The 144179-nt window shown below is 34.8% G+C and overlaps 1 protein-coding gene across 1 annotated transcript; it reads right to left on the bottom strand.

Moving 5' to 3' along the window:
- Positions 1-54020: 54020 nt before the first annotated feature.
- Positions 54021-109235, bottom strand: LOC150105980 (lysoplasmalogenase TMEM86A-like). Its single transcript, XM_090393736.1, has 3 exons — positions 109052-109235; positions 86337-86730; positions 54021-55432 (listed from the first exon to the last, which is right to left on the bottom strand). Exons 1-3 carry the CDS (start codon positions 109100-109102, stop codon positions 54984-54986), a joined length of 894 nt encoding a protein of 297 aa, XP_090249862.1. The 5' UTR covers positions 109103-109235; the 3' UTR covers positions 54021-54983.
- Positions 109236-144179: the final 34944 nt, after the last annotated feature.

The following is a 144179-nucleotide window of genomic DNA, read 5'->3' as shown; positions in this document are numbered from 1 at the left end:
CAAAGAGTGGTTTATTCAGGAGTGGAGTCTAAAAGACGTCTTGTGACTAGTGGAGTGCCACAGGGCTCTGTTCTTGGATCACTGCTTTTCAATTTGTTCATCAATGATATTGGAAAGGATCTGAGAGGAAATGTTCACTTGTTTGCTGATGATGCAAAGTTAGGTAGAGCAATTATGAGTACACAGGATGTCAAAATTTTACAGGATGATTTGGATAGTTTGGAGGACTGAGCTAGGAAAAATGGATGTCAATTTAATGTGGCAAAGTGTAAGGTTATGCACATTGGGGTGAAAAGAATAGCAGCAGTATATCGTATTGGTGGAACCATACTCCAGGAAATTCATGAGGCCAGGGATTTGGGAGTGTTGGTGGATAGGGAGTTGAAGTTTAGGGGGCACATTGCTAAAGTAACTAAAACAGCCCACCAAATCACTTGGCTTCTGAAAAATACTTAAACATGCAGAGATGAACAAGTTGTTGTTCCTCTGTATCGTGTCTTGATAAGACCCCATTTGGACTTCTGTGCCCAGCTATGGGCACCAGGGTTTCTTCGTGATGGGGAGGAAGTGGAGAGGGTCCAGAGACGAGTGACCAAGATGATAGCAGGTCTGTGGAATGAACCTAAGAGAATAGGTTGAAGATTTGTGGGTTGCAGAAATTGGACGATAGGCGAAGGAGGGGTGATATGATTGAGACATTCAAATTACTGAAGGGTTTTTATAAGATTGATCCAGAAGATATTTTTGAAAACATGACTGGTTGTGGGAGGACTAGGGGCCATGCATGGAAGCTGGGCAAGAACGTGGTTGACAAGGGTGTTAGAGCTAGGTTCTTTACTTGGAGAGTAGTAAATGAGTTAAATAAGCTTCCAGAGTCTGTTGTGGGTGCTACGACCGTGAATGAGTTCAAGGCAAGATATGATAGATACTGTGTGAATGTTGAATAGTTGTTCTTGACATGATGTTAGGGCCTCCCTCGATGAGTCTGTCGACTCCTTGGAGTTTTCCGGAACAATAATAATAATAATAATAATAATAATAATAATAATAATAATAATAATAATAATAATAATAATGTCTTTGAGGTAATATAACTCATATGTTTGCTGAATAGGAGTTTACTGTCAAGAATCCCTCCAAGATATTTAACTTCAGTCTGCCATGGAATCTTTACTCCCAATAAATAAATATCCTCCATGATATGGATTTTCTTTCTAGTAAACAATATAGCTGAGCTTTTCTGGGGGAGGGCGAATGACTAAGCATATTTTTTATACCTACTGTTTGGAGATATAACTTCAGTGGTGCCACCTGCGGCCAAACAGGAAACTTTCCGATAACATCTCGTATTTTCCTTACAGTTCTTAATAAATCTTAGCCACCGTAGTTAAGTCAATAGAGTTAATTTATGGTCATTCTAGGGTATAAGCTGTGTTTGTAAAGTTCAGTGAAGAATGTTCAGTGCTAAGCTTTCTTCAGAATCCAAATTTTTATTACTAATATTATTAATAGTTTACTATTACACCTCAGATTTGTTATAATTTTTTTCACGGATAGTATTTTGTAAATCCCCTTACAAATGGTACAAATCCCCTTCATCATAAACTCGTAGTTCCGTTAATATCAAGACATCTAGTAGATAGTTGAAATAATCTAGAAGTAATTATATGTTCTCTATTTTCTCTGAATTCTTTTTTATATTTACATGCAATATTCTTAGAGTACTTACGTTATCTGAGGATAAAATCTCATAAATTCTACTAAACTCATGACATACTGTACATTTCTGAGAAGTTACACTACAGTTATTGTGATTCTCATCCGCTTTTATTATTTATAAGTCAGTTTTTACTCTCGCTGTTGTCTCGAGATTTACAAAGCTCCTCTACACATCCGATTCACCATATTTTTTAGGTATCGTCTCCTCTCGCGATATCTCTTTCATCCAGAGATTGGCAATTAGCAATAGATGCTTTAGATTTCCAGTCAGTTGCTTATTCAGATATATTTTGTTGTCTTCTTTGAAATGGTCACATACAGTTTATCAGTTGTACTTAGTCTATAGTTGATATTCTTATGTCCTTCCAGCCATTTGTATCTGATTGCTTTTGATTTAGATTTTATAATTATAGGCATTGCTCTGTTTCTCTGCCCACCAGGAACATGATAAACAGTCTGAATACCATCTTCATCATTATATTATTATTATTATTATTATTATCTGAGACCTTCAGGGGGTCAAGGACGAAAGAAAGGGGGGAAATGGCAATAAATCACCCAGACCAGCTGTCATACCTTCCCTTAAATTTATTCCCACTAGAAGCACTCACTACCCCTAAAGGCAAACTATTCTACTCACTCACTCTATGAGAGAAAACCTAGCTCTTACCCCTTTCTTGACCGCGAAGAAACTTAACTTCCATGGATGCCTCGTGATCTCTCCCGAAAAATTTCATCGGATGATATCTTATAACACCCATTCAAAAGTTCATAGACCTCTATCATATCACCCCTCTTTCTTCTGTTAACCAGAGTCTATAATACACATACTTGCAATCTGTCCTCATAATCTATATCCCATAATCTCGATACAATCTTTGTAACTCTTCTTTGCACCCTTTTCCGCAGCTTCTTTATCTCCTTGAACACGGGAGACCAAATCTGCGCACAATAATCCACGTGTGTCTTATCAAAAAGACGTTCTTGTCCTTATCCTGGCCTTATCAGTTTCTTATGGCATAATCCAGCGAATATAATATGCCGCTGAAAATCCCATCACCAAAGTGCATAACTTCACACTTATTAACATTAAACTGATACTGATTTTCGTTTGCCCAAATTACCAGTCTATTCAAATAATATTGTAAGTGCTAGACATCAGTAGCATCCATTATTGTCCTGCCTATCTTTGCATTATCGGCAAACAATAATAAGGGTCAAACAGGAGATGTTATTGCACATCTCCTGTTAGACCCTTCCTAACGCGATTGATGTGTAGATTTAGCAATAGTCCAAGGCCTGAACCTTGAAGTACATTACTGGTTACCTTAAATCTGGCAGATTCACACTCTCCGTATACTACATTTCGATATTTGTCAACCATCTCCTGATCCAAGTCAAGAGTTTATATTCCAATCCCATATTCTCTAGTTTATGCAACAGACTGCCGTGCTGTATCTTATCAAGTGTTTTAGCCAAATCCAACATTATCATGGTGTATTCATTCCCTTTAAAGAACTCGGCCGTAACATTGTTATAAAATATGAGCAAATTACTAAAACATGGCCTTCCTTTAGTAAATCCACTTTACGGAATATAGCTTGTTTGTCTACCATTTCTGTATGCGAGTTCTTACCAACTTCTCTAAAATCTTCACCATCACACCAGAGATGCCAATAGGTCGGTACATAAATACATTAATTTTTTGCACCGCCATTGTACAGTAAAATTGTACAACTGTACATACATTCCTTCCATTCCTATGGTACCATTCCTGAGCTGAGACTCAAGTTATACAAATGTGTGAAAGGCCTAGCCATTTCTGTTGAAACTTCCTTTAGCAAAGTGCTGATATTCCATCTATCCCTATAGAGAAATTCTTATCCAGGTTATGCAATAGCTCTTCAACCTCATTTTCATTTCATCCAATGTAGCGGGTAACACTGTGCACCATGTTACATGGTGCACCTGGTTGATATATCTCAGCAAAGCGAACACTCATTAACTGAACAATCTCATTAACTTCCGACACTCGAGTACCATCTGCATTCAGTAAAGTAATTCTTCCATGTTCATTCTTTTTTGTTGTTTTGTTTGTGGATAAAATTCTTTTAGATTGCCTTTAGCTTGCATGGCCAATTTCCTTTCATACTTCGATTTAGCTTTTCTCACAATACTCGTTACTTTTCTGGCCTGAGCTTTATATATTTCATAACTTCTCTCACTCTTATTCTCACGATATTCTTTCCACATCAATTTCTTCTTGTGGATCTCTAGCTTAATAAGTCTGCACATCCATTTCACTCCCAACCTATTTATTTTTCAAACACTAGGGATACATTCAGAAGGCGCCTCTTTAAGCACGTTTTCAATGATTTCCAGACTTTGCTGACATTTTTCCCATTCAGTAACTGATACATGGGACCAAACATAGTATTCTCTTAAGGTTAATTTGCGTGCAATTTTTATGCACTTTTTATTTTCATGTGGCTCATAGGAAATACTAACAATTCCGAGATTTGAATTTATTGTCATCCACTGTTTCATAATTTTTTTTAGTTCCCTACGCAGCTCCAAATTTGCATTTTCTAGTTCAATATTTTTAATATTGAGTTCCTTAGCTTTTTGTGTAAGGCCAACAAAGATAAAGGAAAGCCGTTTTTTTTCCATGATGCAAATTAAACCCATAATACAAATATTGTTCATATTACTATCTGGAAAGCATGAGTCACTCTTGGGAGAAATTGCTGCAGGCGTTGATAACATTATCATAATCAGTGGCGGCTCATGGCTTGAAATCGTGGAGGTGCTGCAACTTTCGAAATATACATACACACTGTAAGTACAGTGTATACGTGTTTGGATAAAATACCAAAATTATGGTAAAAATTTTAAACAAAAAAACAAACATGAAAAAATATTGTTTATTATCGATAAAATTATACAATTTAGTATAATTCAAAATTACTTAAAAATAAAATCCATTCCTTTAATTACAATTAAAGGAATGGATTTACAATTTTTTGACATTACATGTCAAAAAATTGTAAATCCTGTCTAAATATTTAAAGAGAAGGAGTAAACACGATAAGCACTACGAACACTCCACTACTACACGCAAACTGCATATAAACAACAGTGCAACTGCGCGACGCACTATGAAGTGTATATGCTTGCCCGCGTAGCAATATGGCACTGCGGAAAACACAGTGCCAATAGCGTCCTTTGCCTTTCCAAGTGCTACAAGATGGATTTTTATTATTTTTTATACAAAATAAGAGAATTGTATAGGATTATTGATGATAAAATTAAATATTTCAAGCAAATATAAATAAATTAATAAATATATTTATATATCAAGAAAAATTGGGGATACTGCACTTCCGCAGTGCCTATGCACGAGCCGCCCCTGATCATAATTGACGTCATGCAGAGGTCTAGTTCTTTAGTATAATCACAAAGCGTGTAAGAGCGAGATCAGTAAATATCCATTGTGTAGTAATTGTAGTTTTAAGCAGATATTACCAGTCTCGGCTGTTTTCATTATTGTACTGCTAATATGATTAACCCATACCCCCCCCCCCTCCCAGATTTGTTATAATTCCTACACTGATATTCCTTAAAACATTCTAAATAGTATATATAAGTGAGCTTCTGACTCTTTTATCCATATTTTTGTTAGGATTAAAATATGTATTTTATAATCTACGTCTTTTAAGTATTCCATTTTTGTACTCAGCAGTCGATGACATTGCATGAAGATTTTATAAGGAACTATAAGGAACTATTTCATATTTATTGTATCCCATTTTTCTTTTAAATTTGAATTAAAATTTATTTAGAATAAAATTAAATAAATCATTTTTTTACGAAATTATTAAAATTAAAACTACAGAAAACATCTAAATTAAGTTCCGGGAAGTTGTGAACAACCTCTTGAGAATGGAAAATATGAAACATCGCATTTAGTCTTTTTTTTTTTTTTTTTTTAATATATCACGTGTTTGAGAATACGTTACATGCTACAAGGAACTCGTTTGATTTTTATGTAATTTTTTTTTTCCTTCAGCATAAATTTTCCATTCCAAATTAATAAAAATAATAAAAAAACACTGCTTTTTTTGTATCTTTTTATTTACATTCAACTAAGTTTACATAAAAAAAAGCTGCTATGCGTGACGTTATTGGTCAGTCCAGATAGTTTATATAGTCATGGATACTAAACGCATTTGGAAACTGCAAGTGGAATGTTACAAGAAAAACCACTGTTAACCAATCATAATTCACGGAGAATTCAGAAGACGTCGCCAATTTTAGTTTCTATTACAGCAATGCCACCTTCAACTCAGCTAAATTGAAGGAGCCTCCTGATACAGGAAAAAAAAAAAAAAAAAAAAAAAAAAAAAAAAAAACCATCATCCCTCATCGGTCACTGTTACCATTAGTATTATCATGGTAATACTAATGAGTAACTGAAGACAGTAGCATTCATTCAAAAGAATGAAGGAATGTCACATTTAATCGATGCGATGAACAGAGACTCCTATAGATGACGTATAAATAAAATAAACAAATTTAAAACAAAAATAAAATAAATAAGCAAAGGATATTTTTGAGGATTTTTAGAGAAGACAGCATCCTTGCAGATTCCAATGTTGAACGATATATAAATAGAAAGAAAGAATGCCGTTCTTTACTGGTCGTCTATCAAAGATGAGCCTTAAAGATAATCCACCCATCGTGGATGTTTAACTGCCATTCTCTTAGAATTGTCTGAGAGAAATGACAACATTGGAACAATTCGCCTGCTTGGACGAATCAATTAGGGTAGTTTGCCATAGGTAATCACCGATTCTCCGAAATCAAAATCCTATGCACACCGATCAGAATCGGGTGCCACCATAGAAGAAGACGAACACGGCATCCTTGTAGATTCCAATATTGAATGACGTATAAAGAAAGAAAAAAAGAGTGCCATTCTTTACTGGTCGTCTGTCAAGAATGAGCCTTAAAAATAATCCAACCATTGTGGATCTTAACTGCCAGTCTCTTAAGAATTGTTTGAGAAATGGCAATCAATTGGAACTGGAAGGCTTCTTGCATCCATCTAAATGGCATCCTTACAGATTACAATATTGAACAACATGGGGTAAAAAGACAAAGAAGGGAAAAATGCAGTTCTTTACTGGTCTCTGTAAAGGATGATAGGATTTGATCAGAAATGATTTACACCTGCTGGCTTATGTTAGTTTTATGTTTTTTATGGGAGGGGGAAACAGTTCCAAATCTGTAAAGATCATATATATGTTTCAAATAATCCTCATAAAACGAAACAGTTATTTATACCTGAAAGAAAACATAACTGAATAAAATCATGTTCTTTTATTCTGTAGTTTTATTGTTGACATTGATGACATAATAATTAAATTCACGGTTTTGACTTAGTTGTATTCACCAGTGTCCAGAAAATAATATAGTTTTGAGCTTAATTGTTTGGTGACTGTGGGTTTATTGTTGTATGGTACAGTAGAAATTATTCATTATAGAAACAAATACTGTAGCATTTGGATACATGCATCTGAATAATACTGTAACTTCTAAACGTAGATAGGGTATTTTATAGGGTAACTTACTGCTAATTTTAATCTCTATAAAAAACCATAAATACATAATCCTAGCTATTACAACATACTCATAATATTGCAATCATAACTATTGCAAATAGATGAATACAAAAAATATAAATTACCAATCGGAGGTACAAAAATTGCCTTTAACACACACACACACACATACATACACACACACAGAAGCGTATTAGGTCTCATTTGGCCGACATATCAGCTTGAAACCGTAGTATCGACCACAGAAGGTGTCTTGAAGTATTATGGATCAACCAGACGTCTCTGAGGTCAGCGAAAGAGCAGGGCATTGCCGTACACTAGCGGATTCTGTGTTTCACATGCCGCAAATATTCAAATAAGGAGAATTAGGCATACGGAATGCGTTCATATACTTTTCAACCATGTTTGCACAATGCGAGATTTGTCACACGGAGTTCTATCGTTTTTGGAAGAGCCTAGATTCATCGGTCAACATTATCAGACGATAGCGATGCGTGGTTGGAAACAATCCCGAGAATAGAATGATCCGTAAAGACGTGATCAGGGGGAAAAGTGAATCCAGTGATATCCATGAGAATAACTTTTATACCAGGTTACCGCCATCAGCAGGTTGTCGCAGGGTATAACCCCATTGAATACGAAATTAAAACTACACAACAGTGAGAATAATAACTTGCGACACTGTTCAAAAGGGCATGACTATCTATGAAATGAATCAAATACAAATATCAGCAAGATTTGAATTCCCAAAATAAATAGATGCAGATGACTTGTATTTTTAATTCCCGACATGGCGTTTGCATTCTACAGCGCTTGACTGCACGAAGAAAGGTTTTGGTGGTTCAAATCTAGTCGCCGACTAGAGGAAATTTTTCTAAGCCTTTTTTCGACCGGTTCCCGAGTTAGTCGATCTCTGGCACTGGCTAGCGGGTTTTTTCTCCCGGAAACTCGGGTTTTTCGTCCCGTAAACTCAAGAAAATCGACCGTCGAACCCACACTATTTTCAGACATTAAAAATATTGTGTTACGGTTAGGGACCATTAGATGGCGGCACTAGCTTGCCGCCTTCTTCACTGCGTACCGATGAATCAGTGATAGCCTTGGGCCAGCTATCTTTCTGATTGGCTACCAGTGGAGATTGAACTGCCCACTCAGTCTCCAAAGTTAGATAGGGTAAAACGGCCCCGCCTACTCCCTATACTGGAACAAATAGGCGTTAGCTGGGTTGGGTTTTTTTTAACATTAGTTGGTAGTGACACAATTAGTTGCAGGAATTTTAGTTATTCACGCAGTTACTCTTAACAGATATACGTATAATGACAAATTATTACGAAGTGCATTTATTTTTTTGGGGAAAAAACAGCTAGTACTTTTTTAAAACCATTTCAAATACCGAATTTCATTAAAATTCGTCCATCATAGCTCAGGAAAACTTGACGCTATTTCTTTGAAGAACGACAAATGAAAGAAAACAAAGCGAGGTCGAAAAGCAAATTAAATAAAATTGTATGAGTTACTTATGCAAGTTTATTTCATTTCTAGTAACGAATTTCAAAAGGTGAGTGTACTTCTTGATGCATATCTGATTTTATTTTAAATATTTAACTCAAATATTTTTATCATTGCAAGATCAGAAACAGAAATTATTCTAACGTTTATCCTGCTCAAGTGAATGTTGGTTTTTACATTTCAAGTAAAAATCGTAAAAGTTTCCTTTTTTAAAAACAAATAGTTTTAAATTTTAATAAAAATAAATACAAATAAGATAATTCTTTGTAAGATGTAATATTTTATGTAAATAAATTCATAAATCTAAATTAGCTTAGAAACGTTTAATTTAAAAAAAATAAATAAATAAAACATCTTTATGTTTTTTACATATTATTATAATAATCATCAGGAATTCAATGAAGTCCCTTGGAGGGTAATGGATGGCAATGCTGCAGCCAATGAAGCTCTAACTGAGGCTCAGCTATTGCTGTTACCCTCTTGCCATGATGATAGCTTTAATAGCTCAATAACACCTTATCCCTACACTGTCCTCTACAGAAAACGGGGAAGATGAAAAGCATTCTTGCTTCGCCCCTTTAAGCCAGTCCTTATAAGGATTTGTCTCAAGTCAGTCCTTATAAGGACTGACTTGAGACAAATACTTGAATAGAGGTAAGACTTTGGTTTAGATGCAATTTGATTGATATATAGAGGTAAAACTTTGATTTAGATACAATTTAGGAATTGTAGTGAATTCTGAAGAAGAAAATACGTGATTGGATTTTAACGGTAGCTATCGTAGAAAGCAAACTTGTGGAAAACTTTACCAGGTGCATTCGATACAAAGGAGTGGATTTTGATTGAGATTCGCTCAGCGAAAGGTAAGGTTTCACTATTAATTTTCAGTTTTAGTAATTGACCAACCCCCATCAAAACCTACTAGACGTAATTATGACCGAAATAGACACCGACGCCCTGATAGAAACACTAGACAAAGGTCTGGCGCTAAGCCTACTCAAAAAATTACTAAAATCATTTGAAGTGAAATGGCCAGGCTACTTGAACCTGTACTCCACAACTGTGTCCAGTGTGCTGGTGCTAATTGTAGCACCAGCACACTTGAGCAGTTTTCCTCGACATAGCGAAAGCTTTTGATAAGATATGGCACTTCGGATTACTACACAAACTCATCTCAGCAGGCATACCATCAAGAATCGTCCACCTAATTAAATCTTACCTCCAGGATAGACACATACAAGTCAAAATAAACGGTACAGTTTCCAGTCAGCGACGGATCTCTGCGGGAGTTCCCCAAGGTTCCCTACTGGCATCGATCTTATTCTTCATATATATATATCAGACATCCTACACAACCCAATGTCGGCCATCTTAGCACTCTATGCAGATGACACAGCAGTACTTGCCAGATCTCTACGACCACATCTCGTCACTAAAAAACTGCAAGAAAACCTACTACAACTAGAACAATGGTTCTCCAAATGGAGATTACAAGTGAATCCCCAAAAGAGTATAGCGATACTTTTCACCAGAAGATTGGCAACTCCCAAGGGGGGACCTTTATCTATTCAACACCAAAATCCCCTGGCAAACAGAAACAAAATATCTTGGAGTAATTCTGGATAAAAGATTAACGTTCAACCCACACATCAAAGCCTTATGCGCGAAGGCATCTAAAACCATTGCACAACTTTACCCTCTAATAAATAGAAAAAGCAAACTAAATACCAGAATCAAAGTGCTCCTCTACCTGCTGACGATCCGCCCCATGAAGATCCAGCCTGGAGCCACACATCCAACACCAACATCCCAGGCTGCAGAGAGTGCAGAATAAGTGTTTGCGGCATGATCATGGATGTACCGTGGTTTGTGAGAAACGTCCAACTGCATAGAGATACAAACATCCCTTACATTTACTCCTTCCTACTAACTACAGCGGAAAAATTCTTCTGAAAGATCTCCACACACATCCCCAACGATCTAGTTAAACAGGCAGCAAACTATGATGAGACTGACCTCTTCAAATACAAGGCCAAAAGCCATCCTGAACACTTGCAACAATGACTAATCTCCGTCCCCCCCCCCAGGGCGAGCTCACAGCTCATAAATCTTTCCTTCAATTCGTCCTCCCTATCAGACAACGGAGAATAAAAGCATCTTGCTTCACCCTTCTGGCCAATGATGTTATGTTATGTTATGTTATGATTTGTCTCAATGAAATTTTCAATGAAAAGGGAGAAGATTAATCGACCGTGAGATCCGGTGATTAATGATTAATAATATCCTTGGATGATAATGGATGGCAATGCTGTAGCCAATGAAGTTCTAACTGAGGCTTGGCTATTGCTCCCCCTCCTACCATGATCAGAGCTTTAATTTAATAAAATCCATTTGTCTCAATGGAGATTTGAGACAGAAATGAAAGTGAGAAAAAAAAGTCCTTTTTAGGACTTCCAGGGTAACGAATGGCAATGCTGTAGCCAATGAAGTTGGCTGAGGCTCGGCTATTGCCCCTTACCCAGGCATGACTGGAGCTTTTAGCTCGATAACACTCCCTCCACACAGATTCTCTTCATTCAGATGACAGGATAAAGAATCAAGGACTCATTCCATCGCCCAGTTCTTTTAAGAACTTTAAGATTTGTCTCAATAAGCTTTGCTATTACTATCATGATCGTTATTATTATTATTATTATTACATGAACATGTTTGAATTAAAGTATAAGTTTAATTTACTATATTATTATTACATGAAAATTTTTGAATTTAAATATATTTATTATTATTATTATTGAATTTAAGTATATTTATTATTATTACATGAGAATTTTTGAATTTAAGTTTATTTTACTACAGTTTGTGTTTATATCACTTTCAGTGGGAAAATTGTGTTCAGAGAAGAAACGAAATTTTATTTTAAAGATCGCATATTCTATATCACAATCGCTGATAATGTTTTTATGAAATGTTAATAATAAATATGTAAATATCAAGGAAGATGTCTTCTTAAAACAAATAAGAAGCTAGCATACTTATTTAGCCTCAAAAATATTCAGTAATCTACCTCTATCCATAAGACATAAAGCCGACACAAAAAAAAAAAAAAAAAAATCCTAACTTAAAATATTTATTTTTCTACAGAAATGAGGAAACTCTTCAAAAAATTTATAAATTGTTAATTTTAAGTAATGGTTCTGTGGTCTGAAGCCATTACCAAAACTAGACAGGCTGTTATATCGGCCAAAGGAGTCCAAAGACTCGATACGTGGTCATAACATTTTGGCTCATGAGTGTGTATCTAAAAATGTATTCTGTTTGGCTGCAGCAAAGACGTATCGTATTATTTTTTATTTATTTATTTTTTTACTTTTGTGTTAGGATTATGTTAAAGGGAATTTTTGTAACTTTACTGTACTATAGTGATTTTCTTCTTTGACTACTTGTATAATAACTAAAACACTTTTTTTTGAATGTTAGTCAAGTGGGTTTTCAATTTATTATCCTACTAGTTTCACCGATTTTTGCTATCGGCATCTTCAGGGAATACAATTGGTAAGCTATATAAAGGTAACAGACTAGGTTTTAACTGACGGTTCTAATTCATACAAATTGGTATTGTGCGAGACAATGCGCGTGTCTCGAGAACATGATTTATTTGTTACGAGACATAATGTAATTGATGTGAAAGTTCATTTCTTTGATGTTTAGTGATCTGATTAAAGCTTTCCAAATTTCCGGTAGGATTTGACCTTGATTCCTATTTAGGTTTCCAGTTGAACGCGCGACCGTGGCAGCCTCCTTGAAGGTTCTGGAATGGTAGTTCTCTTCTATATAGGGCATAAGGCTCTTATCCCACTCAATGAGATGGTTGATAGAGGCAAAGTGGCAAGAAAGGCCTGAAATATCTTGTCTGTTGTTTCTGACATATCCTATGTGTTCTTTCTGTCTCGTTTCGAAGCTTCTAGAGCTCTGACTAACGTAACTAACACCGCAGGAGCAAGGTATATTATGTAGTCCAAAGTACTTGTAGAATAAATGAGGGTCTTTCGGTGATCTTAAAAATTTCCGAATAGTATTGACTGACTTGAATGTTACTCTAATATTGTGTGGTTTTAGAAGGTCAGCCAATTTTTTTGGAAATACTGCTGACAAATGGAATAGTTATAGTATTTATGTGTTGGGTGTCATCACGTTGTCTTTGTGGTATATCCGAAAAGAGGATATTGTTGCAGAGTCTTTTAGGATAACCGTTTAAGGATAGCTTTCTGGATATTGTAGTTAAATCTTTTTTGTAAGTCATCTTGGTTGTGTAATGTATAGCTCTTTTCTTAAGCATACGGATAATGCTACGTTTCTGGGCTATATCATGTGACGAGCTGAAATGGAGGTAACGTCCAGTATTCGTAGGTTTTCTATTACACAGACAGGTTGATACTGTTATTGGTTTGTTTTTTTATTGGGATGTCTAGAAATGGAAGTTTTTCATCTTTTTCAATTTCTAATGTGAATTTGATAGTATAGTGGAAACTATTGATTTGGTTCTGATAATCCATTAGTTCTTCTTTTGTATGATTCCAAATGATAAAGATGTCATCAACATATCTGTACCAAGTTTTCAGTTTTGAGGTAATTTGAGATAAGATTTTATCCTCTAGGTCTTCCATGAATAAGTCAGCACAAGAAGAAGAAGAGAGGGGGCTACCCATGGTTAATCCGGTAAGTTGTTTGTAGACTGTTTTTTGCCAAATGAAATAGTTTGAAGTTAAACAATGATTGAACACAGTAGTGATGTTTCTTGGGAACAAGTTGTCTAAGATGTTGATGACTTCCACAAGTGGAAAGTTTGTAAACAGAGATGTGACGTCAAGGCTTGCTAATATATCATCTTCAGATATAAGGATATTTTTTAATTTTTCAATAAATTGTTGTGAGTTTTTAATATAAGTATCTGAGTTGTGAATGTGTTGTTGTAAAATCTTGGCTAGATATTTAGACAGTTGGTAAGTAGGAGAATAGATTCCATCAACTATTGGACGTAATGGTATACCTTCTTTATGTATTTTACGAACGCCATACAATCTTGGAGTCAACGGATGCATGGATTTTAGCTTTCTTATAAAGTCTATAGACTTGATTTTAGATTGTATATGTCTTTGGAAATATTATGAATCTCTACTAAGACTAGAGGCGTCTTATTTAATCTGAACATTCTAGTGATCTTTATGGGAGGTAGATCCTGTAAGTTGAGGTCAGTAACTATTTCATCCGTGTCAATATCCTCGGAGACTCCTCGTATGACCACTTTCAGATTTTTTCGGAGGCAAGTGAAAATGTATGATATTGTGTTCCTCTTGCGTCCAGAACCTTTGTAAGATTTCTATAATCAGCCACCGTGGCGGGCTGAATTTTTATGCCCTCATCTACATTTTTAGCCGATCTATAACTTATTTGTAAGTTAGCCATGATGGTTTTTGTGTTGTCCATCTCTGTTTTTCCCTTAGGTAATCGGTGGCACCTTTTCATTAGGGGAGGTAGAGGGATCTGAAATGGGAGCGTCCTCATCCATACCAACATCATTAGCAGCGAGAGTTTTTCGCTTCTTACGAGCGTGGATCTCTCCTTGATCAGGATTAGAGGAAGAGACAACTAGATTGAATTTTTCCTGCATTTGAGGAGAGTCTTCATTTTCCTCATCACCGACCTCGGGTGAAGAATATCAGTTTAAGTAGCCGGGCCAATCTCGTTCAAATTTTTTGAGAGGCTTTTTAACAAAAGTGAGTGCTAGCCCTTTATCGAGTGACTCGATAATGATGTCGGGGTCGATCATGCTAGTAGGCCATTTCAGCTTGAACTTCTTTTGGAGTTTATTAATGAGTATAAGAGCCGGCTCTTTATCGAGCAAATCAGTGACGACGTCTAGGTCAGGCACGCTCATATCGATTTAATTGCGTGTGAGCGCTAGTAGAAATCCCGCAGGTCCGGAGACCTGCCAGTAGAAAGTTTGCAAAAAATCCCGGAGCCACAAAGGACTGCCAGCAATACCAAGTGTAGGCTAAACGAAGCAATAGCAATTAAATTGCATCAAAAATCAAATTCTTACCTTGTGCTCCATTATCAGTAATCAGATGAGTCTTTTCATCTTCAATCAATCACTAATTTATAGTATCAGTCACTCTGATAATCCTGAAGAAAACATCATTCACTCAAGAAAGATTTCAGGTGTTCTGAAGTAATTTTATATCTCCTAGTTAATCGCTGTTCTTAAGTTCTTAAAAGAACTGGGCGATGGACTGAGTCCTTGACTCTTTATCCCGTCATCTGAATGAAGAAAATCTGTGTGGATGGAGTGTTATTGAGCTAAAAGCTCTAGTCATGGCTGGGTAACGGCAATAGCCGAGCCTCAGTTAAAACTTCATTGGCTACAGCATTGGATCGCCCTTAATCGCTGTTTAAACAGTTTTGCACATGAAATAGATAAAGTTAATATATAATAATTAAATTAAAGAGTATGAGAAATAATCCTGATGATTTGTAGAAATTTAAAAACAAAATAAACATCCTGATAAAATTAGAAGTATTATTATATTTGCCATAATGTTGTTTTTATGATCCATCCAGCTGAACTCAGAAAACAAACTGTAAGACGATACTTTAATAATCCTCTATCTCAAATTCGATAAGATAAACTACTTGCATTTTAGAATACTTTTCACAGCACTTGTCTAGGGATAGGTAGCATGCCTAAGAAAATATCCTATTGATCAACAGTCGACGAATTCATGCATTTGTTATTTTTTTTTAATTGAGAAGTTTCCAATAATTGACTATTAAACAGCTGAAAGTGTTTATTAGTCAAATTAGTAGACACAGATTATCTAATCTGGACAGTTTTTTTTTTCACGTATAATATAGCTATTTCTTGTACTGTTCGTTTCAAGTCCATCGAAATATCCAGACGAAAAATCTCATGAAAATTGAATTCCCTTATAGATTGTGATTATTAATATCCTTTCTCCTATGCTCCACGAGAATTAAATGATGTGCAATTAGCATTTCCACGATGTCAATTACAAATTTTTGATGACTGTGTCACTTTAATTTGATTAATAAGCACACGACAAAGATATTCCATTTAAATATCGATTTTCCTCATCCAGTATGCGAACTAAGTTTACTTTCCACTACCTGGAGACAAAAACACGCAGACAGATACAATAAACAAGAATACTTACAACAATTGGGCTTTGCAACAATATTTCAGTGCAATGGATAACTGATAGATTTGGTATGTACACCAAGTAGATATTATAACAGTATTTAATTGTTTTGTCACATACATCAACAATAAACTTGCTGCATAAATGAAGATAATATTCCGTATTTTTCCCAGGTGAGTCAATGGGACACTCATGTCGGAAGGACCAGATGAATTGTTTTCGTTGTACAGCTCGGCGTAATCAGGATTAATTGAAGCGTTTCTAGACCAAGCAATTTTGGAACTTTCCCTGTTGCAACTAGGTATGAATATGTTCTGGTGAGGACACCTGCGGCACCTGGCTAAAGTCAGTGTGCGCGGAGTTTAACTCTCGAAAATACATACTTTTTAGCCACAGTAAAACAGACAAACAGTCAGTGAACACACGAACTAACAGACATCATGTACTCGCTTCACAAACAGAAGAGTACCGAGCTTAAAATCGGAACAATCCAGATGAATTTGTCCATACATATAATATAGCTCCTTTTTGCTCTATCTACAACCGTTTCAATCATCCTGCGTTCTTTTTTAGTTGCGCAGTAACTCTAGTGGAATTGAACGAAGATGGGTGAAACATATGAGTGAGCCACGACGTTCAACCATGATAGGAGGATTGAAGATGCGGGGGTTCATGGTTTCAAGAGTTTCTTATGGTTTCTCGTATATTCAGTTTTGTGGGGCAATGGTACCTCAGCATCTGATGTAGACCACAGTCTTGTGGAGAGACAATGAGGATCTAGTGGAAAGCTGAAGGAACAGAGTGGGGGAAAGCTATTTCTTTGGATCCCGAAGATATGAGGACGAGTGAGTGAGTGAGTATCTGAGTGATCCAAAACGCATAGTTTCATGGTTCGTAAAGTCCATGATGTTAGGTATATGAAAGAAAGTCTTAGAGCTACTCTGCATAGGCTTTTTATTTATTTATATTTATTCCAGAATTAGTTGATCAGGCACGTAGGGTTTTTTCCCGAAATAAATTCGGTTTTTTCTTCCCTCAGCTCATGAAAAATGACGATAATACATTAAAGAGCACATTCAAATAAACACACCAGTGTAGACAAGGAAACACTGCTTGTAATGTAGTAGCAGGATGAGGCAATTCGCTGAATTTCGACGATACTGAGAAGATGATGCCACTTGTCTACTGATTTCACTGTGGATAAAAGAGTGCAATTTCGTTCCTTCTTGGAACAGAAAAAAGAGAAAGTGTTAAGTAATTTTTAACATATGGTTCTAAAAGTATCAAATTCTCCAAGCTGTCGAGGTCTAGAGAATAAATTACCTTCCTAGTCTTCAATGACTTAATACTGATGGTAATTGTACCACATCACTTCGTTTGTTTATTGTACACACACACACACACACACACCTAGTCACAATGTATCGCTGGTCATTGGGACTAGATGTATGAATGCTTTGTTTAAAGATAAACGTAGTATATCTTGGAGATTGGTAAGTTGAAAATATGTGTAAGAATTTAGTATGGAGATCGTCTTTCTTTTTTTTTTTTTTTTTTTGTCGCTGCTGTACTGAACCGTTTTTTCCTGTTTATTCTGATGGCGTTTCTACCGTCTTCCTCGAAGCTATCTCAGGAGATTGCGGTGATTTTTCGTTGTTTTGTTTCAGTACCCAAGACAAGCCAGATCGCGATTTAACTGCTTATGTGTATAAACACACATGCATAATAAACATACAAGTGAATTTTTTTCTGATTAGCGTGTAGAAGCGAGTACGAGTCCCCTGGACAACCACTACATGTGCGTGCTTTAACCTTTTTGAAGACTAGAGAGGTAGAGTTTGTGCCCTTGAGAGAACTTTTTTTTAAAGTAGTTTTCCTCTATATGTTCAGTCTCGCTATAATATCTAGATGCCTAGGTTTTTCTCATCGACTGGAGTGATTGTAAAATGGCATAAATGTTTTACCTTAAATATTTTATGTTCTGTCATTTCGGCCCATATGAATAATGGATCGTCTCTTGCTCCCAGAATATCAGTTTTACCATTTTATTTTGCAACGATCTAGTCTGTTAAGTTAGTAGTCTGCACACAGAATGCGTATGTGATTGCATATCTAAAAATGTTTTCACGTAATGCTTTATAGATGAGTATTTTTGTGCAGGAGCAATGCTATTTAATCGATATAATTTGCTTGCTATTATCCTCATGTGATTGTGTAGATAATTTGTATGGCTATTCCAACTTTCATCATGTATAGAGAAGAATCAACTCATTGATTCCATCCTCTTTTCTATACAATAGACGAAATGTATGGCGATAACACTTGTGAATCTGATCTATTTACGACCGATTATACTGTATAACTCATGCATAACTTCTTCGATACACGAAATTTAATATTTTATTTTTTATTTATTATTATTTTTTTTTAGCGTATGATGATACAACGGTCGTGAGGCCCTTTTTACTGGGAGGTACAGCACCATCTCAATTCCCTCTAATTTTAACCGGGCTTCTGAACCGGCATAGCTGACGAATCAGGCCTATGGCTGAGTCTTAAGTATTTCTGACTGTAATCCGAGTGTGTTCACGGGGTCGGTTTGCCTGCTCTGGAGGACGAAAAGCCCGAGTTTCCGGGTGGGAAAAAACCCCCTATCTCCGTATGAATATACGTTAAATGTACATGAAATACACATGTTTTTTTTTTTTAGAAAGTGCAGATATTTTTGGATCTTAATCACTAAAATTAAGAACTACATTGCGGTTCTAGCAATTTCAAAGTTCGATACGATAGGGTCTTTCCCCTTGCAAAATATGAAAGTAATGCGAAATTTACAGGCATGAGTCACTGGCGTTGATTCCGACCTTTGATATTAACGCAAAACCACACTAAACAATTATAACTTAAGTGCAAAGGACTGCCATGAAACTGAACAAGCCTTCGTATCTGTTGGACAGGAAAGGATGTTCTCTTTATCTTGGTTTAACGTAGTTGTCGAAAGATATTTCACATTATGCAGTCCAATTAGAATATGATCACACCTGTTCTTTCATTTTTGTTGCATTGTTTTTGGCAATACTTTCCTAAATGACACAGATGGGTTCCAGCAGGACAAAGCAGCGTATTATATTCGGAATTATCCAATAGGACATCCGTAGAATTACGTAGATTGAGTGATTCGGGTTTGAATCCTATCTCGAAACTCGCAGATCTACAGAAGGGAATTTTAACGACGTTGGGCAACATGTCACGCAGCGCAGCATAGCGGTAATTCTGAGAACCCAAAAATAGAAGCAGTCCAGTCAAATACTTGGAAAGAACTGTGTATATTTTAAGCTGGAAGTACATTACTTTAATTGTTGTAGAAACACTAAAAACATTTTGGAATGATAATTATTTCGGTTCCAACTACATCTCATTCGTTCACCAACGATTATGAAATTTCACGTACAGTATTTTAAATTGAACTTTCCAGTTATCTCCAAAATCCACACTTAAGTGACTCCGTTTGTGTCTTGTATATATATATATATATACAAGACACAAAGGAAAACATCTCGACATCACACCTCCATGCTGAATCCAGGGCATTTAACCACCAAAACGACCATACAGATAAAATATATCAAAAATACATCGGTTCGGTGGTAAATAAAGTTTGGAATACTAGGATGCACACACGCAAAAAGTCCACATGATTTTTTATATTTTTTTTATTTCAGAACACCTTCAATTTTAGTTGCACTTGAATCATTTTTATTCGTTAAATTAACCAAAAATTATTCCAGATTAATAATTTCTATATGACTTCATGGAATGTAATTAAATCTGTTTGGATTACCCTGCCACAGTCGTAGGACATCTAACTTACCTTCCATAGGAAATCCGTAGTAGAGATTCTTCGCATTTTAGGGGGAAATTTGAAGTTATGGACCGAGCTAACATCACTTTGAAATTTAGTACTTAGGAATCATTATTAAAAATGAGCAAATAGCTTTAGCTTTGTGTGTGAGAGAGAGGATATATAAGGCAGAAAACCGGAATAAGATTTCAACAATTATTTCAATTATAAACACAACGTCATCCTAATTACGTAGGATTTAGACAACCACTATGAAGCTATTGAAATGATTGTTATTTTGAAATACTGTATTTGTAATTATTAGTTGCATTGTTCAGAACTTTGTGTATGTTTTTACGCATTCGTACGTCAATTTGAGTAACGATGGCTAAGATGTATTCCGACAAGTTTATATTTAGGTTAATATTTATGTATTTGGAATCTGATACCATTTCCAAAGATTCCCAAATTTTTCTCTTTGTTATGTCATAGCAACTGTGTAATAGTTCCGATTTATCCCATAGACTATAATGATGGAAAGAGACATGTAGATTTATCTGATGCACACAAATTCCTTAGTGAGTAGAAGATCTAGAAATGGGACTGACCTTGGATTCTAATTCATTGGTGAATTTTATTTTAGGATGTTGTGATCGAGATACTGATTGCAAAAATCAAAAGTGAAGGAAGTCCATGGTTCCAGACTAAGAATATATCGTCAATATACCTTTTTCATAGCTTTGCTTTGATAGTATTCTTCTACGATCATTTTTTGAATGCTTCCATATATAAAGATTTGCTAAAACCTGCGAAAGAGGATAAAGGTAATGGGTTTGCAGTGATTCTACTGGACCTTGCCAAAGCCTTTGACAGGATACCACATGGAACTCTAATCAGTAAATTGGAGCAGATGGGGATGGATATAGGGTTGGTGAGATGGATAGGAGGGTGGTTGATGGAGAGATACCAGAGAGTGGTTTATTCAGGAGTGGGGTCCAAAAGACGACTTGTGACTAGTGGTGTGCCGCAGGGTTCTGTTCTTGGACCACTGCTTTTCAATTTGTTCATCAATGATATAGGAAAGGATTTGAGAGGAAGTGTTCACTTGTTTGCTAATGATGCAAAGTTGGGTAGAGCAATTGTGAGTGCACAGGATGTCAAAATTTTACAGGATGATTTGGATAGTTTGGAAGACTGGGCTAGGAAAAATGGATGTTAATTTAATGTGGCAAAGTGTAAGGTTATGCATTTTGGAGTGAAAAGAGTAGCAGCAGTATATCACATTGGTGGAACCGAACTCCAGGAGATTGATGAGGCCAAGGATTTGGGAGTGTTGGTGGATAGGGAGTTGAAGTTTAGGGGGGGACACATTACAAAAGTGACTAAATCAGCTCATCAAATTACTTGGTTGCTGAAAAATACTTTAACAAGCAGAGACAAACAAGTTATTGTTCCTCTATATCGAGTCTTGATAAGATCCCATCTAGACTACTGTGCCCAGATATGGGCGACAGTAGTCTAGGTGGCATTTCTTCTTGATGGGGAGGAGGTGGAGAGGATCCAGAGACGAGTGACCAAGATGATAGCAGGTCTGTGGAATGAACCTTATGAGAACAGGTTGAAGATTTGCGGGTTGCAAAAATTGGTTGATAGGCGGAAAAGGGGTGATATGATTGAGACATTCAAATTACTGAAGGGTTGCTATAGGATTAATCCAGAAGATATTTTTGAGAATAGGACTGGTGGTGGGAGAACTAGGGGCCATACATGGAAGCTGGGCAAGAATGTGGTTAGCAGGGGTGTTAGAGCTAGGTTTTTTACTTGGAGAATGGTGAATGAGTGGAATAAGCTGCCAGAGTCTGTTGTGGGTGCTATGACCATGAATGAGTTCAAGGCGAGGTATGATAGATACTGTGTGAATGTCGAATTGTTGTTCTTGACATGATGTTAGGGCCTCCCTCGATGAGTCTGTCGACTCCTTGGAGTTGCCCGAAATAATAATAATAATAATAATAATAATCATCATCATCATTTTAAATATTTGATGTATCCAGATGAAATAGTGTAATAATACAAGGAGAGCCCCGGTAGGAACGTAAGTAAACTGATTTACTATTACTATGAAAGCTCGTTAAAATATCATATTCATCAAGGATAATGCCATGCTGGAAACAAAATGGTAGGAATGTCTAACAAAAGGTGATTTTCCTGTCAGGCCCTTAAATAGTTTTAAGAGCCTGACAGGCTAAATGTTTGGCAAAAAGGTATGTGGGAAAATCTATCCATTGTACCATTGGACGTAGAGCTATACCTATATAGCTATATATCTACACGATTATCTTTATTAGTCTTTACTATTTGCCGACTAGATTTTGTGTGTGTGTTCAACACCTAAAGAAATCCTATGTAATAAAATAAACGTGTTTTTAATTAAAATAATTTTTAAAATCTTTTTTCTGTTTCCTGCCATATACATTCTTACATATTTATGAAAAGGACATTCAAAGTAATGTGAATAAGCTTAAGCTTGAGTGTGATCGATGTGTTACAGGTAGGAGAGAGTTTTTGTAAACTCTCCTGCCTGTAACTGTAATATAATTTTAATTCCCCCCCCCCCCTCTCTCGATGACTTTTTGACTCCAGGAGAGTTTATGTAATAATAATAATAGATTTCAATTGTAAGAAACTCAAAGAGATTAAGTAGATCTCACAGATCAAGATAAAACCCAAGGATCATATATTTCTAAGATTGCATAAGCACATATGTGGTTATGCTATCATCTATGCTATTGCGTATATATTTGAATTAAAATTCCTATGCTAACATAGTAAGATAGGTCCAATATGAAATAAAACCAAACTGTGCTAAACAATTCATAACATTTTTTCTTTCGTATCTTTACTTTATTTTTATTTTTTACAAATAGAATTTGAAATAAAAGAAATTTTATTTATGATGTCACTGATCAGTTCCGCTACATAAATGTCATGGCTATATGTAGGTAATGGAAATTCGTAAAGAATTCTAGTGACATCATCAATCCAGTTACAACTACAGCATATTCCCGAGTTGTATTGTAAAAATTACTGAAAACTCTTGAAAGTGGTATCGATTAACCAATCTCAACAGCTCAGCCAAGGAGACTCGTGATACAGGGAAAAAAAAAAAAATTAAAAAAAAAAAAAACCTATGCACTCTAGTTTACAGTTCTGCTCATTAGTACAACCAAGAAATGGTTCTACTAATGAGCAGGACTGTAAACTCGAGTGACATTCTTTCTCTAATCAGCAGAAAATAAATAGAAGAGAAAGTTAGTCACTCTTTGTCGATGTACTGAATAACGACACTCCTATGTTGACCTATAAAACGAACCTAATATGAATTAACATGGAATCAATGAATTATATAGGATTCAAATATCCAAGAAAGACATCATCCTTGTAGATTCAGTAACAAGCAGCATATAAAAAGAGAAGTGCGCTGATTTTACTGATCCTCTGTAAAGGATGAGCCTCAAAGAAAAATCAAACATGTTAATTGAACTGTCACTTCCATCGAATGAATACAAATGGCTGCTTTTATAGTGTAGTTTTATTGTTGCGTATGAATGATGTCATAATGAATTCAGCTACGTATCCACTTATAACAATATTACCGAGAAGTAACATTGTTATAAGTTTCGGTGTTATAGTCTATAATTTATTGTTGTGTCTGTTCGTAGTTATACAGGCAGTGGAATCTTGAGCACTCGTAGAATCGTTGCATAACATACTGTAGATGGGTAAGCCAAATTCTCTGACGTCATAGGAAGAGTGAAACATCTCTAGTGGCAATGGGCTGGCCGTATTGCTCGAAGACAAGATCAACGGTGGACAAAAGAAGTACTGGATTGGATTCCACGACAGGAAAAACGACCACGACGCCAACCTAAATCGCGGTGGATTGTTGATATCATCAGATTTGCACGGGAAAGCAAAGCCATGGACAGACAGTTTTGGAATAATCTTGGAAAGGCCTTCATCCAGTAGTGGACCGACTGTAGCTGCTGCTGATGATGGATGGGTAATCTGTATTTAGATCACTATCTGCAAAGTCAATTCCAAAGGTAGGATATTTGATAATGTCGAAAAGTTTCTGGAAATCACAAATACATAATGATAACAACACCATACTTGTAATACGAGAACTGTCACGCGCAGATCAATTAAAAGAAAATAAATTATGTTGAAAGTACAGAATTTTAACATTAATAGAGAAATTCAAATTGCAAATGTAAGAAAAGAGAAATAGTTGATGTACCAACTTTTTTGGAATTTCATATTGACATTAATTTAAGTTGAAAATCGCATTTAACATGTTATGAATAGAGTAAGATTATGTTAAACAGAATTCATTATTTAAATCGATTCTTAAACTTATGTATGTTAAAATATTATATTTTGAATGGATAAAGCACACTGCAGTATGGAATGCTGAATTTGGATGGAATTTATTGCACTACGCTGAAACCTCTGGATTCGACTCAGTATAAAGTAATTCAGATCTAAACTAGTAATACCTATAAGAGATATATTTCTTCTAAGATATTTATACGCTTATAGGCTACTGTGATTAATACAAAACGATAGTGAATGTGCAAATATCAAAGACAATGTCTTCTTTAGTAGACATGTGCATAAAATATACAGTTAATAAATCAAAGATACAATACACAAACACTGTAGTTATTTAGCGCGAAAAATTACCATCCAATACCCTACCTCTTTCCATAAGAAAGGAAGCCGACCCAAATATAATACAAAAATATTATTATTATTATTATTATTATAAAGGTGTCTCCATGTAGTCAAGAAACTCATCGCGGGAAACCCTACATTGAAACACTAACCATTATTTACACAATCCCTTTCATACTTCCCCTTAAAATCATTAACAGACGAAGCATTCAACGGATTCCACCCGTTTACAACCCTCAAAGCAAAAAATCTAGTCCTAACACCCTTGTTAACCACACTCTTACATAATCGCCAGGGGTGGTCCCTCGTTTTCTTCCTTCCTGCACTGGTCTTGAAAATGTCATCAGTATCAATCCTATAAAATCCCTTTAATAATTTATGCCTCTATCATATCTCCTATCCTAGGTCCATCAGATAGTTTTTGGAAACCACAGATCTTCAATCTATCCTTGTAGGGAACATTCCACAGACCTGCAACAATCTTTGTAACTCGCCTCTGAATCTTCACAATTCCTTCTTCACAAAGAAATCCAGGTGACCAGATCTGTTGCGCAATAGTCCAAATGCGGACTTATTAATGCCTTGTAAAGTGGAACAATAACTTCCCTATTCCTTCTTGTTAGTGTGTTCTTACTTTGCAATATGCCCTTTAAACTTAAGTTCTCTGTCCACAATAACTCCCAAGTCACATCAACTTCTTGCAGTTCAGTTCCATCAATATAGTAAACAGCATGTGATCTCACCCTCCCGAAGTGCATCACCTTACACTTAGCTCCGGTAAATTGACAGCCATTTCCTTGGTCCATACAGACAGCCTATTTAAGTCATCCTGCAAGATATCTACATCATCTGAATTGACTGTCGCTCTTCCTAATTTTGCATCATCAGCACATGTGATATTTCTTTTTAAAGTATCCTCAATATCATTTATATAAATTAAATAACAGAGTACCAAGCACTTAGCCCTGAGGTACACCACTAGTCACCTGCCTTCTCCTGGACTCAGCTTCTCTATAAACCACTCTTTGATATCTATTCACCAGCCACCCTCTAATCCAAATCACTAGCTTCGGATCCATACCCATTTGTTCTAATTTATGCAACAGAGTTCCGTGTGAAATCCTATCAAATGCTTTTGCAAAGTCGAGCAGTATCACTGAGTAAGGATTTCCTTTATCCAGCTCCACTGTTACTTTAGTATAGAAAGTAATCAAATTACTGAAGCAAGACCTACCCTTCATAAAACCATGCTGCCCCTTATAAAGTATCATATTGCTGTCCACCCAGTCCTGAATTCTGATTTATACCAATTTCTCCAAAAACTTAACCACCACTCCAGATACATTTGATATTGATTGGTCTATAATTTGCAACCTCTGTGTTGGAGCCTCCCTTAACGAAGAATATTTATTTTTCTACAGAAATGAGAAAAGTATTCAAAAGATAGTATAAATTATTAATTACAAGTAATAATTGCTAGGAGATCAGTTGTAATCAAAGAACCAGTCCAACAGCTTTTTCCGTTTATAGCTGCATGTTACATTCCGTATATCCTGTGCGTGTGTGTGTGTAATGTTTAAAAATATACACATGTGTATATAATGATGATGTCACATAACTACACTAGTTTCCATAAATTAAGGAAGAAGGGAAAAATACTCTAACTCAAAAGCTGAATGATGAATTTTTATCCATTTCTGTGAAAAGCAATATAACATCACATGTGAAAGAAACCCCTACAAAAATTGTGAATGAATAGCATAATTCGGTAAGAATTGATACATGAAGACAATGGTCAAATAGAAGAATACAAATGGGACTGTTAAAGTGCCCCAGTTAAGGAATGTTGTGATCCCTCGCAGCAATACAGCGCTCCCAACAATGGTTCATACTTAAATTTAAGATTCTTAGAAATTATGTTGTTCATCTTTATTCCTTTACCCAAAGTGTAAGCAAAGTTTGTGGATGAAGTATCTTCACGACTAGGTTATTTGTACATAGAGGCTAATGACTTCACGTTAATTGCCTTAGTATCCCATAATGCAAAGCACACATCCTTTGGAGTGTATAATGCAATGTATTATGGGAAGGGCCACTATCCATACCGCTTTCGATCTTCATTGAGGTCTCATCAGTGGGAGCAGATCCAAATTATATAATTAAGTCATAATTTGCTAAGGAGTTATTACTAAATTAATACGGCAGCGGTTTTACATAGAAAGGAGAAGACAAGGAAGAAGAAGGGGCGATCCCTTGATCTATAAGGAGGGTGTGCGCATTTGTCGCTGTTTATATAAAAAAATCAATATGTGATAAAAAGGATAATTATATTTAATATAATATAAGATAAACTAGGCATGTGATGGTGATACTCCCCGCGATGGGTCTTTTGATCCAAGGAGGTTTGCTAATAATAATAATTACAAACACAAAATATACACTAATTTCATTATCTTTGAGTATTAGCATATAGTAGCAAGTAATATTATATTTTAATAAAATTCCCATGCTTTGTTTCTGCAACTGATGACCAGCCTTTTTTCAACATCACGCGCAAAATATGTGAGTGCTTTATTTTTTCGTCAGTGGCTTTAAAATTATACGATTGCTGTAACAATATTATATTAAATATAATTATCCTTTTTATCACGTATTGATTTTTATATAAATAGCAACAAATGAAAAAGATTATTCCCGATTATTAAGTATTGAGTTTATCTATTCGAAGTGCAAAAACTGACATTGATGAGGTAAATTCTTTATTTTATCATTTTCATTGTTTGTACCCGTGGATGTACAGTAAAGACAATTACAGAAGGTAAAAAAGAAATTAATATATATATATACACGCTGGAGCCTCCATATTTAAGCAGTTAAGTGTCAACACTTCAATTCAGCGATAATCCTTACTCTAGCCCAAATATCCTCAGATGTTTTCTATGTATACCTAAACATTTAAGCAACCATTTACAATCAACAGAAAAATGTTTAAAAGATGTTTTATAATAAAAAGAAACATTTCAAACTCATGTTTCGAAAACGCTGAATAAAAACTTTATGACATAGTTAAGAACAAAAGATGGACCAGTGTATTCATCATAGGATTCAGTACTGTCCAGTAGTAGAAGTCTCAGAAGCTGGAGAAGAAGCAGTGATGGCTGATATCGAAACTTGTTTGGGGATAGGAGGAATTTTAGGTCTCCATGTAGAATGAGGACTTTAAATGGAACCCCACCCCGGCATTCCTTGATTTAGAGGATGAAGCAGTAGCAGAACCTGTTCAAGAAGTTCTTCTTTATCAACACCTGGTGTTTCACATCCATTGCACAGACAACATATTTAGGCCAGGCTTTGTATTATGGCTTACTTCATTACTGCGAATTAGCAGTCGATCTCATACAACCTTGAATCCTGGCCCTTCTTTTGTTCGACGGCTGTATATTGGTGCGCTGAAACCATCTTCTTCCAGAATAGTGTTGTCTCATCTCATCGAAAACATGTTCACATATTCCTTCTCCTCAATGAGATTCTCCAGGCGTGCATGACAGACATTAGCAGCCTCGTCCATATCCTTTGCATTACAGAACAGAGTGAATATTCCCTGTTGAATTTCTGAAATAAGCATTTGATAGCAATGAAAGTAGTTTCCACGGTTATAGGAACGTTTTTCATAAATCTGTTGGAAAAAACAAGAGGATTGGTAGAAATTATACTACTCTTCACAGGCAGGTTTTCTTGTGCTGGTATTCGATCCAAATGAACAGTGAATCCTCCTTTTTTAACATCATTTTATCACATACATAAGCATCATGTTTAGCTGAAAGAAATCAGTTTGAACTGACTCTCTGAACTCAGTTTCTTGTTTCCTCATATATAGTACGGGTCGTTTTACCAAACATGCGGTCTGCAGCCACGTATGTGAACCTATCTGGAGATTTCTCTAGACTTAGCACTTTTCTCGTTCAAATCACAATTTTTTTGGCCCTTTTAGGCTTGACCAAAGTGCAGTTTGCTTAGAACCTTTGAGTATTTACGAGAGTAGTCTGAAAAGGTCTCGGCCTCGACCATAAATGGCAAAACTGCCGGCAAGATTTTTTCCCCTAAGTTGGTACATCAGTCATAAGCATCCATACGAAATTGCAAGTCGCTCTATCAAGCATTTTTGTTTTATACAGGTGTCGGAAGCAAAGTTGTTGTCGGTATCCCTTGAAATGGATAAAATTGAGTATTGTGCAGTTATAAAATTCTTTGCAAAATAAAATTTAACGCCAAAAGAAATTCACTCGAAGTTCATAAAAGTTTATGGGACTCTTCTCCTTCGTTTTCGACAATTAAGAAATGAACTGCCGAGTTTAAACGTGGACGCACCAGCTTTGAAGATGATCCAAGTGAAGGACGTCCAAAAAGTGAACCACCACCAGAAATCATTGATCAAGTGAACGACATGGTATCGAATGACTGGCGAGTCGAAGTGCGTATAAATTGCTCAGAATATACGCATTTCAGAAGAACGTGTAAGATATATTTTGCATGAAGAACTGCAAATGAAAACGATTTCCACAAGATGGCTGCCTGGCTTGCTCACAGCAGATCCAAAACGTACTCGCATGAAAATCTCTGAACAGTGATTGAATCGTTTCAACAAGAATAAAAGTGATTTTGTGCGTCGACTTATTACTGTGGATGAGAATTGGATTCACGATTACACACCAGAATCCAAACAGCAGAGAGAAGCCTGTTCATCAGCGCCAAAGAAGACAAAGCCAGTTCCGTCAGTAGGTCATAGCATCGGTGTTTTGGGATGGTAAAGGCATTTTGTTTATTAATTATCTTGAAAAGGGTAAAACAATGACCAGGGAATATTATTTCGATCTTTTAAACAGACTAGACGAAAAAAATCGTGAGAAAAGACCTGGTTTGCAGAAGAAAAAAAATCATCTTTCATCAGGACAATGTACCTGCCCACAAAGGTGATTTGGCAATGGGAAAATTAAGGGATCTGCACTATGAATTGTGCAGATCCCTTAATTCTTCCTCGCTGAGCAGCGGTTTTCTTCAAATCGAAAGGTGATTGCAGATAATACATACATACACGGGAATATACATTACTTAGAAAAAAGTCAATGGACATCACATGGGCAAAGTGCATTGTGCCAATCAGTATAAATTGGAAGAATATGATGCTCCCAAGTCAGTGCAACTGTGTCTGGGTGAAATGGCTGAGAAAGGAAATGACAGTTTGAAAGAGGCTTTGTGATAGGATGCAATGTTGCAAGCCTATCTGTTCGGCAAATCCCCGGTCAACAATCAGTAATACCATACTGAGATGGAAGCACGGGGAGACATCTGCAAGTGTATGAGGGTTTGAAGAGTTTTCGGCCTCGAACGTAGATGGCAACACAATCGGCAAGGTTTTTTTTCCAAAGTTGGTACATCTGTCATAAGCATCCGCGTGAAATGGCAAGTTATACTATAAGTAGTTTGTTTTATACAGCTGAAGCAAAAGTGTTGACTATCCATTGAAATGGATAAAATTGAGTATTGTGCTGTTATAAAATTCTTTGTAAAAGGTTTAACGCCAAAAGAAATTCATTCGAAGTTCATGGACACTCTTCTCTTTCGTTTTCGACAATTAAGAAATGAGCTGCAGAGTTTAAACGTGGCTGTACCACCTTTGAAGTTGATCTACGTGAAATACGTCCAAAAGGTGTAACACCCAGGACCGATCCGAAGTATCTGATGCCCCTATGCAAAGAAAATTTAGGCACCTCTATACATTCTCTTTCTATATATATTTTGTCATACTCACACAAGCACACGTACACCTACACTTGTGGATACATACATATATATACAGGGTGTTCGGGATAAATTTGACATATTTATAATTAATTATATTTTTCCGTAAGTTACATGTATTAACACACACTTCTCTTCATTTAAAAGTTTGGACCCTTCTTCATTCATATACAAGATGTCAGAAAGGATGGATAGCTGGAACCCACCTGAATCATGGAAGAGAATAACTTGTATCATGATGATTCGTGCCCGCCATCAAAATAAGGATATTACGACTGCTGCCCAATGCGACCTGAATACAGTAAAAACAATCAGGCATGAACTAGAGACTTGCAATGGTGACTACGAGGATGTAGCAAGAAGAAAGATCCCTAGCAGACGATCTGATTGCGTTCGTACAGCAGAATTCCTCGCAAATCTGCAGGAACAGGTGTTGAAGAACCCTGGCATTGGAATTCGGGCTTTGTTCGTGGAGTTGCTAACTGTAGTCAAGCCCTGGATAACAAGGGTAGCCAATGGTAGACCGTATGTATGGCAGCAGGATTCGGCCCCTTGCCACACCTCTGGGAAAAGTCAAAAATGGTTGTCTGAAAATTTCTACGACTTCACCAGTCCAAATGTTTGGCCTCCAAACTCCCCAGACCTTAACCCCATGGATTATTTTGTATGGGGCGCAGTTGAAAAAGACACCAATCGCACTTCCAGTAATACAAAAGCCCAGTTAATGGATAAAATTAAAACAGTTTTTGCGGCCCTTCCCAGGGAGACTGTAGCATCAGCTTGTTCGAGGTTCCGAAGCAGAATTGAAGCTGTGATCGATGCTAATGGTGGTTATTTTGAGTAAATCTTGTTGATAGTATTGTAATTAACTCTGCCTGTAATGTTTTTTTGTCAATTCATTAAATTTAATAGATACAAAGTAGATTTTCTTTTTCCTTACGAAACTGTCAAATTTATCCCGAACACCCTGTGTGTGTATATATATATATATATATATATATATAAAATATCATTATGAACATTTAAAAAATTTATTAATCAAAACCAATACATTTGTATACATATCAGATTTAATATCTGTAGCAAGAAAATTTTTACATCTTAAATACAAAAATTAATCTTTTGGACTTTTCTTTGGCAAAGTTTTGAATTAATTCATCTATATTGTTTGTAGATGCAATTTCATGCTCTATAGATATTATTGCTAGACCAGTGAGTCGTTCCTGAGCCACGGTAGAGCGAGTGCAAGTTTTAATTTCGAGAAACTCCTTTCTGAACTTGCTGATACTGGCAATGTCGAAAAAATTCTTAGAGCAATAAACACATTTGGAACATTTTCTAAATTATATTTGCATATTTATGACAGGACATCTAACGAGGAAGTATTTTCTGAAATTCGCCTCGCTACTATTTGTAATTCACTACATAAATCTGTTCCGTCAATATCTCTAGAATTATGTGTTAAATAATTTTCTAATATCAAACATTTTTTAAGCAGTTCTGCTGAAGTTATTTTTTGAAATTCACATATATTTAAAAGAAAACCAAATTTGAATCAAGGTTTTACTAATTTTTCCCAAAATATACAGCAAAATTTGGGGCCCTGAAGTCTTAACGCCCCTAGGCGATTGTTCCAGGGCCAGTTTTATCCCTTAATGATAAAACTGGCCCTGACACCACCAGAAATCATTGATCAAGTGCAAGATGTGGTATTGGATGAATCAAAGTGCATGAAATTGCTGAGGCTATAGGCATTTCAGAAGAACGTGTGGGATATATTTTGCATGAAGAATTGCAAATGAAGGCTTTGCACAAGATGGGTGCCACGCTTACTCACAGCAGATCAAAAACGCACTTGCATGAAAATCTCTGCAGTGCTTCGAGCGTTTTAACAAGAATAGACCTGATTTTGTGCATCGATTTATTACTATGGATGAGACTCATATTCACCATTACACACCAGAATTGAAACAGCAGTCAATACAGTGGACAGAAGGTGGTTGTTCAGTGCCAGTCAGTTCCATCAGCAGGAAAGATCATGACATTAGTGTTTTAGGATATTAAAAGCCCTTTGTTTATTAATAATCTTGAAAATGGTAAAACAATAACCAGGGAATATTATTCCGATCTTTAAACCAGACCAGACGAAAAAATTCGTCAGAAAAGACACGGTTTGCAGAAGAAAAAAAATCATCTTTCATCAGGACAATGCACCTCATCACCTGCCCACAAAAGTGATTTGGCAATGGGAAATTAAGGGATCTGCACTATGAATTGCTGGAACATCCACCCTATTCCCCATATTTGGCTCCTTCTGACTTCTATCTCTTCCCCAAACTAAAACTCTTCCTCACTGGTCAGAATTTTTCTTTGAATCAAGAGGTGATTGCAGCTGTAGAGGGGTATTATGCAGATTTTACTGAGAACCACTACAGGGATGGGATAATGGTGCTGGAGCATCACTGGAATAAATGTATTAGTCTTAAGGGAGATTATGTTGAAAAATAAAAATAATTTTTAAATTATAAATTCGTTTTTTCATTGTTAGGCCAAGAACGTTTCAGACCACCCTCATAGCTGCAGTAGATGATCCACTACTCACTGACCAACTGTAGGGTGCAATGAAAGATATGTAAAAACAGTCATTCATCAGCTGACACATTGAATACAGAGTTCCAGGAATCAACTGGAACACAAATCTATACAGACATTCAGAACTGACTCTCATGTGGGTTTCCCATGGTAGAACTGCAGTATGCAAACCCACATTATTAGCCAAACCAACATGTGGTATTGTCTTCAGTAATGCAAGTGGGATGTGGAAGCCTAGAAAAGCTGTGTTATGGAGCGATGAATTATGCTACATCCTATTCCAAGCAGATAGACAGATACGGATGCTTGGTGAAGTGGTGCCGAAACACCAAACTCTGAGATGTATCTGAAAATTCTGGAGAATGCAATGCTACCCACTTTCTGGTATTTCTAGAGAACTGATCATTGTCACTTTTCATCAAAACAATGCAGTCATATGGCTATTGTAACTGTGTGGTTTATGGACACTTGACTGTCCTCGAAGAGCCCTGATCTCAACCCTATCAACATCTGTGGGATGAGCTGGAGTGTCGGTGCGTCTAGGACATCATTACATGCCTACAGCAAGAATGGTCCAAAATTCCCATTGATCACTATTATATGCTTGTAGAAAATAGGATAGCTGCAGTCAATGCAGCAAAAGCAAGCCGTGTATTATTAAGGTGAGCAATTGTGGCTGTTTGTTACTCATACCATGGTATTTGTTAACTTCTTTTCAAGCAGTATCCAAACATGTCCAGGGCCTAGCCAGTTTGGTTGAACATTCCAAATATTTCTTTAGCAGGTATGCTGATATCCCTTGTCTCAATTGTTGAATTCTTAACCAGGTTATTTAACAACTGTAGAATCTCCTTATCATGCAACTCTATTTCCTCATCCAATCTAGTGGTAGCAGTGTGCTATGTTATTTATATCAAGATGATATATCTTGAAGTGAGCACTCATCTGAACTACATCATCTACTTCTGATATTAGCATTCAGTCAAGTTATTCTTCAACAGTCATTCTTTTAGTTGCAACATAATGATAAAAATTTTTTGGGTTGCCTTTAGCCTGTGCAGCCAATTTCTTTTCCATACAATACTCTTTACTTTTCTGGCCAAATTTTATACATATTTCATAACTTAACTGCTCTCACTCATTCCGACAATATTCCTTCCATATCTTTAAGGATTTCTTGTTTAATGAGATTGCACACCCATTTCTTTGCCATTCTGCTTGCGCTTGAAACTCTAGGGACACTTGCAACTACTTTCACATCACTTAACACTTTCATTGCCAAGCTGAAAATTGGAATTTCGCGTGGTAGCCAATTTTTTTTTTATTTAGTTAGCGACGTCCACGCAATAACGCGTGATCGGCCGTTTGGTGAGAACTCGCATCGCACGATATCGCGTGTTTGGCAATGAACATGTTAAGCATCTTTACAAAACTTCCCATTCACTAAATGATACCATGAGACCAAAGATAGTGTTCTGCTGAGTGTCATAATTTCCAGATTTGTAGTTCAGCACGTAACTTATGATTGGAGCATCCATATATTTGGCCACTTCCAGGTCAGAATGGCATAACAATTTTTCTACCATTATGCAAGTTACCACAAAGCTATATAGGCACCACTAGAACAAAGGGGGGGGGGGGAGATCTGACATGTTGTCAATGATCAATCATTCTGCTACCAGCTGACCTGAGTAATGCTGGATATTATTTTTTCTTTTGTTGTGTGACTGTATATATTATTATTATGCGACACTCCCCAGGGAGTCCACTCATCGAGGGAGAATGTGCCAACACCATCGAATGATTGGCCCCCTTCTAACTACTAAATATATGTAAAATATTTCATTGTTATAAATTTGATTAAGTCTCAAAATTGTTATAGCGAGTTCTTTGGTAAAACCAACTTAGCAAAGAAAAATTAGGTTCTAAGGCACTCCACTGTGCCTCACTTTTGTTAGTATGCTGAGAACTACCTATAAAGAAATATTGAAAATTAACATAGAAATAGTTCTCATTATATTCATTTGTACTATCTATAGAAACACTTGAAACAAATTTTAGAGACACTAGTTTTTTTTAAGTGTGGCATGACATTTAAAGTGACATTTCATGATGGCCAGTAGAAGTTTTGGCCATCGTTATTTAGGATAATGCTGTATTTATTATGCAAGAATGTTTAAAATGAAAATACCGTATTTTCTGGAGTATAAGACGCACTTTTTTACCTTAAAAATGGGGTGCGTCTTATATAATGAAGGTAAAGATTGTTTCCTCTTTTCAAAGTCATATGCACTCCCTTTTATGTTCCAAGATCTTTGTAGGGGGTTAATGGTGCAATCAAATTGATGCGTGACCTTCACATGACTTCTAGCACATCATTGGCTAAGAACGGGGAGTTCCTATTCAAGTTTCATAATATCTTATCCGAGTAATCAGTTACCGATGTTTATCAGTATTGAGTTGACGTGTTGAATTTTGTGTTAGGTTTTTTCCAGAAAATTGTATTAAATTTCTTGGGTGCGTCTTATACACCGGAAAATACAGTATATATAATTAAAGAAAATTGATTTTTTTTTTATTATCAGCAGTAACAAGCATGAAGTATTCACAGTAAATGAATAAAATGAGGTACAAGAACAGCTGATGAAAAATATATTTTGCATTCAAACAGTTGAGTCATATACATAGAGAAAGAGAAAAATAAAATATACACAGAAAATGATGAAAATAGAAAATTTACCACATTGATACAGTACCAATTAAATATGACTGGTAGATCAAAGAAAACAATATATATATATATATATATATAAAATAAATCCATATTCAAAACATGTACAACATCAACTATATCATAGTAAAAGATAGAGCAATTGTTTGATGGCAGTCATTTACTCCAATTTAAATAAGATTTTCTCTTTTCAGGTTTTGAGTTTAATGGCTAGCATGAATAGTTTCTAAACGAGTACTAAAGCTTCTCTGAGGACATTGGCTTTGATATCTTTCAACAACAGCAGGGAAAAAAATGGCAATAATATATAAAAACCTTTGGTGACTAACATTATTTACATTGTATTTATTTATTTTTGATGCAGGCATTTAAATGATATAAAATTAAGTTCTTCAAACATTACACACGTTTATATCAAAAGATGACTATTTCTATGATAATTTACTATTTCATCAAAATATTAAAAATCCGCATTATTACACTTTTTAATAAAATATACTGACCAAACTTTTTAACACTTTTATATGGTATCTAAAACCACTTTTCATTTTCAAGTACAGAGATGGACAATTTGAAGTAAATGTTACTGAAGTCAGACTGAACACCATGAAAACATTCTGCAATATTAAAATATAAAGATTTCTTCATAACTACAAACTAGGTTCAATCTTTTGCAAAACCCAATCCTTCTTGAAGAAAAAATATTTTTCACCACCTCAAATTTTTCTTGAGGAATAATTTTTTTGTGAAGCTCACATAATGTTCACTATTATGTAAATCTATATGTGAAGCAAATTAAAAAAATAAAACATAAAACTATGGGATAATTTCACAAATTAAATTCAAGTATTCAAAGCTAAGCCAAGAGTGTGCATATTGTTAAACATGTTTTTGCTGCAGGCTTAAAAAATGTGTTGTTTCAGAATTAGGATATGAAAATCATCCTTTCTCAAAACTTTTTTTCTTTTCTGCTTATGAGCGTGTTTCAGGTTCTTCAGACTATAAAGTGATTAGCATCATGAATTTCAAGTTTTCTACCAACTATATTTGACAATATTTAACAGTTTCTTAAGATTATTTCTACATAGTCCCTCATTTTTTAGTTTTATGTAAACACAAGAGCATCAGGCAAAAACATTATGCTGACACAAACAACAGGAAAGAAAACTGAATGTCAGAATGTTGAGATAATATAGCATCATCTGCAGCATTCTTATCATAAACAAATATCAATTCTGTATAAACACAAAAACATTTCCACCGGGTGCTTAAAAGTCACCTTATTCCACTGGCAGTGTAAATTTTAAATTGTAGCCAACAAATGTTTATCCTTGATTAATCAACATTTTTTAAATGTGACAATTTTTTCTGACTTCTATCACCAAGAACTATATGACATTCTATCCAGAATTTCAATTCTAGACCTCACCATCCTTCTATGTTTCAACCAATCTGGGTAACAGTGAACACATTCAAGAAGTTAACCAAACATCTAATAAGCATGAATTAGCGCTAATATCAGATGATTCCTAATTCTTTCCACTGAGAATTATTCCTGTTAAGGATTATTCTGAACACCAACTGCATAAACATTATGTAAAGCCCCTAATAATGGAAGCATAAAATATACCTTGCATGATTTATTATAAGGGCATTTTCATTCTTTGTAATTACAAAGCATATATGTAGGCATGAATTTGGAATCATTAAATCCTGTCTAATGATGAATAACAACTAAAAGAAAAAAAAAAAGAAATTAATGCAAAAGATACAATATAAAATGGCATTATGAAACAGTGGAAGCTAATGCACAGAATGAATAAAATATTTCAGTATCAGCAGCAGGCACATCACATGGATTATTTTAATATTAATATATACATAATTCAAATAATGATGTACCTGCAATACTGAGATTACCATACCAAGTATCTATGTTTCCTGATGTGTTTTGGGAATCTGTATTTTATAATTCTTAGAACAAAATTACGACCATTCCCAATGGTATGTGTAATATCCCATTCTAATGAGAAAGAATGATGACTTGTTTAATTTTTAGAAAATTTTTTTTTAAAAAAAATCAAGCCATGTGGCTATATATGATTGTGTAGGCTACTGCTAATTGCTTTCCCCTTCCATCACTTAAGGAACGTATGCTATAGAGTAGTAAACCAGCTTGTAATGCATTTATTTAAAAAAAAAAAAAGCTCAACATTGACTTGAATCATGAAATTATTCTCAGAAAAAAATAAATAAAATTTATTTTTTTATATATATATTTACTAAAACAAATGTACAAGACAAAAAAAAAATGACATTTCTACTAAATCAGCACAAGTCTTAATTTTAATAACAAGAATAGTACTTGAATTCCCCTCCCACTTCCTAAGTGCTAAAACACTTGCTATGCATCAATCTTATAAACCCTTTAACTTAAATGTATTATTATATCCTCCTTTTTTGCCTATCAACTCGCAAACCTTCAGTCTATCCTCACAATAAGCACAGACCACCATGGATTCTCTCCACAACTCCATCACAACCCAAGGTGACCAGATCCGAGCACAGTAATCCAGATGAGAGGCCTTATAAAGAGGAATAACAACTTCCTTATCTCTACTTGGTTATTGAAGAACACACTTACATAATCTTATGAGCTAAATTGCAACCTTTGCAACATGTCCTCTACACCTCAATTCCATCTACTAATTCCCAAATCCATAGCTTCATCGATTTTCTGGAGTACAGTTCCATCAATGTGGTACACAGCATATAATCCGATTATCTCAAAATGTCATAACCTTACATTTCTCTGCATTAAGCTGACACTCATTACTTTTTGCCCATACTGACAGCCTATTTAAATCATCCTGAAATCTCTGCATTGCCTTGATTAACTATTACTCTACTCATTTTTTGCATCATTAGCAAACAACTGAATATTTCCCTTCAGATTATTTCTTATATTATTTATATATAAATTAAATTACTGTAATAACTACAGATGTGCTTACATGATTATACACAATTTGAAATATCACATTTGGGTTAGACAGGCTTCTAATGTCATCAATACTTGAGCTTATATGCTTATTGTACAATTAGAATACAAGACAGTTTTCACTGTTAAGCTAGTTCTATGTTCATGAAACTAGGATTTTTTTTTTTTAATGTTAATCCCACCAATTAAAAAGTTTCCAAATTTATATTTTGAATTTATAAATAGAAGAATATCAAGAAACAAAAACTGTTTCCATAAACACACCAACTGCTGACATATGTCACCATACAGGGATGCAACTATGAAACACAATATGATTGTCTATGATAATTTCTTTACTTATTTTAATGCTTGGTTTAGCTTCTCTGAGTCATCTAAGAAAATATTGATTCATCCACACTTTTTTTTTGAATTTCTGCATGCCTAACTTTTAAATCCTTTATTTCATCTTCATATTCTGTTTTTAGAGAAGAGTACCAATACTGTATTTTAGAGTTAATTATATCAGAGCTATTTTAGCCAAAAAAAGTTAGAATTTCTTTCCAGGTGTTCATATTTGTGTGCAGCATAAATTTGGGTGCACGAGACTGTCCCCAATTTGGGGAGCACTCATCCTCAGATCTTCAGCTCAACAGCCAAGACCACCTAATCTAGCCCACAATAATTGGGGGGGGGGGGACATTTAGAACTTTAGTTGCCTTTTTTTCAGCCTCATTTGCCTAGTGTTAATACCTGTGCACATAGCACTGTTTTTGTGATCTCTGATGATGGCAAAGTTTTTAATTAATATTTGAGTATACATGGTTATTTACAACGTATAAGTCTATATATACCAGTATGTGCTCCATCATAAAGGTCAACCTTATACAGTCATGTCAATCTGTCTTACTCTACAGAATCAAAGAAAACCTATATTCATCCAACTGCAAAAAAAGAAAATAAAAGTTAGCCAATTGTCCCCAAACCTCAACTTCAGTTCTCACAAAAAATAACTCCAATGATCATCATCAGCCAACTTTGCCATCAAATGATTAGTAACCACCACATATTGGTCAAACTTACAATATATATCTTATAATCTATTTTCTTACTCCACCAAGAATAACTTTAAAAAAGTACTGAAACAATAAGATGGTACCAGAATAGTAAGTATGAATAAATGTACCTTTCTAAGCAATTTAAAATTTTGTCTGTCAGTTTTTGCTACATTTTATAATACTTTAATCCAAGATGACTTCTGCAACATTTTGTGGGAGTGATATATATATATATATATATATATAGCCAGCAAAGGTTGGTCGACTGGTAGAGCCTCTGCTACTAATGGCTCACAAAAAGTTAAGCAAATTTGAGCACGGTTAGTAAATGGAAGGGGTTTATCGTTCAATGCTGTTGGTGCATTCTCCCTCGATGAGTCTTTGGACTCCCTGGAGGTGTCACATAATAATAATAATAATAATATATATATATATATATATGTTCATATTTACTCGGTAGATAATGTTATGAAAAATAAATTAGTTTGAATGACTATAATACCGAGAATAAAAAAGAATAAAATTTAATGCTGAGATACTACTAGTTTCGTTGAAAAAATCAACTTCTTCAGGTATCAAAGACAAAGAATTATATAAAAAATAACAGAGACATTATAAAATTATATCAACAGATCTAATATAAAAGACCATAGTACAGTTTAAACAGGAATGTGTGCTGGGGTTCCAATTGAAGTCGACTACGTGCGCGAGTTACCACGAGAGCGCCAATACTGGACAGTGGCAATGTGTGCATCAGAAAGATTGTAGCTAAGGCTGTTGTTTATATGGGATGAATCAAGGTATATTTCTTTAGATTCAATTATCTTTCTTTCGAGCTCATCATAACACATACGTAGATTAGAAGTTTGCGGCCAGTCTACAAGGTGTTGGTGGCCTTCATCCGAGTTAACAGAGAAGAGAACGTGGCTTGAGAGAGCGCTGGCTCTGGTCCTATTGTAGGATATGTCTCTTTTATGTTCCTCAATACGTAAAAGGATAGATTTAGCAATCTGACCGTAAAATAGTTTGCCACATTCACTCATGATCTTGTAGACTCCTGGATACTGAAGAGGGACATGTTTTACTTTAGGTCTACTTAGTATGGAGCAAAGTTTTGGAAAAGTAGTGAAACAAGTTCTAATGTTGAATTTCTTAAGAATTTTTGCCAATTTTGGGGAGAGAGAGCTGATGTGATTCTTCTTCACCCAAGCTCTCTCCCCAATTTTGGGGAGAGAGCTTGGGGAAGAAGAATCTTCAATAGTAGGTGAACGACCGTGAGAGATATATTTATCAATCTTCTTAAGAGAGAAACCATTGTTGGCAAAAGTCCTTTTTAGTAAATTAAGTTCATTTCCAATCTCTGTTTCATCTGTTAATGAAGATCTGGCTCAATGTGCAGGGTTGAAATAATACCAAATTTTTGTGGAGGGTAGTGATGGGAAGAAGCATGAAGGTATCCGCTTGTGTGTGTGGGTTTTCTAAAAATAGTGATTTTGATATTTTCAGTGCATCTTGTGAGTTTTAAGTCCAAAAAGGGAAGACACTTGTTGGATTCCAGTTGGTAGGTGAAATTGATTTTCTCATGAAACTTGTTGAGATGGTCTAGTAAAATATTGAGGTACCGTTATATAGATGATGTATTCCTCATTTAGGAACATGGAAAACTTCTAATATACATGTGTTATGATGAGCTCGAAAGAAAGATAATCGAATCTAAAGAAATATCCCTTGATTCATCCCATATAAACAACAGCCTCAGCTACAATCTTTCTGATGCACACATTGCCACTGTCCAGTATTGGCACTCTTGTGATAACTCACGCACGTAGTCAACTTCAATTGGAACTCCAGCACGCATTCCTGTTTTAAATTTTACTATGGCCTTTTATATCAGATCTGTTGATGTAATTTTATAATGTCTCTGTTATTTTTTATATAATTCTCTGTCTTTGATACCTGAAGAAGTTGATTTTTTCAACGAAACTAGTAGTATCTCAGCATTCAAATATATATATATATATAGTTTTACATATTTTTTCAATTTCAATAATGTCAAAAAAAAAAAACTTAAATCATTTGGCTTATGCTACCAATAGTATCTTCTATCTAAAACAAAGAAAAATCAGGATTTTCTCTCTTTTTTTTAAGCAGAAAAAATATTACATAAAAACAAACTTAATGTCCCTTAAAATAATCATTATTAAATGATATTAAAATATTACTCATATACTTAGCAGCCATAATTCAAGAGAAACTGCAGTTTCCAATACTAAGAGGTTACAGGCATCATGCAGTAGTAAAATGTAATATGCAAGGGCAATTTAAGAATCTATAGCCCTTCAGCTATACATTGTAATAGTCCCTTATTCCCTACCAAGTATTTGGGTTTAATAGTTTTTCAGAGGGCCTTTGTAATGATGTGAGGCTCTAAGCTACTTTATACTTATCAGCTTCTCTAGCCATGGTGATATGAAGTGTGACATTTCATTTGCCACAGTCTTTTTGGTTATGGTGTTTTTGCTTCTGAAGTGGCAATATATTAGCTTCACTGACTTTAAATGGTCAGCTTAGCTTTCAAGAGATGCAGGCCAAAGGTGTGCTGATCGCTGGTGATTTGTTATGGTGCTGGTATGAGTTTTAAAGTTAAAATTAAATGATATAATATTTCTGTTTATTGGTATTTAAAAAGACTGATCTTCAGAATGAGCATTTTCCTGGCATTTTTGGGAGATTACAAATATTAAATAGAATATATTTCTCCTGCATAATGCCATTTCTTCCAATCTATCTTGGATATTTGTGATTTGACCCTATTTCATGTATTCTCTATCATATGGGTGTGTATTCCTTTATCCAGTATCCACAAAATGTTTTGAATGATTTACTTTTTCATGAATATAACCATTTAACAGACATTGATATACACACCAGCAATCCAACATAATTATTGTAACTGTACCCAGTAGTATTTTGTCTTTTATAACATGTAATTGTATTGCTTTTCTTTTTTTTTTCAATGGAATCAAGAAACATCCACCATTTCTCATTCTACAACACCAAAAATTCATTGCATCACTTTGCACTTTGTGACAATCTGTACTTTCTTTTACTAAATTTAGATTCGATCTCTACCACCTTTCCTGGTCCAATGGTTTTAACATAACACTCCATTTTAGTTCAAATTTTATGTATAGAATTTATGAGTATGGGAAGAGTATTATCTGTAGCACTGTAAAATGCCCAATTGTGTATACTTAAATAGGCTAAGTTTCTCAAGCTGTTATGTTCTGTATCATAAGCTGTTTTTAAAATTACATGGATATCTCATTTTTGGAATGAAAGATCTTGGTCTGGTCTTTTCACAACCAAATTCCAATCTTAGGTATTTAATTTTAGCACTGGAAATTTTGATATTCCACCATGTCTTTCATAATATGATTGCTTCTTAAAAATTTAGAGATGTGATAAATTAAAATGTAACATGTGATGTAATATTGCAAACCTCTGGTCCCAGAGGATGAAAAATTGCAGTTCCACTTAAGTTTTGGATGCCAGTGTTATTATAAAATATCACTTAAATAAAGAGCCAATAGGCTTCATTTCAACGATGATGTAACATTATTTAAATTAAGGGGATATTAAATCCCACATTGTTTCAAAACCGAATAAAAAACTCAAAGATCGTAATCAAAGAGTTTCATGCCAAATATAGTAAACTATAGCATGACTTATTTTTCACGGTATTAACAACACCACAAACACTTTTATCAACAAGGATGTTTTATTAACGCTATAATACGTTAATAATAATATAATAATATATTAACGCTATGATAAAAGTGTTTGTGGTGTTGTTAATACCGTGAAAAATAAGTCATGAATAACCAGCAACGCCTAAGCTTATCTGTTAGAGTAAACTATAGCCTTTACCCACCTTTGCTACGAGATGCTCTTGTTTGTACTATGTGCTTTGGCTTACGCTAGCATCTGCCAATACTTTTATAGTTTACTATATTCGGCATGAAACTCTTTGATTCTGATCTTCGAGTTTCTTATTCGGTTTTGAAACAATGTGGGATTTAATATCCCCTTAATTTAAATAATGTTACATCACCGAAATGAAGCCTATTTAATATAGTCTGATCTGTAGATTTGCTGTATCCCATGTCATGCACAATCATAGTATTACTAGTGCCACTTTCATGTCTTCCAGCTTTTCAGTTTGCTGCAGATTGGCAACAAAAAATTTCATGTAATGCAAAATTTCGCATAATGTAAAAAAACAGTGTTAACTGATCAATCACTCGCTTAAAGCATGAAATAGTATCATTTCTTTCAAGTGCACTAACTGATTATTGTGCATATCAAATTCACATTAAGTGAGGTTTTCCTGTACTTATTTTAGGGACAATTACACCTGTTTTTGTAATATTTCATTATTTACACCTTATTTTTTTTCTGCTTAACAAAATATAACAAACTTCCTGATCCCCCCCCCCCTACACACACACACAAAAAAATTACTTAGCAGCTAATGTTAATATTTATACCCATTTAAAAAATCCTTGAATAATTTGATATTTAAATAAAAATAATTACATTATACAATAGAGACATGATTTTTAAGCTGGCTTCAATTTTATGATTTGTAATTTTGGCATGCACATTTTAGAAATATGTATATATAAATCAAAACAAAGAAAAATTTTTTTTTTGTTGAAAATGAGATTCAAAATAAATGTTTGGAGAAACTTTCTGCAGTAACCTACACATTCGTGTTTATTCCATTTGTGCAAGCTTAAGCATGCAAATGATTATACAGTTACACAATTATTGACTCATGAGGGAGAAAAATTTTAATTATAACTTGATATAATGAATTATGTAATGTTAAAGAAAATCATGAAACTTTATTGGGCTACAAATTAGTATTAGATTGTGACAATTTCAACTTTTATCATCATGAAATATTTAATTTTTTACCTCAAACCGTCAAAATGCCACACTAAACAGAAAAGGAAACAGAAGTTCAAAACATGTTATTTTTAGATAAAGATAATAGCAATACCTACCAAAGAAATGAAGACAAGATCAATCTTTCTAGAACATTTAAAACAAGCAAATTTTAAATAGTGGATAATGTTCTAAAGAAGACAAGTGGATAATCTGAACAAGGCAAAATGAACAAGTTACAACAATGTACTTTCTTCTAAAGCAGAAGGAAAAACAAATCTTGCAAAACATAAGCATATGGATTTAACAGCACACATTAATAATTTCAAAACAATTAGATGCAATCAAACCATTGACATGTTTTTCATCTAAAACTCAAACTAAATGCTGCCACGGTAGAAATTAGTTTATGGTATCTTGCACCAGCAAAGTCATTTGTTACAAGACTATGGCAATAAGTCAAATTGTTTACAGAGTTCTCTTGGTAAGAAAATTCACTGTGGATGAACAAATTCATCTAGCATAGATGAATATATTTTGATACTGTTTTGTACACAATCAACAGTATACTGAAAATGAAAAGTTGCCTACAGATGTTTCCAACAAAGGAAATATTAAATACTAGCCTATAATCTTGAGCTATTTTAACAAACAAGGGGGATACATAACTGGACCTCTAGACTTCTTTGAGGATTCAATGGATATATCTAATATACCTGAAAATATTACAAAGATACTAACAAAATATAACTTAAAAATTGAAAATATGGTATCATTTAGTACTGGCAATGATAAATAATTCTGTATACCAGAAATTAACTGCCCAACATAATTCCTTGATAAAATCTTAGCTGTAATGTACTGAATAACATGGAAGGGGGGGGGGGGGCTAGAAAGCACAGAAGTATGATGGAGAATTATTAATTATAAAAAGATTTAATGAATTTGTCTTCTGTAAAAATGTATCTAAGTTAAAATAATTTCTGTATTTTTGGAAAAGGATTATAATAGATTATTGAATTACTCACTCTCTTACCTAAATAGACTTTTACTAAATTGGAGAGCTATTAAATGTTATCTTATTTCTATGTAGAAGATGACAGATTCAGTAATTTATGAGAACAAAGGATATAGATTTTTCTGATATGTGCATGCACATTTCATACCCTGAATGTAGTTGTTACTAACATAAAGTTAGAAAGTGAATATTTTTCAGTGAGAAAAAAAAAAGTACAGGGTTTTGTTCATTAGTCATTACATAATTTATTTATAACTTAATAATACAGACAACTAGATAATACTCAGACTGGTTACTCACAATTATGTCCAGTGGCTTCTTTGGACGGTTGAGTGAAAATAACTAACAGACTGTTAACGAGGGTGTGCTGAAAAGTTGTGATAATCACCATGAAGGAATTGTGATAGCACCATGAAACCTACATTATTCTACATATTCCCCATGAAGTGTTACACTTTTTACAATGCTGCTGCATCACTTGCAATCCTCTGAGAAAAAAAATCTTTCTCTTGTTGCACAAACCAGTCTTCAGCTGCAGATATGACTTCATCTTGGGAAATTTTGTTCCTTTCACGTGTTTCTTTAAATATGGGAATAGGAAATAATCAGAAGGGGCCAGGTCTGGCAAATAGGGAGGATGAGGCAGACAATGAAAGCCCAAGTTGTGTATTGTCTGTTGGGCTTCATGAGCAGTGTGAGCAGATTCATTGTCCTGCAAAAGCAACATGCTTCTGCTCAGTTTCCCACAGCATTTTTCCTTCAGTACCTTCAATTTCTTCAGCACTATTAAATAAACTGCTGCTGTAATAGTTTCACCTTTTTTTGAGGTACTTGGTAAGAATTACATCATCCATATCCCCAAAGACAATGGCAAGAACCTTCCCTGCTGACTTTTGGGTTTGGAACTTATTTGGCTATTGAGAATCTTTGTATCTCCACTCTACTGACTGTTGTTTGGTCTCTGGGTGATAGTGATGAAGCCATGTTTCATCAACAGTCACAATACAAGCCATGTTTTTGACTAGTATTCATCTATCATCAAGGATCATGGCATGCACTGCATCAATGTTTGCAGGTGTGATCACTGTGGAAGGTCTTCCTGACATGGGGGCATCTGTTGTCTCAGGATGCCTAGTCCCCTAAAGTCTCACACCAAGTTTTGTGAATCTCAGATGCAGACTTTTTTTTTTTTACAGCATGAAAACTTTATGATGGATTGAACCTGTCTTCGAATTTCTTCAAAACTCTGTCTTCTTATATATCCTAAAAGAACAAATTACAATTTGATGGAACATGGGGGCTAAAGGGTTTTAAGATATGTTCTTTCTTGAAGTTATATCAGTTTCTTTAACATCATTTTTTTTGCAGGTGTTTATCAGAACTTTTCAGCTCCCCCACCCCTTGTACAACAGAAGTTTTAAAGCAAGAAAAAAAAAAAAAATTAAAATCTCAGGAAAAGAATATAGAAGAAAGGAAAAATCTAGGCTTGTATATTATAAATCCAACCACCAATCAGGACACAGCCACCATACCCTATTCTGAGGACAACTCAAGAAATCCACTGCAGTCGCTCGCTCACATAGCTCCCTCAGCAGAAACCAAAGTCTCATCTTAAATGATGTCTGGAGAGATCTCTCAACATATTAAAATTCAACTTGAACTAATAAACTATCCAAAGAAACAGCTGAATGATCCATGTCATCACTTGTCTTGTTTTGAGTGATTCTGTTCTAAAGGCTCATCTAAGTTTTGTTTTATTTTCATCCTTTTCCAATCAATCACTCTGAAAAAGCCACTAGATTTAAGTCAGTGAACTAATTGGTGCATTACCTAGTTATAGATTATTATTATTATTATAATGCCTAAAACAAAACCATTGTTTAAATATTTCATCAGACATTATGGATGGACAGTTTGGGTATGAAGAGAATTTGTAAAAAAAAAAGAAAAAGAAAAGTGAGTCCCAAAACACATCTCACTGAAATAGTTTCATTTCTTTGGTAAAAAAAAAATTGAAACAAAAGACAGATCTCTATTCCCTGAATTAACTATTCCAAAGGATCACCATTTAACTTGTAAACAATATATTAAAAAAACAACTAAAAACTCCCTGATGGTTGAAATTCCAGGAGGCTACGATCTGTTCATGTTTATTATAATTAACCAAGTCTTCACCAATAGACACTCATTACTTTACTACTGATTTTTTTTTTTTTTTTTTTTTTTTGTATGTGTGAAAATATCCCAATGCTTCCTACAGCACGAGTAAATATATAAAACATAATACATAAAAGCAATTTACTGCCCAGCTTACATCAAAAATAAACTATTGAGAAATCTGGGTGCTTTTTAATAAGAAAAATCTGAATTCCACTTTATGGATCAATTAAAATTCTACTACATCGTAACAAACTTTAGTGATAATCAAACTAACATTCACTATATTTTTATATGCTAAATTCATATAATTAACATATTCATTATGCTAAACTAATTTTCAGTTCTTTTTTTAGCCTCTGAACTAGAGCGACTAATTTTTAATATCAAAAAACCATTTAAGCATTGATTATTAATGAAAATTAATATCTGGCCCATAGGAAATGCAAAATTATAATAAAAATAAAAAAATAAATCAAAACACTGTAAAATTGCAATCCACTATAATCTGCCATTTATCTGACCTTAAAACAATCCTTCAATTAACTGACCTACGTAGTTATATTTCACTTATCTTCAATTATCAGAAGAGCAAACTTCCTTCCCACTGTGAATGGTAGATTGCTGTAGTTATTTTGTCATTTTAGAATCTTATTTCAAGTAATGTATTACTTGAAATAGCCTGCTCCCATTATGGCAAACTAGTAAACAGCCAGTGAAACTGCTATAGTAGATTTGTAATAGTGAATATCCATTAGAATAGCATTCAGGATATGAATCTTTAGCCAAGACTTTTCAGTACTTTGTTATATTGAATCAATTTGCCACAGTAGTGTTGTCATAGTGAGAGATGACTATATAATACATTAGTCCAGAGGTTCCCAAACTTCATTCATATCCTTACTGTTGAAAGTCCTTAGTGTCAGTAATTTTTTATTTTTTTTCTTACACCACAGCATGCCAAAAGAATAATACCTAACAGTTCCATTTATTAGGTAGTTGGGTCCAAACTAAGTATTTGTAACCTAAACTTAATAGCCATTTGAAAAACAGCTACCAAGATTTTATTGCACTGCCAGGGTGCCTCAGCACACAGTTTGGGAACCACTGTATTAGTCAAATTTTACAACTCAAGATTACTTTATAACAAAACTGGAACTCTTAAGTTATATTTGAATCAATAATTTGAAATATCAAAAAGAAGGTGGAAAAGTACCCTTGAAGACTATCATATAATCAAAGTACATTTTCCAGATATTCAACTGCTGACAGTGAAAGTGTCAGGGTATTAATAACTATGTTACTAGGTTACAAGAATATTTCAAACTGATAATTATTACAAGAAATGACAGCATCTATATTAGAGTATGAGCAAATCCTTTAAACTTTAACATTAAAATACACGAAGAAATTCTATGCTGAAAGAACTTCAGTTTAATATACAGTACATATTTAACTAAAAGCTTTAAGAAAAGTTTTATTTTATATGATAGCAATTATAAATATAGGCTAATCTAATACTAATCAAAACTTTAGTTAACTGGTTCTAATTAAAAATTTTAATAGAGAAAAAAGCTAACAAGCATATCAAGCTTGAACTAGGAAATAAATAGAGTATTTGAGATTTGGCTGATAAACAACTACTATATTTACAAGTGGTATAATACACACACATGCATGCTATCAAGCAAACCACAAGCAGGATTTCCTGCTATATTTTGGAATACAGAGGAATGATGAAAAATTAATTCGAACTCAGAGGATATACACAAAGTTAATATTCTAAATGCATTCAATATCACTTTTTTTTTCTTTACTCCACATGGGAGAGGCTGCTATACCAATAGCACACAGAATCAAGAGTAAATTACCCTGGTATTTTTTTTTTTTTTTTTTTTTTTTTGAAGAGCTGAAAGTCTGGAAAATACTAGAGGAGAAGGCCATTTCAAACAGAAGCAGATGGAATGAGCACTGAATGGGAGTAGTATGTTCAGTGGGTTGATAATTCAATTGCAAATAGATACTGGAAGCTGTTGTTCATGTTACTGTAGATTAACAGATTATCAATCCACAAGGCAGACAAAAAATCAGAAAACTGATGTATGGAAAGGCAGCTAAGTAGATATTTGACCAGAAAGTTTCAAATATAGAAGTAGAAAAGTTTTATAGTGCATTGCATGATTCCAAAGACCATAGGTTAGGAGGCTGAATTTCATGTTACTGGCATAGAGCCCTCACAGTCTCTTTTGTCTTGTCAGATGTCATCTCCTTCCAGGAGGTTGACGACCATGAGCTTCCACCATGTATAGTTTTGTGTTTCTCTTTTGCATTCTTCATAGGACAAAAAGGTCCAGTCCTTAATATTTCCCATCCAATTTGTTCTTTGTCTTCCTCTTCTTCTTTTTCCTTGTATCACTAGTAGTGTTTTTTTGTAGGGATTCATGCCTTATGTGACCAAGGTAGGTAGGTGGTTTTCCTTTTCTTAATGGTTTTCAACAGATTCCCATCTTCTCTAATATTTCTAAATTAGTTTTTTTTGGCAGTCCATGGACTCTAAGAATTCTTCTGAGGATCCCCATCTCAAAGGCTTTTAGTTTATTTTCACAATATTTTGATATTGTCCAGGTTTCTGCTCCATATAGCAGTGTGACCATACGTAGCATTTGGACAGCCTAATTCTTGTTTTTGTGTGAATTTCCCTTGAGGTCAGAATGTTATTCATGCTAATGAAAGTTGATCTAACAATTTCTATTCTTCTTAATATTTCCTTATCACACTTTCCATTTTCTGTAATTAGTTAACCCAAATATATATAACTCTCTACTTGACTAAAGTATTTCCCCTGATCTTAATATTTATATCGGGTATTTTCTTTTTGGTTTTGGTTTTTTTAAATTGAAATTGAAATTAAGTCCATATTTTTCACTTAGCTTCAGCATTTCTTCTGGTAGGTTTTGAAGATCTTTTTTAATTTCAGCTAGTAGTACTGTATCACCTGAATATCTTAAGTTGTTTATATTCCTGCCTCCTATGCTAACTCCTTTAAATTCTTCTAATTGCTGGAAGATATTTTCAGTATAGCTCTCACAGTATCCTCCATTTAAAAAAAAAAAAAAGGAGATAAAACTAAATCTAAGATTTAGAGAATTTTTTCTACTGAGTATTCCTAATAATATTTATACAAGCATACTTAAGTGGAGACTAAGAAAATATATGGAAGAGAAACTTTCAGATTGTTATTTTCCAAGAAACTTGGAAAAGAATAATCTGATTTCAGGTGAAATAAGGATTGTCAAGATCATATTTTCACACTTTATAGCAAAAATATGAGAAATCATGGGAACATAAGAATATAATTTAAGTTTTGTATATTTGGAAAAGACACATAAGTTGCCAAGAGGAAAGCTTTTTAAAATGTTAGAATTTTATAATATAAATGAAACATTATACAGAATGCTGTCAGTAGTTAGAATTGAAAGATGGCTTGATGTAAAATCAGGTTAAAGACAAGGGTGCACATTATCTCAACTCTTATTCATCATCAATAATATCATGAAGGAAAGTGGCATTAAAACATTAAAATTGGAGGTATTCAGTTTAGCTCTATTTCATACAGTTAATATTATACTCCTAAATAAATGCAGTTCAAGTCTTCAGAATTCTATAAATACCTGTTGCAACAAATTTGGCATGGAAATTAGCAATAAAAAGAGAAACTATTAAAACAAATAAAATATTTTAACTGTTCAGGATCATCTAAATCACTAAAAACTTTACATTTTAAGTGATGACAAATATAAAATGCAAGTTTTTGGTCAAACAGACAATAGAATATAGCAAGCTGGCATGGGGAGGAGTCAGTTGAATATATATGGAATAAGAGAGAGGTTTTCCATAATACTAAACTAGCAGCATACAATACAGTGTTCAAACCTATCTTAATTCATAGACCTGAGAATTGGGTTAGAAATAAGACAGTTGATCAAAGTCGCATATGAGAGTGATAAAATGGAAGAGAGGAAAGGTTAGCAAAACAGCATTTGATGCTAGGATGGCAGGAAAAAGATCCAGAGGAAGATTAAGATCTAGGTGGATGATTGATGCAGTCAGAAGACTGCATCAATCATCCACCTAGATCTAGAAATGCCCTAGAAGATTGAAATATTTGATCAGGTAATGCCAGAATGAAGACAAGTTGGAGGAAAATTGTTGATATGAATATAGTAATAATGTAAATGTAATCACATCGTACCACTTCAAGGAATGCATTCTATGAAAACAGAATAGTTTAAACTTTTATAATAGTTTAAATAGTCAAAAACTATAGACATAACTATTGATATACAGCAGCTTCAACAGTTCCTTATATAATCACAAAGCTAGTACTGCCTTTTTAAATGGAAAAATATGCTATGAGATTTAAAAGTATTGCTGCATGATAAAACTAGTAATGATGATTTCTGCTCACAGTTCTCTACTGCAGTAAATCATCTACTAATGTTATAGCATGTAATATACTTCAGAGAGAGCATTTGCAAAATAAATTAAGTAATTTCCTATTCAAGCAACAAGTCCTTTAAAGGACAAATGCCAGAATTGAAAAATTGTTGCTGATTTAAATCTGCAAAGTACTATAGTATAACATGCAAAATGTCCAAAGTAGATAATGTTTTTATGCATTGTCTCTTGCTATTTCTTAACACATCTTACAGCCAGAATTCATTTGCCAGAGTAAGTTTGTGAACTTATTTGGTAATGACTATTCAGCAGCTAGATTACCAGTGTAACTGATCAGCCATTCCATTCATCCAATTCACTAGCATGATAGAAAATGATACCATCAGTTTTTGCTAGCATCTATGAAAAATTCAAAGCATTTTAGAGATCAAATGATGCAGATGAGATGCAAAATGTCCCTTCAGAGATGCAAGAGACCAGCTAATTAGCATGTACAGTAATGATTCATTCCCTATAAGCAATAATGCTAGAACAGACAGATATTTAATCTTATGTTGATTATTAAGGATTATTAGTATGCTTTCTGAATAATATGCGCCTCCATAGTGTAATTGGAAGAACGACGGTACATTGCGCCCTTCGAGTGGAATAGGCCTAAGTTCGATTCTCGTCGCGATGGGAGGAATTTTTATCTGGTCGATTTCAATCGATGGTGAGTTAGCCGATCTCATACGGAGGTAGCAGGGTTTTTTCTCCCGGAAACTCGGGTTTTTCATCCCGCATACATACAAATCGGCCCTTCAGAACACACGCAATTTACAGACAAAAATTACTAGTTGTGGTGGTGTTGGAGGTGGGTGGTAGATGGCGTTGATTGGTAGTAGAGATAAGGTGTAGAGACAGTTGAAGATGTCCTCCCTCGATGAGTCTTCGGACTCCTTGGAGGTATCAGGAATAATAATAATAATAAGAAGTTGTTTATATATTGTGCAGCAGAGGAATTTCTAAACAATTGCCTAAATTTACTGTTCTTTCCAACTACCAGATTCTGGATTTGAATCTCACCATGTATATAAATGCTTCTGAACAAAAAAAAAAAAAAAGTGTTCATTTGGGTAGTAAACAAAATCTGCTGCCAGATGCAAGACTCCACCACCCTGCATATCAAAAGCCTAAAGTATATCTTGAAAAACATTTCTATGTTTGGTCTCTACAGTAGTTTTTTTTTTTTTTTTTTTGGATTTTCTAACCATTAGACTATACATGATATTATACTAATGCACTAAAGTTTTGATTTTCACATTAAAAGAAGCTCAATTTTCAAATCTATCTCTTTTCTCTCTCTCATGCACTACTCATTTTGAATTGCTCTTGAAATAACCAATGGCCTGAATAGCAACCTATGTTTACTCCCAGTGAGATATTTCTGTTATCTGAGATTTTTGTGCATATCAAATTCTTTTCGGCATTCCTCTGTGTCCAGAGATCAAAAAAATTAAAATGGAATGGCCCATAATACATTAAAAGCAATGTATGAAAAAAAAAAAAAAAAAACTCATCTAATAACTTGATGCAGTAGTTGAACAAATAAGTAATCCTGCACTAATGATTAATTTGATCTGACACTTCAAATACATACAGGCCATTTCTTAACATATACCTGTTTACTCAGGACATGAAAGAGTGAAAACTATAGCACATAACAAATAATAAGAAAATAAGCTACATAACGAAACAAATATGTGTGTGTGTGTAAATTCGAAGAGGAAAAGTGTTTTTGTATTAGGCTTTATGAATAACCTCTTATTTTAGATATATGCTAATTGAATTTTTTATAACATTATAAAATAAATCATGTAGCCTCAAAAATCAGGATTAATACTATACTATTAAAATATTGTTTCAAATACAAGTTATAAACATGCATAAATTTTTTTTATATTCCTCTGAAAATATACATTTATATGAAACTTTAAAGAATGTACAGCAAAACTTCACAACTTCACTGGCAATTTTACGTAACAAACAGTAACACTATGAAATAATGATTCGACAAAGTGCATTTTTTAGAATAACACATTTCATTCACTAACGAAGGTATTTAAGCAGCCTTAATTATGGCGTCTTATAAATAACAAAGAATGAGAAATATTTAGCATTAAATTATAAAAAAAAATATATTAAATAGCTTCTGGCCATTTGTAAGCTACATCAAACTAACTCACTAAATTTCTTCTCTTTCAAACAATGAAAATCATGACAATTTAAAAAAGTTTACTTAAAAATAATACTTTGGTAATAAAACCAAATACACTAAAAAAGGTTTCACTCCCTTTTAAAATTCTTATCTAATAAGAAATAATACACAAAGAAACCAAAAAATGAAGTTTTAGTAGAGTATAAGGAGAATGCAGAATTTATCAATTCTGCATTTCATTAATAAAACAATATTTATACCTGTCATGTTTAATAAATGAGCAGAATGGATATAAATTATACCTTTTAAACTATACAAGACATTTATGGAATTCCGATCCTTAAAACAACTTGTCCAAGGAAGATTCATTTAAAATAATAAATACAGTAATTCTCATTTGTGTTTTGAATGAGATGGTATTGTAGTGAAATTTGACAATGTATTTACCGTGTTGGAAACTCCTTTTAGTGGTAGCTGGCATGGTTTGCCATTGGAAGATGCTTGTTTGTTTTCCTGTAGAAGTGTGCAACATGAATTGCTATTCTGTGTAGTATGTGCAGCACTGATTACTGCTATGGCAGTGCTATCCACTACTGAAAGAGCTATTCCCAATTGTGCAGCATAATATGTCACCATTATTAAATGTTGTGCATATGGAATAGGCATACAAAACATAGTTATACCAATTAATGTGTCTGAAAGAGCAAAGAGTATTCCACCTCCACAAGAACACAACTTTGTCCAAGTCCAGAGATCTTCAAAGAGTTGAACTCTTGCCACTGCTCTCCAAACCATGAACATCAACAAGAAAATGTATACAGGTACTAGCACAGTATATGTCCCTAATAAAAACAAAAGTAAATTTTAAATTATACATCTGACACAAATGTATCAAGAAGTATTATTTATAGTTCTATATTAAACAGGAAAATAACAAGACCATCCCCCTTTTTAAAATGTCAATATGTTCAATGAAAGGAAAAGGAGCACATAAAGCATAAGACAAGTTTTACACTGAGAAATTCTGATGAATTTTTGCACAATAAAAGAACTTAAATTTCACACTGCTTTTTGGCAATAATACAAATAAGTTCTCATTTAGGTGATACATTTCTGAAATAATCAACTTGTAGTACAGCAAACAACATTATAAACTCTCTCACCATAACAAATCACCAAAAGCCCCAACAGAAAACCCGTAGATCTGATATCATTCTAAAGATAAAGAAAATGCTTAGCAAACTATCCACTATAAGAAATATTCCTGTGGTTGCTATGGGTCTGTATAGTAAGAGTTCAACTATACTCATATTTATCTTAAGTGGGCATCATTATAGTAGAGATAGTAGCACTTTTCTCCTCAGCATTTTTCATCTTGCAAAACAGGAAAGCTGGCCAGAACACACAATTTACAGACATAACACATTGACCTTATAGCCTAAGATAATTCAGCTATAATTACAAGCAACTCCAACTAACGTTATTTCTCTTCCTATCAATGTTTTGTATTCTCCAGCCTCTTCTATCTAATATTTTTTCATTCCCTTCATCACAGCACCTACTTACTAGATCAGGCACAACTTCTGCCCACCCATATATCACCTGCATCCAGATGATGCCATTGCACACATTGCCAAATGAAAAGGCCAATCCCCAAGGCATCATCCTCCTGCAATGATAATTAAAGCAGAGTATACCACTTTACCAGGAACTGCTCACTGCATGTCACGTCTAATCTTCCATCCAAAAGACATTAGAAAATTCCCGAAGTCTGACCAACAATCTTCTGCTGCTGATGATATCCATCACAACTGGAAATCATAATAGTGCACATAAACTATGCCCATCTTGCACTATTATTATTATATCACACCTCCAGGGAGTCCAAAGACTCATCAAGGGAGGGTATCAACTCTACTTCTCTTCATCTCACTACTCCACCAACCTTCATCATCTAACACCAACGGCATCTACCACCACTAGTGCTTTCATAGACAATCACAAACATCCATTCCACGGCGGGATTCGAACCCGCAGCCTTTTGGCTGGAAAGCAGATATGCTAACCACTTGGCCAACCAGGCTGGCTATCTTTAAATTTTTCAGTCATCTGTTATCTACCCTAAGGCATGGAAACAAATCTATTATCCGACCCATTCCAAAGAATGGAGATAAATGCCACCATCTATTTTCCCACTATACTTGGCTATCAAAAATAATGGGAAAAGTTCCCAGCTATCAATTTCCCCACCTAGAGGACCACCATAAGTTATTCATTAAAAAGTAAAGATCCTGCCACTTGTGATTTAGAGCAGATTTTGCCAATATCATCCATCTATGAAAGCTTTGGTAAAACCTGTGTAGCTGTCTGGACAATCAGTGTGGGTATGTTTTCCTTCCATCAATGACACAGGTCTGGCACAAAGGCCTACTTGCCAAATGTATGGTTTACTATCTACCCTTTACAGCTGGATTGCTAAATTTCCTCTCTGGTCATTCATTATGTGTAATGTTTACTATCTACCCTTTACAGCTGGATTGCTAAATTTCCTCTCTGGTCATTCACTATGTGTAATGGTGGATGGCTTCTTTCCTTTCCTCAGATTTCCCCAGCAATGCTGAAGTACCCAGAAGTCTATACTTTGGATCACTCTCTCCAATTCATAAACAACTCAAATTCATAGTTTTGCTGACAATAGCATGTTTCATTGCTCATTTTCATTTGATAAACTTTGCAGTGCTCATATCCAAATATACAAAGTATTCTGCAAATCAATGCCTTAACACTGATCTCCTTGCCATATTTCAGTGAAGTGGGAAAGTTATGTGGTCTTCCATGGCATAAATACATCCCTAGTCTTCCCCCTTTGCATCCATAAAAAAACTAGGTGACCTTTTCCTCTCAAGACACTATTTCTTATATTATAAATCCCAAATCCATGCCACCTTAAAATACCGTTCTCACATATGGAGTGGTGTATCAAAAACAACTCCATATTAAAAATGCCCAGTGCTGTCCAGAAGAGGTGATCATTTAAATGATGATCCATCTCACTGACTTACTCTAGACACTATCTCACAGATGTGGAAGTCATAAAGGTGAAACAGTACAAGTATTTTCAAGGGTGTTGTTCATTGAACTTGCAACATCCATTTTCTGTACACCTCCAAACATACCAAACTAAATTCTCATCCTTCTCTTTTATTCCTTCCAGTCCTCCAGACATGAAAGACTTCACTTTCCCCACACAGCTCTGATGGTCAGGCAAGTGCTATAGGTTCTGCAAAATCTCACATGAGATTGACAAAAAAAACAAACAAACAAATAAATAAATGAAAAAAATGGAGGAAGAAAAAGACATCTCATTTAGGTACATATTCTCAGATACTATTACTAGATCCAATATTCTTGTGCCTTCGAAAGAATATTGGATCTAGTGCTACATGCTCTTTAAGGTAGTTATCCCTTAGTAACTATAAATTGTCTTTCCCTTATCTTACGGGTGCCCCCCTCTCTCACCAGTCTTCATCCCCCCCCCCCTTACATTCATAAGGTATTTAAATAGTATTAAACACCAAACAAAACTAAATTATAAAAGGATGTTTATTGACTGGCTTATATTGTGTCGGATTTTACACCAGCATCCACAGAGCAAAACAACACATGAGAGTCTACATTTGACAGAGTGAAACGATTCAAATTGCAATGGGCAAAAAATATAAAAAGGCTAATTTGGTACCCTGTAATGTTGTATAAAACAAGTATTATAGTTGCGTAAGAGTTGATCAACATGATAGTTTCCCAATACATCCCCTCATAGTTGAAATCACCCATAATGATACTTCCTGTATCGATGAAGTTTGTTAATCTATGCATTTCAGAGCCTTTCACCTGCACAGTTCTTATATTGACTCATTTGCAAGTACAGCTTTCCAACTGATCTCAAACAGAACAAGTGAAAAAAATGATTGTATTGGTCTAAGCAAATTTCTGAATGAGGAAAAAGAGTAAAATTAGTCGATGGCAGTCAACAACATGCATCATCATACCTGCCTTTGCTCTTTTAACTCCACTATAGATTTGTATATAGTTATTTGTTTCTTTGGTACTTTTTTGCTTTTTCTTTGTTTATGTTACTATGCATATCTTTACATTCTATTTATATGAATCTAATAAATATATATAGTTGAAAAAAAAAAAACATGAAACTGAAATTTTCGGCAATAAACAAAGTGTAATGTGACAAATGAAATTTTAACAAAGCTCCAGCCATATGCTTTAAACTATCTGAATTCAAACAGTTTGAACCACATAGCTGGAACATGATTGTTAGTACTGCATCAATCAGATGCAGTATTAACAAGTCAATCGATATGTGTCAAGAGACAGATTGAAACCTTCCTTTAGATTTTTAATTATTGAAAAATTAATTATAGCATAGACCTTATCTGAAACAAGATAAAACAAATGGACCTCTTTCTCTCTCTTCTACAAAGTGAAGTGCAACAGTGCAAGGATGTAGCTGTAGTACTTTAATGGTAACTCTCACTTGTCTCTCCATGAAACTTCAATATCCATTAGTAAGCAACTAGTTTATTTTTAATTCCCCTTTTCTTAAGTTTATATGAATATTTATGTGATATTCTACAGAATGCATAAGTAGGTACAGTCACTTTTTATGTTAATGTTTTGTGGAATAAAACAGACTCCTTTCAAATACAAACTTATTTATTAATTATTGACCATTTACGAAAAACAAAACTACATTAGAGTCTACCAGTTTTGCCAGCAAACTGTCTGGCTTTTTCAAGGCGTTTATGGAGACATGAAAACTAGTAAATGCAAATTGAAAGGAACATAAAAAACGTAAACCAACTAGTAGCTAAGGTTACACATTCGCGTGACAGAGAGGACTTATTGTTCTTATTATCACGCATGCGTGTTTGTTGTAAACGTGTAATATGATTACTGGCTAGTTGTAGTTCAGATTGATTTAGAGAGAGGATATCAGGTTTTTCCACGAACTGTTTAGGATTGCACCCTGATCTCTGTTGAGGTTTCCACCGGTTATTAACACTATTGCGGCTTCCTTGAATAAACGATGTCTGTAGTCGTCAACCAGATATGGAGCTGTTTTGCCACTCTATTGTGTGGTTAGATGTACAGAAATGATGGGCTAAGCCAGAAGAGATACTTCTGTTGGGGTTTACATCACCAACATGTTCTTTTTGTCTGATTTCTAAACTCCGTGAAGTTTGTCCGATGTAGGCAAGACCACAGGAGCAAGGAATGTAATATACTCTTGGATATTTGTAGAAAGGCACCTTATCTCTTGGGGATCCTAAAACTTGTCTGATGCTGGTGGTTGGTTTGAAGACCACTCTGATGTTGTAGGCTCTTAGTATTCTGGCTATTTGGTAAGAAATTGACTTGATGAAAGGGATCACTACAGTAGAAATGTGCTGGGAGCATGATTCTTCTTGTCTGGGGTTGTCACTGTATAGATATTTTTTGATGTTTTGAGGATATCCATTCTCTGATAATGTGTTGGCTATTAGTGAGAGTTGAGTCTGTGTATCCTCTTCTTCTGATATAAACTTTCTGGCCTTATATTTCAACATGTGGATAATGCTCAGTTTGTGTGTCTTGTGATGGTTTGAAGTATAATGAAGATATCTTCCAGTATCTGTAGGCTTTCTGTAAATAGATAATTTGACACTATTTGATTGCTTCTTTATCAAGATGTCTAAAAAATGCAGTTGGTTGTTGTTTTCCACTTCCAGAGTGAATTTTATCTTGTTATGTATTGAGTTGATTTTATCCACAAACGATTTTAGGTGTTCTAAGCTGTCTTGCCATATAATGAAGATATCGTCAACATATCTCCACCATGTAGATCGTCTAGGGGAGATTGTGGAGAGAATTTCTTTTTCAAGTTTTTTCATGAAAAAGTCTGCACAAGATGGTGATAGTGGGCTTCTCAATTGTTGGTATATGGTGTTGTTAACCTTGAAGAAATTAGATTGAAGGCAGTGTCTAAACATCTGTGTGATGTCTAGAGGAAAGAGATCTTGGATGATGTTTATTACCTCTTCTACTGGTATATTGGTGAAAAGGGATACAACATCTAGCCTGGCTAGCATGTCTGTTGGTGCAATCTTAATGGCTTGGATTTTATTTACAAAAAAAATTTTTTAGACATCATGATAAAGAAACAATCAAATAGTGTCAAATTATCTATTTACAGAAAGCCCACAGATACTGGAAGATATCTTCATTATACTTCAAACCATCACAAGACACACAAACTGAGCATTATCCACATGTTGAAATATAGGGCCAGAAAGTTTATATCAGAAGAAGATGATACACAGACTGAACTCTTACTAATGGCCAACACATTATCACAAAATGGATATCCTCAAAACATCAAAAAATATCTATACAATGACCACCCCAGACAAGAAGAATCATGCTCCCAGCACATTTCTACTGTAGTGATCCCTTTCATCAAGTCAATTTCTTATCAAATAGCCAGAATACTAAGAGCCTACAACATCAGAGTGGTCTTCAAACCAACCACCAGCATTAGACAAGTTTTAGGATACCCAAAAGATAAGGTGCCTTTCTACAAATATCCAAGAGTATATTACATTCCTTGCTCCTGTGGACTTGCCTACATCGGACAAACTTCACTGAATTTAGAAATCAGACAAAAAGAACATGTTGGTGATGTAAACCACAACAGAAGTATCTCTTCGGCTTAGCACATCATTTCTGTACATCTAACCACATGATAGAGTGCAAAACAGCCCCATGCCATATCTGGTTGACGACTACGGACATCGTTTATTCAAGGAAGCCGCAATAGTGTTAATAACCGGTGGAAATCTCAACAGAGATCAGGGTGCAATCCTAAACAGTTCGTGGAAAAACCTGATCCTCTCTCTAAATCAATCTGAACTACAGCTAGCCAGTAATCACATTACACGTTTACAACAAACACGCATGCGTGATATTGAATAAGAACAATAAGTCCTCAACCTTAGCTACTAGTTGGTTTACAACGTTTTTTATGTTCCTTTCAATTTGCATTTACTAGTTTTCATGTCTCTGGTAAACACCTTGAAAAAGCCAGACAGTTTGCTGGCAAAACTGGTAGGCTCTAATGCAGTTTTGTTTTTCATAAATGATCAGTAATTAATAAATAAGTTTGTATTTGAATTATATAAACGACCAAATATGTTTCGTTTAAACAAATTCCTTTAAATAAGCTAATAATTAATTATTAGCTTATTTATCTAAATTTATGTGCCGAGTTAATTACCTAAATTTATTTTAGATAATTAACTCAGTCAGTATTTCACCTTAGTCACAAAAGAATCTTCAGAGGCACAAACATATACTGAGAATGTTTGAAGCTCTCAAAACGATCGCCTCTCTGATTTTTGGCAGTGTGATGCAGCTGAATTTGTTGAAGTTTGGAGAACATTGTAGTGCTGTGGCAGATTCCAGAAATGGCCTGATTTGAATGTTTCAATATAGAAAAAAAGAGAGAGAAAGATCTTCCACTGGTGCTATGTATCCACAGCAGTGTCAGTCACTCTGGAGTGACTGTAGTGTAAACGACATTGTAATGTATTCATCTAGACAGATGTTTGTCCAACATATTCATGCCTGCAGGAGTAAGGGGATACTGTAGGATGGTCCAGATGGTAGAGAGGATTTTTAAATGAGTAGATAAGGGTAGCAAGTTTTTGGTAGAACATCTGTGTAATACTTTCTAAGAAGGCATGCTATTTTTTATTTTTTCCCATGAGATACCCAGAATGTAGGAAATGGATTTTGTGTGCTGGTTTGGGGAAGAGGATGGACAGAGAGATCTTGATTCTGTTGAGGAAGCCATTGGCCAAAAACGTTTCCTGAAAGCGAATGATTTCTGTGGAGAGAGACTGTTATGGTCCTAAGACTGTTCTAACTCTTGTTTGCTAAGGTTTTGATACAACACTGTGGGGAGGAGTGGTGGTGTCACATGTGGAGGATCTACCAACCAGTGTTGGTAGATTTTCTGAATACCAAAAAAGATAAGAATCAATTAGGTAGTCACACAGTATCCTGTGTGGCCTTCATTTGGCCACACAGTGAGGATACTCACTGTGTGGCCAAATGAACATGTCATCAATGAAGCACAGCCATGTGGGTTTGAGTGGGGGACAGAGTTTAGGGTTGTGTTTTCAAATTGTTCCACAAAAAGACTGGCACTGGAGGAGGGGGGGGGCGTAGCTGTGCCTTCAGTCTGCTTGTAGGTTTTTCCTTGCTGGTGTTAGATCCTGAATGCAGAGCTTTACAAGTAAATTCTTTATTCAGAATTCAACATGACAAACTACTACTTATTAAGGAGATATCTGCACATCGACTAATAATTATAAAGTGTTGCTTTATGTTTTGTAATAATGTATCGTCCATGTGTGCAATATAGCGAGAGTTAATTTTAGGTTATTTGTAATTCCCAAGTGAGCTGTCTAGTACTTTGCGAAATTCTGAGAAAAATTTATAATAGTAATCCGGAATAATCACGTACAATCGGTATAAGTCGAGCGTAGCGATGGAGGCTATACCTACGCAGAAATATGACTTCAGAGCGCCTTCCTAGAATAATGTAACCAGACAGGTTAGCGAGAATGTTGGATCACCCAAGGGGCATGAATGATGGAATTCATGGGTGAAAACCGCATTGAATAGAGGGCACCCGAATAGGGCGAATAAAAGACGAAGCACGCTGTTTTAAGAGGCCTTTGGACCTTTCGATCTTCGAGTGCTGGATTCGAGTTTTAGGGGGGAGTTTGTTGGAGAGTTCGTGAGAGAGCGGTGGGTCAGCTACGGTAATGACGGACGGCAGGTTCTTTTCTTGAGAATGCTTGAAGATTTTCAAGCGGAGCTGATCGCGATATGACAGCCTATGGGAATCGAGCCTTAGGAGAATGTCCCATGAGAGAAAGTTTCCTGCGGAGCGGCAGACAGCACGCAACAGTCGGAAACGATTAGAAGAAAAAGCGTAGTACATTGCCAGGTGCAAAGACAGCCGAAGAATATGCAGTAAGGTAATCCAGACCTACATGAGATGGCGGCATGAAATCTGAGAAGATCCAGTAATGTAAGAGTTTTCGTTCTATGTTAAAATTTGTTTAGAAGACAAGGAAATTTGTGTGTGTTGTAACTAAAGGACACTAGTAGAGAACTTTGTGAGAATTTGACTGAATTAATTAAGCCCTTGTGGAGCAAAGAAGAGTTGTTAAATAGGCAGTGATTTGTGAATGGCTAGACTTGCTTAGATAAAATTTAGAATTAAGGTAATCATTGATAGAGTATTAATGAAAGTGTTAAATAAGTATTCTGTGAGTAACTTGTGAAGGGAATTATATAGTAGTAGTACTTTGCTTAAAGCTAATCTTATCCTTTCATAATCGAAGGATTTAACTTGCTCTGATTCACTGTGCTTTAGTATTACCCTTAATTTAGAGTGAATTTTGATTCATTGAGTATTTAAACTCACATAACTGTAAATGTTTTATGTTTTTCCAATAAACATGTTTTGTACCTTATACCTGATTACGAATTCAAACCACCACTTATGAAATTGAACCTTTTTGGAGGGAAGGAACTTAGATATAATTGTTTAAGTGAGATTCAGTCTACAACTGCTAACTGAATCTGCACAGCGGTAGTGTGAGATAAATTATTGTGTGTATCCTTTTAAATTTTGAATTATTTCCCTGAACAAGAGTCTCTTCTGTTATAGGATATTGGCTGGCGCAGCGAAATATAAATTTTGCCAATATCTGAAGAGGAAACAAATCTGAATTAGTATTTTAGGAGCACGACAATAGATTAGAAGGAGAGTTATTATAGAGGTGGAATAAGATATAACATAGAGAGATAGCGACATAACAATAGAGTAGCCGGTAGGACTTTGATTGTACAAAGTTTTGAGTAAGCTAAAGGATAGATTCTAGAGACAGTAAATTATTGTATAATAAGATTGAACTTACGAAATAACATTATATGAAAGTAAGGATATAACAATAATACAGCCGATGAATTACAGATATAACACTGGGTATAACAGCTAGGATTAATAGTGAAGGTGAATAAGCTAATATGTCTGAAGGATAGAGAGTCTTCAATGAGTTATGAGATTTCTTTTAAGGGATACTATATCAAAACTTGCCGCAATGTCAGCATCTCAGAGAATCATATCTGACAAGCACGGTTTGAAGTGCACAGCTTTTATGAGAGATAGCATTAGCTAAGTGTTTGGCCACTTTAAAAGTAGGAGAACCAACACTATCTTCTATGGGTGTCAGGGGAACATTCTGTTTGTGTATTTTTTGGTAATTCATAAATCCAGGGAGGCCTAAGATTATATGGTTTAACTTTTCAAATAGATTCTTTCTGCCTTCTGGACTATCCTGCAGTCTACAGTATCCCTTGCTGCTGCAAGCATCAATACTTTGGATAAACAGGAAAAACTGCCAACATCCATCTGGATGAACACAGAAAACATGTCCATCTGCACTATAGTCACTTCAGAGTGTCTGACCATGTCATGGATAGAGATCACCGATTCAATGGAAGAAGACCTTCCTATATAGAAACAGATTCAAATCAGACGGACTATTTCTGAAATCCACCACAGAACTATGTTAGCCAAACTTAAATGAGCTAGCTGCATCACCCAGCCAAAAATTTGGGAGACCCATCATTTTGAGATCATCAGCAAGTGCAAATCACCACACTTGCATTTGTCTCTCTTTTTCCTAATATGTACCACCTGTAGGGGGAGGGCACAGGATATTATGATGGTGCCACATGAAAATTCCATCTTAATGTACTTTTGTTTTTTCATTCCTTTGGTAACATACTCTGCTCAGGATTCAATTCATCAGCAGATTCCCTTAGTACATGTTGAACCCTATCTAACTCTACCGATATGTTTGAATGAAGATGTTGCAATAAGCTCTTAAATATACCCAATTCATATATACATATAATGTGACCCATAATCCACGAAGAGGTTTAAATGTTTTAATTGATCTTTGGCTTAGAGAAAATGTTCCTCCAGTCAGCGAATAGACTCAGATTTATAAGTCTTTCTTCGTGCGGTCAAGCGTCATAGAGTGCAAACGCCACTTCTACTAAGCTTCATTACTTATGGGCAACCCCATATATTACATACACCGCTGTCCTTTCCTCTTGCCTCAAGCACAACATAAAGTACCATGTTAGTTACAATCAGATGAGAGAAGTAAAATAGTTCATTCATTCACAACCATTCTATCTTTTACTTGCTAAATATCAAAAAGACTCAACTGCTTTAACTTGTTTTTGATGAAAATCTCAGACAAAAAAGGCTGTACAGCTATAGCATGTTAGTACTATGAGTAGACCAAGAGTTAATATAGAAATCTTACTACTTAGGTGGAAGATGAATTTCACTGCCTGGTGTGAGACCACCTCCCCACTTATTCAAGGCCTCAAGTGGCTGGGAAAGTTCTATGTTTGGTCTCTAGAGCAGTTTCCAGACAAAGTAAAAATAAATAAACAATCACAAAAAATATATAACTGACAGAAATGGAAAAAAAAAAAAATTCTTGTCCACCCATGGTACAAATGTACTATAGGTTTAGTAATAACCTTTTGTGGGTGGTAACTACATAAAAACATGTCTGCCGTGGTATGGCAGTCTTAAAACACTTAATGATAATCATCCACATCACCTAAAGACTTTCACAAACATACCACAAGAAGATTCAAACTTCGGCCAATATGCTGGAAAATAGAGATGATATCGACATGGCCGACAAAGCCAGCAATGCTTTTCATAATTGGAACTTTCTTCGTGTTTATGACTCTTTCACCTTTTATTTTATTCTTCTTACCACTCTTTTCCTGAAATTTCCTATACATTTTCTTCTTATTGATATTCTGCATAATGATACCCATTTATCCATTTATCTTCCATTCAATATGACACCACACTACTGCTCAAGAGTCAATTCCCTGTTTTGTAGCTCAACAAATTTTTAAATAAGCGTTCCCACATCAAACTGGAGGGCAATGCAATCATGAATAGATCCTCTGATGCTTTAACCAGATCTGATAAGAATTCAAGTTCTCAATAATCAAATTCCTAACATGTACCCTCAAGGAATGTATAGGACAATGGGATGGTAATACACAAGTTTTATATTATCAACTTCTGATCGACAATTTTTTTCCAAATTAGTCTTATCTGCCAAGACTCCAATACTGTCAGCTCTTATATTTCAGTCTTCTACAGCAGCGCTTCCCAAACTGTGGGCCGCGGCCCCCTTGGGGGCCATAGGTTTTGTTGAGGGGGCCATGAAATAATGAAAACAAATTGAAAATGTTTTAAGACTAAGTAGATTTTTTTATCTTAAAAGAAACGTATTTAATTTTTATTATTTATTTCTTTTTTGTTATTTTTTATATTTCATTGGGAAAAAAATCACACATTGGCGCGGGTACACAAATTTTGCTTCTTGTGTATTTCAGTGCTTAATGAATATTAGTAGATACATGCTTATTCATATAAGTTTCATTTCAAAGCAGAAATCGAAGAATTGCAGTTTCAAATATTTCACCTGATATTGACTTTTTGTGTAGTAGTATTCATACACATCCATCGCATTAAATTGTTATTAAACTTCTTTTATGTTTTTAATTCTTTCTTTATTACTAATCGTTTTACGTTTCATGTGCTTGTACTGCAAATGTACAATAACAATATATCTATCTATATAAAAATATGAGATAATGTGCCATGTCAAATGTGTATGTAAGATGCTAAAAATGTAATATTTGTTTTTGATTTTTGCAATATTCGCTGTATGTTTTGTATTGAATATAAATACAATAAATATTATAATAATATATGTCTATATTACGATTTTTTTTCGTTGGGGGCCATGAAATATTTTAATTTTTTCAAAGGGGGCCCTGACATCCAGAAGTTTGGGAAACACTGTTCTACAGCATCTGCATTTAGAGAACTGCATGTTTCACAATGATGTTTTCATAGTTTTGTTTTTATTGTTAATTTTCATGCCATATTTTGTTATAGCAGTTATTCAATTTAGTTAAGAAATCCTGTCAACAGGTACTGGATTTATTTAGAAATATAAATGTCAGTCTGGTTGGCCAAGTGGTTACCATATCTGCTCTCCAGCCAAAAACCTGCAGGTTAGAATCCCAGCGTGGGGATGAATGTTTTGTGTTTATCTGTGAAAATACTAGTGGTAATCGGTGGTAGATGGCGTTGGAGGAGATGATGAGATAGTTGCGTAGAGAAGTCGTAGATGTCCTCCCTCGATGAGTCTTACGACTCCCTGGGGGGGGGGTATGTAATAATAATAATAATAATAATAATAAATCATCTGCATAAAATAAGGAGCTGAGAATAATGCCTCCAATTTTGATATTAGAGATAATATCACACTGGAGATAATGTGCACCCTTATCTCATACCTAATTTTACATCAAATCATCTTCCTGTGCCTCTACATTGCTTGATACAATGTTCTATTTACACCACATAACTAAATGCATGGATAGGCTGGCATTGCTCTATCCTATAGTCGACCATGAAGAAACGGAAATATTTTACAAGCTATGCTTTGGAAGTTGGAATCTCTGCAACGTCCCAAGCTGTAAATAGTTACAGGGAAGAATACACCGAAACTGTGATTAAAACGAGCACTGCAAGTGCACTCTATGATGATGTCAACTTAAATCCGAAAGGAAGGTTGGCATTTGATATTCCTAGTTTGAAAACAAGAAACAGAGTCTTGAAAATTGGAACTTGGAATGTGAGAACATTATATAAACTAGGGAATTTTGACAACCTTATACAGGAAATAAAAAGACTTAAAGTTGATGTGATGGGAATTAGTGAAACAAGATGTCCTCTAACATGGGAAAACTAGAGAAAGATGGATTTACATTTGTATATTCTGGTGGAGAGAAGCATGAATATGGAGTGGGTTTCATGATTAAGAAAGACATCTTTAAATTTGTAATGGGGCTGTGGCCCATAAACGAAAGAATAATACTTATTAAATTAGCCGCAAAGCCTTTTAACATCGTAATTATCCAGGTTTATGCCCCTACGATGAATCACAATGATGAAGAAATAGAAGATTTTTATAGTAACTTACAAAAATCTATAGAATATGTAAAATCAAATGAGATACTCATAGTGATGGGTGACTTGAATGCAAAGGTTGGAGAAGGGGGAAGAAAATCCAGTTGTTGGAAAATTTGGACTAGGCGACAGAAATGAAAAAGGTGAGAGATTGATACAATTCTGCATTCAAAACAACTTGCACATAATGAATACTTTCTTTGAACATCCAAAGCGCAGACTGTATACTTGGACAAACCCAGATAACTCTATAAGAAACCAAATAGATTTCATAATTATTATTATTTATTCCTGATACCTCCAAGGAGTCCGAAGACTCATCGTGGGAGGGCACCTAGAACTGTCTCTACTACGAATCATTCCCATCAACACCATATAATGATAAATAATAGATACAAAAATAATATAACCAACATAAAAACATACCCAGGTGCTAATATAGGTTGAGACCATAACCCTGTTGTGTCCACTTTAAAAATTAAACTAAAAAACATTTCTAAAAAATAATCATACTGAAAGACTTGACTTCACAGCTCTGAATATACCTGACAACATAATGGTGTTTAACTCAGAAATTAGATCATGTAGGATATAAAACAGAAGACAATATACTTTGTAACACAGAGGAAATTGAAAACAGGTGGTGGTCAAATTTTAGAAGTGCAATATATATATAAGACAGCTAACGAGGTTATCCCGAAAATTAAATACAATAAGAAAAAATCATGGATGACTGAATCAATACTAGAACTTATGAATAAAAGACGAAACAAGAAAAGTACACAACAGTATAGAATACTCCGTAAAATTATAAAAAATGAATGCAGGAAGGCAAAAGACAAGTGGCTAAATGAAAAATGTAAAGAAATAGAGGAATTGGACAAGAAACACAATAGTAAAGAAATGCATGAATCAATCCAAGCCCTGACAAATAAAAAGAAAATTTTCAACCATAATCCTTGTATAAAAGATCAAAATGGAAAATGCTACTAGAGACACAAGATATCATAAAAAGATGGAAAGAATATGGAAAAGAACTGTTTGACTCTGATCGCACAGACGCACCAGATATACAAAATATAGATGGTGAACCAATTACATATGAAGAAATAGAATATGCTCTAAGCCAAATGAAAACAGGTAAAACACCAGGCCCTGATCAGATCCCTATTGAATTGTTAAAGAAAGTAAATGAAAACACACTTAATGACCTAAAGGTTATTTTTAATACCATCTATGATTCAGGATACATCCCTGATGATCTAAGGAAATCCATCTTTGTCACTATTCCCAAAATTCCAAGAACTTTTGAATGTACAGAACATAGACTAATAAGTTTAACAAGCCCTGTTACAAAATTACTACTGAGAATAATCCTAAAAAGAAAAAGACACTCAATCAGGTTTTCAAAAAGACAAAAGGTACAAGAGAAGGAATCTTCAATTTGAAAACATTATGTGAAAGAAGCCTTGACAACCAGAAAAGCATATATCTTTGTTTTATTGATTACACCAAAGCATTTGATTCAATAGATCACAAGAAATTAATACATATCCTACAGAATAATGGGTTAAAAGGAAAAGATCTACATATAATTACAAATATATACTGGAATCAAATGGCCTCAATAAGATATAAAAATACATATGCTGGCAACTTTGAAATCAAAAAAGGTGTAATCACCCTTACTGTACAATATATATAGTGAGCAAGTTTTTAAAAATATTTCAGAACTGAAGGGTGTAAAAGTCGGAGGTAGGAACTTCAACAACTTCAGGTATGCAGGATGACACAGTTCTTATAGCTGAATCTGAAGATGATCTTCAAAACTTAATTAAAAAACAAAATTTACAACAGAAGCTTAGACATGGGACCAATTATTAACCTAAAGAAAACAAAGTGCATGATTATATCAAAAGAACCAAAAATAAGAAACTGAATATAACTGTTAACAAAAAGAAAATTGAACAGGTTCAGTCTTTTATATATTTGGGACAAATGTTTACAGACAGAGGAAATTCCCTTAAAGAAATAAAAAGAAGAATAGAGATATCAAGAAAAGCCTTTACTGATATGAAAACTGTTCTAACATCCAGAGACATTAATATAGACACAAGAAAAAGATTAATAAAATGCTATATCTGGTCAAGCCTTCTCTACAACAATGAAACTTGGACTCTAAATAAAGCAGAGAAAAAATTAGAAGCTTTTGAAATGTGGACCATCAGAAGAATGTTGAAAATACCATGGACAGAGAAAATGAAGAACGAAGATGTTTTAAAGAAAGCAAAAATGAAAAGAACATTAATGAAAATAAATAAAGAGTGAAAACTTAAATATTTTGGACATCTAACCAGACAAGAAGGCATTCAGAAATTAATATTAGAAGGGAAATTTGATGGAAAGAGAGGGAGAGGTATACCCAGGAGAATGTGGTTCGAAGACATTAAGGACTGGACTGGCTTGAATTACCAAAAATGTTCCAGAGCAGCAAAAGAAAGAAAAAGGTTCCGTGACAGGTTGCCAATCTCCTTCTAGGAGATGACACTTGAAGGAAGCTTACGTTTGTCACACATATTGAATTGGATTTAAATGGTATTGATGTGAACACAAATTGATAAGAAAATAACTAGTTATTAACTTAAAACCTAATATTTCACTGGTATTAAACTAGTGGCCAAAATTGTGGAAACCTTTTGGAAAAAGTGTATTTCTGAGGTTTGATGGCTCATAACATCACTTTTTTTTGGAATAATATCATAAAATTGTACATCAATGGAAAGATAATTTAATCAAGAATGTAATGCAATAACGTTTATGGATTTTTTTTATTAGAACAGCAGTTATAAAGAAGAAAAGTGAAACATAGAAAAAAATGAGATATACGAAAATTCTCACAATGTGAGTTAATACTTAGTTGAGTAACCTTTAGTGTTAATTACAACCTTACAATGCCTTCCCATGGAGTGAACCAAGTTTTTTAGTTCTGCAGCTGTTATAATGTGAAACCAAGATTGAATTATTGCTTCTATTAATTGGGTTTTATTGGTGGGTTGCTTCTGACTAACGAGTTTCTTTAGTCGGCTCCACAGATTTTTGACTGGGTTAAGATCTGGGCTATTCCAGCAGTGGAATATGATTATCTTGAAACCACTTTTTGCACACAGCAGCAACATGACATGGAGCTGAATCCTGTTAAAATATAAATGCTTCATTATCTTGGAAAAGATCAAGTGCAGAAGGCTTCAGTTTGGGCTCAAGTATTTCATTTATGTATTTTTGGGCATTTATATATCATGCAAATTCTGCCCACACTTTTTGATGTCACATAACTCCAGAATCATAACACTTAAGTGGGTGTTTCATGGTAGGTGTAATGCAATCAGGATCCAAATCTTCTCCTTACATATTTTATGCCATCACTACCAAACAGGGAGATTTTGGTCTCATCACTCCAATTAACACTGTCCCATTGTTCTGCTGTCCAGTTAACAGTGAGAAAGTTTTAGCCCAGTTTAATCTTTTCAACCTTTGTTTGAGAGATAAAAATGGCTTTTTTTGTCAAATTCTAGCATTTAGAGCAAATTCCTGCAGTCTGCACTGAACAGTCCTTGCACTCAACTTCACATTGTATTGCGGCATTTCATCATGTATACACCCAGATGATTTTCTTCTGTCACGTAGGCACGGTCTCGCAATTCTTCTATCATCACTTGCTGTTGTGCACCTTTTCCTGCCTTTACAAATCTAGTTTTGTAGTGACAGTCTCCTTATACCTCTTCAAAAATTTAGAAATGCCACCTTTGGTTAAGTTTTCCACGAATTTTTCTTCTAATTTCTTCATAACTGTAGCCTTGTTCACTTAATAGTACTATTTTGCATAGTTTTCCGGGTGACCAGTCAACTCTTTGTGCCATTTCTTTAATTTTATTACATTTTACAAGCTCATTAAATGAAAGAACACAAAAAAAAACCCAACCAACTTGATAGCGATCACATAACACACTGACAAATGTCCTCCTCTCAGCTCCAGTACATGACATCAATAACTGAACCTTATTGGCTCATTGCTAAAACAAGATGACATCTCATTGGCTCTTTAAACACTCATGCTCATTGGCTACATTCAAATAAAGGAAAGCTACTTCATACTAACCTATGCAAGTTATGCTTCTTTTTTCTGGTTATTTGGCTATAACGTTTCATAGAATACAGATAATTGAACAAAATTTGTTGATTTACATCCTTGATTAAATTATCTTTCCATTGATATATAATTCTATGGTATTACACCAAAAAAAAAAAAAAAAAAAAAAGTGGTGTTATGAGCCATCAAACTTCAAAAATACACTTTTTCCAAGATTTCCACAATTTGGCCACTAGTGTATATCCAGCATCTTCAGAGCACACAAACAAAGTCTGTTACAAATGCATGACAACCGCAATTTGGTGTAACAGTGGAGCCAGTATAAGTAATTGCAGCATGCAACATAAGACTAAAGTCCTAATACTGCGCCATCTAAGTTAAAAAAAAAAAAAAAATATTAATTTGGTTTTAGGATGACTGTCTCCCAAATCTTTGATAGATTTATACAGCCATACTTGTTAATGTTTGGAGTGTGTTTAAAGGCTTCTGTTGATTCCAGGAACAACCTCTCTGACTTGTAGAAGCTTCTGTGCAGTACTTTTTTTTTTCCAATTGATCCTGTGTGCTGGAGTATCCAAAGCATGGTCTGCCAGACCCGACTTGCCATAGCGAAAGTGCCAGATATATTTTTTGTGTTCACTGAGGCGGATGTCCGTAGTAGGCTCGATGACAAGACCAGGGCACTTCATAGACTCCTGGATGTGATAAAGGAGTGAATCTGTCCTTAGGTGAACGGATGAGCGTTGCCAATTACACATAAGGTTTGAATATGGTGTGCAGTTGGTGTTTGATAAGCACCCTAGATATCTTTTCAGATGTGGCTTAATGTACGGGATGGTGATAGTTTTGTGGTAGATAGTGGGGGGATTTCTGGGTAGCATTTAGTATTTTGTCTATCTTATGGGGATTATAGCCATTTTTAGGAAGGTGTGGCACACCTTCCTAACCAATGAAACCGGTGAGAAAGTTCAATAGTGAGAGCAATGTCATTGGAACAGATTGCTCTAGCTCTGTGTTAGTGTTTTTAAGATACCATATTGTTGAGAAGGGTGATGGTGTGATTGTGTAAATATCTCCTGTATGTGTGGGTTTTCTATAAATCGAAAATGATAAGGAACCTTCTGGAAGATGTGTGATCAGTGTGTCCAGGAAGGATAGGCAGTCATTGGCTTCTAGCTCTATTGTAAAGTGGATTTTAAGGTGCTGGCTATTTATATGCACTAAAATTGTATTCAATGTGGCCAAATAGCAAAGACATCATCAACATAGTGTAGCCAGAGACTAGGTTTGAGAGTGGCTGTGTTGATAGCTAGCTTTTCCAGATGTTTTATGTAGAAGTTGGGTAAGGGAGCAATCCCATAGCTGTCCCATCTAATTGTTTGTATATTTTCCCTTTCCATGTAAAATAACCTGCCTGTACTGTAAATTTAAATAGCTGAAATATATCACGGGGAAATTGTGAATTTAGTAAGTTAAGTGTCAATGGTACATTAGTGAATAATGAGGTGATATCAAAACTCACCATTACATCTGAACTATTCAAGATGCGGAATTCTAAAATACTTTTTAGGTGGGTAGAATTTTTAACAAAAGAGGGAGAATTGTTTGTGCATGTGGCTAGTAGTTTGGCTAAATGTTTAGCTAGTTTATACGTAGGATAAATTTATACTATCTACAATAGGGCGTAAAGGTGTACCTTGTTTGTGGATTTTTGGAGCTCCATATATTCTGGGTGTTTTAATGTGAAAGGGTTTGAGTTTGTTGACTGTTTCTTTTTGCCAGGAAGTGACTTTGTTCAATAACTTGCACACCTTATTCTTTTGCGAGTTGATGGGATTTTGATATATAATTTGATATGTTGACCAGTCTTGGAGAAGTGTGTGCATTTTGCTTTCATATTCTGTTGTATCCATTACTACAGTTGTGTTTCCTTTGTCTGATTTGGTTATTGTAATGTGCTTATTATTGTGTAGCTCTTTTAGAGCCATTATTTCTTTATGTGGGATATTATTTTTGGGAGGCTTAGAATGGATTAGGATATTGGCCATGTCTAACCTAATATTATTTGCTATTGCTGGAGACAGGTCGTAAATTTTACATTCAACGGAAGTCATTGTTTTGGTTTTTGGAACTTCTTTAGGAGTAACGGCAAAATTATGTCCATGACTTAATGCACTCATGGCTTCTTTGGTTAAGGTTAACGTTGATAAGTTCACAACGATGCCATCTTGATATAACTGTGGCTGCTGCGTAGCTGGAGGATTTCAAATTTCTTCTGGTGCCGGTTTTTAACTTTAGCGAATTCTTTATCGGCTGTAGAGTCGGAGATTCTCTCCAGGATATCCCATAGCTCTGGGTTCAAAATGTCAGATTGTATATCACGTAGTGCACTGATGGAAGAATTTATTTTTGAAAGTTCTTGGCGAGTAGCGTATATCTGTTCCCCTAATAGTGCTAAACTCGCTCGTTTATAAATATGTTGGGCTTTGGCCGAGTGAAACTTGTTCTTAATTTTTATACAGTTAGGTATCAATTGGTATCTTGGCACCCTTTTAAGAAGGCTAACCTGTTCAGTTGCTGTGCCAATTTTACTTTCCACTTACCTTATTGTTGTGCCTTGCATATGATATTATCTCTATGAAGAATATTTAAACACGTGGATAGGATTATGTGTTCATCACACATGTTGAATTGGATTTAAACGGTATTGATGCGAACACAGATTGATAAGAAATGAACTATTTATTAACTTAAAAGCTAATATTTTGCTGGTATTATATCCAGAATCTTCAGAGCACATAAATAAAGTTTGTTACAAATGCAAGACAATCACAATTCGGTGTAACAGTGGGGCTAGTATAAGTAATTGCAGCATGCAATTACTTAGGTTATTTTACATGGAAAGGTTATTATGTCTCTTAGGACACAGGATATTATGATGGTCCTATATGTCTCTTAGGTTATTTTATATGGAAAGGGAAAATATACAAACAATTAGATGGGACAGCTATGGGACCCCCCCCCCCCTTAGCCAACTTCTACATAGAACATCTGGAAAAGCTAGCTATCAACACAGCCACTCTCAAACCTAGTCTCTGGCTACGCTATGTTGATGATGTCTTTGCTATTTGACCACATTGAATACAAAATACCCCACTATCTACCACAGAAGACTACAACAAAACTATCACCATCCTGTACATTAAAGGCACACCTGAAAAGATAAGATATCTCGGGTGCTTATCAAACACCAACTGCACACCATATTCAAACCTTATGTGTAATTGGCAACGCTCATCCGTTCACCTAAGGACAGATTCACTCCTTTATCACATCCAGGAGTCTATGAAGTGTCCTGTTCTTGTTATCGAGCCTACTATGGACAGGCAGGAAGAACTGTGGACATCCGCCTCAGTGAACACAAAAAATATACCCGGCACTTTCACTATGGCAAGTTGGGTCTGGCAGACCATGCTTTGGATACACGAGCACACAGGATCAATTGGAAAAAAAAAAAGTACTGCACAGAAGCCTTCTACAAGTCAGAGAGCTTGTTCCTGGAATCAACAGAAACCTTAAAACACACTCCAAACCTTAACAAGTATGGCTCTATAAATCTACCAAAGATTTGGGAGATAGTCATCCTAAGATCAAATTAATATTTATTTATTTTTTTCAAAACTTTCACGGACTACTATTTTTTTTTCTCAAAACGTTGGACAACTGTCTTGTGTTCATGCTGCAATTACTTATACTAGCCCCACTGTTACATCGAATTGTGGTTGTCTCGCATTTGTAACAAACTTTGTTTGTGTGCTCTGAAGATGCTGGAAATAATACCAGTGAAATATTAGCTTTTAAGTTAATAAATAGTTATTTTCTTATCAATCTGTGTTTGCATCAATACCGTTTAAATCCAATTCAACACGATATAGCTGTTTTGTATATAATATGTTTTAAACAACTTTTCTCTTGGAACCTGATCAGTATGCCTTTTCCCAATCTACATAAACTTAAGACAAATCCTTTTCATATAATGATTTCTCAACTGTTTGTCTTAAAGAGAAATGATCCTGAACCTATATGGCCTAAATCCTTGGTTCCTCTCCAAGTTTCTCTTCCAGACTTTTCTTACCTTCTCATGTATGCTTGCATAAATCTTACCTGGAACATTCAGTAGGGAAATTCCTTTGCAATTCTCATATTCAGTCATATTCCCCTTTATATAGATGCATACTATGACAGCTCTACTCCAATCATCTGGAAATCAATTTTCTGACCATGCTATCTACATAATACATAGGAAGAACTTTTATACCTCAACATGAGCATTTCATGTTGAATATTATCTACTCTGGTTGCCTTCCAACAATCTGAGTTTTTGATGGCCTTTTTTTTTTTTTTTTTTTTTATTACCTCATCATCATCATCAAATTCCTGCCATGTACTCTCAAGGGGTGTACAGGATATGACAGTACTACATGAAAAAATTACATCATTACTAACTTCCTATCTACAATTTTCCTCTAAATCAGTCTGTTACTTGTCAAGACTCCAACATTATCAGATCTTATATTTCTATCCTCTAAGGCACTTTGTACCGTATCAATCCACCTATATCTTGGTCTTCCTCTGGGTCGTTTTCCTGCCAACCTGACAGAGAACACTAGTTTTGTTAATCTTTCTTCTCCCATTCTGTTTAAGTGACCATACCACCTGACATTAGCTCTGCTAACGCATTCCTGGATGCTGACAATGTCAGCATCCAGGAATGCGTTATTTTTATTACCTAATGTATTGATATGTACTGCTGATTACTTGAATGAACTCTTAAATATTTTCTACCATTGTGTTGTCACTTCTTGTTTCATTTAAGTCTTTCAAAATAATTACTTCAAACATCTAGGATATCATTATCTTCAGTTTTCATGCTACATTTACCATCTCAAGATTCCTTTTACAGTATTCTTTCCTCTATTTCTAAGCTTTTTTCAATAATCTCCAGAACATTTTGCCACCTCCCTGACATCTATATTGCCAAAATTTTTTTTTGTACTCCAAAAATTTTGCTTACCTACTTTTACGTTGCATTCATTTCTTACATTTTTCTTTCTATTATTGACATCTGACCTCAAGAAAACCAGGACGTCCTTTTAAAAGATTCACCAATGACTTCAAAGCCAGGAACAGGCCACTCTAGGCCTAAATCCTTGATAGGCATGATGTTGATGATCTGACCTCCATGGAGTCAGAGACTCATCATGGGAGGTACACACTATCACACACAAAGCTCATTCAACTATGCCTTAAACTGATTCATTCCACTCACATTTTATGTAAAGAACCTTCTCTTCACACCTATGAATACAACTTATACAGTTTCCAGCAATGGCCTCTTGTTCTACCCCCCCCCCTCTCTCCCATTCTGTGAAAATTCTCTTCCATGTGAACCTGATTAAAACCCTGACTAACTCATGTCCCAATCATACCAACCCTCCTCCTCCTATTCATAAGGCTTTGCAATTTTCTTTCTCTCAATCTGTCCTTATACTCCACATTTCAAAGACCACTGACTACCTTTGTGAATCTTCTCTGGACCTTTTTAACATATCTTCACAGCCATGAAAATCCAGTGCACAGTAATCCACCCAAGGTCGAATCAAGGGCTTATACAACGGCATGTCAGGATCCTCCATATCATATTCTCTTAGGGAATCAGCCAGTTTACTTCCTAAGACCCAATATACTTCTGTCTTTTCTAAGACTGCTGCTGTCACTTTTTGTGCCCACCATAGTGTTCTGATTTTTTTGTCCTTGCAGAAATTTTCTCACATGCCTCTCTGGCTGAATCAATGTTTTCTTTAGGACCTTCCACTGTATCTCCAAGGTCTGGTTCTTGTTTTCATTCCTTCATTTTTTCTTCTAATAACGTGTATACTTAAGTCTGCAAATCATTCATTTTAAAACTTTCTTCCATATTTTTCTTTTCAATATGATATGATATTCAGTTATCAAGAGATCATTATCCACAATAACATATCCAATGACTTTTCTTGTTCCTTGTATCTTCTCTCCCCACCAGATTTGTGTACATCTTTATGATGGAATATACCTTAGCAACTATGAATTCTCTTTCTTTCCATGCACTTTCTCTTCTCTATGTTCCCATAATTAAAATCATTCATAATGGTTAGTCACTTTGTATCCTCTAATATAAGCCAGAAATAATTTAAGAAGTATTTAGTAAAAGGTATTTCATATGCTGTTTGCAGCCTCATGGGTCAGAGATGTTATCCCTCTCAACCCTTAGAGAATGATAACAGACTAGAAGTGAATATACGAGAAGCAAGATATTAAGCAAACTAGATACTATTAATGGAATTAAATTATAACATAATATATGACATAACATAAGCTGCTGAGAAATATTTATTAGATCATAAAGGTTTCCCAAAGAGAAGAAAAAGGGCAAGTAGCCATGCTAGAGATTTGAATAAGTGAGAATATTTTTGCCATGGAGTGTGGCTGGTGTAAAGAGTAGATATTCTGAGAGTGGTGAGGTTATAATCTAAATGCGTAGTAGTGGGTGTGGTTTGGTAAGATGCCATGTAGCATCATCCCACGATGAGTCTTCAGTCTGTGAGGTCTTGTAATAATCTTCTTCCACCTCTCTCTAATGCTTTTTCATTCCCCCTTGAGAGAATGAAAAGGGAATCGAAGACATTTTTATACAGATGGCACTTTTATTCATAAATCAGCAGGTAGCTGGTCTACCCCTTATCACTACAGAGTGAATTCCCATGAAGTGCTAGAACAGAGATGATATTTCCTAATTTATATCAATATTTTTATGTAAACTGGGTACTCGAGTTGTAAGATGAAAAGTATTTAAGATGTTCAAGATGAAAAGAAGTTTTTCCTTGAAGAAAAAACTAATAGTCTGTGCCAAAGAGTAACTCTGAAATCTATAAAAAGGTCCAAAAGAAGTTCCTGTAGTTACTGTCCTGAATCAAACCTATAATGGTCATTCTGCAAAACTGGTGTCATGGAAGACACCAGTTTTGCAGAATGACCAAGTGAACACAGGCTTTAATAATAACATGCAATTAAAATAGTGTGTGTTTTTGACATGTAGTGTATATGTCAATATCTTTATCACTGAAAAGAGACCAAAGCAAACAAGTTTGCGCCTGAACTATTTTCAGGACTGTGGCAACTCGTATAAAGAAGCTAATGACTTCACGTCACTTGCCTTAGTATCCCATAATGCAAAACACATATCCTTATGGACATGAATAATGCTATGCATTATGGGAAGGGTCACTACCCAGAGGTGATACTAAGGTTGAAGTAATGCAGAAGTCATATTTTCATATAATAACAATAAATTGGCTACTCGTATATGAAAACATGACTTCTGCATTACTTCAACCTTTAAGCTTAGTATCACCTCTGGTCTGGTTCAGAGACCTCAATAACGATCAAAACTGGTCTGGGTAGTGACCCTTCCAATAATGCATAGCATTATACATGTCTTTAAGGATATGTGCTATGCATTATGAGATATTAAGGCAAGTGACGTGAAATCATTAGCTTCTTTATATGAGTTGCCCCAGTCCTGAAAATAGTTCAGGTACAAACTTGTCTGCTTACACTTGGATAAAGGATTAAATCAAGAATATAATTTCTTGATTTAATCCTTTATCCAAGTTTCTTGGTATCTTTAATTTATTTCTCCTATAATTAGTTGTGATTCATATAATAATAATAATTTGGTCAGCCTTTGCAAGAATTTCAAAGTTGCAAGTTTAGAAATCTTCAGAAATGCTATCTAAACTAACTTATTTAAAACATCTAAGATCTGATGATCTCAAATATTAAATCTCCATTAAATGTGGCATTATGCATTGCTAGGATGTTCAAACTTGCATATAAATTTCAGAATAGGATTAGGAATAATATGCAAATATTAAATTCTGAGAAAATTCTGAGAAAATGGCATCAATTGCAGAAAAAACTACAATGATAAGCATTCATGAACATGTGAACAAAGCAAATGAAAGAAGAAAACCAAAATGCAAATGAACTGATATATTTGCTACTGAATGTTAAGGAACATGATGTAATATCAGAAATACAGAAAACAGTATCCTATAATAACTCACTCCTTTAGAGTATATGGTAAGAAATAATTTTTATAGCACTGTTTTTTTAAAGGATAAAGATTGTTCTTTGTGAATACTAAAAATATTGCAAAAATGAATAGTGCAAGCACAAATATAAAACAGATGAGATAAAGCAACCTATATGATCATGTTTTGAAACAGCACAATGAAAGAATTAAACACAGGTTTAATGGTTCCAACATTTCATCAAGTCAGAGACATCTGGGATACAGTATAAGAATTGTAATAATACACACAAACAACACAAAAAATAAGTGGAAGATATTAAATTGAGTCCTAAGAGAGGCATCCTCTGTGGGTGCTGGTAGGCTGGTTATACTGCAGAAAGTTTCTAGTATTGAGACAATGTTTTTAGACAAATACACAAGTTTAATAAAATAAACAAATAACTACAATTTTTGCAAGTCATCAGAGAACAGAATATTGAACTGTGGTCTTTCTGTTTCCCAAATCTCTGAAAGTTTTATTCAACCATATTTATTAAGATTTTTTTTTTTAATTCATGTGATTCTGTGCAAAGCATCCAAAACCAAGGCATGGTTATCAAGAAATGAAAAAATAAGTAATTTGCTGCTGTTAAAACCAAGGCATATGTTATCAAGACAGATCTCCCAGTCTAATCATAATAGGACAAACTATAAGAACATGCAACCTCATATACCCGGTGCCTCCAACTTATTTTTTGTGTTCTCCGTGTGGCCTAATGGATAAAGCATCTGACTTCAGATCAGAAGTGGAGTCCAAAAGACGGCTTGTAACTAGTGGTGTGCCACAGGGCTCTGTTCTTGGACCACTTTTCAATTTGTTCATCAATGATATACGAAAGGATCTGAGAGAAAGTGTTCACTTATTTGCTTATGATGAAAAGTTGGGTAGAGCAATAGTGAGTGCACAGGATGTCAAAATTTTGCAAGATGATTTGGATAGTTTGGAGGACTGCGCTAAGAAGAATGGATGTCAATTTAATGTGGTAAAGTATGCATTTTGGGGTGAAATTTTGGGGTATAGCAGCAGTATGTCACATTGGTGAAATATTGCTGCTATACCTCATCAATCTCCAGGAGATTGATGACGGTAGGGATTTTGGGAGTGTTGGTGGATAGCGAGTTGAAGTTTAGGGGGCACATCACAAAAGTGGATAAATCAGTTCATCAAATCACTTGGTTGCTGAAAAATACTTTAATAAGCAGAGAAAAACAGGTTATTGTTCCTCTGTATCGAGCCTTGATATGACCTCATCTAGACTACTGTGCCCGATTTGGGTGCCAGGGTTTCTTCTTGATGGGGAGGAGGTGGAGAGAATCCAGAGACGAGTGATCAAGATGGTAGCAGGTCTATGGAATGAACCTTATGAGAACAGGCTGAAGATTTGTGGATTGCAGAAATTGGTTGATAGGTGGAAAAGGGGTGATATGATTGAGACATTCAAATTACTGAAGGGTTTTTACAAGATTAATTCAGAAGATATTTTTGAGAATAGGACTGGTGGTGGGAGGACTAGGGGCCATACATGGAAGCTGGGCTAGAGTGTGGTTAGCAAGGATGTTAGAGCTAGGTTTTGTACTTGGAGAGTGGTGAATGAGTGGAATAAGCTGCCAGAGTCTATTGTGGGTGCCATGACTGTGAATGAGTTCAAGCGAGGTATGATAGATACTGTATGAATGTCGAATAGTTGTTCTTGACATGATGTTAAGGACTCCCTTGATGAGTCTGTGGACTCCTTGGAGTTGCCCATAGTAATAATAATAATATACACCTAGAACTGAGAGGGGAGAGGAATTTGTCTTTAGGAGAGTTCAAAAACTTATATAAAGTTAAGTGTCCTTATACACTACCCTGAAGGTAAACTTCATCCCTTCTCACTTCCAAGTGTATACACAGTTCCTTGTTCTTGCAACTTATCCTATTATGATCAAATTGAAAGATCTACCAAGAATAGATAGTGCAGATGGAATAGTGTGGAGTTTGTAGAGTGAGTTTGATGGAATGAGGGATTTATGTAAGGGGAATAGCTTTCATTTCAGGCTATCGAAATGGACTTGAGAAAGTGTTGTTCAGTAAGAATTTAGAAGTACAATGTCAGGGAAAGTAGAATGTTTAAGAGGGGGATGTAGATGAGCATGGGTCCAGGCAACCTAGTGACTAGTAAGTGGGAGAGTGATCACATGATGCAAAATGTAGCACCCCAGGTTAACTTTAGTCGGCTAAGTAACACAAGGTGTAAGGAAGGTTGCAAGATGAAGGAGGTATTGCAGTTTAGAAGACAGGCTTTGGAAGAATAAGAACTGTAGCTGGATATCAAATATTGAATTCAGGATCAGATGAAAGTCATGAAAAAGGTGTGGCACTTATATTTAGTGTAGAGATATGTAAAAGCTTGATAAATTGGAAGCCCATGAATGAGTGGATAATAACTGCTAGATTATATTCAAGATGTACCAAATTAACCATAACACAAGTTTATGCACCAACAAATAAAAAGGATCTTGAAGAGAAGAATTTTTTTATAAGTTACAAAAATGTATAGAACAAGTACTGACTGCCACATGAAAAATTGCTACTAGTATTGCAGTCATACGTCTCAACTAACTGGATTCACATATGATATTATTAGCAGCACATCCCCTCCTCCTGTCTTTCCTTCCTAAAAATACTGTAATCTTTGTATTCGATACCAGTTAGTGTATCTGCTTCTGATAGCAAAGTCTCATTAATGCCTACAACACGTGGTCTCAATAGATTAACCAAAGCAACAAACTACTCCTTATCATATGCTTTTTCCAAGATTCAATAAAGTGTGAATAGAAATCCTTATTATATTTATGATTTCTTGACTTTTGGGTGACATGAATGCTAAACTTGGCAAAAGAAATAATGAAGATGAGAGAGTAGTAGATAATGAAGCATGTGATTCAAGAAATGAAAATAGTGACCTATTGGTTGCATTTTGTGAAATGAACAATTTTGTGGCAGGAGGAAGCTTATTTAAAACTAATACATAAAATGACCTGGATATTGTCAGATGGTAAAATCAAAACCTAAACTGGTAATATTGCAATCAAGGGTAATTTTAGGAGTTCAGTTTTAGATGTTAAAATAAGGTAAGGAGCTGATGTAGGATCTGACTGTTACCTAGTAATAGCCAAAATTAAACTGCATGGGTAAATAAATTAGAAATCAGAACAGGAGGATAAAATATGTTATGAAATTAATTGATTTCATATCATGAACTTCATTAAGCAATATAAATGATTAAGACAATTAAAGAAACTGCTGCTGATACACTGCAACAGATCTTTAGCAATGGGCAAATGAGACTGAAAAGATCACTAAACAGTCGAAAGAAGCATGATAATTATAATCCCCAAGAAAGGAGATCTCACTAGATGCGATAATTGGACAGAAATTAGTCTGTTAATACCTGCAAAAATTTTCTCTAAAATACTGATAAATAGCATTAAAAATGAAGTAGAGAATATATTAAGGCATGAACAAGCTGGTTTTAGAACAGGTGGAAGTACTGTACATCATATTTTTACTTTAAAGAACATCACTGAACAAAGCAGAGAATTTAGAAGCCCATTATACTTAAGTTTTACAGATTTTGCTATAGAGATGCTAGCAAAATCTGTAAAACTTAAGTATAATGGGCTTCTAAATTCTCTGCTTTGTTCAGTGATGTTCTTTAAGTTAAAGTTAAAAAGCTAAGTTAAAAAGATGTGGGTTCGGGTTCGATTCCCGTCTATAACATGAGGAACCTTTATCTGGTCTCTTTTACTCAAGGTGAGTTGGCCTATGGAAGTAGAGGGTTTTTTCATTCGGAAAGTTGGGTTTTTCGTCCCTCAAAACAGGCAAACCAGACACACACACACAAACCTAATCCCTCACTAGTAAGGGCTCAACCTATCCCTCACCTCCAAAAGCGATAGGGGAGGAAAGAGTGGGGAAACCAACTCTTTTCTAATAAGAAAAATCACAGGTGCAAGAAGAGAAATTGAATGGAATCCTATGTCACAGGTCTAGATTATGATGATGACATAATTTTGATATCAAAATACAATGATATACAAATAAAATCAGAAGACTTGTATAAAACAGCTGAAATGGTTGGTCTTAAAATAAATGACAAAAGTGTCTAAACTACACAGCAAATACCACAACGAGATCAAAATCGATCAGCATGCTATAGAAGTTAAGAATTTTACATACTTGAGAGCAAATGTATATAATAAAGGTAGAACTGACAGGGATATAATGCAAAGCTAATATTGCTTTTGAAAAATTAAATAGATGAAATTTTCAAAATATAATAATAAAACCAAAATCAAGATCTTCAATAGTAATGTTAAGGCTATGTTATCATATGGATAAGAGAAATTGACACTGACCAAAAAACAGGAAGCTAAGTTAAAAAGTTTTCAAACAAAACATCTGTGTAAAATATTAAAAATATTTTGTCCCACCATATATATAACAAATGACATATAAACTGCATGTGCAAAACAGCATTACTGATGAAATAAAAAAAAACACAGATGGACACATACTGAGAATGGACAGCAGAGAGAAAGAGAGATTCCTATGGTTTGATGTGGATTCCAAAAGTTAAACAGAAAAGGGATAGCTAAATTAACTCAATAGAGAAAAGGAAAAGAAAGAAGAATGGCTGGCCAGAAGAGCTGGAAAGAACTGAACAGGTGGCTTATAGAGGTATCTAGAAGAAACACGTCTGTCTTATGTGCCACGAGGCCTAAAAAGGATAGTTTTCACCTTGCAGACCTCCCAAAAGGTCTCGGGGACATCAGTGGTCACAAATCAGACTGAGAAACACCACATTAGACTTTAACATCAACTTCACCCAGCATCAAAGTTTAAATATTATAATTAACAAGTGATCAGTTAACAATGATTAACTGTTAGGACAAGTTCCATTCTTGTGATTGCAAATTCCCAATTTTTGTATTATACCCTAAATATAAAAACATACCTGAAATGAACATGAAAAACTATATTAACTACGATAATTTACATCAACTTGCACAATATTACTGACAAATGACAAAACAAATACAGCATATTCAAACTATTTTTCTACCAGTAAGCTATGAACTAAATACTCTTTTTTTTTTATTATTATTAAAAGTTATTTTTTAAAAGAATGCTATATCAAAAGGTGAGAATATAATTACCATAAAATCCAGGATACATGACATAGTTGCCCATTCCAGATACCAAGACACATACAAGGCCAGCATAAGAATTGAGTGGACGCATTCCAAAGGCCCATATATAGAGTAGATGTGCCATAGCAAATGACAGCATACCCCACATGAAGCAACATGGCCAGATCAAGAAGACATCACCAAGGCAGGAGAAAATAAGTCCAGCTAGAATACGTCTAGAGTAAGCATGTTTTTCTCCAAGGCTCATACCATGAACAATGACAAAGCCACAAAGGCATAAGATGGGTAGGCACTTGATCAAACATGCAAACCAAGATGGGTTTTCTCTGGGAATGGCAAGTACAAAGTAGATGGCTACAGTCTTGAAGAATGGAACTAACTTCGGACCAACACATTTTAACTAGAGGAGGAGAGAAAAAAAAAAAAAAAAAATACATAAGTAAATTTTTCACAAAAGTTTAATAACAATATGAATGCAAGCAGATGTATACACAGTGTGTGTGATCATCAATTGTTCTCAATTTGTGCTGGATGGTTATTCTAAGATTTCTACTACTAGAGCCTGCTTATTTGCCAGTGTTTCCTGATTCTCTATCAGCTAAACTAAAAGACCTCTAGGTCTTTTAGTCTCTGGGAGATCCAGTTTATTTCTGTAGTCCATTGTTGGTCAGATCTTCAAGCAATGTGGCTGCTGCCTATTTCAATTTTAAGGTTTTTGCATGGATGTCTTTCACATTTGTAAGACATTTTTCTTATCTACATATTCTGTTTATCTATTCTCATAATTCCCATCATGCATCTCTCCTTGCTTCTGAGTGGTCTCTAGCCTTTGAATGTCTTTCTGGGTAAAGATCCAAGGCTCTAATCAATAGGTAACACCTAGTAGGATGCACTGGCTAAACACCTTTCTCTTTACACATAAGGGTAGGGTGCACCTAAAGATATGTTTTTTACCAAATGCATGCCAGTTTCACAACTGTATTTTTCCCTGGATTCTGACATCACCTGTAATCTTTTGACCTGGATAGATTTAATTATTTAAATTTTCCAACATTACATCCCTAAGATGTATATCTGATTGACATGTGAAGTTGTTGTACATTACTTTAGTCTTCTGTAAGTTCATCTTCAGTCCCACTTTCCTTTTGTATGCTAGCTCCCAAATCATGTTTTGTAATTCAGGTGAAGTATTGGCAAAAACAACAATGTCATCAGCAAAACACAGATGGGTAAGGCAGTCTCAATTGATTTTGACTCCTTACCTTCCAAATTCATCGCTAGAAAAACACTGTAGCGTTGCATTGAATGCAACACTACAGAGTGAAAAGTGGTATGCCACTTTCCCAATTTTGACAGGTTTTGTGTCATCAAAAAAGCCTGAATGCTAGTGATAATTCTAATTTAGTTGTCATCTAGAGAGCAATATTTCAGAGATTTAATGAGTACTGATGTTCTTATGGAATCAAATGCTTTCTCATAGTCAATGAATGCCAAGCAGAGTAGAAGTTTATTTGTTGGATCTCTATTAGTTCTTATAGTATTTAGATGTGATCTATGGGGCTGAAACCATTTCTTAAACCTTCTTGTTCATGTGGCAGAGCAAAGGATAACACTTTTTTCAGGCAGTCCACAAGGCATGATCAAAAAAAGACCAAACTTTTTAAATACCGCGCCAACAACACAGAGAGCGAGCTGCAGCTACTAAGTGCACCTAGCAGCAGGTTTTGACAACAAACTGACATTTTCCTTGTTCTGCTATGACCATTAGTCGAGTTACACCCATTGAAGTGAGCACATGCATCGGATTAGTGACAATGAAAGAGCTTGAAGAACATGTGTGAAATTTTGCTGCAAACTTTGTAAAAATTTTACAGAGACGTTTCATTTGCTTAACCAAGCATACAGGCAGGGCCGGCCATCTGGGGGGTGCAGTGGGTGCAATGCACCCGGGCCCCATGATTGAGTGGGCACAGTCGGTACACATTTGCAGAAATGTATTTATTTTTTTTCTTCTTCTAATTTTGCTTATAACTAAAGGGATTTCATCGACAGGATTTTAGGGCCCCTGGTAATAATAATATCTCTGTGTTTCGATTCAAACTTCAACTGAAGAAGAAAACTCCAAACAAGCTACACAACTTTTCAACGAAAATGTAGGAGCTGTGGGATTTGTCGAAAAAGACGCGTCTGATTATACAAACATTTTGGATACAGCAAATAATGAAGAAAACAATAATAATGATGGTGATCAAGTGAATATAAATGATCCAGGTTTGTGGCCAAATATTATAACTGATAAATTTAGATTATTTTGTGTTAAAACCGGACCTAAACATCATCATCAAGACGCATTCATTAAGAATGTTGACGGTAGATCATTTTCTACATCTTACTATTTAAAAAAAAAAAAAAATGCCAAATGGTGAAACTCAGCTTTGCAGCTGGTTAGTTTACTCAAAAGCTCAAGACTCAGTATTTTGCTTTTGTTGTGTATTATTTTCCAAAAGAAGAGGAAAAGATCAATCAACACGATTTATATGTGGTTTTAATAAATGGAGAAAACTGTCATCTGTAATTCGAGATCGTGAGCTTTCTGTTGGTCACTTTAATTCTTTTATTGCTTAGCAAGAATTACTAAAAAAGGCTTAATTTATGTTCAACTGTTGACAGAACAAATCAAATTAATATAAATAAAGAAACGGAACGTCTAAAATTACTATTCCAAAGAATTGGAGATGTAATTCTATTTTTAGCAAGTAACAATCTGTCATTTTGAGGAATTCCATGAAACAATAGGAACGCCAAATAATGGAAATTTTTTAAGTTTAATAGAATTATTAAGTAAATACGATCCTGTGCTAATGGATCATGTAAACAGAATTAAAAATACGAAAAAAAGAATTGTGCATCATTTGATGCATAGATTTCAAGAGGAAATTATTGCTGCATTAGGTAATGAAGTCCTTAATAAAATTAAAGACGATATAAAAGCATCCATATATTATAGTATCCAAATGGATTGTACTCCTGATATTTCTCACAAGGAACAAACTTCAATAATTATTATATATGTAAATTTTGTAGACAAGAAATTAATTATAAATTAGTCATTTATAGGATTTATTGAAGTAACTGGTGAAGGACTAGCAAATTTGCTTTTAAAAAGAATATGTGAGCTTGATTTAGATATTATGAATTGTAGAGGGCAAGCATACGATAATGGTAGCAATATGAAGGGAACATATAAAGGCATACACTCTAGAATAATTAGTTTAAACTCTCAAGCAATTTATGTACCTTGCTTATCACATTCTTTTAATTTGATAATTTGTGATGCTGCTTCCAGTAGTATATATTGTAAAAAATGTTTCGGAATATTGCAACGTTTATACTGTGTATTTTCTGCATCTACAAAAAGGTGGAAAATTATACAAAAACATTTAAATATTACGTTTAAACCATTATGCAATACTCGATGGGAAGTCAAAATAGATGCAATCAAAGCAGTGTATACACAGTTTGAACAAACTTATGCCTTAGAAGAATTTATTGGTGCAATTAACGATAACAGCAGTATCCGAAGCTAAAAGTCTACTAGATTCATTACAAGAAATGCCATTTATTTTAAGCTTATCAGTGTGGTTTACAATATTGTCAAAAATTAATAGTATCAACAAACTATTTCAAAGAAAAACAATTGTTCTCGACTCTGCTTTAAATTTAGTGAATAAAATTAAAAATGAAATTCAAAATTTAAGATCAAAATTTAACACATTTTAGACGACACAAAAATGATAGCACGAAACTTGAATATTTCCAAAGACTTCCCTGAAAAAAAGAATTTGAAAAATAAAAAGATTTTCTGAACTAGCAGAATCACTGTCACTCACTGTCATGTTTATATGTGTGTTGTGCTCTGATGATGACGAGTTGAAAATCAGCGAAATATTAGCGTTAATAAAACATCTTTGTTGATAAAAGTGTTTGTGGTGTTGTTAATACTGTGAAAAATAAGTCATGAATAACCACCAATGCCTAAGCTTATCTGTTAGATTGAACTAGCAGAAGATGAAGTTTTACTAAACACGGTAGAGGAATTTAGATGTCACATTTTCAGCGTCGTGATTGATACTGTTATTGTATAAATAGATGAGAGATTTTAAAAATATATCCAATGTTATTTCTTATTTTAAATTAATCACTGATATAAAAACATTAGAAAAAATTGAACTAGAAAACTGCTCTCAAGGGATTTTGTAAAATATTATAGTAAAGATGTAAACGAAGATTTAATCCAGGAAACTGATTTGTTACAAGAATTGATCTTGGACCAAAAAAAAAAAAAAAAATTTAAATAAAGTGCAAGACATATTGCAATATATATTAAATAATCGTTATAATGAACTATTTCCAAATGTGCTAACTGTATTGAAAATTTTCTTTACGTTACCAGTTACTATAGCAAGTGCAGAGTGTTCTTTTAGCAAATTAAAATTGATAAAGAATTATCTTCGGTCAAGTATGTGCAAAGAATGCTTAAATGCACTTGCTATATTAAGCATCGAAAAGGAAATTGCCAAAAATTGTAATTTTTCGGAAATGATTAATGACATAGCAAAAATAAAATCACATATTTAAATAAATACATATTAAGCAATATACATGTTAGTAAAACTAGGCCCCTAAATAGCAAACCTATTTTTTTTTATTACTTTAAACAATAATTAATTGTAAATAGTTTTTGTGCACTAGTTGGCGAGCTAGATTACTTTTATTTGTGTTAAATATTTATTTATTTTAATTATTTAATACTTTTTTTTGTGTTCAGTAAACATTATGTTAACCTGTTATATTTCAAATGTGTTTTTTTGTTTTCCTGTACCAAAGTAATTTGCAGGTAAGAAGTTTTACAATACACATTTATTTCGAATCCTTCAATTTTTACCTTCGAAAAATATTAGGGCCCCAAAAGGTTTCTTGCACTCGGGCCCCTTTATAGAGAAGGCCAGCCCTGCATATATGGGAGGACTGTATGAGCTGAACCTAGTACTATAAGTGGTTTAAGCATTTTAAAAAGGGCAGAACATCGGTCAGTGAAGATCCCGGACCTGGATGACCTTCCACATCAACAGATGATGATGAGATAGTTCGTGCTGTGATTCATGGAAATCGTCATTTAACTGTGAGGGAAGTTGCTGATGAAGTGGGCATTAGCATAGGATCTTGCCATCAAATTTTGACTGAAAAACTTCAGATGTGTTGCGTCAGTGCAAAATTCATGCCACGATTGTTGACTGATGATCAGTTATGGCAAAACATCAGACATCCATTGTGCCCCATCCAAACTATTCTCTGGACTTAGCCCCAGCAGACTTTTTCCTGTTTCCCAGACTTAAACTTCACTTATCATCTGGGGTGATTGCATTCCTGGATAATAAGAGAACTGTGTGCCATCACAGAAAGTGCATTCCAGGAAGCATTTCAACAATGGAAGAAATGTTGGGAACAGTGTATCACCAGTAGAGGGGCCTACTTTAAAGGGGACAGTGCTTAAAATGTAAAATAAGCAATAAAGTCTTTATAGCAAACGTTTGGTCTTTTTTTGAACATGCCATGCATATCCATATCTATACAAATATATAAAATAGTGATCTCTAAACCTTTTCTAGATTATCCAACAATCTGAATTAATTCTGCAGTTGGTCATCTGTCTTATTCTGCATTTGCAACTTTCTATAAAATTGTTAATGACAACTATTTGCTTTCTATCCATTGGTTTCATTTAGTTATTTTGAGCCAACACACACACATTGCTATAAATGGGGGTTGCGTTCTAGAGAATCACCATGTATATCAAAGGCACGTAAAACAGGAGACAGAGACAACTTGGGGTGATTGCATTCCCAGATGAGCAAGATTATCTTTCAAGATGAAATTAATTGAATATGCACATACATATTTACGCATAAGAGTAGTAAATGCAATATTCAATATATATATATAAAACAAATATATATTTTAAAAAGTTCTTTTATTTTCAAGATTAATGCATTGTAACTACACATCTTTAGCTATAATACTGAAGTTGAAGACTACTTTTCAATAATCTTTCAATCTAAACCTGATTTGCAGTTTTAAACTTCTGAGTGTAACTTCCTTCTGCTATCTTTGCTTTGAAGAGTTCATGAAATTCTTCAGCAACAAGGTGATCTGCAGATGCAAGGCCTGACAGTCATGCTGAGATTGCAAAATGCATAGTCATTCTTATAGCAGTCAAACCACACACAGATTGCAGAAAAAGGTGTCAGTTGCTTTTCACATTTCATCAGATCAAAAATTTTTCACCTTCTCATATGACAGCTCCAGACAAACACAGTTCTGCTGGTTCTGATGTGCAATCCATATACCCAGCATCCTTTCCATTTTCTCAATTGCATGAGACTGAGATTTCATTATTTTGGGCATGCTGAAATTCATAAATGATTCAGCACTCTCACAAATTATATTAGCATTTATCATGAATGGTTCTCACACAGAAATCACTAATCACTCAGTTCCAAGACCAATTGAATGTTAATGCTACATTCACTTTATCAAACTGATTCAGAACTCACAACTTCACTTCTAAAAATGGGATTTCCTAGGCCTTTTCTTTATTTGATCTTTATTAATATTCTTCTTTTCACTTTTAGTTTATTTTGTTTTTCTCTTGCCAGACATATTGCTCAAAGGGCACATAAGATATTTACAGATAAAGACAATACCGCATAGACTGATAAGGCAGTAGGAACACAAAATGGACACCGAGAATAGCAGATGGAGGTAGGAAGCAAGGTCAAAGCATCCACACCTTGGATAGAAAACAGTAATAGTCTTTAGGTATCATAAGGAAATCACGTATAACGAGGGATGTGGGTATGTGTGCATGTAGTAAATCCGATCATCAGCGTATCCCATTTGGAAATTAGTTTCATCCTTTATCCAAGCATAAGGAAACAAAGTTTCTCCATGAAGTAACTTGCAATGCATCTATTAGATATGTATATTGCTATGCATTATGTGAAGGGCCACTACCCAGACTGGTTTTGACCTTTATTGAGGTCTCATCAGTGGGAGCCAGATCCAGAAGTGATACCAAGGTTGAAATAATGCAGAAGTCATATTTCCATATACAAGTATGTAACTCTTGGTTTTTGCATTCTTTAAATTAATAATTAATTCATGCAATCACTTCATTATAGTTGTATATCATTACAACAGAGGATGATGATTTTAAGTAGCATGGTTCTACTTAGTCAGCAATCTTCTGGGGAGCAGGAAAGTGTCATCCCTGAGCATGTCAAATGACTGAGTGACAGTATTCATTCTAAATGGAGTAGCAATTAAATTGAAACACTAAGTTATGCTTCAGAGAACAATTTAAATAGCTTTAAATCAGAAAGTGAATACCATATGGAACATAATTCATATATCAGCAAGGTTTAGCAGAGAGATCTGAGAAAAAGGGATATCTTTGAACTATCTGCAATTCAGAATTATCTACAGCTGTCCTTACCACTGCTGGAAGTCTGCTATAAATATTTCTTATATTTAAAACGATGAACAGCAGAAAACTAACCTCAGAAACTACAGGTGTTAAGCAACCAATAGGAATGAAAATTCTGTCAATGATGGCAGATACGATGATCTCTCTAAAGGTTACTAAACTTTAGGGAGTTGAGCAAATAACTGTCATCGGTAAAGACCAAACAAAGCTATGTTTACAAAATCTCTTTTTTTTTTTTTTTTTTAATTGCTTTCTACTGATTTGTAACAATTCTGATATGGCTTAAATGTAGAAAGAACATTTAAGCTCAGTCAGCAGGAACATGTTAAACATCTATTTCTATAAAAATGAATAGAAACAGATATTTTGCATTCATGCTTAGAAGTATCTTGTGTTGCATGTTGCAAAATATAGCATATGCAGTGCAGTGTAAAGACCTTGAGGAGGAGATTATTATTATTCCTGACACCTCTAAGGAGTCCGAAGACTCATCGCAGGAGGATACCTACAACTGTCTCAACCACTACATCGAACTTCTACTACAAATCATCTCCATCAATGCCATCTATCACCCACCACAACTAGTATTTTTTGTCTGTAAATTGCGTGTGTTCTGAAGGGCCAATTTGTCTGTATGCGGGATGAAAAACGCGAGTTTCCGGGAGAAAAAACCCTGCTACCTCCATATGAGATCGGCTAACTCACCTTCAATTGAAACCATCCAGATAAAGATTCCTCCTGTCGCGACGAGAATCGAACTTAGGCCTATTCCAATCGAAGGGCGCAATGTACCATTGTTCTTCCAGTTGTGCTACGGAGGCAAGATATCCTACCTTTTAGAATTTAAGGCTTAGACACTGGTAAAATTGAGATTTACAATACACATTGTATACTTTATGAATGTGTAAATTTATAATGTACACTTTATGATGTTAAAAGGTAACAATTAATGATAACACCTTTTATAAACATGATAACAGCACTAGTTTATCTGAGCTTGGAAGACCACAAAATGCTATCAAATATTTTAATCACAAACTCTAAAATACTGCAGATTTGTAAAAATCAGTTAATCTATTACTATAATCTATTACTGCTTATGGTGGAGAGGACTCCATCATAAGTATTTTCATTTACAATAACAAATTCAATTAATATACAGTATGTTTAATTTACAATAAAAACTCCTGAAAAAATTATAAACCATTGCCAGCAAAGGTCGATCGATTGGTAGAGCCTCTGCTACTAATGGCTCGCAAAAAATTATGTTGGAGGTTTAATGGATTTTTTACAACACTCAGAAAGAATTAAATTAGAATTTAATACTCCTATATTTCGTCCTAGTCACTAGGACATCTACGGGGATTACAGAAACAATTAATGTAACATGCACACAAAAACTTACAATACTAAGCCCAACCAAGTGGGTGACACTAAAGTCCTATCTAGGTGGAGCGCCCTCTATGGGCGGTAGTAGGTGGCCTGGAATGTAAGGTGGGACCTCTGGTGATGAGTGTTTCCCAAATCTTCGGAAGCTTAATGCAACCGTATTTGTTAAGATTTGGTTGGTTTCTGAGAGCTGCTGCTGCTTCTAAGAAAAGTCTCTCTTTCTTGAATTTGCTGTGGTGGAGCATGGTGGTTTTCTTCCATGATACTCTGTGGGTGGTGTCCAAAACATGGTCAGCCAAGCCTGAATGGCCATAGTTGTGTTTAACGATGTACGACTTGTGTTCCTCCAGGCGGATGGATGCTGATCTGCCTGTCTGTCCAAAGTACGCAAGCTTACAGGAACAGGGTACTTTGTAAACTCCAGGCAGAGAGAGAGGGGGGAGCTGATCTTTCGTAGCACGGATAAGGGTAGCAAACTTGCTACCCTTATCCATTCTATGAATGTCCTAGTGACTAGGACGAAATATAGGAGTATTAAATTCTAATTTAATTCTTTCTGAGTGTTGTAAAAAATCCATTAAACCTCCAACATAATGTCCTCACAGCACTTAAGCCTCTACACAAGGCTCGCAAAAAAGTTAAGCAAGTTTGAGTGCGGTTAGTAGTTAGAAGGCGATCAATCATTCGATGCTGTTGGCACACTCTCCCTTGATGAGTCTTTGGACTCCTTGGAGGTGTCACATAATAATAATAATTTATTGAATGTGTATGACATCAATGGCACATGTAGAAGAGTCTAAAGAGTCTAGATCCCAGTGCCTCTGGAACAGGATATATACTGAATGCATACTCTTCCATCAACTGCAAATCATCTCCATCGGCTATTAGTTCCAAACTAATTGACTACTGTCATTTTCACAATCTTCATTGAAATTTTGTCTAGCTGGCACATACTGGTACCAATAATAGAAAAGCTAAACTTAATCCTCTCCTCATTAAGGAAATCAAACCCATTATGCAGTAAATTCTGCATTTACCACTGATATGTTTATTCCTTCACATTATTACAACAGCTCAGCCTTAAATAGTACCTCATTACAAAATTAAAATAATAGCAACTGAATAAAATTGTGTGCACATATAAGAGAAAACAAATTCCGAGTACAGTATTTGAAATTTATAAAAAATAATAAATTATTATTAAATATTTCTTTTTATACTTTGATATATATATCAAAAAAACTTAATCTTCAATGCATGTTAACCTGGATGTTAACTTCATTTCTAGTATACATACATGTATACTAGGTAATAGATGTTTGTCAGTGCCTAGTGAAATACTTACTGGAGGCTTGAAGTGACTTGCAGCTACTGTATGTTTGGTCTGGAATCCTTGCTACAACAAGGATTCCAGTTCCTGACTCCCTCTTCAAACATGTAGTGCAAATGGCTCCCCCCACTATCATGCGAATCACATTGCAAAGGGTCCAGAATCCGCTAGCTGATTGGGATGCCTCCAGATTTGTTATTAACTAGGGTATAGCAGTAAAGGGGTTCCACAGGCTGGTCACTAGTTAGTGCATGAGGCCAAACGGTTAATAACAAATCTGGAGGCTACACAATCAGCTAGCGCCAACTCCTGCTGTTAGTTACTTTGTGAGTTTGGGACTGGAGGGAGACCAAATACGGTTACAAGGGGAACTGTCATGGCCAAGAGACTGGGTTCCCTTAATTTTTTTGGATCAATCGCCCCTATTATCGGTTTCTTTCAGGCACATACAAAATGGACTACAACTCAAAGAAACATGATTTCACTGAAGATAATAAAATTTCTCTGGCAACAATAATTAAAAAAGGAAAAAAAAGAAACTTCACATTCTTACAAAAAAATAAAATAAAAATTGTGATTTAAGCAGCAACATAAACAATGTGCACCACCACCTACAGTCTTCTAAATCAGAATTTCTATTCCTAACAGAACTTCGGATAGCAACCTCAATTGCCTGAACTATATCTACTGCTCCCCAAACTCTGATAACTACTCTGACCTTTCTGACCCTCACTCTCTCTCTCTACAGATAGGATATTTTGACTGCAATAAATCTAATAGCAAGGTCATCCTTCTTGGGGACCTCAATGTCCACAATTCAAATTGGCTTCCCTTCTCCACTTGGATGGATAAAGCAGGCAGTGATACTAAGATATTTACCATTACTAATGACCTCTCACAAATCAATCTACCCTTCAATCGGCAAACAACACTTGATCTCTTCTTAACAAGTTCCCCTTCCAAATATACTGTAGACATCAGTTCTCCTATTGGTAACTCAAACCACAACCTTATAGAAGTGCCCTTCCAATGGAACCCTCACTCAACAGTTCATAGTCTCATGTCCTTTGGCACCACAAAGATGCTAAATGGGATGCTAATTTCGCTCTGTAATCCATTTTCAATGTTCAAAAAGTTGCCCCAAGTACACATAAGACTATTTCTATTGGCTCATTAAATTTTATTGTTTTTGCTCTAAGTACCTAAGTAAAGAGAAAAAAAAAACAAAAGTTAAGAGCAATCTTTTGGCTTTTTATGTTCAGTACAGGGTGTTTCAAAAAGAATGACCCGATTTCAAATAATTATATTTAATAATGAAAATGTGGTACAGTTATTCAAATTTTCAAATTACAATTTGAAAATTTTCAAATCAGGATATTCTTTTTGAAACACCCTGTATATTTATAATTTTCTGCAGGTTTTGTGTTGATTCTGAAATTAATACAATATCATCTGCATATTTGTGCTTGGGCAGTTATTGTTTAATTTATACATAAATGATATAGGAAATGGATTAAAGGGAGATATTCAATTGTTTGCTGATGATGCAAAGTTGGGTAGCACAATAAAAAAACCAAGCTGATGTTGAGAGTTTACAAGATGATTTAAATAAGCTGGCAAAATGGACAAAAGGTAATGGATGTCAGTTCAATGTGGAAAAGTGTAAAGTTATGCATTTTGAGATTAAAAGATTACCAGCTGTGTACTACAATGATGGAATGGTACTCCGAGAGATTGATGAGGCTAAGGACTTGGGGGTATTGGTGGATAGGGAAATGAAGTTCAGAGGGCACATTGCTAAGGTGTCCAAGATTACACATAGGATTACTTGGTTACCGAAGAACACACTAACATCCAGAAATAAAGAGATTCCCCTATATAAGGTACTGATACTTCAACATTTAGATTACTGTGCTCAAGCCTGGTCACCTGGATTCCTTGGAGATGAGAAGGTTGTGGAGAGGGTTCAGAGGAGAGTGATTAAGGTGGTGAGAGATGTAAAAAATGCTCCCTACATTGATAGATTGAGAGCTTGTGGATTACAGAGGTTGGTTGATAGGCAGAGAAGAGGGGATATGATAGAAACATTTAAATTACTAAATAGTTTTTATAAGATTGATGTTTCAGCTGTGTGATATTAATGGAAGAACAAGAGGTCATCCCTAGAAAGTAAGGAAAAGTGTGGTTAACAAGGGTGTGAGAACTAGATTTTTTGCCTAGAGGGTGGTGAATGAGTGGAATGCACTGCTGACTCAGTTGGGAGTTTTACATCTGTAAATGAATTCAAGAAGAGATATAAGATATTGTTTTGATAGTTTGGGTCTCCTGCAATGAGTCTACTGCCTCCATGGAGATACCTGTAATAATAATATCTCAAGTTGTTTAATTTTTCTCTTTTTATTATCATGCCTTTGGAATTAAAGTTAATTTTTTGAATCATCACCTGAAATGCTGCTGTAAAAATTTCAGAGGATATAGAATTTCCCTGTCTTATCTCTTTTTTGTATGGGGATTTTGTTGCTTTCTATTTGTTATCTTATAGTTGCTGTTCTATTTTTGTATATTTCTTTTAACAGTTCCACATATTCACTTCGTATGGATTCATTTTCTAGAGTTTCTATTATTGCAGAAGTTTTGATGCTATCAAAGGCTTTTTAATAACTATAAATGTTAAACAGAGGTTTTTGATATTTTTCTGGGTTCCCCCCCCCCCAATGATTTGTCTCAGTGCACATATATGGTCGATTGTACTATATCCTTTTTGGAATCCAGCCTGCTCTACTTGTTTTAATTACAGAATAGGTATTATTCTGTTAGTTATTGTTTTTGTAAGTATTTTATACAGAACAGATAAGCTAATTGGTCTATAATTTTTGGCTTCTTCTTTATCTCCTTTTTTTCTAAATTAATGTTAATATTGCATTAATCCCAATTGTAGGTATTTTCCATGGGATGCTTAAGGGTCAAAACTGTATAACTGAGAGGAGACCTCCACATAGCCTTTAAAGGAATGTGGAGAACCGACCAGAGCTTCTGACCTAATGTCCAATCCTCACCTTCTCATGGTGCACCCTGTTGGATATCTACTTGGATACTGAACGAACGAGGATGGGCTGGCAATTTGGGATTTAGCTGACCAAATTGTATTCTTATTGGTTAAACCAAAAAAAAAAAAAAATGTACAACATGACAAAATTTCATGCCGGCTGGGGCATCGTCCGGTTAAACAAGGCCCCCCGTTGTTTTCACCAGGGAACCAGAGCGAACGGCGAAAAGTCAGCTACTGGAACAAATCTGAAAACAAAACCCAACTCAACATCACCAGAGTTAAAGATCGGTACTATCAACGTAAGAAGCCTGAATGGCAAAGAAATGGAGCTGGCTGAGGAATTAGATAAGTACCAGATCGACATAATAGGGGTGACTGAAACAAAAAAGACAAAAACTGGAGATATTTATAGTTCTGAGATCTTTCTGAGCAATAAATACAAAATGTTATATTCAGGCAATGACAATCAAGGAAAAGAAGGAGTAGCCATAGTATTCAACACAAAATATGAGGCTAATTTTCTTGAATGGCAGTCAGTCTCAAGTAGAGTAATGTGGGCAAATATGAGAATGGAGAACTGGACAATGAGACTTATTTGTGCCTATTGTCCCACAGAAGGTTCTACGGTAGAAGTGGAGGAATTTTTTTGAGGCTCTAGAGAAAGCTACTGACACAATGAAAAAGGAAAAGTTGGTCCTTGTTGGGGATCTAAATAGCAGAGTAGGAAGTGATTGTCAGACATATAAAAATGTTTTGGGAAAATTTGGAGAAAAGAGCAAAGCTAATAATAATGGCAAATATCTGTTGGATTTCTGCTCAGGACATGGATTGGTTATTACTAACACCATGTTCCAACATAAAAATGTGCACAAATTCACATGGAGAGAAGAAGCTAGGAATAAGAAAAGTCTCACTGACTATGTTATTGTTGATAGTGATGTTTTCTCCCTGGTGCAGGACACCAGAGTGTACAGAGGATTTGAAATTGGAAGTGATCACTATTTAGTCTTGAGCAGGATAAAATTGAATTTCATACTGAAAAGAATAACATGTAAGAAAGTTTTAAAGCAAATAAAAGTTGAGCAGCTCTCAGATGTGAACTGTAGACTAAAATACACAAAGATTATTGAAGAAAAAAATGAAAGAGTTTGAGAACAGGAATCAAATCTTGGAGATTCAGTGGCAAACTCTGAAGAAAACATTGATTGATTCTGCCAGAGAGGCATGTGGCAAGGTTGTCTGCAAGGATAAAAAAAACCAGAACTCCCTGGTGGACACAGGAAGTTAAAGAGGCAGTGAAGGAAAAGAAGAAAGCATATCAAACGTTCCTGTCAAATAAGTTGGCTTGTGCTGTTAGAGAATATAGAGACAAATGTAAGAATGCTAAACACTGTATAAAACTAGCTAAACAAAAGTCACGGGAGGACTTTGGCAAGAATATAGAAAATAAATATCAAGAAGGTGACAAAATATTCTCGAGGTTGTTGAAGACGCCTTAGGAATGGAGGAAAGAGTGCTGTAAAAGGAGTTAGAGATGATAAAGGTAACATGAAAAAGGGAGAGAAAGATACCCTTGAAGTATGGAGTAATTACTTTGAAAAACTGCTAAATGAAACAAGCAGTGATGACAGCACAGTGGTAAAAAGCACTGCCCAGGCATGCAGTCAGGAATACATATCCATACTTGAAGTAGAAAAAGCCATCAAAGGCTTGAAATGTGGAAAGGCAGCAGGAGTAGATGATATTCGACCAGAAATGCTGAAGTATGGTGGTATAAGAGTCTTACAGTGGCTGCATTATATAGTTCAGAAAGCATGGACAGAGGGACGAATTCCCAATGATTGGAGTAGAGCTCCATAGTACCCATATATAAAAAGGGAAATAAAACTGAAATGCGAGAATTACAGAGGTACTTCCCTACTGAGTGTTCCTGGCAAGATCTATGCAAGTATACTTGAGAAGCGGTTGAGAAGAATTGTGGAAGAAAAGCTTCGTGAAGAACAAGCTGGATTCAGACCAAATAGAGGCTGTCAGGATCAGATCTTCACTTTACGACAAATAGTGGAGAAAGCATGAGAATATAACAAAGATCTGTATTTAAATTTTGTCGATTTGGAAAAGGCATATGACAAGATGCCAAGAGAGAAGCTATTCAATACACTACAGTTATATGGTGTGAATTGAGCATCATATCAAGCAATACTTAGTCTTTATTTGAGTTGTAAGTCAGCAGTTAGAATTGAAGGAAGTACAGGAAGATGGTTTAATGTTAAATCTGGTGTGAGACAAGGATGTACATTATCCCCTCTGTTATTTATTAACTATATGGATCACATTATGAAGGAAAGTGGTATTAAACATGATATCAAAATTGGAGATGTTAATGTCAGCTCTTTGCTTTATGTGGATGATGTTATACTTCTAAATAAATCCGCTACAAGTCTGCAAGATTCTCTGAATAAATTGAATAACTGTTGTAATAGATATGGTATGAAGGTCAGCAATAAAAAGACAAAGGCAATAGGCAGAATCATTGAAAATGTCAACTGTGTTGTGAATGGAGAACCTGTGGAACAAGTAAAACATTTCAGCTACTTAGGCACGATTTTTACTGAAGATGGTAAATTAAATATAGAAATAGACAACAAAATCAGCAAAGCTGGTATGTTGGGAAGTCAATTGAATAAATTCATATGGAATAAGAGAAAAATTAGTAGGAACACTAAATTAGCTGTATACAAGCGTGTTCAAACCAGTTTTAACTTATGGATCTGAGAGCTGGGTCAGAAGTAAAACACTTGACCAAAGACTAGAGACCACAGATACGAGAGTCCTGAGAAAGATTAGAGGCATGAACAGATAGCATCAATGGCAATATCATATTAAAAACGAGGATATTAGGAAAGAACTTGACATTGTCAGCATCCAGAAATGCGTTAGAAGAGCTAATCTTAGGTGGTATGGTCACCTAAACGGAATGGGCGAAAAAAGATTAGCAAAACAAGTGTTCTCAGCCAAGTTGGCAGCAAAACAACCCAGAGGAAGACCAAGATATAGGTTGATTGATACGGTACAAAGTGCCTTAGACGATAGAAATATAAGATCTGATAATATTGGAGTCTTGACAAGTAACAGACTGATTTGGAAGAAAATTGTAGATAGGAAGTTAGTAATGATGTAATTTTTTTCATGTAGTCCTATCATATCCTGTACACCCCTTGAGGGTACATGACAGGAATTTGATGATGATGATGAGGTATTTTCCCTTTATCAATACATAAGTCAATAAGGTTTGTCAGATGTTTTATATAATGAAATATATGTATATTTGCCAGCATAGGTTGGTCGATTGGTAGAGCCTCTGCTACTAATGGCTCGCAAAAAGTTAAGCAAGTTTGAGCGCTGTTAGTAGTTGGAAGGAGTTCAATCATTCGATGCTCTTGGTACACTCTCCCTCGATGAGTCTTTGGACTCCCTGGAGGTGTCACATAATAATAATAATTATATATATATATATATATTATAATGAATTATATTCTGGAATGGTGCCTGGTGAGGTAAAAGAATGCACAGCTTAAGACAAAACACAATCAGTATATTTTACTAAGTAGGGTGCCTTTAGAGCAGCAGTGCTGAAATCATATGATTCAAAATGCTCCAAGCAAAAATTGCATGTGGAGAACATCAGAAGAAATGCCTTCTAATATTTTGTCCTTTCAAGTGAATAGCAAGAGATCTGCGAGGTTGAGGGGGGGGGGGGGTAAGAAAGAAGATTTTGAAAAACAGAGAAATATGTCAAAACCGACCATATTATCGGAACTACTTAGAATTAAATGTTGAACAGAGAATTCAAATTGGATGAATTGTTTAATGTCTAAAATTCACCAACTTCTTTACAAAAATCTCATCTACTTAGAAATTGATCAATCTGAGTTCACATACAGCATGATCAAGGGCTTGTGCAGTGGGCTGTCAAAGCAGTGGCAGCTTGTACATAAGCACTGCAGCAGACCCACCCCAATGAAAAAATTAAATTTTGTGTTTATAAATAACAACAATGCTTACATTATATAAATGCAATACAACATGTTAAAAGTTACAGCTTATGTTTTGACATTGATTGAATAGTTAATAATTGGAATTGTTCCATTAACGATTTAGATTACGAAAGAAATTAGATTACGCCGGCAAAGGTTGGTCGATTGGTAGAGTCTCTGCTACTAATGGCTCAGTTAAGTAAGTTTGAGCGCGGTTAGTAGTTGGAAGGGACCCAATTGTTCGATGTTGTTGGCACACATCTCCCTCGCTGAGTCTTTGGACTCCCTGGAGGTGTCAAATAATAATAATAAAAAAAAAAAAATAATAAATAAATAAATGTACTGCGATCTTACACAGTGTCGGAATTATCATATTCGATCAGTTGAGGCTAGACTCGCCGATATTCGTTTGCACGTAACAAGTGAATCTGACACTGCTCAACGAGCAGCGTCGCTACAGATAAATTGTATGCTTGCGCACGTTATTTCTGTGAGAGACAAAACTTTTATTATTGGTGTGGTCATGGTGAGGGTGAAATATCTTTAGTAAATCTTATTTTATTCTGTTAAAATAACAATTATTTATTTATTATAAGGATTTTATTTTCAAATAATATTTTTAATAAAGCAAATTTTTTTAATATGTAAAATTTACTTAATGTGGTTACTGATTAGGAAAAAATGAATTATTTTTCTTATTTTGTATATGCAGCACCCCGACTTAAAATTTTCACCAGCCACCACTGCTGTCAAGTGACTAAAAAAAAAGTTAATATTTTGACAAAAATTATGCAAATGCTCCTGTAGATGGCACTTACAATCAGCACTTCAAAAGTACAAAATGACACTGAGCCTATGTAGCTCAGCTGGTAATGAAGATATACTTTGGTTGGCAAGACAGGATTCAAATCCCATTTATAGGTGTGAAGCACCTATACAAGGTCTTTGACAAAAGGCAGCCAAGCTGTCTGATACAGGTGGCAGGGTTTCCTCCCCCGAAACTTAGGTTCTTTCATAAAATCCAAACAATACAGTAATTATCATCCTGAATACACTGACCTCATAGCCTTAGTTGTTTTGGTTGCAATTCCAAACCTAGTCCAATCCAACTGCATCAACTTATATACAGTATACATGAAATGTGGTTCAGTAAAATGGTGAAAAGTAAGAAAAAAAAAAAAAAAGGCTGCTTCAGTTACCATTATTCAACTATTTACTTTGAGTAAGAACTTTAAAAAATGTTTTCTATCATAGAACAGTAAGTGGAACAGTTTGTCTGTTGAGGTTGTAAGTGCATCCAGTATGAATAAATTTAAGAGAAAGTATGGCAGCTGGGGCAGGTGATGTATGTCCCTGGAGGTCTCAGATGATGATGATGATAATAACAGATGATACACAAGCAATAAGAAAATAGGCACAAAGAAGACAGTAAGTGAATGCACGGCCAAATTGTTAAGAAAAACTGCATTGCTTGAAGATTTGTTACATTATATATCTCAAATGCTGTTCATCTAAACCTTCCTAATAATTCTGATGTCCTCTGGACAGCAATTCAGCTGATAAATGATCCCTCCTTCCCTTATAAACCTACTTCAACCATTACCTCACACATGCTCTTTCAGCTGTCTTTTCTACAGATAGTGTTATGGATACTGGTCCAATGCATTACCATCCATCATTCCTCTGCCTTTTGTTGGACATGCAAACACATGGGCTGCAGCTGCCCAACATACAACAAATCGGCAGTGAAAACACATGCAATTTACAGATGAAAATACTATTGGTGGTGGAGATGAGTAATGGATAACATTGTGTCGATGGTAGTTGTGTAGTTGGAGGATTAAGGAGGGGGGAGACAGTGAGTCGTGCAGCGTTACCTCCCATGATGAGTCCTTGGAGGTGTAATAATAATAATTCTTTCCAATCCAGCTGCAAACATACCTAATCTGCTTCTTCTCTTCCTCTTTTATTCCATTTATCTGTTCTCTGGAACAGCTGTCCTCAAAGTGTTCTCTTACTATAACTACCAACTCTTCAAGAAAAATATCAGATTTCCTTTTTCCAATTACCTCTGCAATCCCACATATGATAGTGATGTCCAAAAGTTATTTCTTGTGGGAAAAAGATTTATATATTTCAACTGGTTATAGACATGCAATAAAAATGGCATATGGATGGTGGCACTAATGATCTCATCATTACTACACAGGTTCACTGTGCAATACACATCAAAGACCACAATTCACTAAAGATTTTGCATGTCTGGTAGATACACCAGCATTATCCACTACATGCATCCATCCTCTGACTAAACAATCACAGGATAATTTGGTTTTTAAATGTGTCTGCTTCAAACAACTGCAGCAGATTTATGACAACTCAAAAAACAACCTGAACTAGTTAATCACAAAAGTGACCTGCTCCTTCCAAGCAATGTGAAGTTTCACATAATGCCAGTGTCAAGTTCCATAGCTTTAAATGAAATTCTATTCCACCTTCTGTACTCCCCAGACATCATTATCAGCTTTTCTGTTTTGTATTGTTGGATAACCATGTACACAATGGCAATTTCAAGACCAAGAGACATTGGAAACTAAGTCAGTTTCCCCCCCCCCCTCACTTCCAAGAATTTGATGTATTACAGAAGCAGTATTTATAATAAATATTTTAATTTTATACTTAAAAGAAACTTTTGGTCATGTTGTGTAATCCTTTATTACTACATCATTATTCTTATTACAATAAACCACTGTTCTCACAATTTTTGCAATATGATCCTTATCTGCCATAATCCCCAGGTCATTTATCTTCACCTCTTTCAAAACAATACCAACTGAATTTAGAGCATCCCCACCAACTGCCTTCCAAATCTCAAACTTTATAACACAGATGACTTGAAGAGAATGACAATAAGGTTCACATCTGAAAGCTCTTCATCACCTCCCAGAAAAAACAGCATCTGCATTCAACACACAAGTTAAATAATAATGGCTCTAAAAAAAAAACCAGATCCTTGTAGCACATCACTAGCGACCTTCTTACTCCCCCCCCCCCCCGCCATACACATTTCTTTCTGCATATGAACATTATAGCATATTAGTACTATGGGTAGGCTAAAGTTAGATAATCCACACTACTCCAAAGAAAAAACATGCGGCTTTTATTTTTCCCAAGCCACCTTTTCCTCCCCACAAGCCAATATAGTAAACAGTTATCTAACACTGGGCAATGAAATTTATTATTATTGTGGGTATCTCTATTGAGTCAAAAGACTCATCATGAGAAACCCACACTAACTGCTATTCACACAACACCTACCATACCTTGCCTTAAACTCATACACTATCAGGACATTCAACTGCTTTTGGCAATCCATTCCAATCATTCACCACTCTCCAAGCAAAAAAATCTAGCTTGCACACCCTTACTAACCACATTCCTACACAACTTCCAGTCATCTCTCTGTAATGTAATGAAAGTTTTCTTGTGTATCAATCTTATAGAACTGGTTTAATAATTTATGTTTATCATGTCCCCTCTTTTCTGCCTATCAACTAGATTTTGTAACCAACACACCTTCAGCCTATTCTCCAAGGGAATATTCCACAGACCTGTGAAACTATTCTACTACCTAAAAAAATTGATAATGCCTATCAGACAGCCAACTTCATATCTATCTCATTAATTTATTATCCACTCCATTTGTTCCAATTTGAATATAACTTGCCATGTGGAAATATTTCAAAGACCTTTGCATAATCTAGATATACTAATGTATGTGGATCCCCCTTCGCACAAGAGATTTTTCCCTTTTATTATTATGTGACAACTCCTGGGAGTCCAAAGACTCATCAAGGGTGGGTACCTACTCTACAGCTATCTGTCTCTGCCAACTATAACTAACCACAATGCCATCTACTGCCCACCATCCCCACTAGTATTTCCATAGACAATCACAAATATACATGCCCATGGTGGGATTCGAACCTGCAGCCTTTTGGCTGGAGAGTGGATGTGATAACCACTCGGTCAACAATCCTTCCCATCCACAACCCTACTCTGACCATTAAAGAATCCTGCCATTATGAACTTAATCCTGGATCTTGTTGATAATGCACTGAGTAAATCCTTAAACACCACTCCAAGAGATGAAGATTTTTATTATTATGTGACACCTCCAGGGAGTCCAAAGACTCATCAAGGGAGAGTGTGCCAACAGCATCTAATGATTGACCCCTTCCAACTACTAACAGTATTCAAACTTGCTCAACATTTTGTGAGCCATTTGTTTTGTACTTGTCATTATTTCCTTGGTACAGGCTCTGTATTAACAAAAGAACTGACATTTTAACAGTGTTATTATAAATGAGTTATATACTGATGGTTTTGAAGTTCTAAAAAATAGTCAAATGAAAAGAAGCGACTGCATGATTTCAATTTTAAAGTGTACAACAGTGTTGAATTCTTTTCTTCATGGAACTTTATCCCCCATTTGATTTCATTTAAAATCTTTGAACTAATAAGGGTAAGCCTCTGCATAAACACAATTTATTTGATGTGCTAAAAATAATAGCCTCTACCAAGCAAATATAATCATGATACTGTTGTTTTTTAATTAAAAAAAATCATGAATACAGATTTAATTCAATCAATCATTCAATTCCCAGACCTCAAGTTATGGACAGTAAACATCGTGGAGGAAAGTTTAAAATATTTCTAAAAACTAAGCAAGAAAATTACAATTATGGATGTATAAATTGAAGTACAATCTGTACTAGTTCCCATTTTAATGATAATCAAATTAAAGTTTCTCTACGCTTAATGGTGCAACTTATTTTTTAAATATTTCATTGGTGGGTGCCTTAATTTCTAGAAACACGGAAAAATCTAATATCCACTTTACTTATATAACTGAGAAAAGAAATTGAGGAGAGTGGAAAGATTTTGATTTCTAGTAACCATAAAACTTGCCAAGGTGAATAAAAACTACACACGTAAATGGCGACGTCTTAATTTTTCACTGCTAGTTTAAAATAACAGCTGTTACTCATGTCAATCAAGTTGCTAGTAAACAAGACAATGAACCAGAAATCCCCCACAATATTTAGAACTGTGTTTACGGCCAAGGTTAACAGAACAAACTCCTATGACCTTTCCAAATCATTACTGCATACAAAGCAGAACGAACTTGCATGGCTGGTTGTCCTGCAAATATAATTCCGTCACATAAAACTATTGTCACAACTACAAATTCAGAACGACAAATTTCTGTAACTAGTTCAACGAAAAATAATATGTAATTATTAATAGCAAAAGGTTATGTAATAATGTGCATTGCTGCGGAATAAGAAACGAAGCAAATATACTTACAACGATTTTTGGGCTAGTCCAGTAATCTGGATGAACTTCGGTTTCACCCATCGATATATTTAGAGAAAATATATTCGATAAAATGCTCTCACTACTTCCAAGGCCCGAACGCTACTTCTATTGCACGATCAGAAACTCTACAACATTCAACTGCTATTGCTCCAGTGAAAACGATGACGTCTCCAGACCCTTCCCCCCCTTCGCTTTGGCAGAACAGAAGTTTGTAGCAAACAACCAACGGCTTCGAAGTATTTTCTTCTTTTGATACTAGAGGGAAGTCAAATCGCATGTGCTTAGTCTGAGATTATTAGATTATTTTTTATAAATATGAGATTATTCATACAATAACACGCTAATGACAACGGAATGTACATTGTAATCTTAGGAACCATGTTCCGTAGTAATAAAAATCAACTGTTAAACATGCAGTACTCAGATTTAAAATGAAAACTTAATAGCAAAAATTAGAAGATACTTTTCTATATTAAAACAAGAATATAAATTTCAAATTGAAATTCATAAAAAAAAATGAAAATATATATTATTACTATTACTGTTCCATCACACTTCCAAGGACTCATCGAGGAAAGGTATTCTACTCTACTGACACACAATTCACCATTCCCACTGTTTACTGAATCCATCAGCTAGGCAATGTCATCTACCACTCACAACTAATAGTATTTTTTACTTTAAATCGCGTGTGTTCTACTGATAATTTTCCTGTATGCTGGATGAAAAATCTCAGTTTCTAGGAGAAAACTCATGCTAATTCCGTATGACATCGACTAACTCACCTTCAATTTCCTAATCTAACTCGTATTATTCTGTGAAATTGTCGGTGTGTTATGGTTCGATTTTCCTATTGCAGGGTTTTAACCAAGTAACTCAGAAAATTCGAGTTTGGAGGAGAGAGAATATAGCTTTAAAAAAACAACCAATTCGGGAAACGCCTGAAAAAGGAATAGAAAAAAGTTCCTCTAGTCAGAAACTACAATATAACCTATAAGGTCTTTCATATCACGATTAGCTCGTGGATATCAAGAATCCACTGGTTTTATTCTTATTATTTTATTTTCAGATACAGAACAAAATTAATTTTATACCTGTTCAGAGGTTCGCTTAAAAGTCCTAGGACGTCAGTAATATCCAAATAAATCATATGAATATATTTTGCTTATAATGTTATTCACTTCAGTTTTCAAAAATCTGATTTATAATTTTTATTTTTATTTATTTATTTATTTTTGCATAAGATACGTTGACTTATTTAGTTTACAAAACTGAATCTAAGGATGATAATAGTTTTCTGAAAAATTATTTTACACATATATAGAATGAAAGGTCTGTGAAACCCAGTGGAACGGGTGAAATTATCAACATAAACTCTTCCAGGAAGGTAGAAATTATTGTGCACTGGATGCCACTCTATATCCTAAATAGATTAGTCGCTTTGCATTTTGAAAAATATAGTAAAATCCAATTTTTAGGCAATATCACTACGATTAAAAATAAAGATTGGACACGTGTTCTGAGAAAGGAAAAAAAGAAAGTCATTTTAGAAAATAAACGAAGGGGTAAAAATCGAAGAAATTCCATATATCCACATAACGAAAATAATAGAAATTGTGACGATCTCCATAACACCACTTTTATGTTTCCGATATAAGAAAATCAGTCACCTGAGAAGACAATGTGCAGAAGCAAAATGTGGAAATTGCCTCCTCATCAGACATAGCATCGATAATTGAACTGGAAATACATATGCCTCTGTATTAAGGAGAAAAGTGAAAGCTTATAAAATAGATGAAGTAGAAGAACTGGGAGATGATGTGCAAGAAAAGAAATCAGAAACATCACAAACAAAATGATTCAAGATGAGAAGTCATGCCACAGAAAGGTAATCATATAAATTCAGCTCCTTTCACAGAATGTACTGGGGAAAATGATGGGAAAATCGAAGTGCCCATCATAAAAAGTGTCCCGAGAAGACAATAAAATACTGAAACAACAAGGAAAAAATCAAGAAAGTGTTAGAAAACAAAATACTAAAAAATGTTTGGAAACAGAATCCGGAGAAGAAATTGTAAAAATAGAAATAAAGAGGAAAGCTTTAAAAAAGGAAATAAAAAAAAGTATAAATAAGAGAGAGAGAGAGAAAGACCAGCTGAAAGAAGGAAAGACCAGTGAAACCAGAACAACCAAACGCCTAATCTTTGAAGAGAAGAAGAATAAAAGTATAAATACACTAGAAACAGAACCTGGAAAGGAAATTGAAATAAATCGAATTAAGAAATATGAAGAAACAAAGGACATAACTGCAGCTAATGCTAACTTTAAATAACGAAGAGGAACATCGCCAGTGATAGTGAGTATCATTTTTAATCCAAACCAGAGAAGGATAAAAACAGAAGTCACTCCAAATATCACAAGAGCAAGAAATAAAAAAGTAGTAAAAAATCTAAAAAACGGAAAACAGTAAAGGAAATATGTTTTGGGGAAAACTTTAGGAGCTGGTTGAAAGTTTTTTAAGAGAATGCAGAAAGCCGTGTAATAATAAATTTCAAAAAATCTCCGCACCTTTCAAAATCAATTGTTCTGTATGACAAGGTGATCCTATACCCCTCATAGTATTTGCACTTGAACCACTAAGTAGAGCAATAAACACAAATAAATCAATTCACGGAACCAATAGTCGTGGAGAGAGAGAGAGAGTGAAGCAAAATTGCTAGCTTATGCAGATGGTATAACTCTCATCCTAGTTCCATGGAAGAAATAATAAGAACACTGGATTCCTTCGGAAAGGCTTAAGGCTAACAGTCCTTAAATTAAACCTGACAAAATCTTATTGTATAATAATTGGCAGCTGGAAAAAAGGAACCTAAAATACCGGCAGGAATATTGAGAAAAAAATTACCAAATTCAAAATATCAAACTTGGAGGCTCGGATACTACTGTAGATCAGTGGAAGAATTGTATGAAGGAATATATTAATAAATAAATAACAATAAGCAATATACGAAGAAGACAGCTTTCTGTGAGAGCAAGAGCCAGCATTTGTAATATGTACTTAGCCTCTGGACTGTGGTACAAAATACACAACATCCCATACACAGACAATAGGCAAATAAAATTCATAGGCTCTTTGCGACATACATATGGGGTTCACAATAAGAACCAATGGGCCATACAACACTCTTCCACAAAATAGAACTGGAGGTCTAGGTCTAGTCAATATACCTCTGAAAATATTAATAACAGGAGCCATAATAGCAGTAAAAGCACATAATAAGGCATAATATGAATATGCAATGGCCCTTCTACAGAGTCATCGATTAAACAAAGACCACCTAGAATGTTCATTGAAATGGATGAGGGATGCCGGTTTGTATAAGAAAATTACAGCATGGAGAAGTTACTAAATACCAAATCACGAACAATATCTGCAAAGTTTTCTAGATCCACTTTCCCTATACCCCAGCACCGGGAATAAAGAAGAGAAGAGGTCATTCTAAGTCCAGTTCTACACAATGCATTCCAACTTCCAATAAGTCCATTCTACAAAACGTTTTTCTTCAAAGTGCATCATGCATGTTTACCGACTGAAATGTGGATTGTGGCAAAAAGGCATACCGTTGGATGACCATGCAACCTGTCACTTTTGTAAAGAACCAGAAACACTTTACCACATGATGATTTATTATTAAAAAAGTGGAAGAAATCTGGAGTGTTGTGAAACAATGGGTGCCAGAGATTTTAATAATAAATGAAAATTGACTAGTTTGACTAAATGAGAAGAAGCTAACTAGGGTGCAAATAATTATAATTGTTATAACTATGTATTCTATTTGGACAAACAGGTGTAACTATATGTATGAAAGAAAAGGAAGTGAAAATATCTTGACAAAGTTCCATCAATACCTTCAAGACGCAATGAGGAACTCTATCCCTTTGTCAAAGATCAACTTAGAAGTAGAGTCCTTATGATTTTAATTCCCATCAAACCGACCAAGTTAATCTTCTAGATAGCTGAACAGGAGGAACTTTTATATATATATATATATATATATATATATATATATATATGTCTTATTAAAATAGTGTCAATAGAAGTGGAGTTTGCATCCTCTTCACTAAGCAGCCCGAATATATACTTAAGTTTAAGTCTAGTTACCAACTAGACTAGAAGAACTTGTTCTAAGCCTTTCTTCGACAGGTTCCCGAGTTATTCGATCACTGCATGGGCAAGCGGGTTTTTTCTCCTGGAAACTAGGATTATTTGTTCCATAAACTCAAGAATATATGCTCGGTTGCACTTAAAATTAGTCATAGTTTTGAGCCAGCTAACTCTTATTGGCTATCGGTGGAGACCAATCAGCCTCATAAACGTTGCTGGCAAGGTACTAGAAAAACTTCTAATAAACCGAATAATGCACTACGTCTACTCAAGAAACTTATTAAGCAGTAATCAATACGCATTCAGACCACAGTCCAACCAGTTATGGAGGTGAAAGAGTTCGCAGAACACAATCTACAGCAAAAAAAAAAAAAAAAAAAAAAAAAAAAAGACGTACTACTGATCGTTCTCGATGTACAAGGAGCCTGCTATGCTGCGTGGTGACCAGCTATAATCAATCAATTAATAGATTTAAAATGACGTAAAAACTTACTCTACCTTACAAAAAATTATTTTTCAGACAGAAGAGCAACTATGACACTAAAACCACAACTGTAGCTAAAAAGTCAAACGAGGCTGTCCGTAAGTTTCGTGCCGTGGGCCAGGTTTCTGGAACATCCAGTACGACTCGCTTTTAAGACTTCCTGTCACTACTGAAACAAAAGTCATAGCCTTCGCCGATGATAATGATTAGGGAACGTGACGGCTTACAGTTAGAAGTAACGGCCAACGGAGAACTTTAAAATTGCTGAGTGGGCACTCGAGAAGAAAGTGACCTTCAATAGCACTAAGTCTAAAGTGCTCCACATCTCACGAAAAAAATCAAAACAACCTGTGACAGTCTTCCTAAACGGAAAAGTTCTCGAGGTAGCCAGTGAGCTAAAATACCTAGGAGTAACAATAGACGAAAAATTCACCTTCAATAAGCACATCTCATATGTTGCTGAAAAAAGCTTACAAATAGTAAATCTCCTAGCTAAGTCGGCAAGGATTAAGTGGGGATTAGGCTAACGAGCGCAAAAAAATGATATATGCTGGTGCTATACTACCACTGATATCTTATGCTGCACCTGCCTGGAAACACACTAAAATCAAAGATAAACCGAAAAAAACTAAACAGAGTTCAACGCCTTATAGCCATACGCATAATTAAAGGATACAGGAGAATATCTTTCGAGGCAGCTTGCGTTACTGCAGCTCTAACATCAGTCTGCCTGAAAATACAAGAATTATATTTTATATATGAAGTCACTTCCGGAAGATATATCGAAAGTAACAACATCGATCCAAATTGCTACGAACGTCCGCTTCACTACAGTAAGTGGCCTCACCCAGCAAAGAAAACAAATATTAAGGAGAAGGAAAGCTCTGAAAGTGAAGAATTCCAAATATACACTGACGGAAGCAAAACCGAAAGGGGTTGTTCCTTCACTGTATACAAGTGACAGTCCATTATACAAGAACGCTGCTCTAGACTGCATCCTTTCTGTTCCAACAACCAAGCAGAACAACATGCTATAGTTCAGTCACTTACATATCTCCAGGAATTAGAACTCAACCCCCCTCTCAGCAAAAGACAGCAACAATTTACAGTGATAGTAGAAGCACTATAGACGGAATAAAAAACCAGAGCAACCATATTGCATTAATAGAACAGACAAGAAATCTGGTTCGAAATCTCACTCTAGAAGGATGGGAAATCAAGTTCTGCTGGATGAAAGCGCATACTGGAATAGCAGGAAACGAGACAGCGGATCAGTAGGCTAAAGAAGCAGCTAGAAACGAACGGCTAGAAACAAGTGATCAGAAATTCTCAAAATCTGCTATAAAAACGCTTGCAAAAGAGAAAAGCCCAGACCTGTGGGAAGAAGAATGGAAAACATCAAAAAGCGGATCAACAACAAAAGAATTATTTTCTAGCATCGGAAGCAGACTCCGGCTGAAAAAACACGCCATTTTTCCAGGTTTAATCACGCTACTAATGGGACACGGAAAACTAAGACACTATCTACACAGATTCCATATCCTGGCATCACAATTATGCATCTGCAATCCACACTTTCAACAGACTGTTGACCACATATTTTACAATTGTCAGGGGACCCTGTAACCCCTAGAGAGCGCGTTCCCTGGGTGGCGGATAGGGGAGCCCACCATGTGTGTGTGTGTGTACATGCACGTGGGTGTGTGTGTATATGTATATATGGTGGGGTGGTCCGAATATACTGAATAAGGACTCGTGGACCAACGGGGCCATAAGTGGCAATCATCTTGATTGTAAGGGAAGTGGCACCCCCATGGATCCCTAGCTGGATCTATCCTCTCCTTCTTCTACTTTGAGGAAGATCCACTTACTTTAATCTTTCCTATAAGGCCTTATCAACCAACTCTTCTTACTTTATGACCCTTATGCTATTAGAGTACTCGAGGGCCATGGGGTCTTTTCATTTCTGGCCTTACAAACTATGTCCTCTCTATAAACCTTACTATAGTTCTTCTATAATCTACTCTTTCCCCTTCAATATACCCTATTTCTCCTATGGGTTTAAATTCGGAAGAAGGCTAGTTCAGAAGCCTTAAGGTAGCAGCCCTACCACTGAACTATTCCATCGTCAGGCTAGTCCCCTGACATGGAGAACATAATCCTACTTGTAAGCTGACAGAAAAAGATAATCGGATTGAATCTATGGGAAACGACCCTGGAATGGAAAAGGGAAAACGAAAATGGAAACGACAAAATATAATACACATAGCAAACTGGAATGTAAGAGATAGCATACAAAGAAATAGAATTAGACCAGTTATTAAATGAAAGAAATTTTAAAATAGCAGAAATCACTGAAACAAAAAAGAAATTAAAAGGAACTATGAGAACTGAAAATTTTAATGTGATATACAGTGGAGTCGACAGAGACCAAAGAGCACAAGCAGGAGTCATGATTTGGATTCATAACTCCCTTTCAAAACAGTTAAAACATTATAAATTATGGAATGAAAGAATAATAGAAGCTAGAATAAAAATAGATAGCGGCTATTTAACAATAATTGGTTTATATGCCCCAGAAGAAGGAAGAGAACAGGATAATATTGATTTTTATAATCAGCTACAAAACATATATAATAAAATAAATAAAAATGATTACATAATTTTAGCAGGAGACTTAAATGCAACAATTGGAAACACGAAAATTAATAATAATATAGGAATACATGGAGAACACACTCTAAACAGAAATGGTAAAAAATTGATTGACTTTGTAGTTTATAATAACCTAAAAATAATGAATTCCTTCTATAAACATAAAGACATACATAAATATACTTGGGCAGGAAGAGGATGGAAATCAATATTAGATTACTTCATATTAAATGAAAAGACATCAAAATTTTCACTAGATGTTAGAGTTCACAGAGGATATGAAATAAGCAGTGACCACTTCCTTGCTAAAATAAAATTAAGATTACCACCTAAATGGCTACAAGTAACAAGAACAGAAAGAAAAATTGAAACATTTGTTTATAAAACTAGACTATTAAATGACACAAATATACAATGGTTATATGAACAAAGAATTAACCAATATCTGGATAAAATAAAACTAAATGAAGAAATAGAAATAGAATGGCTTAATATAAAAACGATACTAAATGCAGCAGCAAATGAAAGCTTAGGAAAGACCAAAAAATTCAATAAAAGAAAAAAAACTGAAGTTGTGGGATGATACAATCAAAGAAATAATCAAAAAGAAAAAAGAAACCTATCACAAATGGTTAAGCAGTAAAAGATTAGAAGATGAAATAGAATATAAAAGAATAAGAGCCATAGCTAAAAGAGAAGTCAGAAAAAGACAGAGAATTATGGAATAAATTTGTTTCTAATTTAGAACATGATTTATATAAAATAAGACCCAATGTATATAAGATTTTGAAACACCTAAATGCAGATACCAAAGAAAACATAAAATTAAACACTGAATTGAAATTAGAAGAATTTCTAAATTACTACACAGAACTGTGGACAGACAAATATTTTAAAAAAGACAACTGGCAAACAATTAACGAAAATGAAAAGGAAATAACTGAAGAAGAATTAGAAATCAGCCTGAAAGAAACAAGAAACGGAAAATCACCTGGAGAAGATAATCTAGGTTGAGAACTATATAAATACGCAGGAACTAGATTCAAAGAAAGACTCTTATTATTTTTAAATAAAATTTACTCAACTGGTATCCCCCCAATAGAATGGAAAAAAGCAATTGTGATTCCTATCTTTAAGAAAGGTAATAGAGATGACCCTAAAAACTATAGAGGTATTAGTATACTAAATTCTTGTTACAAAATATATAGCAGAATCTTAAATAACGAACTAACGAAATATTCCGAAAACTTTATTCTAGAGGTACAAAATGGATTTAGAAAAGGGCGATCATGTATAGACCCAGCCTTTTGCCTAAAATTAATAATAGAGAAAAGAAGAGAATATAATTTAGAAACACATATTGCATTTATTGACTTTGAAAAAGCATTTGACAAAGTTAAAAGAAACATTATTTATCATATTAAAAGAAAGACAAATACCAAATAATATCCTAAAAGCCGTCACAAGTATATATGAAAATAATCAAATACAAATAAGATTAAATCATGAGCTATCATATACAAGAGAGATAAACCAAGGGGTCCGACAGGGATGTCCCCTCTCAGCAACTCTTTTTAATATCTACTTAAATGAAATAATAATAAAATGGAGTAAAAATTTACATCAAGGAATTAAACTTTCACCTACAGTTAACTTAAACACTCTCCTCTTTGTAGACGACCAAATAATAATTAGAAATTCTGAAGATAACTTACAGAAAGCTATTTTAAATCTAAATGAGATATCCAAAGATTATGGTATGATAATATCAACGGACAAATCAAAAACTATAGCCTTTAAAGGACAAGATCAAAAACTAAACTAGTAATAGATAACAAGATCTTAGAACAGGTGAATTCATTTAACTACCTAGGATGTATGATCACATATGAAAATGAAAAAGATATAAACGTAAAAATTGCAAAATATTTAAAAATAACAGGTGTAATTAACTCTATATTTAAAACAAACCTAGTTCAAAAACAAACCAGGCTAAAAGTATACAATACATTAGCCTTACCGGTCTTAATGTATGGAAGAAGCGAAATCTGGACAATAAAACAAAAAGACAAACAAAGATTAACAACAGCAGAAATGAAGTTTATGAGAAAAACTGCAAAGTATACCCTATTTGATCACAAAAGAAACGAAGAAATTATGTATGAATTAAACCAAGAACCAGTAATTGAAAAAATTAAAAAATATAAACATAAATGGATGGAACACGTTCAAAGAATGAAAACAGAAAGATTACCAAAACAAGCCTTAAAGTACAAGCCATTAGGAAAAAGAAAACCAGGACGTCCTCTTAAACGATTCAACGATGACTTCTAAGGCCGGAACAGGCCATGCTAGGCCTAAATCCTTGATACGTATGATGATGATGATGAGTAATTGAAAAAATTAAAAAATATAAACATAAATGGATGGAACACGTTCAAAGAATGAAAACAGAAAGATTACCAAAACAAGCCTTAAAGTACAAGCCATTAGGAAAAAGAAAACCAGGACGTCCTCTTAAACGATTCAACGATGACTTCTAAGGCCGGAACAGGCCATGCTAGGCCTAAATCCTTGATACGTATGATGATGATGATCTATTGGACTCCATCGGATGCCCCTAATACAAGACGTCATCACTTTGAGACAAGTGGCCAGTGTCAAAACAGAGACTTATCGAAAAGTATAACATAGAATTAATTAAATTTGCTAATAAAATCAACTTCCAGTCCTTGTGGTCTAACATAAATACTGATATTATGTGAATTATACTGTATAGTGTTAATATATGTATATATAAAAATATAAATGTAAATATGAAAATTTATACAAAAATACCAATAGAAATGTTAATCAGTACTTGGAAGCTACATGTAACATAAGCATTGTAATGCAATAGAGCATGTACGAATAAATTACCTCCTACAGGGGTGAAAGCCTATCGTCGTTCTACTGGACTCTTCCTAGCAAAGCAACTTATGCGGCAGAAGGCGTTGAAATCAATGGCGCCCCTCCGGCGGCACGCGAATAACAGACACAGAGATATCCTCTTCATAAATGAGAAGATTTTCATTTTTGAAGAGTCGTTTAACCGCCAAAACGATCGGGTATAGTCACCCATAATTTGGACAGAGGTCATCCCCCTCACCCCGATACGTCATTGACGTATCGGGGTGGGGTATCCAAGTTACATTTCTGTGAGAAAGGGATCAAACCTCTGCTACAGTGTATCAAGACACCGTCTTGATACAGTATGGCGAAGATACACGCTGGCACCTGTAGTAAGGCCCCTGAACAACACTTTGTTTCACGACAGGCAGTGGGCCTTACAACAGAACTCAGCCCCTTCATACAAGACAAGGACCACACAACAGTGGTTGGAGGCGAATCTACCAGACCTCTTATCACCATCTGATTGGCTGTCTGGAAGTTCCGATCTGAATCCGTTGCACTTCAAATTGTGGCCGGAGAGTATCATACCAGAAACGATAGCTGAGAATCGTCAGCCTGAAAGTGGATTTGGAGCGAGTAGTGGCAGCGTTTCCGTTGGATGTTATGGGTCATATATATATATATATATATATATATATATATATATATATATATATATATATATATATATATATATATATATATATATATATATATATATATATATATATATATATCCTTTAATCTCTGCTTCCTTCCATTTCCTAGATATCTTTTCAATCTCAGCTACTTTGAAGGCACGAAGAATGGAAACGCAAAGATCAATTGCATTTTATTGGAAATATATATATATATTTTTACTTAATGTTTATATTGTTATCCTATCATCACTATTTGCCATTGCATTCATCGTCTTCACTGTCATTTATTATTTCATTTATTGATATTGGCCTTAACGTAATATATCAATCCATAATTATAGGCAGTTCTTTCTTTATTATACTTCTAATTATTTGATTCATATTGTTCTATATTTAAAATCTCATTAAAGTGCTGGTTGTCATTTTGTCCTCTTCAATTAGCCGCACTTTTTTTTCTTTTTTCGAATCTTTTTTTTCTTCTTCAAAGCATTTCATTGTCTAATCATACAATTTTCTATTGTGATTTAACTCTGCAGCCTTCTTTTTTTTTTTTTTTTTTTTTCCCTGATGTACTCTCCACATTTCTTTTTTTGGAACTTTTAAAATTTCTTTCTTTTTATAATTTTTCTGATGAAATAATTAGTCTTTATTGTTATTTCCCTTCTTAGAACCTAAAACAATCTCTTGCCATCTATTCTAAAATTTTAAATAAAATTTTTATTTTATTTTTAAAATTTTAAATTTTTCTAAAAAATATTATCCTAAAATGCTTCCGTCTCCATTATGTGATGTCATCTGGGCTTTCTCTATAATTTGAAATCAAGTCTTAATTAATGGAAAAATTTTCCTTGATTTCATTCATTTTTAACTCATCTTTATATTTCAACCTTTCTTTTTAATTTTCCATTTAAGCTTAACTGTGACTAAGCAATGATCGGATTTATATCAACTCCTCACACTACTTAATAGCTAAGAGTAGAGTTTTAAAATTGTCCCATGATTGTGCCCCGGTAATTCTGTCTTCACCATCGGGTGATCAGTTCATTTTACTTATTTTAACGACTGTATAAAAATATCTTTACTTATCACAGAATAGTGCTTTATTTTTTGTACTCATTCTCTGACAAGAAGTGAAATGGATTTCACTGGCTCCTCACAGTTAGAATTTCCATGCTGACTGTTACTATTTTAAGGTCTATCCAAGGTCATCAGATCCTAATAGGAATTTGAAATCTGTTTAGTAATTTGTTAAGTGTTGCACACATTTGGAATACATTGCCAATTTCTGTGAACTTTTCCACATTATTTTTTTATAAATATTGTCCTTATGTGAGAGAAGCAATTCTTATGGGTTGATTGGGGAAAAGAATTTCTGGGATGATGTGTTGCATGTTTGGCTGAAGATCAGAAACTTCACATTTAGCTTATTATTATGTCCTTCTAGGTTCCCTTTTTCTTTTTTAAAGACCTTTGTGAGCACGTATGGTATACAGAAAAAATGTTAAAAGAATAAAAAAGAATTAAAGAAACAGTAGCAGGATGAAATACGATTCGGTAAGTGAGTAGGTGACTAAGCCTAGTGATTGCGTCGTATCCATATCCTAGGAAATCTGTTTTCCCTGAAAACGATTTGTAATAAGCTCAGAAGGACGGATGCAGAACAACTGCATGCTTAGGTGATTTTTGAAGAATTTCTCGCCTCAACAATGGCGAAACACACACACACACACACACACACACACACACACACACACACACACACACACACACACACACACACACACACACACACACACACACACACACACACACACACACACACACACACACACACACACACACACTTTATATGCAAATATATTTTATATACCATACTTTATATAAATAATTCTTTATATACCAATAATATCAACTTCCAGTCATTGTAATGTAACATAAATTACTGATATCGTGTGAAATATATACGGTAAATATATGTATGTATAAAAATATAAATATAAATGTAAAGATTGGAATTACATATATCTGGACGATTTTCAATCGAAGGTGAGTTAGCCGATCTCATACAGAAGTAGCAGGGTTTTTTTCTCCCAGAAACTCGGGTTTTTCATCCCGCATACAGACAAATCGGCCCTTCAGAACACACGCAATTTACAGACATAGAATACCAGTTGCGGTGGAGGGGAGGTGGGCGGTAGATGGCGTTGATGGAGATGATTCGTAGTAGAGGTTCGGTGTAGTGGTTGAGACAGTTGTAGGTGTCCTCCCGCGATGAGTCTTCGGACTCCTTGGAGGTGTCAGGAATAATAATAATAATAATAATAATAATAATAATAATAATAATAATAATAATAATAATATAAATGTAAATATGAATATATCAATATAAATATAAATGCAAAAATATAAATATGTCAACAGTACTTTGGAAGCTACATATAATATATGCAATGGTGCATGTGGAAATAAATTACGACATGGTAGGGCTACTATTGGGAGGAAAATGCAAAACACAAACACACACAAATATGGAGAGCGGGAGTCCTTAAATAAACAAACCAATAACACTAATAGAAGGGCTTGATGATCCTCAAGAAAAGGAACCGAAGTTAATAATAATAAAATAACCTTACGATGTTGTTTCTTGTTATTATAACGTCTAGAGCAAAAAAAATGGGGGTATTAATAAATTATATATATATATATATATATATATATATATACACACTGTATATTCCTTACTCTTATACACTGTATATTCCTTACTCTTAGCGTTAATTTTAGCGTAATGGGTTTGAGGTTATTTGACAATTAAAGCACGCGTCACTGTACTTGGAAGTTTAGAGCGAAAGTAGTCACGCTATGCTAGTAATCTAGTTTTGAGATTCATGTCAGTAGGGATAATCAATCTTCCAACAGCAAAGATTGTCCGAATAACAATACTGCTCTTTCGTGCAAAGTAGAAATTGTTTTACAGTACGTGTGCAGAGTGCTTATTGATAGCGCATTCAAGTCTGTGTCATAAGCAGCGAGAAATGCTTTGTATTAGTATTTCAGAGTTGTTCGTTAGATTCAATTTGTAACATGATTTTCATATCACAAAATTAAATTCTTGATATTACAAAAATAACAGGAAGTGCGTGTAGGCAAACAATGTATATTAACCGAGAGTTACCTTTGATGTGAATAAGTTTTATATATGTTCGTGGCGTGCTTCATCTAATATGGCCAGTTATTCATTTTTCTCTAGCGGTAGTATATTTTGTTATTTTTTGCCCCTATTTTATTTTGATTTGTATAACATTCTTATAATGTATTTCTCTATTTTATTCCAAAATTAATATTTTTAATGATTTTTCAATGCACACATAGGAATACTTAAATATATTGTGTCCTGCCCATTTGAATGAAAGTAATAGGATTGTCTTAATATAGATAAATTGGCCATCGCTGCCATAATCATAGAACCAATAACATATGTGTGCTGTAAATTGTGAATGGTGTCTGAGTTAGTGAAAAATAAAATAGTAGGCCAAGTAAAAGAAAGATAGTATTTCGGAATTTTAAGAGAACTGTATATTAACAACGATTGTTTTCACTTTTCAGGCAAGAATAATACGAATGGTCTATTTGGACAAAAATAAATAAATAAAATCTTCAACCACTTCAGACAAAACTGCTGCTCTAAATGCTCAAAAAAAGCATGTAACAGTGATAGACATTGTGCAAAATAAAATGTCAGATTTTTGCCAAATAAAAAATCCTGACAAATACGTTTTGATTCATTCATTTATTTGTGTATAAACACATTCGTTAGGGTACAGGGGGAAAAATAATCATGTATAATATTTATGAATCGAGATATATTTAATTAGTTAATAATAATAAATTTTAAATATAAAATAATATCGTCAAATGCATATTTTGCTTTCGTAAATAATAATAAAGCTGCAGTGAGTCGCTGTGACCGAACATCAGCAATTAAGTGTTAAATATTTTTCCATACTTGAAATGTTCATATACTTAAGATGATTAACCTCCTTATATTTTCTCGCACAAAAAAAAAAAAAAAAAAAATTCTACATTTAGCAAACTATACAAAACGTGTCAAGATTTTCTGTTAGAGAAGCAGAAAACTACGAAGTCGTCATTGACGATCGCTATGAATGAGCACACCGTTTCAACCCGCGCAAGAATTCAGTGAACAGTGCAGACGTATTTTTATACATTCAAAGCGATCGCGTGGGGTTCACTCACTTTTCCTGAAGAAAGTAAAAAGAGCAGGGGATACCATTCCCAAAATGCTTGATTCTTTGTTCCTAAAAAAACAGGCAAATCGACTACAAAACACACAAGATTAACTGAGAAAGTACTGCTTAACTCACAAAAAATAATAGTTGCCTCTTCAACGTGCCATTAAATCTGTTGGTATTAATGATGCCCTCTGAGTGAAATAACCAAAGTTCGAATACATTCTGGCGTGAAGAATTTAATAAGATTTTTCAACTGAGTTTGAGTTTGGGGGGGGGGGTTGAAGCGAAAATTGCATAAATTTTCTTCTCAAAATCGCGAGGTGTTCCTCTCACAAAACAGGGAAAAAAAAAAAAAAACGCAGTTAACAAACATAACGGCCTTAGAGTCTTAGTTGCTTCAGCCTTCATTCAAAACAATCCAACTAACTTCATGTAAATGTACTTAGTCTTAAAATTCGTAAAAGGAACTTTAATTGTTTCATTTAGGAACTACTAGGCATACAAATATTTTCCTTCTATTTGTTTCTCGGACTGTATTGTGTATCGCTCGTAGAATGTTATTTTGAACTTGGTGATTAACCACACTTTCAGATATAGTACCGAATGATCCACTTTTCCTTTATACGTATACATGAATACAAATTTTAATAATAATAACAATAACGTAAATGAAGTCGGTGTTAATACACTCCTGTTTTGTAAACTCGGCTGACATTTTTCCTTTTCTCGTTTTCATTAAAAATACAGTTAAGCATGGTTAACTGGATAGATGGCGTTGGTGTAGATGATAATGGTATTTGCGGTTCGCTATGGTGGATTGAGTGATGGAGAGCTGTGGAGTGGTTGCCCTCCCTCGATGAGTCTTTGGACTCGTTGGAGGTGTCACGTAATAATATTAAAAATAATAACTCATTAACACACAAGGAAACATTGTTTACAAGCTCCATGAAAGGTCTACCGAATTAGTCTGGTATAACTAGGTCAAGATACATTGTAATACAGCGTTGCGGTTATGAATGATGGAATTATACAACTGTATCTTTCAATAGTTTGGGATCGAACTTGTGGAGATAAGTTTTTTACTGTTTTGTTTTATTTATTTTTTAAATCACTGAAGTCACAGTCCTAAAGTTTTGGTAGATTCCTCTTTGGTGCATTAACATTAGATATGATAAACTTAATTTTGCTAATCAAGTGCGATTAATATATATATATATATATATATATATATATATATATATATATATATATATATATATATATACTCCCACAACAAAACAACAATAAGAAATTTCTGAAATATCGACATAATGTTTTGTTTTTATTTTTACGGACAGTTTAACAAAGAGTCCTACTTCTATTCCAACAAGAATTTTAAATTCTTAAATTCTTTAAATTCTTAAAAATTCCGAAAAGTATAATTTTCTGAAAGTAAAAAAGTTCAGCAATAATGCGGCATTACAAAATTGCTATGTAATCATATCCTTGAAAAAAATGGGATCGATATGCCCCCTTTCCTGAAAAAAAATATTAATAATAAATTTTGACGGCCTTCTTCAAGTTAAAAAAATTGCACATGAGATTACACATTGATTCATGTTTCCACTTATTAGAACTGTGAGAAGAACAACATCTGCCTCTAAATGACAGATCAGAGTACGGATCTTGCAAGGACAAAACGTTTATGTCTTTTCATCATCTTCACCTGTTACGTTAGTCTTCCTACCAAGTAGATAAGTTTTAGTGAAACCGAAATATTGCTATGAGGACAGTTGACCTATCTGTCTATGTAGTCTGTTTATGTCGAAGACTTTTATTCTCTAAAGGTTCTTCGCAAAATTTTAATCCAGGTCTTTCAAGTTTATCGCCATTGTCTTTACTCAGTGAGCTAAGTAAAAGCAAAGCTAAATTAAACCATCTTAGAAGATATGTCTTTTTTTTTGTTGTTATTGTTCTCGCTAAACCTGGTGCAGTGAAGTTGACAGATATAATCGACTCTGTTCATGGCTTTCAGTGGCTGTAATATCTAATAACGCAAGCTCTAGCACGAATAACTTTTATGCTACTATAACGAGAGAAAACTATCACGCAGACTACGTCATTGAGTGTACATAAACGCCTGAAAGGGGGGGAAATAATACTTTCACTTCGTTAAGTTCGACACCTTTGCAAACAACTCTTTATGGACTTTTTTTTTTTTTTTTGCATTTATGTGATGAACACTGCAACTTTGTAAATATTTAATTTTCCTGATTGGAAGACTTCGGTGAATTGAACATCCTTTGCTTAATTCTGAGTACGAGTAATTATTTTGTATAAACTGACCTAGTTTAAGATTCCAGAAAGAAAAGGAAGCGAGAGTGACGCCGAAAGAAAAGTATGAAGAGATCTTTACAGATTTTGTGTAGTACAACATGAGCTGGAAAATGGCAAGATAATATTTAATTCTCAAAATTTAGCTTCAGGTTTGAAGCTAAACACGGTGTTTAATCCAGAATTTCACCTTCAGAATCCGTTTTGTTTTGGAATTCTTCTAGAAGAAAGCGATCTTAATATTACTACATTAAGTGGGGGTTAATATTGATGTTTTACTATTCTAGATTGATTTCTTTATTCTAGATTGATTTTCCTTTTCAAAGCATCTGATTCATTAAACTTTTACAACAGTCGAGACCGTGCTTACACTTTCTCCGAAGCGGGTAGGGCCTGAGGACTAGGATGCTCCGGAGCCTTACTCATTGTTTGGGGTCCTTAAATTGACCCTAATTTTTCGGTGCTCCAACTAGAGCGCCTATGCATAAGTACAGCCCTGACAACAGTATATTCTTGAAAAATACTTTTTAGTAACAGGTTGTAAATTCTCTCTGAAAAAAGTCTAATTAACTTTACTGCCTGAACCTCTTCGTAACATTTATTTTATCATGTATTTGTGTGATTTTTGTAGTCTCTGTCGTTTGGTGCCTTTAAAAGTCAATGAGATCGTGTTTATTATTATTATTTTAACTTTATTTATTATTATTGTAGCTTTTTATTCTAGTAGATAACCAAAATAACTTATCCTAGGTCGTTTTTCAGCGGCTTCTTGAGTTAGTTGATCTTTAATTCAGGCAAGTAGCGTTTTTCTCCGGATTCTAATCTCGCAACTTACAAATAATCGTACATGGAACTCAAATAGTACTATTTCAGATACACCAATTAGAGTTTAGGATCACGAGATGGTGGCCATTATTTACTGTAGGTTCGCCTAGAAAACTTCAAAATTCGGCTTCAATCAGTGTACAGGATTTCAAGAAAGAAGTTCAGTCGAGAACTAAGGAAGTGAATGTTCAGTGGCATCCTATCCCCCATCTTCTGAGCAATTAGCTATTTAAAAATATCAGTTTTATTTTTGCTCTAAAACTATTTAACAGTATATTTGAACAATCTCCAGAAGTTTAGTTCTAATTTCTAATTTTCCATTCAATCTATCCTCAGACCATTCAATAGTATCTTTGGGACAGTCTTCATGCTTTCAGTTCGATTTTGCTATGACCGTTTTCAAATAAATCAATTTTCAGTACTACCCATTTTGATGTTTGATGTTTGATTTTGATGTTTGATTTATTATTATTACTTTATTCACACAATTGATACACGATCAAAATTCTTGTAAATAGTTGGATAGCTTTTTTGAAATTGGACCAAGTTCACCGATGACTATTAGGATGCCTTTGGTGTGTTTAAGCCACAGCCGGCCAACTTCGATTGCCAGATCTCTATATTTAGTAATTTTTTTCCAGTTCTTTGTTGTTAATGCTGCTATCACTGGGTATTGCAATATTCACACAATTGCCGATCAGTTTGTACTCTAATTTATTATTATTATTATTATTATTATTATTATTATTATTATTATTATTATTATTATTATTATTATTATTATTATTATGTTTTTATGGGGATTTCTAAATAGATTAAGAACTTGAAAAATCTAACAGATCTAAAATATTTTAATTCAAGTAATCTTTCTACTAGAAATGAATTTGGTATAATTATTAAACATGATAAAACAGTGTAAATAGCTAACGAAATTATATTGTTTTAGCTGCTCAGAAGGGTACAAGTATATTATATCATCATCTTCAGCCATTTTCTGTTCACTGCCGGACAAAGGTTTTCCCCAAATTTCTCCATTCAGTTTTATCCTGACCTATTTTATGTGACTGAGTTTCAAGCCATCTCTTCAATTTCATCCTTCCACTGTCTATTTGGTCTTTTTGTAGCTCTCATTCATCTCTGGGATACAAGCAACTTTGGTAGAACTGTTTAATGGATGATAGTACTGTGTAAAGGTTTGATACTAGGTGTTGGATTTGGCCCGATTTTGATTCTAGATCAGAATGATGTTGTGCAATATATTAAAAGTCACATGGAACCCAATACCAATATTTGTATATTGTCATGTAATGCAGCTAACAATACTTTTGGGATCCCTATTAACAAACTTTTTGTTGAATTTATGCCACGATATAAACTTCTAGAAAATGAATATACAACATTTTTGAATAAAAACGACAGTTTTCTGGTTATGCAGCTTTGTATTGCACGATTAAATCGAGAGGATATTGAGAAGTTCATTGTTACGATAAATGATGTCATTTCCTGTCAGAAGAGTTACATACAGATGTGTACTGTCATAGATACTAGCAACATCAACACTTCTAACAATGTGTCAAAATGGATCAAGTGCAAATAAGCAACACTATTGATGAATGGACATTGCTTTTCAAATTCAGAAATGAAATAAAAAAAAATTCTGATTTAAATCAGCATATCGGAAACTTAACCTTCCTTTTCTCTGGCTACTCAGATGCTGAAATAATGAAAAAAAAATTGGAATTGTTAGTGCAAGAAAGAGCAGTTCATTACATCACAGTGGAGAGTCCACTTGATGCAAGTCTCTGAGAATAGTGACCTTGTAAACATTTGGGTAGTTGCTGAAACTTTATCATTAGATAGTATATTTACAAACCAAGATGTGGTGCAGACACATAAAGAATTGGGTTCTGTTACTGAGGTCTATGGTGAAGACATATGTTAAGAACTATGTTAAAGCTGTATAACTGAGAGGAGACCTCCACATAGCCTTTAAAGAAATGCGGAGAACCGACCAGCACTTCTGTCCTAATGTTCAATCCCCAGCTTCTCGTGGTGCACCATGTTGGGTATCTACCTAGAAACTGAACGAACGAGGATGGGCTGGCAATTTGGGATTTAGCCGTACAAATTGTATTCCTATTGGCTTAAATCAAATTACGAAATGATGGTACAATATGACAAAATTTCATGCCGGCTGGGGCGTCGCCAGGTTAAACATGGACCCCGTTGTTTTCGCCTGGGAAGCAGAGCGAACAGCGAAAAGTCAGCTACTGGAACAAATCCGAAAACTTACCACAACTCGACATCACCAGAGTTAAAGATCGGTACTATCAACATAAGAAGCCTGAATGGCAAAGAAATGGAGCTAACTGAGGAATTAGATAAGTAGCAGATCGACATAATAGGGGTGACTGAAACAAAAAAGGCAAAACCTGGCGAGATCTTGTTGAGCAATAAAAACAAAATGTTATATTCAGGCAATGACAATCAAGGAAAAGAAGGAGTAGCCATAGTATTCAACACAAAATATGAGGCTAATCTTCTTGAAAGCAGGCAGTGTCAAGTGATGTGGACAAATATCAAAATGGGGAACTGGACAATGAGACTTATTTGTGGCTATGGTCCCACAGAAGGTTATACTAAGGTAGAAATGGAAGAATTTTTTGAGGATTTAACGAAAGCAACTGACACAATTAAAAAGGAAAAGTTGGTCCTTGTAGCGGATCTAAACAGCAGAGTAGGAAATGATTGTCAGACATACAAAAATATTTTGGGAAAATTTGGAAAAAAAGAGCAAAGCTAATAATAATGGCAAATATCTGTTGGATTTCTGCTCAGGACATGGACTGGTTATTACTAACACCATGTTCCAACATAAAATGTGCACAAATTCATATGGAGAGAAGAGGCAAGGAGTAAGAAAAATCTCATTGACTATGTTATTGTTGATAGTGATGTTTTCTCCTTGGTGCAGGACACCAGAGTGTACAGAGGATTTGAAATTGGAAGTGATCACTATTTAGTCTTGAGCAGGATAAAATTGAATTTCATATTGAAAAGAAGAACATATAAGAAAGTTTTAAAGCGAATAAAAGTCGAGCAGCTCTCAGGTGTGAACTGTAGACTAAAATATACAAATATCATTGAAGAAAAAATGAAAGAGGTTTGAGAACAGGAATGAAACCTTGGAGATTCAGTGGCAAGCCTTGAAAAAAAAAGTTCCTGGCAAATAAGTCACCTTGTGCTCTTACAGAATACAGAAACAAATGTAAGAAAGCCAAAAACACTGTGTAAAACTAGCTAAACAAAAGTCATGGGCGGACTTTGGCAAGAACATAGAAAATAAATGTCAGGAAGGTGGTAAAATATTCTGGAGGTTGTTGAAGAAGTTTAGAAATGGAAGAAAGAGTGCTGTAAAAGGAGTTAGAGATGATAAAGGTGATATGAAAAAAGGAGAAAAAGATATCTTTGAAGTATGGAGTAATTACTTCGAAAAAGTGCTGATTGAAACAAGGTGATAGCACAGTGGTAAAAAAAACTCAACAGGCATACAGTCAGGAATATATATCCATACATTGTCAGCATTCAGTAATGCGTTAGCAGAGCTAATCTCAGGTGGTATGGTCACTTGAACAGAATAGGCGAGGAAAGATTAGCAAAGCAAGTGTTCTCTGCCAGGTTGGCAGGAAAACGACCCAGAGGAAGACCAAGATATAGGTGGATTGATATGGTACAATGTGCCTTAGATGATAGAAATATAAGATCTGATAATGTTGATGTCTTGACAAGTAACAGACTGATTTGGAGGAAAATTGTAGTTAGGAAGTTAGTAATCATGTAAATTTTTCATGTAGTACTATCATATCCTGTGATAGTACTACATGAAATTCCTGCCATGTACCGTCAAGGGGTGCCAGGCACCCCTTGAGGGTACATGGCAGGAATTTCATGGTGATGATGATGATGTTAAAGACATCATGATGGCATTCCTTCGCCTTTTAATCAATTGTAGAGATGAACCGGCTTTAGCAAAAGTTATGGTTTCTTCACTGTGGAATATGAAACATGCTGCTTTTACAGAGCTAAGAAGGTAGGCTTTAAAGATAGAGATGTCAGTGTGCCAGACAATGCATTTCCATTCTGTAGATTCACCACTTTCCAGAAGAAAAATTATAGCCATCATAATTTACTAACCAAATTTCTAAAGATTAGAGGACGACTTTTTCTACAATAATAATAATAATAATAATAATAATAATAATAATAATAATAATAATAATAATAATAATAATAATAATAATAATAATAATAATAATAATAATAATAATAATAATAATAATAATAATAATAATTATTATTATTATTATTATTATTATTATTATTATTATTATCATTAATGTTAATGTCTGCAGGGTTAGTCGAGTGGCTATGTGCTTCGCAACCATATATTCCTGGGAAAGGAGTGTCCTGGGTTCGATTCCCATCGCTGACGTGAAGAGCTTAAGGATCTTTCTCAGACATAGCAAAGTTAGCTGGTCTTGGGCATAGACTGCAGGGTTTTTCTCCCCAGATTATCTGGGGTTTTTACTTCGCAATCAGGCAAACCGTCCCCGTGAACACACGCATCTACAGACATAGGATACATCGGGAGGCATAGGGCCAGGCACCTTATTCTCGCGACGGATACGGCTTAGAAGGGCCAAGGACAGCTTAGTAACAGGCAACTAGGCCTAAGAAGAAGAAGAATTCGTTATTCATGTGGGATTCGTTTTACATCAAATCGAAGCTTAAATTTCATTGTTTATCATTTAATTTGCAAGGTTGTACAAGAACTACTCAATATTCAATTTCACATTACATTACCTAATGTAATGTAATGTGAAATTATTATTATTATTATTGTAGCAACGTACTAGCTACTTTAATTCTTTATGAAGCAAATGCATTTGTTGTTTCCAAAGACTTTCCATACAACTCAACGAATTAATGGCGAAGAATACTAATATGCAATTTGAGAATAAAACGGATCACGAAGTTTTAAGGTAGACTTTTAGTACTAATCTCAAAGACTATTTTTGTCACCTATGAAAGGAAATACAAAATTTTTGATTTATATATATATTTTTCTTTACTTCAAGAATTTATATGCAGTCAACTTTTCTCTATATATTTGATCTGTTGGTAGATATATATATTTTAATTACTTAAGGAAATTATTGTAGCAACGTACTGGAATTTAAGTCCAGTTTGTCGAATGCTCTTACAGTTTCAATACGCAATGGGGGCATAAATATTTTCTTAGGACAAAAAGGGATTTGTGTTTTGTGTTGTTATCTTCTCTCTCTCTCTCTCTCTCTCTCTCTCTCTCTCTCTCTCTTTGTTGTTCTTGTGTAAAATTGCTTCCGGAAGATCATATTTCTTGATTTAATGCTCTACTCTAGCCGTGCTATCTCATAAACACAAAAAGCCAGCAATGCTTGGTAAATCGTCCTTGCACGCTGCAATTACTTTTAAACACCGATAATATTCCAATATTAATCCTTGTCCATTATCGCTTCCATCAACTTGGGTACATTTTAAGTCTCCTTTATATTTATTGCTTGTGCGAGAGGTATGCAGGTATTTTCATTATTATATGCAAAAAAAAAAAAATTGCTTTTAATATTGTTTCGGAAAAGCCCGCAAATATACATTAATATTTCGACTTATGAACAGCTTTTCTTTGAAAAAGACATTATATCAGGCGAAAAATGAGGTTAGTTGGCAACTTTGTGAGGCTTTCTTCTGACGATGGCCATGATTTTTATGGACACAAGAATTACAAGGATCATTATCCATCATGACTGCCAATGATTTCCGATGATGGGGAAGTAAAGCCGGAAAATCTGGTTGTATTGCAGATTCTAAGTTTTGTGAAATATAATTTTGAAGAAATAATATTTCTTCATGTGCCTTATTAAGTGACAGGTCAGGCTCGTTCAAATATGAAAACGATGCCTTCATTGATTTTCAACTACGGCTATATACTGTATATATTGAGAACCCTAACAACTACAAAAGGACAACCAAATGGCAACAATTTTAGTAATATGACCGACTAATTCATTATAAAAGTACCTGGTAATAATATATTAGAAATTAGAATCACAAAAAAAATCACCGTTTTGGTTTGTTAATCAGTATAATTACTTCTGTTTGGATAGTTATTTATGCTACATTTTCCTTCAAGTTGTAAAGTAATAAATAAAAGCATGCAATTAAGCTAACAACAGCTAGTTATAAAATATACATATTGTAGTTGTCTGTTTAATAAAACAGACGCCATCTTTCTAAACTAGCTATTTTAATTCTTTATGAAGCAAATGCATTTGTTGTTTCCAAAGACTTTCCATACAACTCAACGAACGAATGGCAGAGAATACTAATATGCAATTCGAGAATAAAATGGATCACGAAGTTTTAAGGCAGACTTTAAGTACTAACCTCAAAGACTATTTTTGTCACCTATGAAAGGAAACACAAAATTTTGATTTACATTTTTTTTTTTTACTTCAAGAATTTATATGCAGTAAACTTTTCTCTATATATTTGATCTGTTGGTAGATATATATTTTAGTTACTTAAGGAAATCTGTTATTTCATTTCGTGAATTAGCTCATTATCTTTCTTTTTCTTTTTCTTTCTCTTTCTTTCCTTATTTTTTCTTAAATTACAGGCTATAGTCGCTGCTGTTTTTTCTTTTTCTTTTTTTTTTTCTTCTTCTTCACTTTAGATACATGTAATTGTTTAATAACGTTTTCAAGCAGTCGTAAATGTCCGCAAATTATGTAAAAGCATTAGAATAATGTTCGGAAACAAAAAAGTTAATAGCAGTGGCGGCCGTACATAAGCACTGCGACACTACAGCACCCCCAAGGAAAAATTGAAAATTTTAAATTTTGTTGTGTTTATAAATAATAACAATGCTTACAACATTATATAAATGCAATACAACATGTTAAAGGTTACAGCTTATGTTGCGACAGTGATCGAATAATTAATAATTGGAACTGTTCGATTAACGCTTTAGATTACGAAAGAAATATACGCAAGACGCAAGACGTTGCTGACTATAAGGGTGAAGCAAAATGCTTTTATAATCCCTGCTGTCTGATAAGGATTGCTGTGTGAGGAAAAATTTATAAGCTAAATGCTCTGCCTGAGTGAGTGTGATTTAGAGATCTTCATTTGGAAGTAGGATGGCCTTCGGTTTCCTGTATTTTGAGAAGTCTGTTTCATTATAATTGGCTGCTTGTTACACTAATTCATTTGGATGTGAAGAGGATACTGAGAAGAAATTTACTGCTGAAGACTGCAGGAAAGAGTAGTAGGGGATATTTGTATCCCGGTGGAGTTGGACATTTCTAACATACCATGGTGCGTTCAGGATCATGCAGAGACATTTGTTTTGCACTTTCTGTAGTTTGAGGATATTTGTACTTGAGGTGTGGCTCCAGGCTGGGGAAGCATAAGTAATAATGGGTCGAATCATCAATTGATAAAGGAGCAGTTTTATTTTGGTATCCAGCTTGCTATTCCTATTGATAAGAGGGTAAAGCTGTGCAATGACTCTTGATGCTTTCGAACATGAGGCTTTTATATGTGAACTGAAAGTTAGTTTTCTGTCCAGCAGTACACCCAAATATTTAGCTTCTGGTTTCCAGGGAATCTTGGTATTAAATAGGAAGATGTCATCTTTGGAAGATATTGTGTTTTTAGTGAAGAGCATGGCGATACTCTTCTGAGGGTTTACTTGCAGTCTCCATTCCGAGAACCAGTGCTCTAATCTCTGCAGGTTTTCTTGAAGTTTCTTGGTGACAAGGTGCGGTTTAATAGATCTGGCTAGTATAGCTGTGTCGTCTGCGTATAGGGCAATAATGGATGACATTAGATTGTGCGGAATGTCCGCCATGTAAATTGCGAAAAGTATCGGTGCCAGAAGGGACCCTTGAGGAACTCCTGCCAAGATGCGTCGCTGGGTAGATAATATATCATTTAGTTTGACTTGCATTCGTCTGTCACTAAGAAATGACTTTATGATTTGAACTAGATCTAATCGAATGCCAGCCAAAATCAACTTGTATAGCAGTCCAAAGTGCCATAATTTGTCGAACGCCTTTTCTAAATCAAGAAAAACTGCTCCGGTGCATTGATGCCAATTATAACTTGTGATAATGAATTCTATTAGTCTATGAATTTGTTGGGTGGTACTGTGAAATTGGCGAAAACCAAACTGTTCTGAAGGAAGGATGTTTAATTTTTTTACTGAAAGTTGAATTCTGGAAAGGATAGCTTTTTCTGCTATTTTGCCCAAATTAGATATCAGACTCATGGGACGATAACTTTGAGGCTGCTGAGGATCCTTGCCTGGTTTGTATATAGGAACTACGTCTGCCAACTTCCATGCAGAGGGGAAGTACTTAAACCTGAACATAGCATTTATTATTGTTGTGAGATATACGATGGCCTTTCGGGGTAGCAGTTTAATAACTTTGTTGGAGATGCCGTCAGGCCCTGGAGCTTTTTTATTCTTTAGATTCTTTACAATGTCATAAATTTCAACTGGGGAAGTAGGTGTGAGTTGGCTGGTACAGGTATCAGGCCGTTTTAACACGTGTCTGACGTGGCGGTGGACTTTGTAAATATGATTGAAATTTAGATTATTGTATGAAGGGCTACACTGTTTTTCTAAATTTTTAGCTATAGTTTCGGCTTTTTCTGCATCTGTGTAAACAATGTTCAGGTCAGATTTGAGAGGAGGAAGAGATTTGTTTTTGTTTTTGATGTTTCTCAGGAACTTCCAAACGGACTGATCACCAGGTGATATGGAGGCTAATTTATCTTCCCATAGTTTGTTTCTATGGAATTTAAGTGCATCTCTCACTGCACTGTTCATTTTGTTGAGATATTTCTTGTCTTGGGGTGCTCTGGTGTTGTGGTATCTTTTTCTTGCTTTATTTTTCTCCCTGATTAAGTTCATTATGTCATCTGGTAGTCGTTTAGGCTTGAAGGCCACTGAATTTGAGGTGATAGATGCTATGGCTGTGTTGATTTGATCAGTAAGTTTATTGACTGCAGAATCGATTTCTTCCTTGGAATTAATATGAGGGATGGGATCAATGTAGTTTGGAAGCATTTTGGATAGTTTTTCCCAGGGAATGAAGGTATGAGGCGAATGGGGAAGATCCCTCTGATAACCCAGTTGGAGCAGAATAGGATTGTGGTCTGATGATAACTCATTCAATGATTCCAGGGAGTACTGTAGGTTGACATTCTGAAGGACAGCTATATCCAAGACGTCGGATGAGCCAGTAGGACGGTGGTTTGTTGGCACTGAGGGACCAGCCACAGTTGCGCAATTTGAGCTTGTGTAGTTAAAGAGGATGCGGCCATTCCTATTTATAGACCTACTGCTCCAGGCGTGATGTTTTGCATTAAAATCTCCGGCAATAATAACCGGCAGTTTAATGCCGAGGATAGCATCCAGATCTGCATGGTCAGCAATGTTTTTGATGGTGGGTTATAAGCAGAATATATTTATATGTTTCCGATACAGTTTGTGATGACATTGATACCTGTAAGTTCGAGATTAGTGGTTGTAGGAATAGCTACAGCACGATGATTGATGTGATTTTTAATGAGGATGGCTGTGCCACCACCTCTGTAATCCAGTCTGTCATTCCTGTAGAGTTGATATCCTTTAAATTTAGGATTGTCAGCAGGTCTTAGATGAGTCTCATTAATTAATAATATATCCGGATTATATCTGTCATTGAATTCCTGCACTTCTAGTATTTTATTTTTAAGGCCGTTGGCATTCCATGAGATAATCATTAGAGAATCTGGAGTAAATTTTTTCCTATGCATTGGAGAGTGCAGATAAAATGAACTGTGTTTGCTGCAAGAAACTTTTTGTAGTACCCAGTGATGGATTTGCATTACTGAAATCCTGTAACATATTTACAAGAGAAGAGGTGATGATGGCTGTTATATTTGAATGTGCATTTGTCATATTCTGGTCATGGATTGCTTTCTTGAAGCGGGTCACATCAGCATATGTTCTTGTTTGGTGTTGAAGATTTATTTTCTTAGGGGGCTCAGTTGATGGTGGGTGAACACCTGTCATCTTGTTCAAGCTAATAGGAGCCGGATGAACTTGAGCTTCTGGGGCTTTAGTTTCTGTCAGTGAGGTAGACTGACTGATTAACTCAGTTTGTCTGTTTTTTGGGTGGCAAATGCACCCTCTGTAATTTGCAGGTTGGGGGGCCACCACAATTAGCACACTTAGCCGGGGTGGTTTTTGGCTTGGAGCAGGTATATGTGGGGTGGGTGTCACCGCATTTCAGACATCTGTATTGAGCTTTGCACAACTTCTGGACAAGACCAAATTTTTGGCATCTATGGCACTGCCCAGAAGATGCCCTCTTCCTAAGTGGCTCTGGTGAGACCTTAAGCCCACAGATTGTCTTCAAGTTATAAATATCTTTATAGATGTTGTGTATTTCCACCAAAGAAATACACTGCGATCTAAAGCAGTATTTATATTATCACATTCAACCAATCGCAGTCAGACTCGCGGATATTCGTTTGCGCTTGTGATTGCACGTTACAAGTCTGACTGCGATTGGTTGAATGTGATACGAAACTTTTATTATTGGTGCGGGTTCATGGTGAGGATGAACTATTTTTTTGCAATTCTTATTTTATTTTGTTACAAGTCATTCCGACACTACGAGTTTCAGCAGTGTATCGTATGCTTGGGCGCGTTATTTCTGTGAGATACAAAACTTTTATTATTGGTGCGAGTTCATGGAGAGGATGAACTATTTTTTTGCAATTCTTATTTTATTTTGTTAAAATAACATATAATTATTTATTTATTACAGATACAAGGCTGAATTATGACCAGTGTCACTGTTAAAAATATGAAAATAATTATATTTTTTCAATTATCGTTACACGAAACAAATACACTGCGATCTAACGCAGTGTCAGAATTATCGCATTTGGATCAATGCAGCCATCTCGCCGTTTGCGCTTGTGATTGCACGTTACAAACCATTCCGACAGTGCCTGTTTGGGCAGTGTATTGTATGCTTGCGCGTTATTTTTGTGAGATACGAAACTTCATCATCATCATCATCAAATTCCTGCCATGTACCCTCAAGGGGTGTAAAGGATATGACAACACTACATGAAAAAATTACATCATTACTAACTTCCTATCTACAATTTTCCTCCAAATCAGTCTGTTACTTGTCAAGACTCCAACATTATCAGATCTTATATTTCTATCGTTTAAGGCACTTTGTACCGTATCAAGCCACCTATATCTTGGTCTTCCTCTGGGTCGTTTTCCTGCCAACCTGGCAGAGATCACTTGTTTTGCTAATCTTTCCTCTCCCATTCTATATAAGTGACCATACCACCTGAGATTAGCTCTGCTAACGCATTCCTGGATGCTGACAATGTCAAGTTCTTTCCTAATATCCTCATTTTTAATATGATATTGCCATTGATGCCATCTGTTCACGCCTCTAATCTTTCTCAGGACTCTCATATCTGCGGCCTCTAGTCTTTGGTCTAGTGTTTTACTTCTGACCCAACTCTCAGATCCATAAGTTAAAACAGGTTTGAACACTGTCTTGTATACAGCTAATTTAGTGTTACGACTAATTTCTTTCTTATTCAATATGAATTTATTCACTTGATTTCCCACCATACCAGCTATACTGATTCTGTTGTCTATTTCTATATTTAATTTACCATCTTCAGTAAAAATCGTGCCTAAGTAGCTGAAATGTTTTACTTGTTCCACAGGTTCTCCATTCACAACACAGTTGATATTTTCAATGATTCTGCCTATTTTCATTATCTTTGTCTTTTTATTGCTGACCTTCATACCATATCTATTACAACAGCTATTCAATTTAGTCAGAGAATCTTGCAGACTTGTAGCGGATTTATTCAGAAGTATAACATCATCCGCATAAAGCAAAGAGCTGACATTAACATCTCCAATTTTGATATCAGGTTTAATACCACTTTCCTTCATAATGTGATCCATATAGATAATGAATAACAGAGGGGATAATGTACATCCTTGTCTCACACCAGATTTAACATTAAACCATCTTCCTGTACTTCCTTCAATTCTAACTGCTGACTTACAACTGAAATAAAGACAAAGTATTGCTTGTTATAATGCTCCATTCACACCATATAACTGTAGTGTATTGAATAGCTTCTCTCTTGGCACCATGTCATATGCCTTTTCCAAATCGACAAAATTTAAATACAGATCTTTGTTATATTCTCATGCTTTCTCCACTATTTGTCGTAAAGTGAAGATCTGATCCTGACAGCCTCTATTTGGCCTGAATCCAGCCTGTTCTTCACCAAGCTTTTCTTCCACAATTCTTCTCAACCGCTTCTCAAGTATACTTGCATAGATCTTGCCAGGAACACTCAGTAGGGAAGTACCTCTGTAATTCTCGCATTTCAGTTTTATTTCCCTTTTTATATATGGGTACTATGAGAGCTCTACTCCAATCATCTGGAATTCGTCCCTCTGTCCAGGCTTTCTGAACTATGCAGTGCAGCAACTGTAAGACTTTTACACCACCATACTTCAGCATATCTAGTCGAATATCGTCTACTCCTGCTGCCTTTACACATTTCAAGCCTTTGATGGCTTTTTCTACTTCAAGTATGGATATGTATTCCTGACTACATGCCTGGTCAGTGTTTTTTATCACTGTGCTGTCATCACTGCTTGTTTCATTTAGCAGTTTTTCAAAGTAATTACTCCATACTTCAAGGATATCTTTTTCTCCTGTTTTCATGTTACCTTTATCATCTCTAACTCCTTTTACAGTACTCTTTCCTCCATTCCTAAGCTTCTTCAACAACCTCCAGAATATTTTGCCACCTTCTTGATATTTATTTTCTATATTCTTGCCAAAGTCCTCCCATGATTTTTGTTTAACTAGTTTTACACACTGTTTAGCTTTCTTACATTTGTCTCTGTATTCTGCAATAGTAAAAGCTGACTTATTTGCCAGGAACTTTTGATATGCTTTCTTCTTTTCCTTCACTGCCTCTTTAACTTCCTGTGTCCACCAGGAAGTTCTGATTTTTTTATCCTTGCACACAACCTCACCACATGCCTCTCTGGCAGAATCAATCAATGTTTTCCTCAGAGTTTGCCACTGAATCTCCAAGGTTTGATTCCTGATCTCAAACTCTTTCATTTTCTTTTCAATAATCTTTCTGTATTTTAGTCTACAGTTGACATCTGAGAGCTGCTCAACTTTTATTTGCTTTAAAACTTTCTTACATGTTATTCTTTTCAATATGAAATTCAATTTAATCCTGCTCAAGACTAAATAGTGATCATTTCCAATTTCAAATCCTCTGTACACTCTGGTGTCCTGCACCAGGGAAAAAACATCACTATCAACAATAACATAGTTAATGAGACTTTTCTTATTCCTAGCCTCTTCTCTCCATGTGAATTTGTGCACATTTTTATGTTGGAACACGGTGTTAGTAATAACCATTCCATTTCCTGAGCAGAAATCCAACATAATAATAATGGCAAATATCCAACAGATATTTGCCATTATTATTAGCTTTGCTCTTTTCTCCAAATTTTCCCAAAATAGTTTTGTATGTCTCACAATCATTTCCTACTCTGCTATTTAGATCTCCAACAAGGACCAACTTTTCCTTTTTCATTGTATCAGTTGCTTTTTCTAAAGCATCAAAAAATTCCTCCACTTCTACCTTAGTAGAACCTTCTGTAGGACCATAGGCACAAATAAGTCTCATAGTCTAGTTCCCCATTCTCATATTTGCCCACATTACTCTACTTGAGACTGACTGCCATTCAAGAAGATTAGCCTCGTATTTTGTGTTGAATACTATGGCTACTCCTTCTTTTCCTTGATTGTCATTGCCTGAATATAACATTTTGTATTTATTGCTCAGAAAGATCTCACCAGTTTTGGTCTTTTTTGTTTCAGTCACCCCTATTATGTCGATCTGGTACTTATCTAATTCCTCAGCTAGCTCCATTTCTTTGCCATTCAGGTTTCTTACGTTGATAGTACCGATCTTTAACTCTGGTAATGTTGAGTTGGAGTTTGTTTTCAGATTTGTTCCAGTAGCTGACTTTTCGCTGTTCCCTGACGGAAACAACGGGGGCCTTGTTTAACCTGGCGACGCCCCAGCCGGCATGAAATTTTGTCATGTTGTACCATAATTTTTTATTTTGGTTTAACCAATAAGAATACAATTTGGTCGGCTAAATCCCAAATTGCCAGCCCATCCTCGTTCGTTCAGTATCAAAGTAGATACCCAACAGTGTGCACCACGAGAAGGTGAGGATTGGACATTAGTTTAGAAGCCCTGGTCAGTTCTCTGCATTCCTTTAAAGGCTATGTGGAAGTCTCCTCTCAGTTAGACAGCTTTGACCCTTAAGCACCCTTTTTGTGAGATTTTTGTTATTTTTATGAGATGTTATTTTTGTGAGATACGAAACTTTACAATATTATTGGTGTTTGTTCGTGGTGAGGGTGAAATATTTTAAATAAAGCAATTTTTTAATATGTAAATTTATTTATTAATAAATTGGTTACTGATTAGAAAAAATAATTTTTTTATTATTTATTTATTTTTATTTTGTATATGAAGAACCCCTACTTAAAATTTCCATCGGCCGCCACTGGTTAATAGCTTGATTTAAAGGAACACGCCAGCGAGTTTGGTATCAGTCGTCTAGAGACCAGTGTTTCTCATATGGTGTACCGCAAGAGAATCAGTGGTGTGTGGCAATATTTTGACAGTAAAAATACTTTTGCCTATGTATTCAATTACTTTTGTATAAAAACTAACCTTCTCTCGCCTAATATTTATGTAATGTTGGTTTATTATGCTACAAATGCTGAACAAAAGCGCCACCAATCGACCATTAGTAAAACAACAATGATTATATCTTCGAGAACAGTGGAGTGTTTGAGTTAAGATCTTTGCATACAAGCAGCAAAATTCACTTGCATCATAAAATTTTAAATATTTCTCTCAAATTTTTCATTTTTGTCATATCTTGCTAAATTAAAATATACGCGTGTGGTTTGAAAATTTCTCGGCTTCAACAATACATGGCAATACTATCGGCGAGTTTTTTTTTTTTTCTTTCTACGTTGGTACATCTCTCATAAGCATCCGTGTGAAATTGCAAGTCATTCTATCAAATATGTTTGTTTCGTACAGCTGTCGGAAACAAAAGTGTTGTCTGTATCCCTTAAAATGGATAAAATTGAGTATGGTGCTGTTATAAAATTCTTTGTAAAAGAAGGTTTAACGCCAAAAGAAATTCATTCGAAGTTCATAAAAGTTTATGGACACTCTTCTCATTCGTTTTCGACAATTAAGAAATGGGCTGCCGAGTTTAAACGTGGCCGTACCGCCCTTGAAGGTGATCCACGTGAAGGACGTCCAAAAAGTGTAACACCAGAAATCATTGATCAAGTGCACGATATGGTATCGGATGACCGGCGAGTCAAAGAGACTGTAGGCATTTCAAAAGAATGTGTAGGATATATTTTGCATGAAAATCTCTGAACAGTGCTTCATGCGTTTTAACAAGAATAAAACTGATTTTGTACGTTGATTTACTACTATGGATGAGACTTGGATTCACCATTACACACCAGAATTCAAAGAGCAGTCAAAACAGTGGACAGGAGCCTGTTGTTCAGCGATAAAGAAGAAGACAAAGTTGGTTCCATCAGCAGGAAAAGTCATGGCATCGATGTTTTGGGATGCTAAAGGCATTTTGTTGATTAATTATCTTGAGAAGGGTAAAACAATAACCGGGGAATATTATTTCGATCTTTTAACCAGACTAGACGAAAAAATCCGTGAGAAAAAAAGACCTGGTTTGCAGAAGAAAAAACCCATCTTTCATCAGGACAATGCACTTGCCCACAATGGGAAAATTAAGGGATCTACCCCATGAATTGTTGGAACATCGACCCTATTCCACAGATTTGGCTCCCTCTGACTTCTATCTCTTACCAAAACTAAAACTCTTCCTCGCTGGTCAATGTTTTTCTTCGAATCAAGAGGTGATTGCAGCTGTAGAGGGGTATTTTGCAGTTCTTACTGAGAACCATTACAGGGACGGGATAATGGCGCTGGAGCATCGCTGGAATAAATGTATTAGCCTTTAGGGAGATTATGTTGAAAAAAAAAAAAATTGAAATTATAAATGCGTTTCTTCATTGTTAGGCCTAGAACTTTTCAGACCACCCACGTATATTGTAATAGATTTTGAATATAGTCAATGTAGTGTCAACTCTAAACACTATAAATTATACGGTCAATTACACGAAAGTCTAGCATTAACACAGGTGTGTCGCGACAAAATTTGCATTAGCAAGTGCGACCAAGTCTGAAAATGTTTGAGAACCACTGACCTAGGCCATTGAAAGTTTTTCGGCAAGCAAATCATGAGATTTACGGATAACGTAGTATTAACTAGTGTAGCACTCTTCACTTCACATATAACTTTATCTTTGTTTTTAACAATTATAAATAACAGTAGTGCGAGGTAAGTTCACCGTGTCGCCTATTACAGTATTCGTCGATACACCATCGTTATTAATTGAATCATTTTAAATTTAGCATGTAATGTTAATGGGTTTAACAATAACGCAATAACGTGCTTACTTTGAATTATATATATATATATATATTTATATCTGACGATTTTAAATTTTGGTTTATATATATATATATATAT

Source organism: Typopeltis vanoorti, chromosome 6 (genome assembly GCF_054136105.1).
Source record: "Typopeltis vanoorti isolate ZY-2024b chromosome 6, IOZ_Tvanoo_1.0, whole genome shotgun sequence".
Lineage (NCBI taxonomy): Eukaryota > Metazoa > Arthropoda > Arachnida > Uropygi > Thelyphonidae > Typopeltis > Typopeltis vanoorti.
Note: the sequence above shows the minus strand (reverse complement) of the source record. Positions and strands in the feature narration are given on the sequence as shown.

Coding starts and splice junctions, on each gene's coding strand:
- LOC150105980 (XM_090393736.1), bottom strand. CDS start 109,102: ATGGGTGAAACCGAAGTTCATCCAGATTACTGGACTAGCCCAAAAATC. Junction 86,731..109,051: donor GGACTAGCCCAAAAATCGTT/GTAAGTATATTT, acceptor CTCCTCCTCTAG/TTAAAATGTGTTGGTCCGAA. Junction 55,433..86,336: donor CATGTATCCTGGATTTTATG/GTAATTATATTC, acceptor TGTTTTTATTAG/GGACATATACTGTGCTAGTA.